Source organism: Manacus candei, unplaced genomic scaffold (genome assembly GCF_025592945.1).
Source record: "Manacus candei isolate 608988 ecotype Guabito, Panama unplaced genomic scaffold, ASM2559294v1 h1tg000017l, whole genome shotgun sequence".
In the NCBI taxonomy this organism is placed as follows: Eukaryota; Metazoa; Chordata; class Aves; order Passeriformes; family Pipridae; genus Manacus; species Manacus candei.
In genome coordinates, this window is record NW_026138065.1 from 27,418,360 (window position 1) to 27,540,763 (window position 122,404).

Below are 122,404 nucleotides of genomic sequence, written 5' to 3' on the forward strand. Positions count from 1 at the left end.
TCATTAGAAAACTTTAGACTGTACAGAATCTTTTGGGTACATTGTCCCCCAAGCATGTAAATAAGTGGCACCACTGAAATGCCAAATAACAAATAGCAGCACAAATGACACAAAGAAGACATGTCAAAAGAAGAAGAGGAGAGGCTCAATGAGGAGAGGACATGGTGAGACACTAGCACATACAGTGAGATGCATTTCAATAACCTCACCACATATCCTCTAGGCTACCAGGTCCCGCTGCCTCAATCTCTTCTTTTTTTTTTTTTTTTAAATTATTTTATTATTTTGTTAAATTTAAAAATATAATAAAAATGAAATATATACAATCAAAAATATATAATCAAAATAAAAAAATATACAACCAAAACACATTTATTCCAAACTACATCTAAATATCAAAATACTATGTACATCTGTAGCTATAAAGTCTATAGGATAAGCCCCTTGTTCTTCAGACGTGCAGAATAAAACTATTGCTGCCGCCACGTCCACCTTTGCCTCCACCTGTCCAACTCAGCACTTCGCCAGCTTCCGGGAGCGTACCCAGCCTTCACCTGACATTCCAGCCCAAAATGTTGGAGAGGTTTTTCACCACGTTCTGGGGCTGGCTGGCAGCGTGCTGCCTCAGCTTGGAGCCCATCGCTTCATGCAGGGCCTTTGCAAGCTTGGCGACCACAGTCCTGACGTTGGCGCTTCGGACGGGCGGGACCTTGTTCCCCAGGAAGGACCAGAGCACGGGCAGCGCGTAGCGCTGGACAACTTCAGGGCTCCTGGGATAAACACGTGCCACAAGCACTGCAGGGCAAGAGGGACAAGCTTCTTAACAACCAACCTTCATGCAAACAGGCACCTACCAGCATTTTTGATTCTTGGGAGCCTTTTCTGGCTAAGATCAGCAAGTACAAAGAGCCCGATGACCCAGAAATGGGCAAAGCAGCTGATCACCCACTGAACAGAACAACCAACCCCCCAGGACTAATTTCTCTAAATCAGAGGCTTTGCATCTGTGACAGACTTAGCAAAGTGAATCATATACATTTGTTAAATCATTTCACTGTCTGTTTCTGCATGACAAATGACCGAAATGTCAAATCGCTGTTTATTTCCATTAAGAAGTTGTCTAAATCCACTGTTGAAGATTTTGAAATGCACCTTAGAGAGGTAATTGAAAGATTTCTAATAAAGGGATGATTACTTTTTTGTGACCTTTGATGTAAAATGCCAAAAGTCTAATCTGGCGGTTCCCTTTGCTCAGTGGCACACAGCAAAGGGCAGTATTAGACCACACTTCAGAACTCCAGCCCATAAAAGATGGCTGCTGCTTGACAGTTTTATTAGAAACATCAGTGACTAACTGATGTCTTTGGCAGAATGGTTGAATCTGAGCTTTTCTTTCCCTCATATTCTGTGGCTTCTAATGAACAGCTGTTTCAAACTTCAGGGTGTCTTAGATAATTGCCTAGACCCCATTGCCATGGCATTTGAGCATCTCACAATTTTAATGGCATTTACCCTCACAATGTTAATGGCATTTACTCTCCCAATGTGCACTGAAATAGTGGAATAGAGAAAAAAAAATGTTACACAGGGGGTTGAAATTTAACCAAAAAACAAGCGTTCTCTCACATTCTCTCTGAAGTCTGCTCTCTGCTCATTTTCTGAACTGAACTATATTAAATATGAACAAAAATTTACTACCAATAGGCTCCTTGCATGGCAGATTTTGCTGAGAGATCAAAATCTGAAATGGTCTGAAGACCATTCTTATTTTCTGTTCAGTTGAAATGTTATGCAGTAACCATTTATTATTCTGTGGTGGAAGAATCTTCATTTTCTCTATGCGGTTAATCTAGCAGCAGTCATTCCACTTCTGGTAAGCAGGAAAAGGGTTATGGTACCCAGTTTAAAATGGGAGTTAATTTGAGTTTAAATGCAATTAAAGACATCGGTCACTATGAGACTTCAGAAGAGAAGGAGCTGTTTGTTCCAACTAAATCCCAGAGAGAACATCTGCTCTTTCTAAAGTAGTCCTAATTTATGCTCAAATACTTCATTTGAAAAAAGAGATTTAAATAACTGCAAAACTAAATTCTCCATTTCTGGAGATTTACTTTATTCAAATTATCTTTAAAGGCCCTTTTACATTTGCTATGGCTGAACATGCCCTTTTGAGATTCCTAATGAAGAAGCAAAGTGTTTTAAACCTTGCATTAAAAGATGCCGGCATAATTAGCAGTGGATTTAGCCGTAATTAAAGCAAAGCTATAAATAGTCTTCTCTAGTATATATTGAGACTATCGCTTTTCCATTCCTTGGCTGTTGCTGACGTAGCAAGCTACAAATATAAATCAATTATCAGCTGCATTTGTAGCATGTCGGACAGTGCTGATATAGAAACAGGCTGCTTGCACATCCTGAAATGCTCAGAGTCCAATGCTATTTTTGCAATACAGGCAGAGAGGCTCAGCACTCTGCTTCTACCCCCAAATCCTACCTTGCACAAAATCCTTGCCTTGTAATATGTGTGTTGAGTTTTAAGCTACCAAGCACTGCAGGGTTCAGCCTCAAAAGTTTCCAAGAGGAAAACAAGAATTCTGTGAGGACAGATCCCCAGAAACACCATGTGCCACCATTTTTCCTAAAGGATGGTTGTTTGCTTTAGAAAAGGTTGCTCTCACAGACCTCCCTGACCTTTACTGTACTGTCCTTCCAAGGGAGGAGCCATCTAGGGTATTTTTAGCCCCCTTCTTTCCTGAAGGAGGGTCCTGAGATGCCCCAGTGAGGGCTCAGCCCTGAGCCTGAGCACTGCTCTCATCTCACACAGCCTCTGTAGCAGCCAGGCAAAAAACTGCCAAATACACCTCTTATGTGTATTTTGCAGGAGGGACAAGCTCAGATTTTGATGAGCTACTGTACTGTCTATTCACAGGCAATCCCTCTGAATATTTCCTCTGGAGACTTCTTGGCTTAGAAGTGGATATTAGCTGAAGCAGGCGATACCTGAGAGACGTTCGGTGACATCCAGCAGAGCTTGGCCACTCAGTTGACTCATTCGGTTGCTAAACTCTTTCAGCACCGATACTTTATCTGAAAGAGAAACATTTATTTCTGCTCATTCTTTTGAGGACATACGAGAAAGGAGGGTGGGGAGGGAAAGAGCAGAGACAACTGAATTTTGTAAAATAAAGTAAGTTTCTGCCAGTTTCCGAGTCCTTTTCTTCTTTCCTTCTTACTTGAGAGGATTTTAAATTCAAAAAGAAAAGCTCTCATTTCACATTTGTAAATCCAAAGTGGTCTGCTGTACCAGGAGCTGTGTTAAACATTTCATATCAGGGACCTCAAAATTCAAATCACATGTAAGTAAGTGACAAGGTTTTGCATGCCAGAGCTTTGCAGAAGTGATGTCCTCCCTTCCCTAAGGAAAAGGGTGAGATGGCTCAAAAGTTCACACATCCATTCCCACTTTAAAGATTAGCTGTTTTGAAATCTTCAAGTTACCTGTTGGGATCTATGGACAAGACTCCAAGTTAATTTTACAAGAGAACTTACTGCTCATTGCCATCCACTACTGGGGGCTCCTGTTCATCTGTGAAATCAGATCTTGGTAGAGAGATTGGAAAATGAACTGACTTCCCAGTACTTGACTGTCATATGTATTTTGTTTTTCCTATGCTGTCTGTTGTTGATATGAGGGTCTTGTTTGAATTTATAAACTGTTGCCTGACTTGGTCTGCAAGCCTGCAGTCCTACCACTCCAATAAGCCAAGCAAAGCTTTTCTTGGAGACAGAATGTGCGTGGGATGCACTGCGATACCTCATGTCACTGTGTCGATGCCGTGTCACCAGGAGTGACAAAGCAGGCAACCTACTTCTTTGTGAACCACAACAGAGGTAAATCCCAAAGTGGTTTTCAGTAGCAGTGTATTATTAAGAGCTCCTCTTTTGCATGTGATAACAAAAAGGAAGTCCCTAATGATCTTCTTGCAAGCATGCAGTAAAGAACTAATCCTGCTACCCTAATTAAGCTTCTGCTTTGGTAAATACACTCTTCTCATTCACCTTTTTAAACAGACACTTCACTTTTTGTCTCACGCTCCTGCAGTATTGGCAGCCATTGTTTCACCTTTGCTGTTCCTCCCCTGAGAGTTACCTTGCAGCTGCTGCTTGGGAAGAAAAACTACCCCGAGATCTGGAGATCCTGAAGGAGTACAAACTGTTAATTAAGCATTAATATTGGTATCTACATGGATTATCAGGGGAACACTCAGGGCTTGGGCGTGTCTGCTTGGTTCTTAGGAATCCAAGTGTGTAGCCACTATTCACCTTCCATTTCAAGGTTTTCAAGTGCCCCGTGCATTTTGAAACAATAAAGCTCAAGTCAATAACACAATTTACCCAACTGCTACTTCAGCGGCCTTGAGAGACCTGAAGACAGAGGAGCTTTAATGGCCATTAGAGAAAACGAGGTGGCAGGCAGCTCAGTTCTTATGAACTCAGCTCTAACTCTCTGCTCTGCATATTAGCTAAACCTGTCGGCCGCAGGACAGGTGGCCCAGCATTTGCAATAGGAGTAAAAGAAGAATCTACTTCTCCGTGCCCTCATTTTCGCTGCAGACACCTCTCTGCTACCTCAACACCTACAGGGGAAATTTCCCTTCCCCTTTTGCAGAGGGCTGGTTGCTCCGGGAGCTATGTGGGCTGCTGGACTGACTCCATGTCTTGACATCAGGCAGTGGCCATCTGATAGGCATTTCTTTCAAGACAAAGGACGGGGCAGGACAGATGAGGAAGTCTCACCCAAAACTCAGCATCTGAGGCTCAGAGCCTCAGAGCAATAGCTGGGCTTTTAGTTGTGAAGCTCAGTGGAGTAATGGGGCAGGACCGTGTGCTTTGCTCACTTACCCTAAGATAGGAGTGTTGCACAATCCTTTAGAGTTTGGGAGGTTTCTTGTCATTTGGCACTTGTGTTTAATTTGTAAAGGTAGCCAGTTTTAAAGTACATGGGGAGATTTCTCTCACGCTTTTTTTCAGTAGAGACTTCCTTCCCCCACTAAAGCCCTAGGCGATGAATTTTGAAATATTTGTGATTCAGTTGCTTGTTTGAATTCTTGCAAACTTCCATAAAAATGTGCAGAACTGAAAAAAAATACATTCCACCTTGTTTGCTTGAACCTGTCCCTGGGTAAAGTCATTGTGATGAGAGACAGATGTGCATTGCTCCTGTTCTGATATCTACCACCATGGAAAATTTATAGTGATCTCAGTATTGGTGAGAGAGGAATGACAGAAAGCTCCATACAAAACCGTGAAGGGATTTGTTTGCCACATCCTCTGTTAGCAGGATTCTGCAGCTTTTTCCAAGACTTCTCCCGTGCACCACAAAAAAATGGATAAGGGCCAAGAGCAGTACAGGTCTCACACCCTTCTCCCCACTTCATGAACAGAAATAACCCTACACTTGGGACACAGAAAGGCAGTGAGTCAGCAAATTCAATGAGTTTGCAAAGCAGCCGATGTGTAGAAAGTTGGTAACTCCCCTTTAAGGCCTGCCTCTTCAACACTAAATTTTTCAGACATATTCACCCAGTGCTGCATTTTCACAGCTGACATAAATCTGTGTGGCGAAGGAATTTACAGCAGACCTTGGCTATGTAGTTATTTGCTGTAGTGATCTTGCCCCATGCAGAACAATGTGTGGAACAAGCCATCATTTACAGCTGGATTTATACCTGTTTGTTCTAAAGAAATGAATTCGGCAAATCATAAATTCATTTTGAAAAAAGAAGAAAAAGAAGAAAGGTGAAAAATAGACAGGACCAGCTAATGCCTATAATGTAGAGCCTTCCAGGAGGCTGCTCTGCAGAAGCTCTGATGGGCCAGTGTACTTTCATGCCAACAGCAAAGCAATTCATTTAGGAAGTCAAACTGGGCTCAAGCAAGCTCCAAAAATCCCTTTGTCCCTGAATTCTAGCAAAGTTGTAGTCCAGGATTTATTGTTCAGCTCCTTCTGTACCAAAGCACACAAGCAGCACAGAGCCAAAGGCTCCTGGGACTTTGGGGAAATGCTGATACACATTCAAGCCTATTTGGGGATCGGTGCATAAGGACTGCAGCACCACTGCTTTGGGTGGATACCAGCTGGATATTTCCACAGACAACAAGAGCTGTGTGCAGAGTCAGCGTTCATTTCAACCTGAGAGGGAGAAGCCACAGCTGAAGACAGTCAAAGTCAGAGGTCAGCCTTACCTAAGTGAGCAATGGATGCTTCCAGTGCTTTCACAGCTGCACCATAAATCCCCAAGTGCTTTGAGTTCAGATTGTTGGTGATTGCTTCCACCAGACGGATCAGCACTGGGTTTAAGGCATCTCTGAGCATGGCTATCATCAAAGCCAGCGCCTCCAGCGCCTGCTGCTTCACTTTCTTGTTGTAATCGCAAATCCTCAGGACAAAATAATCAAAAATCTGTAAAGAAAACAAAAGACATGAAAGCTGTAGTAAAGTCTCTTTGTTTCAAGAAGGGGTGTAGAAATGAGTACTCAGCAACGTAAAAGATGAAAGTAATCCTTTCTGTCAGGTCAGTGCTTGCTGTTTTCCTGTGGGCTACTCACTGGAATGGTTGAGCAACCTCATGCTGGTTGAAGGATTTTCATATGTTTTTAAGAGGTTTGGGTGGGGACAGAATAGTTCCTATGATGTTTCTCTTCACCTATAAATCATTAAATTAATCCCATTTGATTAATGAAAAACAATATCCTTGGTATAGAAGTATGAAACCATTTTTCCATACAGTTGCCTCGAGTACTGAGGGTAATTTTGATTTTGGCAAAACTGTGGCTGGCTGAGATACAACACACGTTTTGTTTTATCTGTTTCAGAGCCTGTGTCTGGAGAAGTGCAGGGCTCTGATCAACTCTTCAGGATCCAGACCATTTGTCTAACTAACAGGTAGACTTCTGAAGTTTAATGTGCTGTGCAGCTCTCCTTAGAGCAGGTGCAGTCCCTTTACAGCCACATTATCAGGCACCATTTTCTGGAAAAGGTGAAAAAGCAGCTACTGGGAGGAGAAGGAAGAGAGGTTCTGTCTTTAGCTATTTTCGTCCTCTTTCCAAAGAGAAAAAATGCGCCCCAGGAAGGATAAGAACAGCCTTTCCCAAGAAGAAAAAGGACGAGGACAGGAACAAGTAGGCAGAGCTGTGCCTGTGCAAGACAAGACAGAGTTCACAGGAGCATCCTTTTCAAAAAAAAATTTTTTTAAACCAACCCAACCTGACACTTCTCTTTACCATCCCACTCCATTTTTGTCTAGAGAGTAATTGCCATGTTTTCAGTGGCTGGATTTCCTTTACTGAACCCAACTGGGAGTAGGAGACAGCAGAAGCTACAGCAACAGTAAATTCTGTCATCATCTCAGGAACAGCACCAATAGGCACCTGTCAGAGAAATACATCTGGACTGAAATTACTTGTCCTGAAGCCTGGAGCTGAATTAAATTATTTTGGGTAAGAGGGACTAGCCTGTCTCAAACAACCAGGATGTAGCACCAAGACACACTGAATTAACTTCAGTGCTACAGGCTTGGGAAAGGAGCTAAAGCAAATTAGCAGTGGAGATACCCCACATACCTGGACAATGTTATTGGAGATGAGCCTGGGGCTGCTTTTGCAGAGATCTAGGAGGAGTGCCACTCCCTCCATTCGTATCTGAAACTCTTTGGCAGTCAGGAGATCATAAAGCTTCTGGAGCAGCTCTGTTTCTTCTACAGTTGGAAGTAACATAAGATGAACTTTTGAACGGTGTAAGAAGGGTACATCAGAAGTAGACTCCAAACTGGAAAATAAAAACAAGACCTGTTGGTGATAACATCTTTCCTCCTTAAGAGGAAAACCTATTGAAGAAGCTTCCTTATTATGTGATTTCAGCTAGATCCTGACCTGAAAAACAACTTAAATCTCATGACAATAATTATAGGAGACAATCTGCAAGTAACATCCTTGCTAGTGCTTACTCAGGAAAACCAAGGAGGAGATGCATCTCATTTATCTTCAGATGTCTACCCAAGTACACATCTAGCATTGCTTTGTGGGGAAAGATAGACACTACTTCAAAGTTTAAATGCTTCATCATATGGGAGGTGTCTGTATTATAATCAGGATATTAATTACTCTGGAGAAGTCTCTCTGCACTAGGGTATGGCAATCTGGAAAAATAACTCAGATGCATCTAAACAGATGAATAGGGGCATATCTGAAGGATCCAGAAAATCAGTAACAGAGACAAAACCAGAAGCCAGGCATCCCATCACTATACTCACATTATTGCTTCCCTAGAGACTGGATCTACAGCTTAACAAACCCACTGGGAACAATTCTCTTGGATCAACCTGTCTCTTCCATGGAATGAATGACTAACTATGCTAGTGAGGCATGTGGTCATCTTTCTACCACTGCTGAGCATAACATAAATAAATCCCCTCTGTTATCAGAGGAGAATGGGTACAAGTAGCTCTCCCACTGGCATGAGGAGACAGCAAGGACCAAATTCCTGTCTTGAATGCTGATTGTAGCACAGCAGAGGGGGAAGAAAAACAACATTCTCTTCAACAACCAAACAGCAGGAATTACATGACTATCTAGAGAAAAACTCCATGTTGAGAAATCTGTCGACCAGAACTGCTCAGAAATTGAGTTGCTACTTACTACTCAAACTTGGTACTGTTTGAGGGTGAGAAAACCAAGATTCCAGGCCAAACCACGATTCCAGGCCAAACCACATGCATGGGAAGTGCTATTTTTGGGAATGGCATCTTGGTTCTAGACTGGGACTTCTCATCAAACCACTCATCTAAAAAAGACTCCACTCAGATAAAAAACTCCCATGATTCAAATTACTTGTCCCAAGTCAGGCAGCAGAGACATGACCCTCTCACAGCCTCCACAACACTGCTCTCATCACCACTGCATGGGATCTTCTGAGCTGCAACCAGAGGATTGAATTTGTCTCTTTGAATTTTTGTGGAAAACCCTTCCAAAGAGTTGTGTTCAGCGTAAGGCAGAACTAGACATTTTTTATCATAGAAGATTTGTAGGGAAAGGCAACAATCTCGGGCACAGGGCATCTCCACCAGAAAGATTTTCCTGAGGAAGAGACATGTAAAGCTTGTCATATGCTTTGTCAGATCTATCAGAAGTGCTCAGTACCCTCCACAAGAAGGCATTCTAGCCTGGGGCATCAAGCCATTGTTCCTCCTCTTCCTGGGGTTCTCAACTGGTGGAGGCTCACCTTCATGGTCTTCTATCCCCTACAGAGACATATAAAAAACTGTGAGTCTTTATAAGATAAAATAAGAAATTACTTGTTTAAAACACAAGTTGTAACCAGGATCACTGCTACCAGGAAAGGCTTAGGAAAATATTTCCTAACTTACAGAAGGAGACAGGCTAGAGATTCAGTGATGCCAACTATTTGTTTTCAGTAACCCAAGGTAGGTTATAGGCGCTACCATAATGAGCAGCAGTATAAAATCCTGAATTCATTAGTCTTGAGCATAAATGGGAATAATGCAAACTGGTAGGGAACAAGAGTTCTTAAAGGGAACAGCAGAAAACTTTGGACTCTCTGAAGGCTGGCCCCTTGTGTTGGGAGTTGATTTGGTTCACACTCACTCTCCCTATTCCTGCACAAAGGGACATTCCTTTCCAGAATGTGAATGTAAGTGAAAAGGAACAAAAAAAAAAAAAACAAAAACCAAACATGATTTTCCACTGGATGCTGCTGAATTCACCAAGCTTCTTCCAGCTCCACAGGGCATGACAGCAGGGCAGTATTCCCAGAAGACAGACAATAATTGTAGTAATTATGATTGCCTTGTGCATCTTTTGTGTGTTTGGAAATTTTCTTGGCACTACTACTTCCTTCATCTTTTGCAAAGACTCTATTATCTTCAGAAGCACTATTCTCCCTTAATTGCTTTACTGGGGGCAAGGGAGGGACAAGGGGGGTGTTATGCTGAAATGTAAACATATTTTCTCCTATTTCCCTTTCCTGTTTGTGGCTGATTTTCAAAATATTCAAAGCCCCACTGTATTTCTAATAATATTTGTTCCTTTGTTGTCTGTAGATAAACAGGCTGAGGATCAACAGTTCATTCCCAGGAGCAAAATGATTCAGCAGAAGAGGAATGAGATAAACAAAGATTATCATCTGATCTCATATTAGCAATCTCAATACTTGCATGAAGGAGACATTTCTCCTGCCAGCACTTACTTTATTCTTAATTCTTGCCAGAATATCTTTCAAGTCACGTGTGGAAACAGATTGTTCCAAAAGCCTATTAAATTTTTGATGACTCATCAACATATGCAGCATCTTCCATCCATAATACCTAACACAGGAGAGAGGGAAATTCATAGAGACTATTACTGTCTTTTCTCTCTTGTGAATAAACAAAGGAAAAGTATTAACAGAATAAGTTGGTACTTTAAACTCATCTGGTGCAATACTTCTATGAGAAGGCATTACCTATTCAGCAGAGATATTTACCTCCTCATGTCAATTCATGGTGCTGTCAGATGAACACAAGAGGCAAGAGGAGAACATGGGGCAACAGAAAAATACAATTTCACTCTGAAATTGTGGATATGCTTTTGTAGGATTGAAGGATCCCAGGGGACAAGCAAAGCACATCTGCTTTGTTGTCAGAGCTTATTAGCAGTGTCTTGCTGCCATTGCACAATAATTTACCTTTCTTTAACTGGCAGACAAGCCAGGACAAATCACCTCATGCTTATATTGATTATTCTATACTTTATATATGCATATGGGCAGTTAGTTGCTCGTGTGTTCTTGGCATCTATTAATGGGATTTTAATCATCGAAATAAGGGGCTTTTGGTGGTTTGGTTTGATTTTGCTACTAGGAAACTATAGCTGTCTTCAAGAAGAAATCTGGAGGTTGTTCAGCCACAGACAAAACCATTATACAAATCTGCAAAACATTTAAAAGACCAAATACATTGGCTAAAGACACCTGGAATTTTTCAAGGACAGTCTTAACTTTATGAAAAATAAATGCTTGGGATCCTTCGGTGATGAACAGTGGCCAACATTTCAGCTTTGAATTACACACAAGACCAAACAAAATTCTTTGACTGATTAATCTGAGCTGTTTTGATCTCAATAAAGAATCGTTCAAGTCACAGGAATTTGGCAGTGGTCCTTGCTGGGCAACCTCATGTTACCCAGTACAGTCATTTCCCCAGACAACCCAGGGAAGTGGTCACAGCAACAAGCCTGTCTGAGTTCAAGAAGCATTTGGACAATGCTCTCAGGCACGTGGTGTGATTCTTGGGGTGTCCTGTGCAGGGCTAGGAGTTGGACACAATGATCCTGATGGGTCCCTTCCAACTCAGCATATTCTATGATTCTATGAACTTATCCACACAGCAAAGTAACTTAATATTTACTTTACCTTCCACTCTTTTGTGGTTTTACCCTTTACAGCCAGACATCAGTTTCCATATTTTAGGAGATGAAATGAAGATCATTACCGTGTGTCCTTGTGACAGTCCTGAGCAAGCTTCACCGCCAGGCGCACCAGCTTCTCGGCCCTGACGGGTGTGGCTGCCAGTTTCTTGGCTCCAATCTTCTCCATCACTGTCAGCAGGTGTTTGGCTGCACACTTCCGCACCAGGACATGGCGATGCCTGGAAATGAGAGCAAACACCGGGGCAGAGGGAAAAGGAGAGCCAGAAACACATGCCTTGGTCATAGCAGGCTCCCTGTCATCCCTGGGAGAAGGAGGCCTGTGTTCTCACTGCAATTTTAGTCACCTGTAGATTCTGTCCTCAGACAAACACAAAGTTGGCATTGTACCAAAGGACAGCCTGCCTGGAAGAGGGAAGAATTCAGTCTCCCTGGACCCAATTTCTTTACCAACATTAACTCGGAGAAAGAGGGAAATGAAAGACAATTCATGCTGACCCATCAGAGGGGACCCACTACACAGACAGAGCTGCAGTAGGACTGAGGCTTATTCCACCATTTACCTCCAAATCTGCAAACTCTTGGAGTGGGGGGAAAAAACACTGTAGGGCGTGAAGCTGCAGAATATCCAGCAATGCAGCCAATTCGTTCTGTGAGGCTTGGCAAGAGATAAGTTTGAAAGTTTTACCCTTTTCCAAAGCTGAGGAAAGGGTGGCAGTCATTTTAGCCAGGTTGTCCTGTTCTAGATGGTGCCTATTGGAAACTAGCAGGCACAGTGCCAATACTTTAAGGCAGCATTGGTTCAGCTATCCCATGGGAGTCAGCCTGTGAAGGCGCCTTTAAAGTGATTCACCATCTCAAGTCTAACATGAAGCATCCATTTGAATAGAAAGTAGAGCTCTAAGGACAGGACAATCATACAAGGCTCCTCTTGGCAGGAGCTACGCCTGCCGTGCAGGCTGTGCCACACCCAGAACGTCCTCCCCTGTGTACTCCATGTCCCAGCAATTACCCTCCTTATTTCTCGAGTTAATGGCATAATGATGATGCATGGTTTTTCCCAGCACCTCTGTGGTTAGTTGTGAAATATCAAAGGGCGCTCACTGCTGGAATTGAAATTGTCCCTCTTCCCACAAAACCACAAGGCTCTATCCCTAGCCTTTGCAGGGACTTTCACTTCTCCACCATTCACCACGTCTAAAAAATGCTGACAGAATGTGAGAACAAATAGGCTGTTGAGAAGTAGGAGACAAGAGGAAGGAAATGAGGTTGATCAGAGGATCTAGTCATCAAGTACACAGAAGATACAGAATAAAGGACCCTTCCCTCCCATCATTTCCCTTCTTTCTCTCATCCCTTACCCCACCCACACAATATAAGGTGAAAGATATAATTTGGAAAAGATCAACATACTGGACTCCGCTGTCCATGAGAGCAGTCATTGCTCGTGAAGGAGTCACATTCTCCACCATGACACCCAGGGTCTGACTGGCTGCTTTCTGAATGAACTCTGGGGAGTTCCAAACCATCTGGAGCAAGACCTGAGCAACCTCATCCACCTCAGAGTCCATGTCCTTCTTCAAGGTCACAAAGAGCTCTCCAAGAGCAACGATTGCAGAGTGAGACACCTTCGAGCGGAGGCTGGTCACCTGGGGAAGTCATGAGGGGAAACAATAATCACACTGTAAAGAAAATCAGTTCCCCTAGACAAAAGTCACAGAGAACTACAAGACTTCTCACTGTGTCCAGGGGAAGATAAAAGCACAGTAAGAGCAGAAAACCACAAGCACAGAAAGGCACTTACTCTGGTGCCAACTTCTTCTCTGGCCTCAGGCCCATTTACTGCAAGCCTATAAAATATTGTTACACCTAAACAAAGTGTGCTATTAAACTCATGGTGTACACTGCTTTGATTTTAGGCCCTTTTATTATAAAAACAAACAAATGAAAGCAAGGGCTGATTTCAAACCATAAAAGCACAATTCATAAAGACACGATAAAAAAAAAGTAGGACTTTTCTCCTGTTCAAAAAAGCAACACCAGCATCTTAAGCACTCAACAGGAAACAGAAGGCACAGGCTCAAGTCTGCAGAATAATTTGCTGCAGGGACTTGAGTGCATCTACGGCTCTTTCTACTCAGGAGAAGCCTAGCTGTTGGCCTCAGGGCACTCATGGTTCCTGGAGATCTCATGCAATTACAGCTGCCATCAGTGGGGTTTCACAGCTTTCAGTGCTGCTCCATTAGAACCTGGAGTAATCCCTGCTTCCAAAAGGCTCTCCCACAAGGTTAAGGAAGCAGCATCTGAGAGTCACGTGCTTCATTTTGAAAGACACTTTGAAGGACAGACCAGTGATTCTTTCTCCCACACTTAGCTGTGCCTCCTAATAAAAATTAACAACAAAGTGCTAGAAGTGCTTGTGAGAGAAAAATCTGGAACTGGAGTGAAATGAAAGCTGAAAGATGTCTCTGCATATGAGTGTGTAGAACAGAGAGGATGAAATTTCCTCCGAAATATAAAAGTGATATAAAAATCAGATGAGCTAAGCTAAAAGGGCTTCTACTCCTAACACTGATGATCTCAGAGTGGGAGAATCCCAGTCCTACATATCTAAACAGACAGGTTTGAAGAGTCCAACAACACAAGGGGCATTCAAGCCTCCAACATCATTAAATATTGGAGAGAAGGACTGAATTTCACTGATATGAGCGAAGTCCTACTATCTTCTGCAAGCAAAGGAAAATTTTATCTATTTGGAAATTGTGTAGCAGCTGGTTCAGGCCACAGAAGTGCCAAGTTGGAAATAGAGCCGCAGATGGTATTAGGGAACTTAGGTTGAGACCTCTCTGCTAACTGAGAGATGATGTAGTGAAGACATGTACAACTGCCCTGCAAATCCCACAGCTGGGCCACTGTGCAAATGAAAAGGGCAAAATACATAAAAGCACACAGAAAGGAAGAAGAAGCCATCAGCAGGATACACTGGAAAATAAAGACCTGCAGTCAATCCCTCAGGATGCTGCGGAGGAAGAGAACGTGGGAGAAAGATGAGAGGGAAAAGCTTCAGTGTTTAATTGCAGCTTGGGCAGAGATTTGGGGTGTGGCAAATAACCTAATTAGTGTCTCAGTTTCTGCATTTGTATATTGCATTATAATGGCACCTAGCTCAAAGAGGAGAGCGTCAGATACCCTACATACCACTAAATATAGATATATGTACAGACAGATCAATTGTGACAGCAACTAGAAAAATAAGGTCTAAAAATAGTAATGAAGGGAGACACGGAGCACACATGTAGATGAACAAGCACATATCCACTCTACATACCATGTATGTGGGACAAAATTCAGCACAGTGTTCTTACCTCTTTGGTGACTGCCAAGGAAACCTCACGAAGTCTACAAAGAAGGACTTTTGAATGGGAGATAGCCAGGCATTTGATGCTGAGGAGTCCCTTCTCCTTCAGCTCCCTGAAAAGCAATAACCAAAAAGATTGATTTTTCTCTCCACCCAAGAAATGGGCTGCATCCTCTGAAATGACCAGGGTTATGGCTCAAACAAAGGGAGGTGCTTTTCATACAGCTCTTAATTAAATCATGGAACTCGTTGCCACAGGATGCTGTGGTTGTCAAAAGCATTCACAAATCCAAAAGGCAAATAGATGGATTTCAGATTGGATGGATTAATTTGTGGTGATTTAACAAGACAGCCTTTCTGAAATCTCTGGCACATGAAGTCCCTACGTCACTGCTTCCTAGAAGCTGTGAGACCATGCCATGCTTCTGTTCCTTGCACCTTCCCTGTACCTGTCCCTGAGACACAATCCTGTCAGTGTGTTACTGGGGTATTTTCCTTCTTTGCCATCCCCAGCAAAGTTCAAGAGTGAGAGTTTACACTGCCTCTCCATAGCTGAATTTCCACTCTGCAATCTAGTCCTGTTTGTCCCCCAATCCACCCCACCCCACACACTCCCCATAAAGCAGCAGTATGTCCTAAAAGATTTCACACCCGGGCAAGAACAGCAGAAATGCTGGATTTTCCAGAAAATCCCTACTTAAAATAGCACCCACAACAGCAACATATTATTTAAAAGGTGCAAAAACTTGCCTCTATCAGCACTTGCTTTGTGCAGGACCTAAGCTACAGGAAGGTACATGACCCAGCCATCGGGGTCGCAGCACAGGACTCGAGACTCATCCCATGGGGGTCCCTGAGTGTAACCCAGATCCCCCACACCTGCAGCAGCTCTCTGCATCTCACAGGGCACCAAACAGAAATGGGAGAGGGACAAAACAAAACAGTTGCACTAGGAGATGCATCACGGAAGATTTTTCACAGTAATCCTGGTGTGAATGGAGTCCTAGTGAGCAGACGCTAAGCCAGAAATCTAAAAGACAACCAGTATCACATGAAACTTTTAAGTCATCACTGCTGGGCCTCTACAGGTCTACTCCTGTCTGCGTGTAACGGCAGGACACACTGTGACTATTGACAAGACATCTCAGGCCCACATTAAGCAGTGAGAAGTAAAAAATTGAATTCTAAAAGTGCAAGATTCCTAAAGATGTTTTTTTCTTTTTCCTTGTCTTCCTTGTCTTTCCTTGAGCCCTTCAGGAGAAATGATAGGCTGAGCAATCCTGCACCACAACTCAGTCCACTCCTCAGAAATAGGAACTCCCTGTAGGTGTGTCTGGGACATGCAGGAGATCATAGGGAGACCCTGTCTTCTGCCACTGCTGCCAGCAGCAGGACCAGAGACAAATCCTTAGTCTCACCTGGGCCAGTGACCTGAGGCACCCAAATCTCTAAACTCAAGACTTCTTCCATCCTGCTTCTGGCTTCAGCCAGCAGATCATCTTGTTCTGCAGCTTTCCCTCTTCCCTACAGATTGCACTTGCAGCTACATGGAGCAGAGAGCAAAACTAGGAAATAGCCTGGACCTGCTGCAGACCAAGGCCAATAAAAGGCTACTCTCAAGTCTCTATACTCTGACTGCTCTGGAGTGGTTTCACTAGTCAGTCCCCTTTGGACCTCTGGGCTGCCTGGGCTCTGAGGCACTAGAAAAATACACTTCTAACCTGCCTTTACTCTGAGAGGGAGAAAAAGGGAACAGGGGACTTTCTTACCAGTTGTCGCTGCTGAGCCATGCGAGTGCACTGAGCAACAGCTGCTGAGGGTCAGAAGAGGGTCTGCCTTTCTGGGCATTCCCACATCCTGGCTCCTCTCTGCGCTCCAGACCAATGGCCATCTGTGAGTTCACTATGAGGAGGTCAGACATGAGCATTACATACCCCAGCAAGACATCCCTCCACAGAGCAGGCAGCAACCCAGTCTCCCAGCCAAGATTACATATGGATGAAAACTGGCACTGCTTCAGAGAATTCACTGCTGTCTGGCTCACTGCTTTCCCCAGCATCCAATGCTCTCCCAGCCACCCCCAGCTGGGCACCATCTCCTTGTGTAAACCTGAAAATTGCACACATGGTGCCAGCTCCCAGGTCCATATAGGTGCCACAGCCAGCTGCAGGCTCATAGTGCCACAGGGCTCACACTCACTGGGAGATAGTGCTGCCCAGCAGGACACGTTACCCCAGGAGTAAGCTCCTCAGGTGGGCATGTGCCTCTCTTGTCTCATCTCTGTAATGTCCCATCTCTGTAACTTTCTGAGGAAAGACCTCCAGCTGCCTCCTGTGAGCACCAAGCCTGAGCAACTGAGTCCTGCTGGGCTCGGGTGAATCCCCAAGGAGCAACCACCATGGAATAGTGATACCTGATCCTCTAAATCTGACAGTGTCTCTGTTTCCATTTACTTCAAATATTATAGACAGCAGGCAGCTGAGGGCACGTACAGTTTAGCATACTATTGGGAAAGTAGTAGTTTATGGATTTTGTTATTTTCCAAGCATTATGAATATTTACTATTTCAGAGGTACCCACTGGCTGTATTTCAGAGATGCTGAGGTGAAATTTATTTGTCATCAAATGTACTTGTTTGCAAACTCTACAACGTCTAAGCTTTCTCTTGTGGAAAAATGCAATTTCTAGTCTAGATAGTTGTGATAAAAAAGCCTTCCAAATGCGAACTGAGAATAAAAATATGTAAATATAGATGCAAATTGTTGGCAAACACACTCTCTTGATGATAAATTTACAAGGTAGAAGAAAATTCAGATGATAAACGCATTTCTTATGAAACCCATTTGCCATCAAAAGCACTGTCGATCAAAAATTTCATGTCTTGCACTCAAAAGCTCATTTTCTAAAGTGTAGATGAAAACATCTGAGCTGTCTAAAAGTATTGAGTATAAATATTGCACAGAATCTAGATGAACTGCTATAGACTCTGTAGGGGTTTTATGCTACCTTGCATGTTCTACAAAGTATGGAGGAACTGTAAAATCAAAAATATTCGGATGCGAGCTAATCCGGATGTCACTGATGTATCACTGTCACTGACATCAATGATGTCACTGCACAGGTATGCAGATATACATATCTATATTCAATATGAATGGAGGGCCATATCAGGCTAGTTATGGTCAATCCTGAAAACTGAAGTGGCGTCACTAGAAAAGAGCATTCAAAGTATCATTCCTATCCCCCTTTTACTTATCCACCCTGCTCAGGATCATAACATGAGGCAGGCTACCCACAAAGGAGAGACAAGAACTACTGTGGGCTATCTGCTGTATATTTATTGTAGGCAGCAAGCAGCCTGGGAGCACCAGGCAGCCTGTCCTGTATGTCATCTGCTACACACAGCCACTGTTTTTGGGTGGGGCGACAGGGGAAGAGCACTGCTTGTTCCCAGTTTCCTTTGCAGGCAGTGGGATGAAAGTGGATGGAAGCCATTTTGCACTTCTGGGTGCAACAGCACGATTGTATCAAGTCCCTGATTTCCATGCAGAGACAATCCTTGCTGTGATAGCAGAAAAGCTGGCTGGAGAGCCAGCACAGGCAGAGGACCAAGATGGTGTGTGGACAATTGATCACGGTGATACTCGGAGGGGCACAGTGAGCACAGCCTGCCAGACTGCACTGGAGCCCAGCTCTGCACTTACAACTGCCTCCTGGCACCAATGTTGTATTTTGGACTATCAATATGGGCAAAGGCCAGAACTTAAGCCTTTACCATTGCTTTATTCAGCTCAACTTTCCAATGGATCTCTAAGCACCAACTGCTCCAGCACCACCAAGCTGGAGTAAATCCAAAGTAGATTTGCTGCTAATTCTCAAGACAGTCTATGGACCCAAGATCCCAGCTGTGGCTGAGGAGAGAGGCAGTTTGTGCTCCTTGTGCAAGGAAAAAGCTTGTGCGTGGGGCAGCAGTGGAGCAGGCTTACCTGAGAAGTTGTGTGGGAAGCTGCTATCCATGTTGATGTTGGGTGTCTGGGGCATTAGGGGCACGTTGACCTGCTTCTTCAGTATTCGTGTCTTCAAGGCAGCAGCAGGCTTTCTGTGCACATTGAAAAGGGTCCCGTTGACAGGTGGTAGGCTAAAGCCTGCAGATACCAAACAGGACCTTGTAAGTGAAGAGTGCTGGACAGCATGGCTATGGGCTTGGAAAGGGCTAGAAAACTTTCTGGAGCTGGGTTACATCTCTTTGTTGTCCCAAACAACTTCAAGCATAACTATTGCATGCTAACACTGGACAGTGATCACATAATCACAGAATCATAGAATAGTTTGGGTTGGAAGGGACCTTTAAAGGCCACGTCGTCCAACTCCCCTGAGCAGGGACATCTTCAACTAGATCAGGTTTTTCAGAATATCTTCAATGATGGAGCAACAACAGCTTCTCTGGGCAAACTGTTCCAGAATTTCATCACCTTCACTGTAAAAAATTCCTTCCTAACATCTAGTCTGAATCCACCCTCTTTTAGTTTAAAACCGAATGCAGCGGCGCTTTCCCCAAGAAACAAGGAAAACTCAGCATGGTTTTCCCTTTGTTTTTCTGTTTCAGAGGCTGGATTGGGAAGTTACAAAAAAAAAAAAAAAAGAGCAGATAACCTTGCACGATGCCCTTGGGCTGAGTGCTGACTCTTCAAGTTCCCTGCTGCCGCGCTCAGGGCAGCACACGCGGCAGTGCAATCAGAGCCCGTCAGCTGTGATTAAGTCAGTAATGCTGCTTGCTCGTGGGGGTAAAACATAAGCACTGGCTCAGGGCTTGAGCACAGCTCTACGGTGAGAGCTCCTCGGCAGGGAGCGGTGCGAGCAGGATCTCTTGTGTTTTAATTAGAAGCAGTTTAATTTTGTTTCTTCCAGGTTGCACCTTGGTTGAAAAGCATTCTTTTGGACTCATCCACTCACCTTCTCTGGAGGCTGCTCACAACTAGAGAGTCTGAAGCCCCTGTGTAGTTTGCGTGACAGAGTTTTCTACTCTGAAAGACTTTATAGGTGAAGGTGGGAAGCTGATATTCTGTGGCAAGTCAGTGAGGGCCATAGGCAAGACACTTCATGCCTCTGTATTTTTCTTTGGAAAATGGAAATAAATCATATTCAAACTTCCACTCAGAAGCAAGTGTAACAGCCTTCCAATCTGATTTCATAGAGTTTTGCAACACTATGCAAAGAGAAAGCAGGTGATCAAAAAGGCTCACAACTATAGCAACCACTTACTTTCTTCAGCTGCATTCCTGGGGTCAACTCTCTGTGTAGGGAGCTGCAAGGACTTTTCCTTTTCTCTCTCTTTCTCCAAAAGCTCCATCTCTCTCATTTTTCTCTGTTGTATTTTCTTTTCAGCTGACTTGCATAATACAACACGGACCTAGTTGCGATGGAAATACATCTCAGACCATAAACAGAGATACACAAACCATACCCAACAGGAACACAGTGGTAGAGTGTCATAGTCTCTAAAGCAGCTCCATATACCTCCCAATAGTTTCAGAAGAATTTCTCCTGTCCTCACTTAGACAATTACACACAGTGAGGTGGAACACTTTATTGCCATAACCTTCCACTGGTCCAAGGTACTATTTGTGAATCTGTGTCGGGGTGCCCTGCTTGAACTGAGAAAGTCATAGGAGTGCTCCAAGGCATAGGAAAAGCTCACACTACTGGTGAACAGGCCGTGGCAGGAGAATAAAAACCATCTGCAATAACCGGCAATAAGAGTTGTTTCTTAACAATCATGGCCAGTAATTGCAGTTGTTTCTCACTTCTTTGGTTCTGAAGGACTCAGCTGCTCTCCAAGAACACAAGTCCACAAAAGGAGTCATGTGAAAATAAGTTGCAGAAACATTGGTCTTACTGAATTAAAAAAACTGACAATGAGAGGGCTATGAGATACAGCAAGAAGGTAACCAGGAAAAATCAAACTCTCCTGTTTTATTTTGCTTCTAATGTTGCTTACACTCAACATTAGAATCTTTCCTTCTCTGCTTCCAAGTGTGCATTTTGCACATGTTCACTGATGTAACTTGTCCTGCCATTCAAAACTTCTCTGAATTGGCCTTCACACATAGAGAGAATGCTTCTTGCACAGCCTTAGCACCATCTCCTAACCAGTGACACCTGCACCAGTAAAAATACTCAAGCAATTGCTCTGTAGCTGTCAAATGTGTTCCCAAGAGAATCCCCATCCCCCAGGAGAGGAAGATTATGATTTTCAGTGACATTTTGTGCTAAGCACTGAACACTCACTGAAAAGGAAGCCTGCTCATCCCTGTCCTTAGCCCTTACCCTTCCACTGCTGTCCTTCAAGTCGTCATCATTCACAAAGCGAGGACTCATGAAATGATCCATCTCCTTGGTCTGTCTCAGTGGGAGGCCTGTTAATAGAAGCAAAAGTCCATGTAAATGTCCAGCAGACTTCAAGCCACCAAAAACGTGACACTGGGGAACAAGGCAACCCAGGTTCCAGATTGCAGAGCTCTCATAATACACAGAGATTATGTATGAGAACAGCAAGGCACATATACCTATAACCTCTCCAAACAGATGGGGTACTGCCATATTGCACTGGCAGCTGAAATGACACTACTCTGTTGGCCATCAGACTCAAACCTACTGCATGATAAAGCCTCAGCCCTTGGCCTCTGGTGAGCAGCTGTGTTTGATAGAGAAGGGTGAAGAGATGCAGATTGTTCTTGCCAAATTGATTTTATCTGTTCCTATCCAGGCTGATTTTAGTAAACATCCTCTTTTTCCCAGTTACTAAAAGAACTCCTACGTTTTAATAGATGTATATATTTGTTGGAATATTTTAGAGGGCATTTAAAGAAAAGCTTAGGTCCACTAGAGTGTTACCCAAACCTGAATTGTGTTCTTGAAGCTAGATAATTCATTTTCCCCAAGAATTTTCACTCTAAATTATATGAGATCAGGCCACTTTCTACCAGCCTAAAGGCTGATTTTCTTAATGGAAATAGCACAGTGCAGCTCATTCCAAAATACTCTCCAACAGAGCTGTTCAACTCAGAAAATTAATCATTCCTTACAGAGCTTCACAGATGATAAAATCATGTGGTAGCCAAGCAGGAAAAAAAAGATTAACTTTCTGCAATCAAAATTTTTTGCACCCTGCAGAATGACCAGGTCAATAATGAAAGAGAGACAGATATGGGCTTTGAGGAAGGAGGGCTGTTCTGGATGGGAGGCAAGGGCTTGGAGGGTAAGAGCATCTGGGAAGTTGACAGGGAAACCACTGACTCCTTGGGATCACTGCAGTCAGTCAGGCCTGCAAAGTGGAGATACAAAGCATAATAGAGGCTGCTCTGCAAACCTAAAGCATCTGAAGCTACAGACTTCATTGGACAGATTTCTTGGAAACTTCTAAATAACTGCACAGGGAAACATGCTCATGCTGGCAGCCACCCCAAGCAGGCCAGTGGACAACTCTGACCCACTTCCACAGAGCTACCAGAGGAACATCCTGGACTCTGGGCTCCTGTTGGACAACAGGGAGCCCACAGACCTGTGCTTAACAAGGGTAAGTCACCTGCACATACACCCTCCTGCTCCTCTCCCTGCCCCACAGCTGTACACCCCTGGAGCTACATGGGGGATGACAGCAGGACAGGTTATTGCAGGGGGGCACGTGCAGGGGAGAACTGTTCGCTGGGAATGTGCACAGGCTCTCTAGGATGGGAAAAGACCCTTCCTCCCACCACAGAGAGGGACAGTTCCCGCCTTACCTCTTTGGGAGGCTACCAGATGCTCAGTCTTCCCCTTGTCCTGGCCAGGAGTGGTTCTGGGGGCAGTGCTGCTCACCTCCCTCTCTCGGGGGTCCTGGGTCAAGGCCCCGTGAGCGAGGTGGGAGCGGTGACCTCCATTGCCAGTGCCGAGGTTCCACACACCAGCCTTGCAGCCAAATGGGGGAATGAGGGTACTTGGGTGTGGAGGTTTCTCAGGTCCTTCCCCACACCATGAATCTGTTGTCCTCTTCATCTGTTTTTTTGACATGGACTGAGAAGAAGCTGCAGACCAGGTAAAAGGGAGGAAGTGAGTTAGTTGGCCTCACTCCTTTACAACGAACACACCTAATGGGTAAGGCATTTAAGGGTTTTTTTAATCATTCATTTCAGAAGATCAGTTTTTATTTCTCACGAAACTGGCATCAGTTTAATTCCTTTTAACAGAACTGAACTAGCAAGCCAGGAGAAAGATTCTACTAATTTGCTTATGTGTTGCTATTTGCCCATCCACGATTACAGGATCTCTTTCCTTCCAAACAGTAGGCAACGCACAATGGTCTCTAGAATTTGACACTGTCTAGGAAGTAGATGCTTTCCAAAGCTAGTGTTTAAGTCCTTTGTTTCTGTAATTCCCATTGAATTTTGGGCTGGGTTTTGTTGGGGCTTTTTATTTCTCTTCACAACAAAAGAAGTACTAGGACACAAACCATATCACCAGGTATTCTAATGAAAGGAAGCTTTGCACTCTGCACTAGATGTCCCCAGTATTCAATGGGCCTATATCTGTAGGGTGCAAATTGGCCACCCAAACATTGTACTTTTGTTCTGCTTCATTGTTAGAGGGACTTATTCCCTGCTTCCTTTACTGGAAAGACTCACAAACCCATGATAAACATGATCTGCCTCAAAGAATTTGTGATCTTGGCTTTTCCTGAAAATTCAAAATTTCTTAATAGAAATAGCACAGGGCAGCTCCTTCTGAAATACTCTCCAACAGAGCTGTTAAAACTCAGAGAACTAATCATTCTTTACATGGCTTCACAGATGATAAAATCATGTGGCAGCCAAACCATAAAAGAGGAATAACTTCCTTAAATCAGGATTTTTTTTCCCTGTGGAATGGTCAGGTCAATAATAAAAGAGAGACAGATAAGGTTTAACGATATAGCTCATTTCTAGTCCAGAATGTATCCTGCAAAAATGTCACCTTACTTACTCAGCAACACTTCTCCCTAGTTGCATTCAGTATTCTAGCTGCATATCAGCAATAAAGGAATCATTCTGAAGGGACATGCCCATTATTGGCAGAACTAACACTGAGCCGAGGGACCAGTGGATCTTATCCCTTTTTCTGCATCAGCAAAATTATTTGTTCAATTCTCCTCTCTCCTATCACTATAAACCATCAGGAGGCAAAAGGACAGCAACGGTGTCGTTGAGGTTTTCAACTTGAAAGTATTGGCTGACACAGATGCACCAGACACTGCATTCTGTCTTGTAGAATTCTTATTCCTAGTGATAAGGCAATGCAGGGAGGGGAGGGCAAGCCATAAGGCATCTCCTAGCCCAGCCTCACTTTGCAATGCTGCCACAGGCAGATAGGGCAGGGAAAAAGATTTGTAATCATGAACCTGGTATATGTGGTTTGAGGTAAATGAGTTGCACAAAGGAAACCTCAGCATTTAATTTAGGTTTGTGCTTTAAGAGGATGAAAAACTCAGATCCTGCATAGGCCGGATCCTTTTTTAAGTCTCTTTCTCTGTAAATGGAAAATTTACAAGGTCTTTCTATCACAGGAGATTTCACTATTTCTCCCAGTGCAAAAACAGGCAATGTTGATGAATCTACTTCAGTTCTCAAAGGATTCGGCTCAGGATCTGCCCCAAGGGAAAGTTTTCTCCTTCAAGTGTATGAGGAAGGAGTGGGAACATTTCTCATTTCATGCTAAATGCCTTTTTCTCTAATAATTGTGACATTAGAAACTGTGCAGGGAGATAAAAGGTATGCACACAATGTAGAGGAATGTTTTCTTTTTCTGATGTGCATTTCCAGGGCCCCAAGATACCCCTCCAGCTCCTGCCATTCTACACTTCAGTCTGGAATAATTTTCACTGCATCACCAGAGCACATTTCCCAGTGACTGGGTTCTGGGGGAGTCGTCTGAGCCCATCAAGGAGCTGAAAAAAGTTACAGGATAGTTTTCAAGCAAACTTTCAGATTCCCATGGTCATTTTAGGACAGACATGCCCTGTACCTACCTAGATATTTAGAGTTCTTCTCTTCATTTCTGCTGATTGATCTTAGCCTTGAGAAAATTGAGGATAAAAGAACATATGAGGAGATAAAATGAGAAGGTGGGGGAATGGGCGTAACATTAAAGGACACAGACTTTCTCAGCATGGTCATTCTGATGAAGGAGAAAATGCAACACATAAAACCAACAATACACAAAGCTGATTAATTGTCATTAACCTTTCAGTTGCTGGAGTCAGACAGAGCTCATCAAGCCCCAGTTGAAACACTGGAGCCATTCTTCAGTCTGTGTCATAACTATCCAATTCTGCTGTCTCTCCTTTTGGAGTTAAGTGGCTCTTACTGGTATGTACAGCCTCTCTGAACCAGTAAAAGATGTTAAGGCAGTCATAAGTCTGTATTGAGGGCAGCTACTTTTGTACTGCTGCAGAAGCTTAACTTTGCCTGGTCATGCCTTAAACTGATGACAGCATCTTGCTACACACTGTAATACCAGTGCTGTCTCCCGAGGATAATATTACACCTCCTTGCTCTTTCAAGAAGAAAAAGGGTTTTTCCAACTCAGTTGGCAGGTAAGTATATTCAGATTGCACTTTAAAAGCCATACTGAAGCTTTTAAATTGGACTGATATTTCCGTGACTCGTTATTTATTGTTATAACTAGGATAAGGTTGACAGCTAGATTTCCTCATGCATACCCAAGAAAATATCTTTCCATCAGTTACAGTCCTATAACTGTTCTCTAACACCTTGCCCTCTTTGATCTTAAAACCTTATGTAAATATTAAACATCTACAGGATTATACATCCATAAACCAAAATTTATCTGGCTCTCATCTCACAGTGGAGGCCCAGACACAGAGAAGTTATGACTGACATTTACAGAAGCAGCATCTGAATTTGCAGACAGCTCTACAATAGCCAGTATTTGCCCTAAAATATTCTTGCAGAAACTGACAGTCAAAGATCACACACAAAACCAAGTGCTGCATTCAGATCCATGCAATACAGTTCCCAAACGACACTGCAAAGATTATAGAGGGAATCGGTAGCTGAGTCTAACAGAGGACCTGTTTTAAGGTCCTCTTAAGTCCTGCCTCCTCTTTCCCACCATCACCTCTGCTCTTAGAGTGTATGGTGTTGGTTTTGACATAGTGCTGAATCATTATAGACAGGCAAAATGGTGAATACACAAAGGTTTGCGTAAATACATTGGAGAGCTGACTGTGGAAAAAAACCTCACGAGATGAAAAGTGCAAGGTGAACAACATATTGGAGCAGCAGACACCTTGGCTTACCTCATGTCCTGGGCCTCTTGGTGCTGAGAGCTTGGGAGAGACACTGCAGCACTGCCAAGAGGTGGACTTACTGACTTAGGTATAGGAGGGATCAAAGACGGTCCCAATGGCCCTTTCTTCATATCCCCACCACTGCAATGCACAGGCAGCAGGGAAGCCTGGAAACAGTAGAACACAGTGCTCAGCTCAAGCACCCAGCCCTTCCCCTTTGATGTCACAAGAAGTTTAGCCATGCTTTCAGCTAGGACTTGGCAGGAAAAGAAAAGTCAAACTGATGGAGCAGTTTGGCCCAGGATGGGCAATGGAAAGGGAAGTGGTGAGGGAGAGACTCTGTCTCAAATTTGCCAGCTCTCTTCCCTCACTCGCTTCTCTGGCATTACCATCTGCATTACCATCTGGCATCCACATGCTTGGCATAAAGATATTCTGAGGTGCCACTGCCTCTCTTGGCCTTTTGGATGGTATGGGAATGGATTTAGGTCACTATCCTCTCACTGTCCCTAAAGCACCTACCAGCTATTGCTGATCTCCTGCCAAGTCCCCATAAAATCATTCTGCACAATGTCAAAAACTGCTTTTCTCAAGCCTGTAATGTTTTCTGCTTCTGCCCTTCCCCTACAGCCCCCCACCAGCCTTTCATCCCAGATGCTAACGTGCTCTCTGCATGCTCAGTGCTCTCCAGATCCCACACAATTCATCTTCACAGGTTCGCTGTCATTTATTAAGTTCAGCAGAGCTCCTTGCCCTGCTGCTCTGTGTAAGGTCTCTGCCTGCTCTAGTTGCTTCAGGCCCCCCACACCATGGCTAGGAAGGAGGGTGGAGGGAGCAGGGGCAGATGCACACCCTTCCTTAGTATCCCATCATTTTTGGCAGAGCTAAAGAGCCAAACTGGGACCTGGTCAAACTTCAGTGAAATGATCAGCTAATGTCAGGGATACATTTGGCCCTTTATCAGCAAGGTTGAAATCAAGTACACAAGGCTTTTTATTGGTTATTCTCTTTAAAAAAGCTGCTGTTCACCTGCTTTCTCCTGCACACCACACCAAATCCAAAATAACTGAAGCTCCTGTCCCTCTTGCAAAGGGATCCCCAGTCATGTGGATGGGGTTTGGACTGCACTCCCCATGGCCACCTGCCATCACTTACCTCTGGACAGACCCATGGCAGAGGACAAAGCTGCACAGAAGCTGATGAAGTCTAGAAATATTATTAGAGACAACTGTGCAGAAAGCCATGGCTGTACAACTCAAAAGCTGAGGCAACCTAGAATTGAGTTTGCAGGACTGCCTGCTCCAGCAAATATTTTTTCCATCAAAACCAGACAGAGCTGATATAAAACACCACTAAGACACTGGAGTGTCTGGAACTGTAACCACAACATATTGGTATCGATAGCAATATCTATTGATACAAGTCAATGCAGGGGACGAACTCTGCAGCACACACACTGCAAAGACAGCCTGAAGTGTGATGTCCCTCTGAGCTCTTCTGTGGCTCAGCTGCTTCCATTGACTTACACCACAGGGAAAGAAGACCTCAGAACTCTGCCTACATGGCATAAACTGAAAATTGACCACACAGGATTTGGCTTGTTTTCCTTACCTGGCATTCTCTTTCCTCTGTTATCACCTCCTTGTTACTACTCTCACTGTCATCACAGCCTGGGCCATTTTCCCCATGCTCCTGCTCTCTGTTGCACATCTTGCTGGGCTCCAAGGAAGGAGGGCTGTTCTGGATGGGAGGCAAGGGCTTGGAGGGTAAGAGCATCTGGGAAGTTGACAGGGAAACCACTGACTCCTTGGGATCACTGCAGTCAGTCAGGCCTGCAAAGTGGAGACATAAAGCATAACAGAGGCTGCTCTGCAAACCTAAAGCATCTGAAGTTACAGACTTCATTGGACAGATTTCTTGGAAACTTCTAAATAACTGCACAGGGAAACATGTTCACGCTGGCAGCCACCCCAAGCAGGCCAGTGGACAACTCTGACCCACTTCCACAGAGGAACAACCTGGCAGGACAGGTTACTGCAGGGGGGCACGTGCAGGGGAGAACTGTTCACTGGGAATGTGCACGGGCTCTCTAGGATGGCAAAAGACCCTTCCTCCCACCACAGAGAGGGACAGTTCCCGCCTTACCTCTTTGTGAGGCTACCAGATGCTCAGTCTTCCCCTTGTCCTGGCCAGGAGTGGTTCTGGGGGCAGTGCTGCTCACCTCCCTCTCTCGGGGGTCCTGGGTCAAGGCCCCGTGAGCGAGGTGGGAGCGGTGACCTCCATTGCCAGTGCCGAGGTTCCACACACCAGCCTTGCAGCCAAACAGGGGAGCGAGGGCACTTGGGTATGGAGGTTTCCCAGGTCTTGCCACACACCATAAACCCCTTCGCTTCTTCATCGGGGTTTTTAACATGGACTGAGAAGAGGCTGCAGAGCAGGTAAAAGGGAGGAAGTGAGCTGACCTCACACCTTTACAATCAACCCATCTAATGGGTGAGACATTCAAGGGTTTTTTTGATCACTTAGGAGATCAGCTTGTTTCTAGTTTTTCATGCAACTAGCATCAGTTTAATTCCTCTGAACAGACCTGAGCTAGCAAGCCAGGAGAGGAGATGGAAGGCTCCACTGGTAAGAGGGGGAAAAAGATTCCCATTTGAGACTTGGCCTCTGTGAAGGCTACCAGTAAATACCTACAGGGTGCTACTGCTATTTCTGGAAACCAGAAAGACATCTCAGCAAGCAGGCAGACCTTGCTGGTGTTTTTACAGCACCATACCATCTTCAAGGTGTGGTATGATGAGCAAGCAGAAGAAGAACAGGAAATTTACCTATAGCGAGACCGGACAATGATAGCAAAGACAGAAACAGACCTTACATATCATTACCATGTCCCATTTGTGGCCAGCTGAGCCACAGTCCCTGTCCTGGCTGGCGGTACTAGTGATTTGGCTACTGTTGAAAAGGAGAAAGCATAATGAACTAATGATAGAAAGATGTGATGCCATGTGTATGCCTGGAGGATCATCCTGTGGCTGTCAGCCACCTACTCTGACACAGAGCCAGCACTGACATCCACGGACCATTTCTCCCTGAAATCTGGTGGGTTTGGGGTTTTTGGGCTTTTTTTTTTTTTCACTTGGCTGAGGCCACCACTGCATGCTCAGCTCCTTTCTATCCTCACCTTCAGTGGTCCGTCCGTTGCCACCAAACCGTATGTTCGGACCGAGGCTTCCGCCCTGCAGAGCTCTGTGCCTGCGTCTGGGTTTGGGAACGCTCCCAGCGGAGGCAGCAACGGGGGCTTGGCACCTAGCTTTAAAATAAGGACAGGACGGGTGACTCCAGCTCCCGGCAGCGGACAGGGAGGGGCCAAGCCAGGCACGTCTCCTCCCGCCATGGTCCGTGCCCCCCTCACCTGCACACCCTCTGCGCGGGGCTGCCCCTGTGACGCCCCCGCGTTCCGTCCCGCGGGCCGCGCAACGTTCTGTCATTTGCATACCCGCGGAATCCCCAGCGCGTCCCGCCCCCATCCCACCCCCATTCTATCCCCTTCGATCCCCATCCCACCCCCTACCCCGTCCCCAACGCGACCCCCTTCCCAAGGGCAGGCAGCCCTGCGCCTCGCCAGGCAGGGCTCGGGAGTTTGACACTGTCCAGGAAGCAGACGCTTCCCAAAGCTAGTTTTCCAGCCCTTTGCTTCTGTAATTCTCACTCACGTCTGGGTTGGGTTTTGTCAGGTTTGTGGGGGGGTTTGGGTTTTTGTTTGGTTGGTTGGTTTTGGTTTTGTTGGTTTTGTTTTGGTTTTTTTTTTTATTATTTCTCTTAACTGCAAAGGAAGTGCTGGGAAACGAGCAGGTGTTATAGTTAAAAGAGGCTTTGCACTCTGCATTTGATGTCCCCAGTATTCAGTGGGCCTATATGATTAATGTATCTGTAGGGTGCAAACTGGCCATCCAAATGTTCTCCTTCATTGTGACACGGATTTATTCCCTGTTTTCTTTACTGCAGAGGCACCCAAACACAACATAAACATGATCCGCATCAAAAAATTTCTGATCTTGGCTGTTCCTGAAAATTCCCTTGTCCTGGCCAATCTCTTCCCTATTCCCCAGCCTCCAAGACTGGGCTCTCACTTGCATGGCCTCAAGAATAGCTGCTGCTGCACTTGCCAGCATCTCCCAGGTCTCGCGATCAACACTTTGAATGCAGCTTTTGTGCATGCTCTGTCTCCCTGAGCCCAGCAGTATTCCTGGGCATCGGCACCATCGCTGCAGGCAAATGTCCTCCAGGCAGAGGCTGCAGGAAAGAGATTGCAAGAAGTCCTGGCTGAAGAAGTCTCCATTCTGCTGCAGCCCTCTATCTGCGGCGAAATCACCTTGTGCTGCCATGGCGGGGGCAGAGGGGGTGACGGGCTCTTTGCAGATGAGAGTCTACTCGAGGTGCTGCTGGTCACTGGGCCTGACACAGCTGCCGGTGCGTTTCCCTGCAGCATCAGGAGCCTACATGGAAAAACAACACTGCTAGTGCAAGTGACAGCCACCAATCCCTGGCATGGCCCTGCCTACAGGGGGTCCTGATACCAAACTGCTCGAGTCAGGTGGTGTTAGAGCAACATAAAGAGATGTTCAAGCTATGCGTTTTCCACATTCTGTCAAAATAATGGCCATAAAGTCCAAATGCTGGAGGAAGGCTGCTGTCAGCAGCATGGGGGAAGAATATCTCTACCCCAGCAGCTGCTTTCCCCATGGCTGTTTGGGCATGGCAGCAGAGGCCAGCCTCTCACCGTGCCCACTTGCTGTTGGACGTGGCACAGTGCCTCAGAGTTGTTCCCACTGAACTCAGGGCTGCCACTGCAGCAGGAGCACCACTCCATACATTTGATAACAATGAGCTGTAATATCATACAGGACTTGCCCCAAAAGCTACCAAAAAAAAAAAAAAAAAAAAGGGTTAGAATAGTTTGTTCCTTTTCAATACAGACATATCTGGATTTAAGCAGGAGCACTGGGCTAATGATACTGGAGACTGGTGTGTAACCCCTACCTCTAGCACTTCCCACTAGTTTGCAAGATTTTTTACTGTTGAAAGGCATAGATAAGATTTTACAACACAGCTATGAGTAATTCTGAGCCACAACTCAAGCCACAAGACAAATACTTCCAAATCTGCCACCCACTGGGGAAGGAAGGAGAAAAGCAGTTGAAACAAGTGCTGTTGTAGATAAATTGCCTGCATTTATCATGTTGTTGAGGTACCTGTAGCACTTGCAGCACCTCAGAAAGCCTGAAACTACAGCACAACTCATAACTATGGATGCCAGCACCCAGAAACTTTCTACCGTGCTCACATCAGCAAGCACATATCCCAAAGGACTACTGGAGCTGTAGACAGTGCTATAGCATGCAAGGTGTATGAGGGCAAAGAAAGTTTGTGCTTAGCCCTTCAGGTTAGTGCTACAGCAAAATGTGACAATGTTCAGCTTCTCTTTGCTGGTTTGGTTGCTTTCTCTTCAAAACTGCTTCTGACAGAGACTTCAGTTGCCATACTGGGCTTCCTTAAACATATTAGCCCATTTCTTATGGCCTAAGTAAGAGGTAAGAGGGGATTTTACAGAGTATATTTTAGGACAGGAGGTCAGGATGGCAAGGCAGCAGTAAAATCCCTGTAGATGTGAGTTCTGAAGGATGCCAAACAGAACCACTTTTGAAAATCCACTCATAGGTGCCTCTAAGCTCTGCAAACACAATGACTACCACATGGCAGCTGATTGAGGCTGAAAGAATCAATCACAGACACAGTTCAGTGTAATTATTACAAAAGGAAAAACGCCTCTGCACTCAATGGAAAAGGGAAAGGCAGATCTCTTTAAACGTGTTCCGTAAGTTTAAAACAAATAACAGAGAATGCCTGTACAAGGCCTTAGGTACCCTACTAATAATCCTGACAATTAAACTTACAATCAGATAAAATGGTATCCTTAAACAAATTTCAATGGAAATTGTTCATATTACAGCAAGGCCTTGTAATGTTCTACCCCCCACTCAAGTGATTTAATTCAGCTCAAAAGCTGTCAAAGTGTTCATCTGGAGCAAAGGTAGTGTTTGCAGAAAGGCTGAAGTCAGCTGAGAGAGTTAACCCACTTCTGGCTTTCATCTTTTTTATTAGCTTAGATAAATCACAGAATATCAAGTTGGAAGAGGACCTCAAGGATCCTCTAGTCTAAACTTTCTTGTCAAAAGCACCTAAATTCACAGACATAGCTTAAGGTCAAGGACTGAAAGTGCTTAGAGGGCTTATAGAGTCTGATTCCCATTACTTTCAAGGGAAGGCAGGCACTAAATACCTTAAAAACACAAACATAGGTCTATTTAAGTCTGTATACTTGAAAACAAGGACTCTTCCTACGCTCCAGTACCCTCTTGCCCAACCTGGTGTCATCTGCAAACTGACTGAGGGTGCCCTTGGTCCCCTCATCCAGACCGTTAATAAAGATGTTAAATATGACTGACCCAAACTAGCCCTGGGGAACACCATTTGTGACCAGCTGCCAGCTGGATTTAACTCCATTCATTACCACCACTCTCTGGGCCTGTCCTTCCAGACAGGTTTTTACCCAGGGGAGAGTGTGCACATCCAAGCCATGAGCAGCCAGATTCTCTGGGAGAGTGCTGTGGGAAATGGTGTCAAAGGCTTTACTAAAGTTTGGGTAGACAACATCCTCAGCCTTTCTCTCATCCACTGAGAGGGTCTCCTTATGATAGAAGGAGATCAGGTTGGTCAAGCAGGACCTGCCTACTCATGTGGGCTGAGTCTGATGCCCTACTTGTCCTGCACACGCTGTGTGATGGCACTCAAGGTGATCTGCTCCATGACCTTCCCTGGCACTGAGGTCAGGCTGACAGACCTGTAGTTCCTCAAATCCTCCTTCTGACCCTTCTTGTAGATGGGAGTCACAGCTGCTAACTTCCAGTCACCTGGAACCTCCCCAGTTAACCAGGACTGATGATAAATGATTGAAAGCGGCTTGATGACCTCTTCTGCCAGCTCCCTCAGTACCCTTGGATGGATCCCATCTGGCCTCATTGACTTGTATGTGTCTAAGTGGTATAGAAGGTCACTGACCATTTCCCCTTGAATTATTCCCCTTTCTTCTGCTCCTCATCCCTGTTTTCCAGCTCAGGGGCCCAGGTATCTGGAGGACAACTGGTCTTACTTTTAAAGACTGAGGCAAAGAAGGCATTAAGTATCCCAGTCTTTTCCTCATCTTTTGTCCTATATTTCCTTCCACATCCAATAAAGGATGGAGATTCTCCTTTGCCCTCCTTTTGTTGCTGGTATATTTACACAAATATTTTTATTGGTTTTTACAAGTTTCTACAAAGAAATTCTTTACTGTGTAGGTGGTGAGGCACTGGAACAGGTTGCCCAGAGAAGTTGCAGATGCCCCATCCCTGGAAGGGTTCAAGGCCAGGTTGTATGGGGCCCTGAGCAACCTGGTCTAGTGGGAGGTGTCCCTGCCAACAGCCAGGGGGTTGGAACTGGATAATCTTTAAGGTCCCTTCCAACCCAAGCTGTTCTATGATTCTGTGATTTCACTCCAGTAGCCAGATAAAACTTGGGCTTTGTCCCTTCTAATTTTACCCCTAGATAACCTCACAAAATCCTCATAGTTGTGAATTGCCTGTGCCTTTTTCCAAAGATGATGAACTCTCACTTTTCCCTGTGTTCCAGTCAAAGCTCTCTGTGGGACTAGTACATAAAGCAGGGATTCAGGTATGTTTTCCTAGGGTTCATTGCATAGGAATAATATCTAAGAAGCACATCAGTGGCAATTTTGTCTGGTTAAAATCACCCCCTAAATGAATCTGACCATGCCCCATTGCTTAAGGTATTAAAAATGCCCAAGAGAAAGTGTGTCCTGTAGCCAGGATAGAAGCTGCCTCTGCCATGGACTTACCCATAACACAAAGCCAGGCTTCTCCACAGCTCAGTCTTGTTCCTCGGCAAGGCTGTTCTACCAAACTAGCATGCTGTGAAGTGTAACCAGAAAGGGCATTACTTATGGCACTACCTTTGTGTTCCCCAAAGGCTTAATTGCCAAAATTCAGGACATAGATCCCTATTTAAGGCCAGGTACGCGATATGGAAAATCCCGAATGTAAAGCCACCCCTTTCTCCCTTGCACTGAAACCACTGCAACTGGAATGATACCAGCAAAGCAACGTGCCTGCAGCCTGGGGGAGCTCTGGGTGTGCAGGATTCATCTTCTGCCACTGCTGTTGGAGCATGAAAAACAAGCTGGTGCCATTCTCAGTACCGTGGAGACCAGTGGCAGTCATTCACTGCTGAGTGAAAAAAGGTGTTACAAAATGACTTTCTGAAGAGGGAAAACGAACACAGCTGCATTTTAACAGCTCCAGGCCCTGGTGATGTTTCACCAGACAGTAACTACATTCCTTGTCATCCTTCTGCTGAGTTAATCAAAAGGAAATGCATCCTCTGGAATTTTCAGCTTCTCGGGATCATTAGCACCCAGTAAATGAAAACAGAGACAATTTAATGCTACCATTACTTTCTTTCCCAACCAACAAGCTGTCTTCCCAGTGCAGTAAAAGTACAGTATCATTATGTGAAACGTGCTGATGCCAACAACCCTACAGAGCCCCTCAGTATTGGAGCTACTGTGGAGGTTGAACCCAGTATCTCACCAAAGGCTTGTTGGGAGAGTAAAATTAAATTGGAGTGATGACAGTTGTTTGGGGCTTTTTTGACCACCTTACGGGGTCATAATGCACCTGTGGCATAAAGGTTTTATACAGAGTAAAAAGCCATCTCCCTATGGAACTGGGCAGTTTTCCCAGGCCGGCGGGAGAATCACAATGCAGATCCTTGTGCTACTAATTGCATCTCTCCCCACTTTCCCAAGTTCTTGGTGTCAAAGTCGCTTAGGTTAGACACACAGCTTACAAGAAGTGCTCCTGTATTTTTCTGCACAAAGAATACAAGTGAGATTACACATCCAAAACCAATTTTCTCTTACAGCTGAATTTACTGTTTTGAGGAGTTTCTGAAGCAGCAAAACTTGCTTCCTCAAATATTTACCGTGCATGGCAAGGAGTACAGATAAACGATGTAATGTTAAAAGCATCGCCCACACAATGCTCTTATTACAAGTTCTGCCTCAGCTTTTATATGGAAAATCTGAAAGGTTCAATGCCCCTATCAAAAGCTCCTGCAATGGCTGTTCTTCAGCAGAGCAGGGTTGCTCAGCTGTGAAACAAGAGTTACCACAAGCAGCAGCGTACCCAGGGCAGCAAATGAAAAGTTAGGAATAAGCTGATCTGAATGCCAAACCTCACTATCTCCTTCAAAAAGCACTTGAACAACTCCTCATTCCAGATCTAATGAGTTGTAGTGCTGGACACCACAGTTATTTGATTACTGAACACAGCTTTGCTCCCCCTGAGTGCTGTGATGGTTTCTGTTGGAGCTGTGGGCCAGAGACAATGAGGAGAGAAGAAGCCAAGTACACTGACACACCTTTGCCTCGAGCATAACCCAGCCTTGACCAAAAGCACTGAAAGGTTTCCCGTTTGGCCCATGTCTTGCAATATTAGGTCAGCTCTTTGTTGACTCATGTTGGTTTGTTGTAAAAGAATTTTCCTTAGGAATGTCAGGCTTGTCTTCCTCAGTACCTTCCTCTCAGCAGCCTTGGGGAGAGTGCTCTCCCACCCCATACTGCTGTGTGAAGCCATCCTAGAGGGCTACTAAAATATGATCCCTGGCCAGTAGTTTTCTCCTGCCAGAGCCCTGCATATTGTTCCATACATCTTTCATAAAGGCCCAAGCCAACTCCAAGCATTCTAAGTACAGCAGGTTTTCACAAACAGCTGCAGAAATCCAAGATAATTCCAAGTGAGCATCCTAATGGTTTCGTCCTATTCCTGACAGGAAAATTCTCAATGATCTGAAGCAATTTCATTCAGATGCAACATAGGATATGACTTTTGTATTGAAATTTTTCATGATGAGTAACAAGCATGGGGAGCATGAGGCTGATATGCAAAAGCAGGAGCATATCCTATAAAATGACCAGTTTAATTGTTCATTTTATTCCTCTTTTATCTCTTCCACTCAAGTCCCAGTACTGTTCTTAGAGCTGTAGGAACCTTGAAATACAACAGTTCCCACTGCTCAGAATTTATTGCCCAGTCTTCACAGTATTTAAGCACCTCTATCTTTTTCAGGGCCTAGGTCCACCATTCAGGCATCACTGAAATATTTAAAGCCTCCATTCACCTAACCTACAAGGTATCACATAACTCCACAGGCATTTAAGTCCCTAGAGTGCCTAAGTGTTCACAGGCTGATGCCTGCAGAGGCTGTCTTGCACCTGACTGGATGCTGAGAGCCCCACACCATGGTGCCCAGAGGACCCAATGCAGGACAAACACCTATTTTCCAATACCTGCCAGCTGGCAGCATCTGCCCTGGGTGAGCCAGAAGCCACCAAGAGGTAAAGGAGTAATAGGCTGTCCCTGCAGCAAACTGAAATGCTTACAGGAAGGAAGACAAAAAAGAGCCTCCAGATGTGAACGTGCCACGCATTGGAGCAGGCTGACAAAACCTTCTGATGGTTTGGCTCACTGACCTGACAGAAAACAACACATATTTCCCAAATGCCATCAATTCCATTGTCCAAAAGTGAACAAAGCCAAAGAAAGGAATGAAAAGTGGAAGTCTGCAGAAGCAGGGCTAACTCTGATGCCAATTCATTGCCTGGCCTGCAGAGAAATATAAATCTTAGGGTCAGAAAAATGTTTAGGACCTCTACAGGCCACAGATTTTGAGTAAGTGAGCTTTAGTTTCTTACAGGGCACTATCTCCCACTGAAAATGCAAATGATGATTGGAAGCTTTGCAAAGCTTTCAAAGGCCCTGGGGTGACAGATAATCCAGAAATATGAGCAGCTACCACTGTCATTACAGCAGCAGTCTCTGCAGCAGAGCCCCAGCTTGCTAAATTGTTTGGGGTGGGGGAGTATGGATATTGCCAGGAAGAAAGAGGAAGAAAAATAAGTAAAGCAAAAGCACTCTCTCCAGAGAGAGACAGAAACAGAGGGGGAAAGGAACCTGCAAACAACTCTGTTAATGAGCAGAGTCCCTGCATCTCAATCCTTCAGAGAGTTTGGTTTGTCCTCCCTCTGCTGTTGTGGTAGGCTGGCATCTCCACACCACAAAAAAAATACAAGGTGTGTTAGAGTGCAGATCTTCCCTCCTTACCCTACTACATCTTTCCCAGATCAAATTTTCAGCGATTCATACTGTTAGTAATAAACCATTTGAAAACAGAGGCTAACCTGCAGGCAAGTTTCTTCATCAGAATGAGAGCACTTTGAGACTAGGCATTTATGTATCAAGAAACCTGTAAGCTCACTAAAGTTAGCTTCTTCTCCCCTTTCTTGGAGTAAAATAATTCCACTTGTCCCCTACATCCTTTGGAGTGAGGCGCCAATGTTAAGTTTAGTGAAACACAGTAGTTTAAACCACTGGCAAGAGCAGACTTCACTATCCTGCAGGGATTAGCCCAGGAGCCAAATAACACTGATCTAAATCCCAGCAGAGGCCAATACAGAAACTTGATTTGGGTTAGGACTTCATTGGTGCTACCTGGAAAATAACTGTGTGAGCCTGAGAAGGACAAAGGTGGAATTTTTATTTTTGCTTTTTGGTTCCATTCAGAGCAAGGGACTTTGAGCAGGAGGTGAGCTGGAACTTACCCGTTTGCCCTCACACAGCAGCAAAGGGAGCCTTGGGAGCCCAAGGGCTGTACCTGAGCTGAGGTAGGAGCCCTTGTTCTGCCTCCCATGGTGTGGCAGAAGCCAGGCTGTTGCTCTTCTTATGAAAAGAAGCTTCCCTGCCAATAAGCAACCCTGTGTGCTCTGCAGTTCCTGCCTGTCCTCCTCTCCCCTCCTTCCATCCACCACCCTAAGCACCGATCTTCTTCCACGCCTCTGAGGGCTGTGTCTCTTTTAATGACACCTAAACTCCCAGGCACACAGCTGGAGTCACGCAGCAGAAGCTTCCCTCCTATGGCTTTAAAGACTTTTTGAAAAGAGAAAGATAAAAGGAAGAATCATCAAATCTTTCTCCCAGGTTTTATTGCTTTCTGGGAGAGATGTTCGCATCAAGAAACCTCCACGAGAGCACAGCAAAAGCAATCCCAATGCCTGGCTCTTGCCAGCCCCTGCCAGAGCACCACCTTGCTGAGAAAGCAACAGCACACAAGACAGGGCTGTCCACCAACCTCCTTCATGCATGTCCTTCACTTTGGAAATCCAGCTCCACGTTGCTAAGCTTGTAATCCCTCCAGGAGCTATAAAGCAGGTTGCCTCCCACGAGGGAGCAAGGAATTCTTCTGCTCCAGACTCTGTGCTTCCCAAACTGGAAGCAGGGATAGACATTTGTCAAGCCAGACCCCTTCTTCAGCAGGACAGCAGGCTCCCCCTTCCAGGTGTTTGAGCTCTGCAGGTGAACAGTGTCAAGTACCAGGAATAAACAAGGCTGCATAGCAACAACTTCTCTGAAGAAATCTTGAGATGCAAGGAATATCTTGTGCTGCAGCCACAAGCACCCGAGGGACCTCAACAGAACCCAGACCTTCAGTCAGGGGCACACACCAAACGGTGACACACTCCCAGTCCCCCTCACTGCCTGCTTGTGGTCCCTGTGCAAGGATCATCCTAAAGCTTCCCACAGTGTGCAAGCAAACAGCAAAGTGTGCATCTGCTGGAAACTGAGAAAAGGGAGGGGGAGGCTTCCACCCTCTTCACTGCAATATTTGATAACATCTCTGAAAGGTAAATTGTTCCAGTGTGAGCTTGGATCCCCCCTCGGTTAGATCAGTGTAAATTCATACCAGCCCTACAGAAAGCACCACATTCAGGCAAGATTAGGAAAAGAGGAGAACTAATTCCTCCAACATGGCATGGCCACAGTCTCTGTGATCTCCACTAAATGCTGCCAAACTGTAATTTTCTACCACCCCCATTACAAATATTTTATGCCTCTCCCCTGTGCTGTGGATAATTGTGCAATATGCAGTGCAGAGCAGCAATATTGTGCATCGTTTTGTTGTTGTTATGCTCAATCAAAAGCTACTTTCAAATGTAAAAATAATAATAATTTCATCATTTCCATGTCTAGTTGGAAATTTTCCGTAACAAGGTCACTACTGGCTGTTTTTATAAGCATTCATGTACATTAAAAAAGAAATTCTCTGCAGAGGTGCAAGGGCTCACATGAGGTTCTCTGTTAATCTCTCAGCCCAATATAATTGTCTTTACAATTATATGGATGGAGGTGTCCACATGACTACTATGAGACAAGGAATTCAGACACTAAGTCTTGAGCAACTACATCCAACCTGCAAGTCAACAGGCACGTGGAAAGGGACTCTTTAGCTGCAAAAATGTGCAGTAATTCAGTTCCTACAGGGGGCAAAAAACCAACAGAAAACCCCTCTGCAGGAGTTAGCAGTCCTTCTCTAACTAGTAAAGGCAGCACACACATCCTTTTGTGGTTTGGGAAGGTGACTGTCACCTCACTTGGTAAAAAGCAGCCACCCCATTGCTACCATCACTGTAGGAGTAAAAGATTCAGCCTTACAATGAGTCACCTTAAACTACACAATTCTCTCAGCTTCTCCAAGGCTGAGTGATCAGATATGTGAGAAAATAACCCTATATGTCGCAGAATGGCAGAAAATGAGCTGACTGCAGCAAATGGATCTCCAAATGTGACATCTCCTGCATCAAACGGGAGGATTCTCCTGAAAAGCTTCTCCTTTTTGCTACCAGGAAGAGGTAGAAGACTGCCCTCGGACTTCAGCACTGCTTTAGACCTTAGGAGACACAAAGAAAATTAAGTTTCAGCTGTGTTGCAGGCAAGAGTCAACCTGCTCCAGCTCCTGTCAGCAAAGCAGAAATGCTGCTTGTTCACCTTTCTCCACGTTGTCTTCTAAGGCAATAAACCCTTTAAAGTGGGGAATTTTTCTCTACACGTATATGCATCTAACACAGCTGCCAGAGACATCAGCTGGAGATGTTGCTATAGAATAGTAATGTCAGTAGCTATTCATAGGACTTTTCCCAGTACAGTGTTTGGTCCTTCTCTTTAATTAAGGGGCCTGCAACAAGCTGCCAGCTCACCTTTAGTGAAAAAGTTAAGTTCCTGGGTGTCTCAAAATGAGCACTTTTACAGAGAAATAGCAGCACTGAAAAGTGTGACTTTCATCAAATCACCAAAAGTGACAAAAGTAGAGCAAAATTGGAGAGCTGGTCAGACTGAGACCACCCAGGAGCATCTAATGTCCAGCCTCTCTCCCTGAGCACCTGCTTACTCTTCTTTCTTTTGACTCAGTAAAAGAGAAGATCAAGGAACAGAGTGAACGAAAGGGAAGAACCTATATGCTTAGCCTTAAAAATGGTGACCAAAAGTTTTATTTCATACTTTCTGAGAGGAGTAAAAAAACTGCAGCTATCCTCAGGGAAGAGAGTACCTTCCCTCCTGAGTCTGACTTGGGTCACACCTACTTCACCTCCAACAGCATCACCCATGGGGCTGTGCTCTTATGCCACCTGCACATCCTGTTAGAACACATTATGTTCCATGGGGAAGGAGCAGTGGCCACGTGCTCACATGCATCCTGGAAATCAACCTGGTGATGGCTATCTTGTCCTTCCTTGGGACAGCCATGGGATAAACCTTGCTACGGGGTAACACTCTCTCTCATCCATCCATAGCACCTCAGACACTTTCACCAGTCCCATTCCCCCCTGGTAAAGAACAGTCCAATCATTCCTCACAAGTTAACAAAACAAATTGCCTTGAAATCCCCTTTCTATAAACATGAAGTGTGGCCCCACTTTTAACAAACACATCCAGGGCTTATTTGGCTAAACCTCTGCACTCTGCTTTGAAGCCTCTGGGCATCACAGGCAGGAGCACAGGGCTTAGCAGGGCTTTTTTCCCTTTCCACAGCAGTGATGGAAATCTTGTCACCTTACATGCTTGTATCCAGAAACCTGCTCAGCTATTCCTCTTTCTTTCACTTGCTGAGCAGCACAGCCCTTCGCAGCAGCCTCCTGGCACACAGACAGCTTGCTTTCTGTTCACAGAAACCACTGCTGGATTGTGAGCCCTTGGGCTTTCCCATGGCAACCTTGTTTGTGCGTTGGGCAAGGGACATCAATAATGCATGGCATCCGAGGCCATGAGGGAAACAGCTCAAGCACACAGTGCAAATGTTAATTAGAGCCCAGCAGACAGGTCTGAAGCCAGCAAGCTTAAACAGACCTTCTGGTTACATGACCAACAGCAGCAGGTTATTAATTTAGTGCTGGAGATGCCAATGAAGCTTTGTAGACTAGTAGGAAAGACACAACTATCAGTAACAAGTACAAGCTGTTCTCCAAAGCCTCCTCAGCGGATAAAAATAATTGTGAGCTGAAATACCAATACAGAGAAAAAGTGGATATGAAAGTTTTTAATATTTAAAATGTTCATTTTTATCAATTCTGAATTCCGAGGCACAGGAAAAGAGAGGAAAAGGCTGGACAGAAAACAAAAGAATACAGATACTGCTATATATGCCTCTGTTTTGCCCAGCCTTGAGGAGCATCCTTGGCTTTTCCTTATTCTTTAGGCACTGTCCCCTAATCAGCAGGGTCCTGAGGACTTGAAGACAGGTACCACCCTCTACAAACGTTCCTCCACCAAGTGTTGGGATGAAAAATAAATCAAATTATCCAAAGAGTGACAAGAGAGTTGTGCAGGGTATGCACCCCAATGCCACGAAAGGCAAGCAGAGAGGATCTGTTAAGATAGAAGAACACAGCAAAGTAGAAAAACCTGTGCTTCAGCATCTACATTCTCAGGGAGCACTGTTGTGGAATACTATCACACCACTGTGTGTTGAGGCCAATACTTGAAACAAAAATCTCAGGAAAACAGTGTTTCAGTTTGCTTAAAGGAAATGTGTTTTGTAAACATGAAAGAAAATGGGAAAGGAAACGACCACTTTACACTTTAAAGCGTAAACACAAAGACTCAGACACACTAAGGTCAGGGGAAATTATGGCATCAATACACTGGACTCAGAATTGTATTGCATCTTCCCTCTAAAGAGCCTACAGCAGTTTTCATTGCCACAAGTGGCACTTAACATTTCTTCATGAGGTGATATACACAGTGTTAAGATACACTGGGAAATTGAGCACTCCAAAACTCTCTTAGGACCTCGATAAAGAAACTGCAAAGAGACCAGCAGTTCTCTTTTCTGGTGACAACTGTCTGTGGCAGGGTAACAGCTGGGATTGGGTCAGCTGAAATGCTGAGGCCTTTCAAAAAGAAGTCAAAAACCAGAGGTACTATATTAAGAGTTGCCAGATAAACATTATCACAGTTTTACATGTGGGGATCAGGGTCTTTCAGATCAATAGATACAGTATCTTGCCTACAGCTTGCCAAATTTTTCTGATGGAGAACACAGTGATTACACAAAATTGATGTGGTCTGTAAAAATATGCTTTTTTCAACTACTTCTGTAAGTTTCAGGATGGCACATTTGATACTTTTTCTCAAATTCTTCCATGGTATTATAGAATTATCTCCATTTTGAGTAACTCTAATTCTATGCAGTGAAAACCTGTCTGTGTACCACCTACCTCAGACACATTTCCAGATCAGACTTTGATGAGACAAAAGCCTACTTCCAGTGCTTCTTCAGCATAGCAGGGGACTAGAAATTGCTGTATGTCTGGGAAATCATAGACAGTCATAGAGAATATTTTAACTCCTGTAAGGGTTGTAAAAAACTCATGCTACAAAGGGATGTAGGCAAATATGCTCTGAGCTGTAAGCATGCCCTGGAGGAGAAGGATGAGATGTGCCAGATACAAGCACCTCACAGCACCAGTCCCCAGTGAGGACCCAAAAAGTGGAACAGAGACCTCCATGAGGCAGCAGAAGATCAGCCCAGTTTAGCATTGTCCAGAGCCCCTCTAACGCCCTCTGGTGATCCAGGGCGCCGGACTGCCACAAACACTCACTGTGCTTTGCCTCCTAGTTCATTCAGGATCATGTGGTTCTAAACTAGGGCCCCTTGGTTCCCCACGTTGCTAATCTAGTTAAGTGCATATTGGCTAATTGCAGGTTTTAGCTCACTGCCAAGCACATCATCTCGCTGTCTTTTTGCTCTGGCTACCTGAAGAGCCAGGAGCCACACAAACCCACACCTCATCTGGGGGTGCAGAGAAACCTGCTGTCCACTACAAGTCTGCTTTCATTTGCTTTACCAAAATAGAATGTTTTTCTATAACAGGGAGAGTGAAATGAAGAACAAAATCAAAACCAAACAAATAGCTTATCACCCGAGGACACTCTTCACAAAGTCCCAGAGCAGATGGACACAGGAGAAACAAGAAAAAAAAAAGACTTTGGTTCTTATACAGACATCTCAAAAACAGGGCCACTGAGGTAATTCACTAACCTAGTGTATGCAAATACACCTCATATTCCTGGGGTTAGATAGGAACAAAAAGGCCAAAGTCTTCTGCACAGATTTATCACAATTTAGCACAAATAATTTTGAAAACTGAGCCCAGCTGCTATGTTTTTACTGAATGCCCTGTCTCATGAATGTCAGCAGGTTCCTGTTCAGCTGGAGGCAGACCTGGGCTGCTGCACCTCTAAGTGGGCAGGCAAACTCTGGGAGCTTCACCAATGCTGCACCAAGGACCACTATCACAGAGCAACACCCAGCTCTAACTGCAGCCCTGCCATGCCCACTCTGCTGCTCAAAGTGCAGGTTCAGTGAAAGGCTACAGGCCCTGATGCTTTGCTTTTAAGTGCTTCAGCGAGCTGCTGTACAGAGTGAGGCAGCTGCACAACATCAAAGCTGCACAGAAAATAAAACGCTTTCCCACGACACCACATTAAAGCCAAGGCAAGGACCTAGAACTGAGTCCCAGTGATGCAGAGTTCATTCCTCAGACTTTAAAATCACTCTGCTCTTACAGAAAGATTAGTTGCATTTTTCCCAAGAGCCCCTCTTTTCTTCTCAATACCATTCATCTGCCAAGCAGCAAATCTGTCAGCACAGTTCGGGGCACAGTGCTGAGGCTTCAGGACTACATTTCTAATTTGAAGGACTCAAAGATTACAAGCAGAGAGAACACACAACCTCAAAACCTGTAAAAGAACAGGTACCTTCATGGTAACAGAGATCACCATGGAGATGAAAGATGAAGGTGCAAGATAGGCATGTTTAGAAGCTCATGTTTTCCCACATCTTCTAACAGGTGAATGCTGGACCTGCTAAGCCCCCTCAGTACTCCCTTAGCACAGCACATGTCAGATGGCAGCTGGCCCTGAATGTGTTGGGGTTAAAGAGACACAGAGAAGCAGAGCTCTTTCTTTAAGTCTCATAAAACAGCTCGAAAAGTTTTCCTTCAACACATTTCTGAAAGAGAAAAAGGTGTGATCATTTGGAGGGAAAAATAAAAGTGCTGGCAAATGAGAAGATTTGTTCAGGCTGTTGAACATCCATGTAATGAAGGTGATGGAAACTTGAACTGGTGATAGAGGCAAGAGAAATTAGCCCTGCAGCTTGTTTTACCTGCCATCAACTTTGAAGAGGTCCTGAAAAACACCTTCAGCTTCCATCAATTCCTGATAAGTGCTTGGCAAAGCACATACTGCAAGATGGAGGATATCCAGAGCCATACACAGGTAACAGCCTGTCTGAAACAGAGTGATGTAACAGCTTCTTCCTCCATCTCCTGTACTGGAGGGTGTCATGACAAAATAAACACTGAGACAAGACTCAGTGAGGAAGGATCCCATTTCCTTGTTAATGACTTTCAATTCAAATCCTCTACAACTGCAGAAATTAGCTGCCTGAGCACTATGGAAAGGAAAAATGGGCACAGGTTGGTGGATTTTTCTTTAAAAGAGCCCCCCAAAAATAAATTCATAGACCACAATAAATTCATAGAGAAGACTGCAGTGGTATATGGATATATTTCCCTTTTCACCTTCACTATTTTAAACAAAACTCTGTGCCTATGGTGGAGAAAAAGTTTGACTACCTGAATTTAAGGTGTATTAAAGGGGTGGGAGGTTTGCTGTTGTGGTTTTGTTTGTTTGTTTGTTTGTTTGTATCATTTATATTGAAGCTCTTGAAATAAGATTTTATAGGATGTAATTCTGCCTTCTTTTCCCTTCACTGAACCTGCTGAGGATGGCAGGGGGAAATATTAGGAATTAGAGGACCAAATCTGACCCCACTGAAATCAAACAACCAGCATGCCCAGCCTTGTGGACATTTTGAGAAACAGCTCCTCTTCTGAATCACATTATCCCTGTCAGTCTTGGGTAGAAAATGATTTCCAGTCACTAGTCCACAGCAGACGATAATAACAAATGAAAAATAGCCAAGCTATGGTTTACACTAGATGCCAGAAATGAGGTATGGTGGAATTCTGTGGACAGAGTGGGAGAACTGAGGAGGAATGGCTTCACACCTGCCTGCTCTGAGGCAGCAGCAGCACCATGGGTACAGCTCATTAAGCAGACAGCTCTTTTTCACCGAGCTGGTACTTGTGTGTTGAACTTTTTGTACGATGAGTTTGCTCCTAAAAAGAGGCAAATGACTAGTGCATTGAAATGCCATAAATCCCTCGCTGGCAGAGCGCGAAGCAATTAAAGCCTCCATGCCTCCTGACTGCACCCAGAGGCAGGCAGGTAATGGAAACATCAGTACATTTAGAAGAGATCCCATGAGTGCCAAAAAAAGGAGAATTTGCAGGCAGGGACTAAAACATCATGTGGAACTACAGGTGGCTGTCAAGCAGTTTGTGGACCCCAAGCCACCCACTCCTCAGGGTCTGCAAAGTAGATCCCACATGGCCTCACCAAGAACAGGGTTGAGAGGCTCAGTAGGGTGCTGTATTTTGCAGTTTGTACTCTCTCATATCCTCTCTGCACTCCAGCTGCAACAGTACATTCTTCCCCACATCTTGCTGACTGTCTTGCCCAGCTACACTGCAGGCTTGCTCAGGCTGGAGATCCTTTCTGTAGTGTTTTTCTCACAAACAGGGGAAGTTCAGCAGCACACGCTGCCTCCACCACACATTTTTCTGCAAGAAATTCTCAGTATTCAGCCACAGATAAGAAAACATTTTGGTGAAATAGCCAAGTAGGGTCATCCCTTCTTTGCACAGGGGGAAACTGAGGCACAGAACTTAGAAACATAAGTTTTTCAGCCTTGACATTCACTGGTTTCCCATCACTCAGTCCTTAGATACTTTGGATACCACTGTGATAGCTTCAGCTGCTAAGGAAACAAATCTGTTTTCAGACACCTTACTCATGCTGTGTCATTCAATTCCTCATCTGAGTGAGGGCGATTATGTTGGCGGCTTCACCATTATCTTAAAGCAAAGCCAGGACTTCACCATCTTTCCTGAACATAAAATTCCATCACCTTGTTCACAACATTTTCTGAGACTTTAGAGAGGCATTTTACAAAACATGTTGCCTTTCAAGAAATGAGAGGACTAAGAGATGAGTTTCCCACAGAGAATAGCTTTGTGCTCTGCTGTGAGGCATCAAGAGCTGCTACGTATAAATGGGGGCATTTCTTCACGCTGAATTTGAAGATTTTTGAGTAGTTACTGAAAGACAGTAGAGGCTTGCATTGTTTGTATATAGCAGTAGTGACATCAGCATCTAAACAAAGAGGTGCCCTTGAAATCTGAGTCTAATGGCAAGCTTAATACTGTGACAGGCTCCACTGGAGGCTCAGGCAGGTTCATTTTTCCTCTCTACAACTGCCAAAGATCTCTGGGTCTGTGGCGCAAACATTGACCGTGAAATTGTAATAAACCCTAGGAGTGATTGATTCTGGATTCTCAAGTTTTTTGGGTTTGGGTTTGTTTTGTTGTTTGGGGGTTTTTTTAACCATAGGAAACCATGAGAAGAGATGACAGTTTAGGTCTTAACTCATTCCTATCAGTGCTAACAGCGAACCTGTAATTAATTTTAAATGTCAAGGAAAAAAACTTCAGCACACAAACTAAAAGATGGAATGAAGCTTGTTTATGTAGGCTGTTGTCTATGCATTTCTTAAAAGATGCAATAAAAACCTCCACTGGAAATATATTCTTCAATAAAAATACAGTTTTTCTCAAAACACACAGATTGGTTGTGATCTTTTATTTTCCACAGAACAGGGAAAAAAGATCAGAACAATTTTCATCTAAACAGTAGTTGAGATGTTAGGAAACATTTGACAAAGCCATGCAAACACCTGAAAGAAACCAGAAAACTCACAAGCCCCCATATTTACTTGCTTGCCTTATTAAGTTTCCACTAAAATATATATATTTTTGGGGTAGTACTTTTGTTGTAAACTTAAAGTTTTAAAAGTTTCCTAGAAAAGCTACAGCTTCCAAGAGGAAGTTGTCAGCCAACTTTTTTCTTAAAGCAATGGAATGGCTCACTGTGATCTCAACTGGTCCCAAGAGCTCTGAAAGGGACATAGTGCACACAAGAATTGCACACACTCCTGCAATCCAGATTGAAACAGCACTCAAAGCCTTGCCTGAGGCAGACCAAAATGTGGCACCCTCCTCATGCTGGCCAAAAACCCAGCTGCTGTCATTTCAGCATCTGAGTGGCCTTCACAGTGTGAAGAGACATGCAGCAGACTGTTTCTTTGAGGATCAGTGCCACTGGCTACAGGCTACTTTTTCAGAAGTGTCAGAATTTTGTGTACCAGCCCTTAAACATAAAACATATCTGCTACAGAGCCATCAGTGCATCACCACAGGAGACAGGGAAGGAGTTAGCATACACTGAATCCAGTTTTCATGTGCATTTTGCTAGGAATAACAAAGCCTATTATAATCCTGCATTTACATCTTTAAATTTTTTTTTGAAGCTGTGACTCAAATGCTAACAGCTAAAATCTACTCCCATGCATCTAGCCAAGGAGTCTAAGTTTGTTTTGGTGAAGGGCATTAACCACAAAGCAAATAACGCATTTGCTGCATGAATTACAAGAGGGAGACCTACCTTCATGATTGTTTTCTGTTTATATGCCTCCATTAGTATCCAGGGAAGTTTAACCTGAGCTGGGGTACATGGCATGGTCAAGTCCTCAGGTTTCAGCACTTCTCTGGCCATCCATCAGCCTGCAGCTTCTCAGCAATTCAGTCCCGAGGCATTAAGCTGTCACAGCTCACTATGAAATTAGACTTGATGACACCTAAGTAGATTCATTAGTGCATTAGGCAAATGCTATCTGATTGGTTCCTTTTTTTAGAGGTTTGGCAAGCAGCGTGCAAACAAACCTGGAGAATGATGCTCCCAGGGGAGGGCAGGCAGCTTGCCAGTCTTCTTTCTTAAACAGAGGTAAGAAAGTGTCAGCCCCACAAAGCTGCACTAGAAGAATTTACAACCTACTGCTTGCCTCAAGACAGTAAAACACAGAAGGTGGCATCAGTTGCTTCTGTCTTCTGGAGGGGTGATGCAGTTCCCATACGAGTCACAGCACACACAGCATTTCAACTGTAAAGGCAATGTGGCACTAATCATGACCAAAACAAATCCCAAAGGACTACCTGTCCCTGGTATGGGGACTAAAAGAGAAACCAGCTCTAGGTTAATCTTCAGGACCATCCAGGGGATATTCTCACCATCCTTAACCACATGGCTGCTGGCTATGCAAGTGCACTGACTTACCTTGTTCACTGCTTCTCCAGTCCAATAACACAGCCCAAAAAACGAAGCCACCAAACCAACCAGCGCAGAGGGAGGCAGATGCTGGTGTCAGGTACACACCTTCACTGTTAATTCTGCCACGGGTGGTGAGACTCAAAGTTTATCTGTCCTTCCCAGAGACTCTCACTTCATTCCTGATAAATATAGCTACTGGCCCTGTAATTCGGTACAGTTACAGTTTTGCAGGACACTTGAATACATTTTGATTGGCACATACTTGACTTGTGCAGGCAGCTTGCCTTGTAGTACTTTCACCTCGGACTACGATCTCATTAGACTTCACAAATTAAGCAGAACCAGGCTGGAAAGATACTTGGAGGAGAATTCTGAAGTGTAATGGGACACAGGACATGCAATTCCAAAAAAACCTACAGTTCTAGGAGAGATGTGAAAGCTTGGTAAGACATCTTGTGTGTGGCTGCAAAACGTGCCTTCTTTGGTCAGGGATAAACCAGTAAAATCCACACAAGTATGGTCTGTGCATTAAGTACACTCACAGTTAAGTCTAGGAATATTATCCATGTAGCTGTTTGTGTTCATTTTGTTTAAAAAAGCATTTTGCTTCTCTCCACACCTATTTAATTCTACCGCTGAATATTTAAAGAGACAAGATGCTTTCCAAAAATTTCAACTTAGCTGGTGGTTCAGGTAATGGTTGGTAAAGCTCTGGAGTTTTAAAGCAAAACAGTATCTATTGACATGAGTCCTTTGTTTAGAAAATAAGCCTTGGTTGAAATGTTTGTGAATAAATTAGCTGACAAATATAGTTCATTTGTCTATCTACAAACCAGTACTGACTTTTGTGCAGAAACTGATTATTAGCAAATATTTTCCAAATAGATCACAGAAGCAACATTCAGATGAGTAATTATTCTTGGAACAATTTGCCACACTGCTGCCTCTGCACTCGTGGTACATGAGCAAGTGGGTGCCCAGGCCATATGGCATTGTTTCTGCTTCCTAAGTAACTGAAGCCGGTAAAAAAAGCAGAAACAAAATGAACCCTAAATTACAGCTGCTTTTCAGTTTGAATTTTGAGCTAGCAATTAGACTTACTGAAATTCTTGAATTTTTGCAGTTTCTGAACATTTCACTGAGCAAACAGGTAGCTAAGCACATAACCTCCTGCAATGGCAACCACAACACAGCTTTTCCCAGAAGATACCACGTGATCCTGCATTTTATTCACAAAATACAAACCAACCTTTCTTAGATCCATTCAGTCTGCTCTATTAGTTTCTTATCACAGGACTCTTAGTGAGCCTGCAGGTCTGGACAAAGCAGTCCTTTACTGCAAAAAGGAAGTATACCTGCATCAAAATAAAGTTTTCCTGGGTGTGTCCTGCTACAGATGTTCAGAGGCTCTGCAGCTGCTTGGATTATACTGGAGAAGGCTTTTCTGTTTCCTGTGCTCCCAGTGTCCAGGACATGAGACCACACAGTTCCACAGCCGCAAGTTCCTGCGAGTTTCCCCTGGCACCCAGTCCACCTCCTGTTACCTCCACAGGGAAACCCTTCCACACACAAACCCCAAATGCCTGTATACCTCAGCAGTAGAGCTGAAGGATACATTGATGCCTGCCCATTTATTAGCAGCCAAGTCCTTGTTTCACTCAGCTGAAGCATTGCACTTGCCTCTCCTGAAGAACAACTGAGGAAGAAGAGGAACCAGGCAGCAGGGGTTTGCCTGCTTGTCATCAAACCTTTCCAACATATCTAACATACGAGCAGTCTCTTGGCCAACAACTGCAAAACCTCCAGAATCTTGCATGGCACTTTAACAGTTAAATATATTTCAGTGCAAAACCCCCATCTCTCCTCTTTCCAAGCAGGAGTCAATGTCTTACCCTGTTTCACATCTGGCATCACTTCATTATTTTTTCTTCAAGCTGTGTAATTAAGAGCTTATATAAAGTTGATTTAAAGAGAGTCTGTACTCTGGATGACTCCACTTGAGAGCGAGGTAACAGTGCCTTGACAGGTCAGGGCTGGGTTCATTTGCTCTTCCTCGAATAGTTGAGTTTCAAGGAGGGGTTCCTAGGAACTGGACAGAGGTGTGACAGGAAATCATTGACAGGAAACCTCTTGGGGATCTTCAGTGCTTGTCTAAGTCATCAATTTCCCAACAGCTCACATCAAGCACTCTGAAGCAGAGATCAGGGCTGGGTTTATGCCCTCCATTGGGATGAAACATCATTATCTGCCCCTGGCAGGGCTCTCGTGCTTGGGCCCAGGACTGCCCAAGGACTGAGAACAGGAGAGGTGGCCTGAGCCCCATCCCACCTGTCAATTCCCACATTCCTGATTCAGCACATCTCGTCTCTCACATCTGTGACACAAGCCAGTTAAATTATCTGCAGCTTCATCCCTCTTGCAAACCCCTGCCTGCCTTTCAGCTATCTGAGTGCACAGCCCCTCGCAGGCACAGTAGCTGGTTATAAATACCTGCTCAGGCTCCATGTACAGTGCTGGCAGCCGAGGTCACAGCTCCACAATGAGGTCCACACTCCACAGGCAGAGCTGGGTGGCACAGGGGGCCCTCTGCAAGGAGAGGCCGGGACTTCCAGTGACAGTCAGGGCAGGTCAGGGCCGGTCCTCCACAGCCCCTGTGGTAACAGGGACATGATCTCTCTGTCCTCATCTCAGCCCGTGAGCTTTTTTCCATCTTATTTTCTCCCCTGCTGTCCCATTGAGGAGGAGGTGCAAGAGATCAGCTGGGTGAGCAGCCTGGAGATGGCCAAGGTAAACCCACCATGAGTGACATTGATCCACTGGCACTGTAGTGATGAGACGAAAAACTCAGCATCTCCACGTAAGCTTTCCAAAAGAAACATGGGGGGGACCAGACTCCACACAGCCCACTCTGATGCTGCAAGATAGCTCAGATACAAAGGCAAGAAAGAGACACCAGTGTAAAATACTATCATAACTCCTAGAGGCCCCCTTTGGCAGGGTCTGGAAAACAAGGGAAGATAGCTGCAGCTGTATTAAGAGTTCTCATTGCTTGCAGCTGTATTCATATTTCTAGAGGGAAAATACGGGGCTGCACTTGAGTTCTTCCCTTGAGGCACACATCAGAGTTCAAACTTGCGTGGCAGCTCATTTTTGTTTCCCCACCATCTTTAATGAACAAGGATTTCTTACACGTGCACACACCTCCTTCCTGCTCTGTCAGCCTTTCCACTCTTCACATACTGAGTTGGAATTGTTCCCTGTGAAATCATACTTTAAAACCTTTTAGAGAAGAGAAATGCAGAATGCCAGAGTTTGAACAACTGGAGCAGAGGAGACCCTCCAAAATGTCCCCTCTCATCAGCATACAAAACAGCATTAAAGGCTTTTTTTCTTTTTTCAAACGGCGCTGTTTATTTGGCCCTGGCAAGTGATGGGTGATAACCAAAGGAAGGTCTGACAAATAGAGGGATGCTGAGAGGAATAAGAGCTTGGCTTTCTTGGGAAGTGCTTTTCGAAGACAAGGAAACTAAAAGTGCACCAAAAAAAAAAAAAAAAAAAAATCGATGAAAGCCGAGATTCCTCACACACTAGCAAAGCTTCAGCACCAGAGAAACACACTGTGCAAATTAATTGGGAAACACAGACCATGCTTATTTAACTCCCATTTCTACAGATATCTTCTCACAAGGACTGGATGGCAACCTTTATGGCCCCTCAGTGCACTTAAATTCTGCGTGTTTCCAGAAGTGCTCTCTCTGTCTTACTTAAAAAGTGGTCGTGATGGTCTGTAATTTTTTTTTCTACCATTCCAACATTTTAAGAACATTGCAACAGCCTCTCCCACAGAGAGGACAGACTGATGCAGTGCGAGACAAAGGGCCAAAGGTCACGTTCAAAGGAGCACACTCTGAGGCTTGTCTGCCTGGTGGACCACAAAGGCCTTGGGTCAGGACCAGGCAGCGCAAACAGCACAAGAGTACTACAGTGGTTTTGTGTTCACTGCATTTCCTCCACCATTTTCCAAAGCAATCAACAGCTTGGAGCTGCAACCTGAAAGACAAGAAGAAAAACCTGCCTTGATGGTCATTTTGTTTATTCCAACCCAAAAAAAATATATTCCCCCTTTGGAGGGTATTTTACATGTTTTATTGCCTGGCCAAACAACAGAAGCAATCCAGCATTTGGTCACCTTTTCAAAATAGTTTGAGGATTACAGCACTGTTATCAATATATCCATTTTTAAATGCTGAACTATGACTAGTCCCAGGAACATCACTGCTTGCCAGAGCAGTTACTAAGATCATGAAGAACTGAGAGCACCTCACATCTGATGAGTGGCTCTGGAGCAGGATTTCACTTGCACTGCTGCCCACTGTACTATCTCTCAGCAGCTCCCACTGCCAGGACTGAGAGGGAAACAAAATTTTCAGGTTGAAGTTTTAATTTAAGATGGATGAATTCAATGGACTTGAATTCAAAAAAGAAAACGACAGAAAACCACATCAAAAACCAAAAATGACATAATTAGCGGTTGTTTTGTGAGTACGTAAAGGAGATAAAATGAAAATATGAAAGGCAGTTTAAAAACATGCAATTCTAAAGAAAAAGTCAGCAATTCTGTTAGAATACTAAAATAAAATGCTTCAACCTCTCCCCAATAAAAACAGACAAAAAACTTGAATGTTTCTTCAATTTTTCCATCCCCTTATCATTCACTTCACCCTCTCCCTTTTCTGTGCTTCGAACTATTAATCTGCACAAAATGCTGAGCAGATGGTTGCAGTTTCTAGCAGTGGTCATCACAGCACTAATACATGTTAAAAAAACATATAGAATGAGCAAAGATTAGCAAACCAAGTTAGAATTTATGAAACTGGGAAAGGGGATGTGCCAGCCCTTGAAAGCAGCGAAATTGTTATCAGATCCCTTTATGAAGCAGCAGCAAGCACAGGTTTCAATGCCTAACAAAGGGAATCTTCAGTGGAATTACCTTAGAAAGTAATTTATTTACAGATAGAGGAAAAACTTTTCCTATAAGCATATTTCACTGGAATTAGGGGATTGTAGAAAACTAATTGTTACTTTGAAAGTCCTGTTATTTAAAGTCATTTAATTTGAAGTATCCACCAGAGTTCATATTTTCCAGAACAGCCTTCCCTTCATCCTATTAGTTTCCTTCACTAAATGTACCCCTTTTCCAAATCTTTAATTATATCTATGAACTCTATTTCATATATATATAAATATATATATATATATATATATATATATGCTTGAGGAGCTTTGAGGAGCCTGAGCACACGATAAGCTTCAGAGAACCACGGGTTTGGAGAGGATCCAAGCTCCTTCCAACCTGCAAGCGCTGGAAGCCAGTGAGACAAAACAGCCACTACAACTACCCATGTTCCTGCAATTCCCATGTTGACACCCTGAGATTTTTTGCATTACAGAAACCACAGCACAGCTCCAGCAAAAGCAGATTTTACCAAACATCACTGTCAGCCCCTGTTCCCAAAAAGCCTGGTTCGCTGAGGGCAGAAAATGTTTCTTTGATCTGACTGCAGGAACTTCCAACTTGAGGCAGCTGAAAAGGTCATTGGTTCCTATACCAGACAGTCTGTGTGAGATCATTTCAATCTGATTTATCTCTTCACCACCTTTTTGGGAAGGGTCACAAATTGGGTCTCACCCAATTCCGAGTGGGAAGATTTTTAATACTTCCATTGATGTGGACACAGAAAGATTCTTGTTGATGCCAGTTTCCCACAGCAACCGTTGCCATGGTTATAAATCATTTATTGCCCCCCACCCAGCCTGTTGGCCAACAGCTGAATATAAAGGATGAGTTTACTCTGTGCTAGAGACCATGACAAACACACAAACCCGCTCGGTCTCAAGTTCACCATCAGGCACTGAAACACTGTTGGCTCTTTCATTGCAGGGGCTTTGGGAACTCTCTAAAATAACCAACAGACAAGTGCTCGCTAATGATGAAAACAAACAGTCCTCCAGCTCACAGATGCATTGATCCAGAGGGTCTTAAGCTTGTGTGTGCAGTAATCACTACCCGAGGAACCTAGAGACAATGCCCTCCCTTCCAGGCTCCCGTGGAGCTTAAGGGAAACACGTTCTTCTCAAAGACATAATGCATCAATTCCTTAAGTTATTCCTAAATAACTTAAAAGCACTCATTACTGAGCCAAGGTATTTGAAATAACCTAGTTAACCCCATCTCCATGATTAGAAGAGCTCTGGATAGGCTCCAGGTCTGACCATGACTTCACTTCCTCTCCTAGATAATGTGAGATTCACTCACACAATTCTTAATTGTCTCTTGTACCTCCTTGCTGAGCAATTTTGTATCTTACAGCCAAAACAGAAGCAGAGATGAAGGCACCTGGACAAAATTTTCATCATGCAGAGGCATAGGCTTACTTCCAAGCAGGATTTACTTTATGATTTCCTTGATTTTTCAAGGGCTGGGTAGAAGGTGGATTTGAAGTAAAGCTCAAAAAAAAGATGCTATATTTCAGGCAGCAGTTGAGTCAAATGCAATCATGCTGGCAACAACCAAACATGTTTTGGCAAGTTATTTCCTCTGCTTGAGTGCAGTGGCTTCCTACACGTTATTTCTGCAACCCCAACAGCAAGTGGATTTCCCTCTCTCCAGCTCAAATAAATGTTTAAACGAACTGAAAAACACCACAGCTCTCACAACATCACAGCTGAGGCATCGTGACACTGTAACTTAATACTACACACTACCTGCTTTACAAAAATCACCTCCAAACCACAGCTCCAGCAGCCCTCCTGGTGAGTCCAGGTGGTCTGCACGCCCAGTTAGAGAGTTTAGGGACATACATGCCAGAAGGGAGATGGGAAGTCTGATCGCAAACCCAGTTCCTAACTGGAGGGCTATGGACACCATGCAACCAGCTGAAGTGGCACTCACCCACTTTTAGCAGACTGGAGATGTAGGAGTAAATTTTCCTTCCAGGGTCAATCATACTGCTCTTTAAAGCAAAACTGAAGTTTTAAGCCACCTGCCATAAATTAAATCACAAAATATCTGTCTTTCCTACAAAGGAGAGTGGAGAGTCTCCACAGCTGTGAGCTTGGACACACCTGCAAGGAAAGAGAGGGTCTGCTATAAGCCTCTCCTTCAGTCCCCTCCTTCCAAGGAGCAGGGAAATAACATCCCAAAGTTTCTAGGAGACTCAGTTTCTAGGAGACTTAATCTTGGTTTAGGGAGCGGTTAAAGGGGCAAAGGGCAAGACTGCACAGAGTCGGTTTTCCTTGTCACCCCACAGTTCTGATCAAGCAAGGAAGGGCCAATACAGTACCAAGCCACTGTTTCATCACAAGACAACCTGAACTAGAACTTGGCTATTGAGCTATACACCATCTCCATCATTTTTATGTGCATTTCTTAGATGTCTACATGCTCGTGTTGCCAGTAACCAGGAATTCTCCAGGAACCAGTTGTGCCTTCTGTATCTTCCCTTCTTTTCTCCCTTTCCACATTATTCTTCTCCTCTCCAACAGCACATTTTGCTTTTGTTTGTTTCTACTTAACCAAGGTCATTGAGATACTATACTTATTTTGGGACAGAGAAACCATTAGCACAAGTAATTTTAAGGATGAATCAAAACTGTGGGTTTTTTAAAAACAAATTAAATCACTTCCCATAGCAGGGAGGGAGGCCAAAAGCAAAACATCCATACTCCTTAAGGCCTTACACAGCCAGCCTTTAACAGACACAGGTGCACGTCCCACTCCCTACAAAACTTCCATGAATCAGATGTGGCACTGAAATATTTAGCAAAGGAGGCAACAGACATTTATTGTCCCAAGTCCTGATGTAGTACTAAGTACTGTAGTACTTCCTTCAGAAGCAGGACCATACCCAGAGGCAAGAACTCAGCAACAATGCAACTGCACCACCCTCAAAGGCACAAGTCACAGGTTGCTCTTGCCACCCAGTAACGTAATGAATTTTGTGGAGCTGGTCTGGCACCCGCTGGCCATCTGTGGTATTGCTCCTTTTTAGAGACAGTTTATATACTTCTACAATCTGGAAAAAGGCCACCAAAAGAAAAACAGCAAACAAAAATCCCATAGGCCCTGCAGTGGTGCCTGGACAGACATTAAATACACATTTGTAAATGGGACACGATACTAGTTGGGCAAATAAAACCAAGAGCACACCTTAGACTTTCTACCCCATTGATTTGCTGGCTACTTAACTGGGGAGGTCTGCCCGGGGCACACCTTGGCTCTTCACAGGAATTCTCATCCAAACTCCACTGCTCCAAATGAGCAGCTGGTCTGTCTTCCTCACTCTCTTCATTGCTCCAAAACTACCAGGATTAGTGCTGGAAGGGAGAATCTACGCCATTTCCAGCCTTTTTCTCCAGACAATGCTGCATCTTTGGAAGATGAAGACACACAGCTCAAACTGTTTTGAGACCTTGGCTTTGTAGATAAATAGTCATAAAGATTAGAAAGTGCACAGAACTGTTAATTATCAGCTCTAAGGTGAGGGCATTTTTGACCAAGGAGCCCAATTGCTCACAGCTGCCAAACCCACAGTTTCACACACAACAGCTGCTTCAAGGTGACGCAGGCAGAGAGCTGAGGACAGAGTGACCTGGCTGTCATAACAGCGAGCAGGAGACCAGAACTCACCTCTGGTGACCCCTGTCACCAGCTCTCTGTCTGTAACTGAAACAGATTCACAGGATTTTCATGCCCACGAGAACAAAGAATGAACAAAATCTTGAGATGCCTCTGCTATTCCTGCTGACAGGTTCTCCCACAGCTCTACTGCTGGAACAGGTTTGCTCTGCACAGAAATGATGGACAGAGGCAATGCCAACCTTGCAGGTACAATGGGAAGTGGTGGAAAGTTTCCAATGCATCCAAACAGTGCAAACAAGATACTCCGCCTGCTCTTTCAGCCCCAACCCAGGGCTTCTGCTTCGACTTCTGGAAAGGCTGGGATGTAGACACATGTAGGACTTGCATGACCAAAACACAGCTGGCTCCTTGTGTTACTGCACACTTCAAAAGCTCAGCAGACCAGCACTCACCTGAGATAGAACACATCTTCATTCAAACCCCTCTTTTGCCCGATCCGAAGCCCGCCCGCACATAGTAACAGCAGGACTGATTAAAAACTGACACAAGTTCAGCCTAATCTGGTGGCTTTGAGTGCAGACAAGTGCACAAATCTCAGAACTGAAAAAGATAAAGCCCAGATTTATAAAGTATTAAGACACTAATTTACTGCCAGTTAAAACCCTCCAAAGACCAAAAGCTTCCCCCTGCTGCCCTTCTACCTCCACCTCTCCAAAACCAAGAACATCTCTTCCAGCTTTGTCCATGACATAACCCCATGCACTTCCAGAAAACAATGCAACCCCAATGCAATCCGAGCAGTGGACAAACCAACAGACAGGACAAAAAGGAGACGAGAAATCAGTAACAACAGGTCCTCTGCAGAACATTGTAACCTTTCAGACTGGCTTCCTCCTCCATTAGAAATCTGCTTTCTACAAGCAGCATTTCATCTTGAACCACCATCCATAGCTACCTAACCTCTCTCTCAACAAACACCACAGGACAGGTATTTGGTAAAAGAGATGTATATTTATTCACTTTACAAAGAGGGTGGTATTTAGTTGCAACAGCTCCATTTATAGACAAATATATTATTGTACATTATAGTGGTGAATGGCTCAAACTTTTACCTTGTTTTGCTCTTAAAAATATGTTTGCACCACTTCAGCTTCCATTAGCTGAGCAAATAGCTGTCCTTGTTCTGCCACTGAGAGATTAAAAATCCATAATAAAGGTATAGCCGTGTGCTATGTATTCACAAGAATTCCCCTTCTCATTTCCCTGTGTCACTCCTCTCCCCACCCACCTCAACACGGTCTGTCCTCTGGGTTAGCACTGAACTTATATACAGCCTCCATTAAAACAAAATTAGGAGCCAGTGATAGTTCTAAGGTCCTTTTAAAGCACAAGAAAAGTCATTGATTTGTACATACAAAAATCTTGAGTTCAAATTTGTTAAAAAAAAAAAAAAAAAAAGAAAAATACATTTTTAAGTCAGGTTGGCATTTAGATATTGCCAAGGCATGGCTAAGCCAATGAGGGGAGGGAGGGGAAGAAAAGAATTTCAGTATAGAATTTAAATATTACAAAAATATCTTTTTTTTTCTTTTTTTTTGTTTCCTTTAAAAAAAAAAACAAACAAAACAGCAGGATGCCCACTTGCTATTTGCTAACTGAAGCATGGAAAGAAGATATAGACCAGTTGTCTTTGATCCTGAATATCTGAAACAAATTCAATGTAAAGCTGAACCAAGTTTACCACACAAACAGTGGTGGCAGATTTATTTCATTTGAGATACAAATGCATGTCCACATGACAGGCATACTTTGACCATGAGGTGGAAGAAATGTTTCTATAAGTAAGCGCAGGGAAATAGGGCGAGAGAAGGCTGGCACGGTTAAACATTCTGGATTCAGAAATGCACAGTGCCCCACATGTGCCTCTGCACACAGGCCGTGCATGAGACTGCACTCCTGATATGCAAGTACAGCATCTTTCAGCAACATGATCCAGAATTAAAGAGGTTGGTGGCCCACATGTTCAAACTGTTAAAATTATTCTTTCGTGCTGTTATTCTTCTTCGCTTTCATTTTCTGGTTCCAAATCAGAATCACCATTGATTTCCTTTTCAACAGTCATGTCTTGTTCATCAGATTGCTCCTCTTTTTCTTCATCTTCATCCCAGTTTTCCTGGGGAAAAAAATAAAACAGAAACGTTTGAAGCCTCATCGGTCACACCATTTCTGTTACAAGCAAATGGGAGAAGATGTGGTCCAGCTCCACTTACATCCGAGTCTTTATCTGCAATCATCTCATCATCTGAGCCTTCCTCCTCCGAGGATTCTGCAAAGAGAAAACAATATCTCAGTTTGGAGGACAGGCTTTTAAATTGTGCAAATAAGGCCCAACCCCACATGCTGCCAAGGTCTTCAAACTGTTCTATTTCAATTTCAAAACTAATTCTACCTCAAGATGAGGTAATCAACAACAATTAGGAACAAGTCACTTCTGTTATGCATATACAGTGTGAAGACAGTAGGAAAAAAGCCAAACTGGAAGTGTACTTGCACACACATGGACATCCACTACATTGATGTCTTGCTGACTCAAACGTAGAAGTGCCTTGACTGTATCTACCTTAGAAGAAGGGCAGGTAACAGCAGAAATTTGAGGTTACCAGGTAAGTTAAAGCAGCATACTGAACTTCCAAGTCACTGATATCTTCATTTGTGAAGCAGGGATGGAAGGGAATTAAAAGAGATAAAAGGAGGGGAAGGAAGGAACAACTAGCTGCAAGATGTCCCCATCATTAGACACAGATTCTACTGCCATGGACATCCCACAAAACCTCTCTATTTGCAGCCTGTACTCTGGTAGATAAGCAGAGGAGCATGATGAACAGCCGCCAAGTGCTGGCTGTCACGTGAATTCAGGAGCTGAGTCACACTTAGCATACAACACTTACCATCCTCATAGACCAGCTTTGCAGTCTGATTAACCTCAGGTACATCCTGAACTGCTTCTGATGCTGCAACCTGAACGGAATTTGAAGATTAGCCTTAGAGGAAATCATATACTTCAACCTTAAAAGGCAACAAAACTCATAACAATTTAAATGAAGTCTACATCAAGTGACACACATTAATTCATTTACAGTAGTAGTTTAACAGACAAACAAGTACAAATGACAAAGTCAAATTTGAGAGGCATCTCCTCTGAAGTGCCTCCCATTTATACCCCTTTAAAACTCTATGGGTCAGTAGTCACATTTGGCAGGACAAAACGTGTAACACTTCCAGAGAGCACAGGCTGACAGGACAGTCCATTAAGTGTAGTGACTGAGCATCACCACTGTCACTGTACAGTTCCCAATGACAGGTCCCATCAGATGCAATCACAACAGGAGGTGAAGTCTGCAAACAATACTCCTGCACATCCCATGTTATTTAGTTGAAGCTCACCTGGCTGGCAAGAATGAAGAGTCTTCCATGCAGACGGGAAAGCTTTTGCAAAGTTTTTACTCTGCTCTCCATTAACTGGTATAACATTCCCAGCTGAGGAATAAGGTCTGGCAACTTCAGAGAAGAGAGAGATGAAAAAAATATGAAGCTGTTAACCAACACATCCCAAACATCTTTTTATTTTAAACTACCTCCGTGTGTTTGGGGCAAGCAACCCTTGCTCACATCATTCTAAACAGAAGGGAGAGTTAGTGTTCACGGAAATCACCTGTAGCCTGATCAGTCAACACTTGGCCATGTTTAGAAATATCATCTACTTTGAGAAAGTGGCAATTCTTACACTACTCCTTTGCACAGTCATTGCCATACGCAGGCGTTGAAGCACTACTCAGAAAGCTGTGTAAATGGGAACCAAACATACACCAGTGAACAAATGCAGCCTCAGCAACGTGTGCAAGTTCTGAAGCTCATCAATCCTATAATAAATGGGACAAAGAAGTGACAGTGCCAAAAATGCCTTTTTCTTAACCCAGCAAGAGTGCTGTATCAACCACCTGTAAGGCAAGGCTGGACTTCAATGCAGGAGCTATGACATTACTTACTGCCCTGCCACCTTTGGCACACTTTTACCCCGTAGATCTAGCCATGCCCAAGATAGTCTCAGGATGAGCATTACAAGAGCAAAGAAAATTTAGTTATGTAAGATTTAGTGGCACAGACTACATTACTCTTTGATGGTAATTTTGTTCCCTCTCACAGGTGTGACATAACTTATCTTGGCCTGACTTTGGGATGGCTATAATTATGTCATGAATGACTGAGACAAACAATTTATCTGCAATGTGTTCGGAAAAAGTGGCAGAAGTATATCCCTCTCTGTACATTGATTTGGGCACTGCCACACATGGAGAGCAGGAGACAGATTCTTGAAGAAAGAGTATACATTTATTTAAGCATTTAAATCTAGTTTTATTTAAGTGCATTTCCATTAATGTAAAATACTTACTGTGGAAAGGTAGGATGCATGTAGGGTAAAAACAGACTTCAGCCATCGAACCATTAGTGAGGCACTGGAAAAAGTAAATTAATTGTATCAAAGAGATACTGGCTGAGAGACACTCATTTCACATTCTAGATGCTAAACAGCTCTATATAAAGTGTTCCTTTTTCATTAGATAAAAAGATAAATGCAGATGGAAATGTAACAGTTTGGCTATCCAGATGAGATATATCAGTGCTAGGAAAAGAACAGACACTTCACTGAGGGACTAAACCAGACGTTTTCAGGGGTCTGTGCTTCTGACATCTTTTATGGGAGGTCTCAGTGAATAAAAGATCAAAGCATGCTACCTTTTGTCCACCTCCAATGAGGAAATTTATATTTAGAAAAATAAAACCAAAACCAAACCAACCTAACCTCCACAATTCAGAACAGCTAGTCTCAGGAGAGCTGTCCTTATGGCAACATAAGATGGGGGAGAAGCTGGTTTTGTTATTAAACAAAATAGCAAGAGAAGTCTAAATACATTTGATAACTACACTTAACAAGCTGATAATTAAATTGAAAATCTGACAGCTATTTTATCTTACATATTGATCAGGTTCACACTGTCAGCATTTGAGGATTTCAGTCACATTCTCGGGATTACACACTTATTTCAGGTATCCTTTTCCCTTTTTAATTTCACTTCACCCATCCTGAGAAAGCCTTAATAAAAGTTCCTCTTTACACCCACAATCAGGTGAGAGTTTTTACCTCCACATGCTGCAGTTTAATTACAGTTACTGTGGAAGTCAATCACATAGGTGGTGGGAGGAACCCTAACACACACACACACACACACACACACAAAAAGTTTCAGGTGAATTACACTGTAGTTGAGTTGTCTCACCTGTATGGGTTGCCCTGCAATCTCTTCGTAAGCTAAAAGGACAAAAAATGGTCAGCAATAAGTAACAAACAAACACAATGAGTTTAAAACCCCAACATTACAACCATGTGACAGCCCCAATACTGGGGCAGAAAGTTCACCAGACATCTGAAGTTTGCTAGAATTAACCACAGCCAGGCTCCAGAAAATTACACTGCTGGCTCTACCATCCTGTAGATGGGGCTGATAACTCGCAGAAGCTGAGTTTCATGACTACAAAAAAGCTGTAACTCTTAAGAGGAAAAATATTCAGCAAAAACAAATGCTGGAATAAGTAGAGGGAAATCCCTTTTTTATATGTTTTTGAGTATCTGCTTAGTAAAGCAGTTGTTATAAGGTGGACAATTTGGGGAAACAAGTGAAGTTAGTATCAGGTAAAAGCCATTTCCCATAACAAATCTCAAGCTCTGCTCTGAGGGAAGGCAGTTACATGAAGGTCTGTCCACCGCTGAGATTATACAGTCAAACACTTGCACTGAGATTCCCTGACAAAGCTCCCAGGGAAGAAACACTGCATTTCATTAACGTAAGCCTAAGGAAGTGCTGCAAGACTACACATTCAGCACCAGGACATCTGCATAATTCAGTTAAGATCAGTACCATAAGTAAAAATTAAATCTTATTTGTGGCCAGCACATTAAAATACATAAGAAATCTAACCATTAACTTATGTTATAGATGTCATTCACGTAACAAGAGCAACTAATCAACATTCAGTTTAAAAACTAATGTCTAGTTAAGGCTAATCATTAAAATATTTCTGTCCAAACACAGATTTTATTTAATATCACTGAATAAGCAGTTCAGAAGCCAAATCCCTTTTAAAATTGCTACTAAATGATGTTGCAAAGCTTAAGTACCGCAGCAGGGCTTCTGATTATCTTCAAAACAGGAAAGGAATTACCCCTCATTTTCCAAGTGTCTTGTAAACTCACTGTTCTAAGTAGGCATTCTATTCTTCTTCCTCTCACGTGAGTATCCAGCATATTTATGCTCATATAGCTTGCTCTGGCTAGCACTGCTATTTTCACGCTTCGAATTATCATCCATGTTAGTAGTTGAAAATAAGATGTAATGGCAATTGTTTGCCATGTACTAAACATCCTTTCGCTTAATCTCTTCCATTTCTTTTTCCCACATAATCATTTAAGATATTATTACATGATCTAATGCTCTTCCTATCTTTGACAGTGGCACTTGGTCCTTTGGTTAAGCTTCATCCAAAAAAGATAAAGAGTATATCAGAGATAAATTAAGAAACATTTCTGACTCGTTAAAAGTACCAAACCAATTTCTTTAGTAAAAACAGAGACATATCTTGGATTTTCCCCAGCTAGAATGCAAACCACATGTGGCTTGCAGGACAGTACAAGAAGATCAGTCTCTCCTACCTCATGCAGCAGTGGAATGACAGCATATATAGGCATTCTGGCTACTGTGTTCTTTACTATATTTTCCTTTCTTGTATTAAGCACTTTCTGTTAAAGTGAAAAAATACGATCAGAGAATCATTCAGATCCAACATGCATACGAGCAATCAGCAAAATCAAAAATTCCTGGCTTTAAGTCTCTTTTTCTACTCCACTACCTTTGTATGGTAAGATAGGACAATGAGCAAAAGATAGGCTGAGCAAAGGAGTTCCATTTTCCAAGTCAGCTACAATTAACAAAGTAAGACACTCGATTAACCCATTTAAAACAATCTGCCAGTGCCTCTAGCCCACCTGTCCCATGTTAGAAATGATGCATCACAGGCACATTAAAATTTCTCTTGATATTTTCTGTATGACTTCTGTAAATAAATGCCTTTCATCAGCATCAGTGACAAGAAAGTTCTATGTGGTGTCAAAATCTTAACATTTTGGTGCCCCAGTACTTTTATGTCCTCTCAGTCCAAGTGCAACAGCAAGCTTTTCAAGTGAAACTGTTGTCTTCAATGCATTTTTCAAACAGTATCTACTTGAAAACTCATGAGACTAAACAACAGGTTACGCTCCAGCTCAAGCTAAAGGGAAGATCTGAACTGTGACATAACAAATTTATCATAAAAGAAGTGCCTCCTAGTTCATGGACTGACTCAGAAGGCAAGGCAGATAAACAACAAAAAAATAATACTGCCACTATAATTCATAATACCACTGCCTTGAGCAGCAAATCAGCAAAAACCAGCTGGGAGAAACAACAGGATCTTGACCGTTCAGCCTCCCCCAGCTTTCAGGACGGCTCCCCACGAGCCCCAGTGAATACACTGAACAGCAAACACTGAGCTCGCAACACTTACATTTAAGATTTCTGCATCGTTGCTTTCCAAGCCCTGAACCAGCAGCACGGCTAAGCTGTCTGTTTGTGGAAGGCCACCTGGAGTTTTTACTTTGCTCACATCAATATCCAGTGCCCCAAGGCGCTCCTCAATGCTCTCCTGCACACGAAAGGAAAATAAGGGCAGTGCTGCTTCAGTGTAGCTTCTCAGAAACATCAGCTGAAAACAAAGTACCTAGCTTACAGCATTCCCTCTAATTCTGATGGGAAATAATGTAAATTTTGCATAGTCTTTTAAATGTATTGATAGAGAATAGCATGAGAAAAGAAGTTTTGACTTAAAGACATTAATATACCTTGACACAGACACAAGTGTGTGACAGAGTTCTGCAACAACCTGGCAAAACTATGGGCAAGGCACACAGGGCTTGAGTGAAGGAAATGTCTCTTCCATACAAAAAGATGGTATCATTAGCCTTTCTTCCATGCCAAACAAAGAAAATTTGAGTTCACCAAAAGAAGGCATAGTGATGATTTACGATTCTAGTTTCTCCCTTATTGCTGTGTTTAAAAGAAGAAGGCTTTTACCTCTGTCTCCCCTGGTTTCCTCTTGTTTTTCTTTTTCTCCTTTCCCGAGGCTGGAGTTTTGACAGCTGTACTATGTCCCGGAATGCCAGGCACTAGAACTTTGGTGTCCGAGTTCACAACAGGCGTCTTTACCTAGGACCGAGATACCACATTTGCATGAATTGGTAACACCTTGGGTTTTCTTCCAACTTAAAATACTCATTTTATTCCGAGACTCACACATACATGCTAAAACCAGCCTGACGCAACCCATCTTCTTGATATACTAGGAAAATGTGACGTTTTTAAGAGCAATGAATAACCTCAAGTAACAGTCAGCTAATTTTCATAAGTAACTAAAGCAGCAGTCTCTTTGGAATCACCTGTGAATCATTTTTCTTACAAGCTTTTGCCATAACATTCATAGAATTACGCCTTTGTATCCAACAACAAATATCTGGACATTTGCTAGCAATAGATACCACGTGTACCAATAGTCAGCCCCATAAACCGCATGCAGATTAATTCAGCAGCCACTGGAAGGCAGTAACTGACCACAAAAAGCAGCACAATGTAACAGTAAAAGGTAGTTACTACTCATGTCAATCCCACCTATCTTCCTCTAGGGACTGCTCAGACACAGAACTCAGTTGTCTGAATTAGACCATGATGATGGTGACAAACAGAGCAACTTCAGGTTATACCAAGCAAGCTAAGGTATCATCTTCAATGAACACAAAGGAGATGGAATTTTAAAGGCAATATATTCAATAATCAAATGCTTCCCTGACCCACAGAGGATGTAAGGGAGCATGCAACTCCCAGAATATCAAGAATGCTACCAGCTACTTTGAGAACACTTTTTAACCACAGCACTTCTGTCCAGGCCTTTGTTTGAAGTACCTACCCAAACTTCTGTACTTGTGGAAGCCCTGCTGGGTGCCCACTGAAGCGATACAAATATAATCTACTACAGTGAGCAAAGCACCTTCCATACGCCGTGTGTAAAAGTCAAAAAAATCCATCTTCTGGCTCAAGAATTTTAACACAGAACAGCAATGGTGTTAAAATACTTTGCTCACCACACTCATCACTGACCTTCTCCCCACACGACATGCTCAGACAGCCAAGAGAAATGCGTCTTCACTGGAATTCAGCAAAAAGCGAAACCAAGATGGGTATCATCACTGCATGCCAGGGAGTTCCTACACCTCTCACTGCCATTCAGCTCTGCTACCCACCAGCTCCAGGGCTGAGGAAACAGCACAAAACCCCGCCTGGCTGATGGAGCACCAGATCCAGTAGGTAACTTTAGGGTCAGAAAAACAGCGCTGTCTGCTCACTTCACTGATACTCCAAGCATTTCACATCTTCAAGGCCTTGAATATGCACAATGATTAAGAATTCCACAGCCTGTCTCTAAACACCCAGGGGATCCTGCATGAGAGAAAACAGTGGCAAGTGGCCTCAGTGGACACTGCTGCCATCCATGTAAGTGCCAAGCTCACATTCCCAGGTCCCTGTGAGTAGGAACACATAAAAGCCACATCAAGAAAGAGCCAAAAGGATGTGCCTTTTAAGGTTCCATTACATTTTATTTAAACTCTAAAACAAAGCCATCCCACCTTCACCCCAAACCATTAGGGTCAAAGAGGCTGTACAAACCAACAGACTCCAAGGGAAGGACTGATCTCAAGCAGAAAAACCCCACCAATCAGTCCTGTCTCTCAAGCAGACCTGCTGAGAACAGGAGGGTCACCGTGTGCCCTCCCACGTGCCAGGATACACAGGAGCCACAGAGTTCTCTTTACACACTCCTGCCCGAGTGCTACAGACATCTGTAGCTATCACTGCAGCTCTGAACAGGTCCATCCAGAAATCCAATCTTGTTTTAAGTGAGCAGTGAATTCTACCATTTCCAAAGTAAAACAAGAGAAGCAACAAAATCATATTTTATGCAAAACTCACCTTCGTTAGAGCAGCATCTGTTTTAAGTGACAACACTTTCTGGATGTCCCTTACTAAACATATGTGGGGCTCACTGGTGTTCAAAGACTAGAAGGACAGGAACAAAACCAGTTAATATATTTGACATTCACACTTGTGATTTATTATGCTACTTAAAGATGAGAACAAATTCCAGAGGTATAAATTAGAATGAACTTTTTTTTCAGTCTACAACAGCAGCTCCTTTGCATATCTGCCTTTTGTTACCAGATCTCTATGCTCTCCAGAGAAGTTCAAACAGGTAAAGTGAAACACTATTCAAACCAGTTTCCATGGCCTAACTCAGTAACAGCTGAAAAGGCAAGAAACAGCCAGCAGTGACATCAAGCTGTACTCCAATTATAAGAATGGAAGAATACAAATGACCTTTTGAAACAGCTCTGGGGCAACAGTCACAGTTCCCAAAAAAGGGCGAGCAACATGTTTTGTATTGTTATATAATTTCAAAAAAGAAAAAATAAAACAAATAAAACCACAAGTTTCTCCAACTGAGAGCAGTATGCAGTCGATATCAGAGAATCCAAACCCCCTCTGGTAAGTTTAACATACCACTTTCTCTATGACGGGCTGTGAGGTGTTTCCATACACCAGCAGCAGAGACTGTTTGTCCGTGCAAAACGCAGCTGCTAAAATAGGGACTGGTTTCGGTGTGGAGTCCCCGTCGTTTCCAGGTGTTGCTATCTGGATAGTACAGTTTGACGTTAAGGGTTTTTTGCAATAACTGGGGGGGAAAAAAAAAGAAATTAAAAAATTTCAAGAGGTTTAGCTTGCACACTTCAGTATCCTGCACATCTAAGCACCTTTCATTAGCAGGTACTCAGCAAACTCAGCCACTTTAAAGCTTTTACAGGTGGCTAAGAAGAGGCACAGACACACAAAATCTGGTCTAAAGCCACACTTAATACTGAAGTGCAGCACAGTCACCAACAAATGAGTTCTCGAAAAATGTGTCCAGCAACCCAAGACAAAGAACCAGCTGGTTTGCAGCAGGTTTGCAGCAGGTTTGCAGCAGATACAAGAATTTAAAAGCAGCAGAATAAGAAAACTGAACTTTCTCTTACGGTGATCTTCACAAAGATACCCTCAAGAGGAATACCAACTTACCCATTTAAGATATGTTCAAATAAATGCAACTGCCCATCCCTGCACACAACTGCTAACTTCACAGGCTGAAAGAAAGCACAGTAACAGAGTTTAATTAGATCAAAGGACAAACCTCCTGGAAGTACAGGACATCCAGGGACAGTTGCACAGCTACAATTTGACTTTTTTTCAGTACCTAAGCACGTTAAACTAAATCTGTAAGGAAGATCAAAACCACAACTCATGAACACTTAGCAGAACTATTAAGAGATAAAAATACAACTCATAACTGTACTTTACCGTATCACTACTAATACATGCCAATTTGAACAGTTTGCACACCAGCAGACGTGTCTAGAGGCACAGGCCTACAAAGGCACTGACGCTGTAAATATGCTTAGAGGAAAGATTTGAGTCCTCTGAGCAATTCAGTGACAGGGGTACATTATGGAATACTCTCCAATACATGTAGTAAGAGGGAACAACTGGAAACATTAGAAAAAGAAAGCATGAAATACTCTTTTGAGAAACAGAATCTAAAGACAGCAGGAGAAAAAACGTTTTAAATAATTAATGAAACAGTTTGTTAACATGTTTTACATGCACATATTTTTCATAAGGCAATTACTTAGAAAGATCTGTCCTTGTTAAAACTGAGACTTGGGCAATGCACATTGCTACTTTAACTCATTAAAGGCTAGTTAATTCCAAATGCAGTTACACTGCCAAAATCACCTGAAATCATAAACAAACAGGACATACTCAAAACAGATTTTTAGAAATAATCTATTTTGTGGTTTTTTTCGTGCCAAGTTCTAACAACCACTTCGATTAATAACTTGTTCTAAATAGGAAACAACTGACATTTCCACCATCATAAACAAAATTTCTGAGAAAAACCACTGAATTTGCATTTAGTGGCTTTGATAAGGAGTATTTGAAACTATCAGCTTTATAAATGCACCTGTAATAAATATTCTTATACACGTGAATTGGCGTTTAGACCTCATCTCTGCCTAACAGAACCTAAAATACAAACAAAGCTTCTTTCTTTAGAATCTTAAATGGAAACTGATATGATAACTCAAAATTGTTGAACACATGGTTACAGACTACTGCTCCTACCTCTTCTTTGACTTCTGATACAGTCAGGTCAACAAAAATTGGTTCATCTGTTACTGCAAAAGACATCACAGCATTCTTTTCTTTTCTATCTGACCTGATCTGCCTGGAAGACATGAACAGCACACGTTATGTAGCACAGCACAAACAGGACTCTGCACTTGACAAGCATCATAAATCCTATAAATCACTAGCAACTGTGGTAGTATCTACCACATCCAAAAGTATCCTGCTGACATTTCAATTTTCAGCTTAGAAAATATTTTAACCTCCAAGTGCAAAGTAACTCCCAAGTGAAATAGAGCAAAAAAAACTTCACATAAACCTTACAATAAGTGCAAAGAACAAGGAATTTTATTACACAGTATGTTCTGGCACACAGTGGTGATACAAATGGCAACTGGAAGCATGCTCAGACACAGCCAAGGAAAATCACGTCTTCACCCAACAATCAGTGAGTCGAAACCACCATTTAAGAGATCATCACTGCATTTTTCCAGAGTGCCCCTTCTGCTTCACCTTCTGTTTAATCAGAGTTCAGAACACACTTGGTAAGTCTATGCTCAATACTGATCACAATTAAAAGTCACAAACTATGAAAAGCTTACATACCATACACTCAATAATCGGTCGTGTATGGCTCCAGACAAGAAATAAAGTCCTGTAATCCCATCAAAAGGTATACTTTCATTCATAGGTTTCACTGTGGTAAACATTAATGATGACACTGATGTAGCATGGCCTGTGAAATGCTAAGAGAAAAAACAGGATTTTTCAATGATTGTCATAAGCAGTCTTACTGCAAAAACCAAAACATTAGTTAACAAAGAACACTAGGAAAGATTCAGGTGTCAACAAGGACAACTCAGTGGTGTCTTCAACTTCCTTGCATTTCTGTATGTCCGGCCAGATATTTATCGGCATTTTAAAAGTTAAATGGGGAATCAAAGGCAAATCCACTGGGACTAAATCCATGCAAACAAAATCACATCCACCTGTACTACTGTTTCTGTCACAATGCACTCCCCTCTGCCCCCCCAGTTTTACACTTCAACTTTTACAATGAAACTAGATTCTTAGTTTCTGTCTCAACTTTAAGAATGGACACACAGACGTGCTGACACACTAAGTCTGTGCAACACACCACCTCCAGATCCCCCCCAAAAAATGGTTCTTCAATCTACTTCTGCAACTAGTGGTTTTGGTCATCATAGGATGCAGACATACACAGTAGTTGCCATGAGCCAGCAAGACCACAGTAACAGCACATGTGCACACACTCACCTGACAGCAAATACCAGGAAATTCAGAGGCCAGCTGTGTCCTATCTGCTGGCAGGCAAGAGAACATGGCTGCATTCAGGGATCACCTAAAGCCTGGCTATTTGCTCATGTCTGAGCCCTGCCCAGGGAACAAGGATTTCACTCCTATGCCTCCAGCTGTTTTAACAGCAAAACTGATAATGCCACCACTTACATGAAGTTTAGCAAGGAAACCTGAAGGCTTCATGGAGGGACTCATGTTACAAGTCAGGGAGCTCACAGACAAACCTAAGCCAGCAGTAACTGATACAGTGGCAAACTAAGTTCTCCTGCCAGAAAGGTATCAGGCAGGGAGCCAGTGAAAAAGGACAGCATCCATCTTTCTCCCACAGGCTTGAGAAAGGATGCTAGTAGCATGCCCAGGAACAGGAATTTAATGTCCTCATTCAACTATCAGGAAGTTGAAACCACAGTTTAGGGTATCATCAGAGCAAAAGCTTCCAGAAATCCTGAAACTGCCAATTGTCTCCTCACACACAGTGAAACTTGCAGATGTCCGATCAGGGAACACTTGGTAAGTAATGTCACCAATCAAGAAGGGTATTTTTTTGCATCTGTTTTAACAGAGGTACAGAGGTACTTACTCTGTAGACTTCTTTGGTCTCCAAGTCCCACAGTTTTATAGTTCTACCAGCTGACAGCAGCATTTTTCCATCTGGACTGATGCATAGACAGGTGACACTGCTATTGTCGCCTTTCCACTTACTAGAATTTGGATGGAGGGGTTTTTGTACAAAGGGAGAAAGATGGAGAAACAGAAAAAACAACATTCATTAGGATAATCTCAAAATGCACAACCACTATGATGGAAAATTTAAGGCAAAATTTAAAAAATAGTAATTTTAGCAGTCAAAGACGAGGTCAAGGCTATGCTGCTTCTGCATTTTGCAGAACTGGTTTACAAAAAACTGCAACAACTCAATAATATAAAGCCATTTAATACTGAACTGTTCCTCTCTCAAAGTTCTCTACTACTGAAAATAGGGCAAAAAGAGCCATACCATTTTCAAGACTCCTTTGTGCACCATAATCCCAAAAACTTACACCAATCCATTCAGAAAGGCCTTCTGAACACTAAAATTCAGAGTTTCAGAGCCCATTCAGTTCCTGCCTGGCTCTCCTCCCAAGGCTGTCAATGTCACTGACAAAAACAAACTTCACCTTAATGGTCTGTTGTTCAAAGCACTATTTAAAAATAATTAAAAATAAAGGTAAAAAGGGAAAAAATAAAGACAGTGTCATGAAAAGCTTGAATCTGCTTTGAAGGAATACGAATACTACACGTTGCTCACAGGACAAAACTGCAAGGAAAGCATGAACACAAACCCTTTACAGTTTGGACGTAGCCTGCAACACACCACATTCTGATTGTAAACAGCTGTTCTGGGAACACCTCCAAATAACTTTCACATGCCCAAGCAATGCCTCTCCTGTCTTCCAAAACAGAGATCATTTGCTGTATCACTTTTGATAGAAGCTGAAACTTTTACAGCCCACAAACCTGACAAACAGCATTACACCTTACAGAGAGTATGACATGATTTTGTATTCTTTTCCAAAGAAGAGGTCAAGACTAAGAATTTCAAACCATTTAATAATCTAAACAAGAAGGTATTTTTAAATGTACTAAAAAGATGAGACTAGAGTAGACTGCGGAGAATATAAGACAGAGCAAAAATCTGTTGGTTTTCAGTTGGGATACTCTTCATATAATTTTAACAGGAAAGAGTTTTAAACAGGATCTCATAAAACAAGAAGCTGCATAAGATGTCCAGAATGCCTCTGGCAGTAGTCAGAGTACTTAAAACATGAAAAAGCTACAGAGAAACAAGAAGTCATCCAGAATGTTTCACACTACCTCTCTACAACACCTTATTTTGCCTCTTTCTCTTCCCCAACAGCTTGTCCCTCTGCCAAAGGTTTCATGTGTGCTGCACAGACCTCCTGAAGTGGCCCTACGGAGTACTCCTACAGTAATTAGAAAAGTCAAGACTAAAGGCATACGGTTTCTATTCCCTGTCTAGCAGTCCACACCTCTACAGAAACATGTCTAGAAGCCTGCAAATGAAAAAAAAAAAAGAGGTTGAATACTGCTTCTCTATGCCAGGAGCAACCATCCTGATTTCTCTGTGGGTTACGCAAATACTAATTTCCAGGTCCTGACAAGTGTTAAAAGAACGCAAGCGCTCACGTGGACATTGGGCATAAGCAACTATTACAGATATTTGTTCCTTCTAGTAGGTAAAATTTTAAGAGAATTGTTTTCTTCTACTCTTTCCAATTTCAGCCACCTTAGGTATGACATAATATTATCAGAGAAAATCTTCATATAAAAGCCACGATGTTATACGGCTCGTGTACTTCTAATCTATACACTCCAGGATTTATTTTCTGTTGCCATCTTTAAAATGAAAGAACACAATGCCTCTAGTTACATTTCACAACCACAGCCTCCCCCTCCGTGGTCCCTGGTATGGGACAGGAGCAGAGTGAAACACCCAAGAAGCATGACAGCAGAAATTCTCCCGCTTCCCAAGAAAGCAGCATGTCTGGGACCCATCTCGAGTACTTGTACATGAACACACACACTGTGGAATACAAACAGAGTGAATTAGATGTCCATGGGCAACTTCACAGCTTTGATCTCACTGGGCTCACAGAACAACAGTTGGATGCCTTGCAAGACAAGGATCTTTAGGAAGGCACTTCAGGAACAACGTGCCAGGAAGGCAAAAAGAAGAGGGGGGTTTCTCCACATAAAAAGGTAGCATGAATGCACAGAGCTTTCCTCTGAAACAGGCAAAGGGCCACTGCAGAACTTGCAGGTATGAGAAGAGATCAACAAGGGAGCAGCAGTGCACATCTGTTACAGACTGTCCAATAAACAAGAAATTGATAAATCTCTGTAATCCCAGGCCCTGGCTCTTTTAATGGGCTTTAACCACCCCACTAACTGCTGGAAGGGCAGCACAGGAGTGCACATGCAGTCCAAAACTGCTGGCAAGCGCTGAAGACCTTTTCTTGATGCAAGTGCTTCACAACTGTACTATGAAAGGTGACTTTTACTGGATCAGCCACTCAAAAGGGAAAAAAAAAGCACTACAACCTCCAGCTATAGCAACCACAAGACAACGGAATTCAGGATCCTAAAAAAACAAGAGCAATATAAACAGCAGAATTACAATGCTGGACTTCAAAAGAGCAGACTGCAACTTATGCAGAGAACTGATTGGCAGGATCACACTAGTTGGCTGCCCTCAAGCAAAAAAGGGGCCCAAGAAAGCTGGTTGTTCTTCCAGGATAACGTCCTCAAAGCAAAAGAAGGGTACCCTCCAATGAGCAGGAAATCACCAGTTACTGCAGAAGGCTGGCTTGGCCAAGTTGGCAACTCCTGACTCAACTCAAAAGAACAAAAAAAGAAGTATGCAAAAGGTGAAAGTCAAGATAGATTACACAGAAGAATACAGAAATATCGTCCAGGCATGCAGCAACAGAAAATGCCAAAGCTTAGCTGGTGTTCAAGCCTGCAGGGAATATGAAGGCCAACAAAAGGACACCTACACACAGCACATCAGCAGCAGTAAGATGATGATTGAGGGAAGTGCAGAGCTGATGCTGAATGGTGTAGGGACACATTCAGTACACAGAAAAGGCCAAAGCACTAAAGGGCAATGTCTTGCAGGCCTCCCATGTTCTTGAGCTTTTGCCAGAGCCAGAACTAGCACCCACTATAGTGAAGGGACATCAAATTAGGGATCACAGCATTAAATTCTACACATGTGACTCCTTAAGATTGAATGGGATGCATCCAGAACTCCTAAGACCCTGCTACCATTTTGAGTAGTCACACAGGCTCAGGAAAAATTTCTGATGACTTGGGAAAAAAAAAAGAGAGGAGACAAAATATATCCACAGAAGGAGAATCCAGGAAACAACAGGGAAGGTTATAGAACAAATACACCTGGAAGCCATTTCCAGGCACTGAAAGGTCAGAAGAGTCACTAGGCACATCCAGCATTGATTTATAAATGGCAAATTGTGTCTAACCAACCTGATTGTCTTCTTAGTGAGACAGCTGTCTTGGCTGATGGGAAGAGAGCCATGAATGCCACTTAACTTGACTTCAGCAATGCTTTTTACAATGTCTCACATAGTATCCTTGCAGCCAAATTGGAGATACAAAGCCGGAATGGACGGGCTCTAAGGAGGGTAAGATCTGGCTGCATCACTGAGTTCAAACAGTTGTGATCATCGGTATGAAGACCAGCTGGTGGCCAATTACTGGTGTCACTAAGGACATCCCAATTCTGCTTAATATCCTCCATAGTTGCCCAGGTCTTCATTAATGATCTCAAAACAGGACAGAATGCACACATAACAAGCTCACATTCAGTACCAAATCAGGGAGAGCAGTTGATATCCTGGAGGGCAGGCCTGCTACTCAGGGGCATCTCAGCAGGCCTGGGAAGAAACAGGCTGTCAGAATCTCAAAGCTCAAAGGAAAATGTAAAGTCCTGCAGGTGGGATGGAAAAACCCCAGTACAAATGGCTGGGGACAAATGGCTAGAAAGCAGCTCTGCAGGAAAGAGGCCTGTGGTCCTCATGGGCAAGCTGAACATGAGCAAGCAGGGAGTCCTTGTGGCAATGAGACCAACTACATACTGATTTGCATTAGCCACAGTGTCATCAGCAGGTCAAGGAAAGTGATTCCTCTGCTCTGTGTAATTCTTTTGAAACTGCATCTAAGCACTGCATCCAGTCTGGGGCAGTACAAAAAGTCACTGATGTAGTGGAGTAAATTCAATGTACGGCCACAAAAGCAGCTTAGGGACTAGAGTACATAATGGAAGAGGGAAAGATGAGGGAACTAGGTGTGTTTAACCCTAAAAAGAAAAGGCTAGAAGGAGATTTTGCAGCTGTCTTCTGGTACTTTACGTCAGTGTCTCAACATAATGCAATCTAAGGATGCATGCCATTTTTAGGGAAATCTAAGAGGCTACTGACGATGGGCTGCCTGCAGCACTCACGCCAACCTTAACAGAACCAAGAGAGCTGCAGTGATAAAACAGTGGGAAATGTTAAGAAATCGAACTAAAATCAAGAGAAGGATCAATGGGCCATCACATACCAGGCTTTTATTGAAGAAAGATAACCAAGATCATTAATAGAAATTTTGGGTTCTTCTTTAAAGTTTAAAAACAGGTTGACTTTATTACAAAAGAAAGTAATTGCCCACAACAGATATCTTGTTACTCTGTACTAAGCTCTATTTTGCTCAACAGTACTTTCAACAGTAGCAGCCTGCTCAGACAGCCAAGTGGAACTGTCCCCACTGCACATCAGTAGTGAGCGAAACCAAGTGGGTTATCATCATAGCAAGGCTCTTTGAGCAAAGCCAGGTGTATGTAACAGGTTTAAATGGGATAAATGAGGTCTTACAGTATCTGCTGCACTCTATTTTTGAGGATTTTATCTAGAACTTAGATTTTTCATCATTTAGAGCAACTTTTAGTCTTTCAGTCCCACTAAAAGTTAGTGTGGAGGGAACCAAATCCCTCTCCATTTCATCTAGTCCTTCCAATACACAGAGGATGACAATTACTCTTTCAGCCCTCAATAAAACCACTTCCAATCTCAGAAAAATAATGGCCAACAGTCGATTCTGCACCGTGGGCATGAAGCCTGGATAGCAGAGTGCACCACTTCCAAAGGGGCCTCATTAAAACCTGCAAGGGAGGAAATACACAAAAGTAAGTGCAAACAAATTTGACTGAAAACCAGCATCACTCACCATTTTACTTTGCAGGTCTGTGTGTTCCATTCCACAATGTGTTTGTCCTCTGAACAGCTATACAAGCAGCAGTTGTCTTGATGCCATCTTACACAGTTTACTCTACTGTCATGACCACCATCCTACAAAAGGTAAGAGTGTCAACTCACTGAAGTATTTTGACTACTGAGTCTTCCCCACTCCAACAATGTGAATAAAGTGCTCTTTCAAGAATTAAATTCAAATCATTAGCAACTTGAAGAATGTGTGTGGTTTAAAAGACCAATATACATATAAATTTATACAAATTCAAGATATTTCATATTTTGATACATACACATAAGTATTTTGGCTTGGTTTATTCATCCTAGAGAGGACGAAACTGAGGGTAGACCTCATTGTGGTCTACAGCTTCCTCACAATGGGAAGTGGAGGGGCAGGCACTGATCTCTTCTCTGTGGTGACCAGTGACAGGACCCGAGGGAATGGCAGGAAGCGGGGCTGGGGGGCAGTTCGCTTGCATATCAGGAAAATAATCTCCAGAGGGTAGTTGGGCCCTGGAACAGGATCCCCAGGGAAGTGGTCACAGCACCAACCCTGCCAGAGTCCAAGAAGCATTTGGACAATGCTTTCAGACACATGGTGTGATTCTTGGGGTGGCCCTGTGCACGGCCATGTAGAAGCCTAGAAGATCAGGGGCTAATGTGTGTCTCAGACACCGAGAGCCATCAGAGAGCCATGGAGCCCACCAAGGATTGTTGGTAAGAGCACAGTGTGAGAAAGAACAGGATGTGGATGGAGAAGGGGGCCATGTGAAGGCAGGGCAGCACTTTTCTGGGACAAACGTCCTTGTTCTGGCTCCTGGTAGTAAGCACAACACAGCACAGCCCAAGTGTGGGAATGAGGTCAAGAAGCAGGCACTGACTGATGACCAAACGCCCACCTAGTAGGGGGGATCAAGACCATCAAAGACCCCCAAAACCCTCCAATCCATTTCCAGAAAGGTCTAGAAGAACAAACTGTACATGGTAACTGAACTGCACATAAAGTGAGAAACTTGGCTCCAAGGTAGGGAGAACTTGTGTATAAAAAAGGACCCCCGGAAAGCCCAAGTGGCACCCCCAGGACACTGGACACCCCATCAACTGGACTGATGCTGGAGCCAGGACTGGTGATCCATCTTTTGCTCTTTCTCCTGCTCTTTAATCTCTTTCTTCTCTTTCACCCTACCCCTTATTCAAAATCCACTGCCATGCTTTTATACTAGAAGAGACTAATTTATACTGATTTCCATGCCAAGTGTGTAATTTACTACTAAGGTTTTGTGGACCTTCTGACTTCTGTCATTCCTTTTCAACCACAAGCATCTCTGCACCTGCATGCTCCCTTCCCTTTCAGGGTGAGATGCCACAGGAGACGAGTTGGGCCTCAGGATATTCTATGATTCTATGATTTTTCTAGGACTTCAGAATTCACAAAAAAATTGCCCTGCCTACTATTTTCATATACACAGTCAAACAAGGCTAACATCATCAAATTTACTCAAAGGAAAGGCTAGCACAGGCATCTTTCTGACAGTCATCCGAGTGCCTGCTTCCCTAAGGGCCCTCAGAAATGAGGAGCCTCCCCTTTTAGATCAGCATTCAAGAGCAAGCTACCATCAGATCACAAGACCCTATAGGGGGTATTACTCACTCCTCTTAATAACCAAAATCTTTGCAGCTCCACATATATACCCTTCAATCGTTTATGAAGATATTTCATGGAGTTTATAAAATCTCACTATTTGGACTAGTAACAATCTGCTCAGACTACTCCCAGAAGTGTCACTGCAAATCAGCCTTGAGCAAAACAAACTACATTGCAGAAAAATATTCTGTTCAATAAGGACAGCTAAAAGTAATGTCCCTTATTCTAATAACATTAGTAATCTTTTAATTTGACCTACCTATAAAAACAAAGTACTCATGAAATAACATCTGCTCCTACAGAAGAGCAGTCAGCGTTTTCAAACCAACTGAAACTAAATTTTAACCTGAAAACATCTTTATTTTGCTCATAGTTTTCAAGTATAGTTTTTCCATAAAACAGAGTTGATACTCATTAGCTACTGTGCTTTCTCTAAATTCATGTACATTTATCACTGTACATATAACTAACAGTTTAGAAGCAAAAGTATGCCCAAGTATCTCAAAACACTGCACAACCATTCATGTGGATTTATTTTGCTTGTTATGTAACCCAAGACTAAAGCCAAGATACTTGGAAGTAACAGGGACATTATCAATTGGAAAGGTAAAATGCAAGTCATCTGTATCATTCATAAAAGATAATGTGCTTAGAGAGCTCTAAAGCTTCCACAAAGGAGGTAAGCTTATAGAAAAGTTCATCAGTGTGACACCTTCCCAGGCATTGGATGAGTAATGACCTTCTCTCCAACAATACCATGCAGCAACTGAGGGTATGACACTTAACAGAGGATTTAACTCACCAGGTTAGGCATTTCAATAATACCATTATTTTTAATGCAAAATAACAAATCCATGGACAATGTTAAGATATTGCATTAACTTCAAAACCAGGATTTTTCAGTCTAAACTGGCCGAAACCATCAGTATTTAGTAGCATGTGATGAAGACTGTATTACTTACTAGCTTGCTCTGTAATTCTCCTTTTACTGTGCTGTACAACAAAATGCTACCAACTGCTGTACCGATAGCCAGGATATCTAACTGCTTCTCCACTTCTCCAACTTCAGACTTCCGTTTTTTCCTCTGAGGGCCATCCTGGAAAAAACAAGAAAAAAAGAGAAACCGTAAAATTAATTAGTCTGACTGGCTAATCACAGTGGTAAAGCAGAGGGGGAAAAAAACTGCCCTAAGTTTGAGACCCAGTCAGACACAAAATGAAGACACTGAAGTGCACAGAAGCCTAGAGATTCATATTGTACCTCCGTGTACAAGGTAACAAAGTTGCTTTGAGTCACTTGGAAACATCTGGTGGAGGCCATTTTGCTACCCTACCAACCTTATCCATGAGGGGAGGAAATACATTCAAGTTTTTCACAAAGTTCCTGTCCCAGAGGCAGAAGATTAACACAATCAGAACACTTCACCCACAAAATGTAAATGATTATGATCTTTTTTGTTTGTTTGTTTCTCAAAAGCTATTCAGAAGAGTCTTGCAAACATTAACTGTTCACAATGCTTCCTATAAAAAAAGTACTACCCTACTCCACAGAGGGAAATGACAGTACTTGAAAATAAGTGCTCTGCCCAGGTCCTGTTGTCAGTACCAGAGGTCCTCCTACGACCAGGTAATTCTTAAATCTTCACTCCCTCACTCCACAAATGCTATCAGCCACTTCAAGGAGGGATTTTACTTCATCTCTCTTAACCAAAAACACATGACTGCAGCACATCACTGGGAAGGGGAAGAGGAATAAAACTAGCTCCTGCAAAACTAAATTAAGAGGGCAGAAGAAGCCACTCCATTTAAGCTCACTGGGTTAATCCCACATAACTAATCACACACACATACAAATGAAAAAAAGAAAATAAAAACACTGTTCAAGGACTTCAGAAGAAAAAAACATCTCTAATGCTATTGATAAGTTTTTTAATTGGACGTAAGTCTTTAATTGGAAGTAAGTCTTCCTACATTTGTTACATTGCAGCAAAGCATTCTCTCCAATTTAAAAATTATATGTAAACTAATGCTTCCTCTACACAACAGGTCTACTTGCACTGACAAGCAGCCAGAAGAAGCCAAAGGAGACTGATATAATGTGAACAACCAGCTCTATGAAAGTTCCATGTGGTGTAGCTCATCTGCCTTACAACAGACATCCCACAGTGAACACACATAATCTCTACTCAGAACCAGACATATAATGACAATCGGGATTTGGGAGTTTTCATCACAACCAAGGTGTACAAGTTTAACAGTGCAGGATAAAAACTTTGGTTCTTTGAAGCATGACTTGCTTTTTCTCTGTATTTAACACAGGCACCTGCAAGGAAAAGCATCTTGGTTTAGGCCAAGAAATACCAAAATACAGATAACTTTTATATCAAAAGCAGGCTCTTGAGAAAAATTACACTGCAGTTTTTGCAAGTATTAGTTTAGGCTTCATCTTTCCTTGGAAAGAAAAGTGTTTTTAAAATATTACAAATACAGATGCTGAGAAACCATCACAGTTGCAAAGCACAACCAAGTAAATCAAGCAGGTTTTAAGAGAAAAGACTAAACTACTGGATTTTTGGGCAGCAATGACAACTAAGCGATTTTGAAATTGCTGTCTGACCTGCAAAGGCAAGGGCCAAAGAGAGTGGAGATGAAAGTACAATTTATGTGTTTTCTGGTACTTTTTAATCTCTTTATGTAGTTTTACTACTTACCCCACACACTGCTAGGGCAAAGCAAAATCACAATTAAGAAGAGATTTATTCTCTTCCCTTGCATAAATCTTTTAACTAAAACTTGTCCACTCTCTAGTTTGTTATGGCCAATTTCCCTTGGAACAACCCAGAGGTACACCAGAATTCCCACTAAAGTGCACAGTTATTTCCAGTGCTGAGAAAAAAGCAAGAGGCAGTGAAGGTTCCTCCTGAAGTCAAGGTTTTTTTTCACATGCATTTCTTTACTGACCATCCTTTATCAGCAGTATGAGTGGAATATTTTGTCAGAAATTTTTGCATGAAGAAATGCCAGTGGAAAATTCAGACACCTGTTAATGTCTGAGATGATTTGAGAAAACACTCTAAGAACTATTAAAAAAAAAATCAATCAAACTTCTCTACCCAGCATTACATTAGTCCATAGACAGTCTGCCAACTGCAGTAAACATACATCCATGTGGGATTCACTTATGGATCAGGGTCTTAAAAAGAAGAGCACCCTGTTCTCATGGACAGGATAGGGGAGCTGAACTATACTAAGTATCCTTGTCATTTGATTTCTCTTTCCATTTCCATTTCTTTTTCTTTTCCATTATTTATGGAAGCTCAAGGTTATTTAGAAATCCTTCAACTTTGCCTAAAAAAGCAGTGTTTTAATTAGCAGAGATGGTTAAATGAAGTTATTTAAAAAGGAAATGTGCATGCATTTTCCCCTAATGCTCTTATTTCACTAGGTAAGCCACTGACTTTTCTTTTTAAACAGAAATCCAATCTCTGCTGCTGTCATGTGAAATAAAGCACTTAAATCACCGAAATGGAGATAAATCTAAAGGTCTTGACAGTTGATGATGATGGAGCAGTTGCAGCTTGTTAGGAAGAAAGTGGAAGGTATTTTGAATGCTGGAGGTGCACTCTTGCACAAGGCACCACATGGAGCAGCAGGAGATGAACACTGCACGTGGGAAGCACTGACACTGTGAAAGCACATGGGCAGGGAGCATCCCAACAAGCCACTCCTGCATCAGCAATTCCAGGGCCTGCAGTTCAAAACTTGATTTCCCCTGTAACACATGGCCTTCCTTAACATGGCAGCAGTCCAAAACATACTTACTTTAGGTGTCATTAGGCCAAACACCATTTATAGATATCTACTGGCACAGTTTTACCCCTGAGCACTAAATACTAGTACTACTTAGACAGATGTCAATTCTCCAGCAAAAATAAGACTAAGTAATGTCAGAAAACACACATTTAATAAAATGTATTTGGCAGAACCATCAAAGCTTTAGTTCTTCAGCTCAGTCTAAGGATAAACCAATGATTTACAAAGGTTTATGGCACCATTATTCCAACAAACAGCTCCAGCTCCACTTGAAAACATACCAACTTTCAAGCAGGGGACAGCACTCAAAATACTGGATTAGAAAGCACTGAGAGGTGGCCAAATGGTGTCTGACGAGGTCCATTTTCATACAGCCCTAAGCCAGGTTAAAACCAAGGACCTGTGGGTTTCAGGGGTAGATCTCTAGAAAAAGGGGTTGTTTTGAACAAAAGGTTTTAAAAGCCACTCAGAAACCTCCTGTGCTTGACTTACAGCACCACAGCACTGCAGTGTCAGCTTGAGTTTTACTCCACACAGCACAGATTAACCCCATTTTTACAAGCCAGTTTCAGTTAATTTAAGAGCAAAGAATCACCTCTACAGCTCTGCAACTAATGCACATATTCTTTTTTGCTTCAAAGTTACGTGACAGATGAACAGGCTCAGGCCAATCTACCCCTTTCTGCCACATTCTTTGCATGTCCTGGGAGCTCTCAAAGTTCAGGAACTAAGATGCTCAGCTGAGGAAAGTGAGACAACGTTGCTTTCCCTTGGGTTGGTAATCTATGTGTTACATGTTTTGAAATGCCCTTAACAGTATTTCGAATACACTGAATTGCTGATGTACCAAAACACACTTTGAAAAGCCCTCCCTACTTCTTAGTGGACTTCACATACTTTTTTCAAGTGATACATCTGTTTTCCTCAGGAAATGGTATATTCTAGCTAAAGAAAATAGGATTACTTCAACATAAAGAGGATAAAAAGGTACCTCAGTATATACTCCAGATATTTTCAGGTTCAGTGTTCACCTGAAGTGAAGTTAACTAAACATTCATCAAGGTGGAGAACATCCAAGCTCTCTGATGTGTGCTGTGAACAAAACTACTGAATACCTTCTTGCAGGATTCCTGGGCTCAGAAAGATGCATCACAGGTACCGTAGCACCTTGCACGGGAGTACTTCCAAGGGTAAGGAAGTGTGGGGAGATAGTGCCTTTACTGGAATGTGAACTAAGCGAGCGCACAGAGCCGACCTGCTCTGGGGCACCACCTTTTCGACTAAGGCAAGGCACGCCGTGAAGTTAACATACCTCGCTCCTTTCAAGGAAAGCTTCTTCCGTGCAGGTTACACGACAGGCAGATGGTTTTACACAGTCAGTGCTTCCGCCGATGATTTTTTTTTTTGTTTTGTTTTGTTTTAAAAGAAAGGAAAAAAACCAACAAAACACCCAGAGCCGCTTCCCCCCACCAACACGTGAAATTTACCTTGTGCAGCGCCATCCGGGCCGGAGGATGGTGGGGGGGGGGGGGGAGGGAGAGGATTTACCCCCCAAACCCGGGGAGCGCCACACGTGGCCATACCGCCGTGGGGGCGAGGGGGAGGCCGGGCAGTGTCCCTGCCCGAGCCCCGCGGGGCCCGCGGGACCCTCACCCCGGCCCGCCGCTCCCCCGCTCCCCGGCCCGCCCGGCCACATGGCGCCGGGAGGGCGGGGTGAAGCCGAGCGGGCCGCGGCCACGCGTCAGGGGCTGCGCTCGGGGTCTCCACCATCCCCATTCCTCCCCCCTCCAACACCATCCCACACACCCCCCAACACACACGCACCCCTCAGCGCTCCCCATCCCCTCTCCCCCTCACCTTGCTGGGGATCTGCCTCCCCTCCGGCGGGGCCCAGGCCAGGCATGTGCAGGCGGCGCTGAGGTGCGCGGAGGGCACGTACTCGTGCTGCAGGCGGCTGCCGGCCGCGTCCCACACGCGGAGGCGCCCGTCGGGCCCGCAGGCGGCGAACAGGCGGCGGCCGCGGGGCGAGAAGGCGCACGGAGGGGACGCCATGGCGGGCGCGCGATCTTCCCGCCCCCCCCTCTCCTCTCCCCTCCCTTCCAACCTCGAGCCGCCGAGCCCGCCCCCCCGCGTGCTCGCCCCGCGCGCCTGCGCCGCGCGCGCCGATGACGCCGGACGGCGTCATCGGCGCGCGCGGCGCAGGCGCGCGGGGCGAGGGCGCCGGCGGCGCCCGACGCTCCCTCCGCTGCTCCCTCCGCTTCTCCCCTCCCGCCTTTTCCCCGCTCCATGAGGGCCCTGCGCGCGCTGCGCCGGGCGGTCCCCGCCGCCTCCCGCTCCTCGTCCTCCTCCTCATCGTCATCATCATCCTCTTCGTCTTCTCCCGCCGTAGGGAGGCCTCGGAGGAGGGCATGGGAAGCCTCGCTGTCGCCGCTGGAGCGGGTGAGGCGGCTGCTGCCGCCCGAGGAGGCGGCGGCGGTGTCGCGGTGCGCGGCGGCGGCGGCGGCAGAGCCGGCGCCGTCCCGGGGTCCTGAGGAGGAGGGGGAGATGGACGAGATGGCGGCCACCACCGCAGCCCCTCGGGGTGGGGTTTTTGAGGCAGCGGGAGCGCTCCCCGCGCCGTTCCGCGCCGGGGAGCTGGCGCTGGCGGAGCTGCGGAAGAAGGACAGGACGCTGAAGGTGATGTGCCGGCTGGCGAGCGGGGCGGTGCTGGCCGGCCCCGGCGGGGTCCTGCCCCACGACGACATCATCGGGCAGATGCCCGGGCAGGTGCTGCCAACTTCGGCCGGGAAGCGGCTGCTGCTGAGGCGGCCGTCGCTGGAGGAGTACGTGCTGCTCATGCCGCGGGGACCCACCATCGCCTACCCCAAGGTGGGTGGGGACCAAGTCCTGACCGGGACTGGTCACTGGCAGAATGTCGCCTTTCGGTTTCTCGAGGCTGGTGACCGTGCCGTGTTTTTCTCGCCCCCCGCAGGATGTGAGCGCGATGTTGATGATGATGGATGTCCACCCGGGAGACACCGTGTTAGAAACCGGCAGCGGGTCTGGCGCTATGAGCTTGTTTCTGTCACGGGCAGGTGAGGACCTGGTTTTAGAAAACACAGGATTTATTTATTTTCTTATCACACCTTGCCTTCCTTTTGATCAGATGCTCATGGTTCTCATAGTACTAGTCTATCTGAAAGGAGATTGTGGTGAGGTGGGTATCAGTCTCTTCTCCCAGGCAACCAGCAGTAGGACAAGAGCGCACAGTCTTAAGCTGTGCCAGGGGAGGTTTAGCTTAGACAGTACGAAGAAGTTCTTTACAGAGAGAATGATCAGGCATTCGAGTGGGTGGCCCAGGGAGGTGGTAGAGTCACCGTCCCGGGAGGTGTTTAAGAAGAGATCGGATGTGGCACTCAGTGCCATGGTCTATTAGACAGCGTGGTGTTAGGTCAAAGGTTGGACTCAATGATCTCAGAGGTCTTTTCCAACTTGATTGATTCTGTGATTTCGTTCTTAAAAGCTTTGCTGCGGTTCACGTGTTCAGACATAGTTTGTTGAAGGAAAGTTACACCAGAGCTGGGGCAGGGACTGCAAACCATTTTGACTACTTAGAGGGCTGTGGTGCAAACGGTTACAGAAGGCCCTGCAGAAAGCTGAGTTTCAGCCGTAATTATTTTTGACTTTGGATTAATCATCTTAGTTTTTCCAATATCTTGCTTTTCTCAGTTTCTTTTTTCCTCATCTTAATGGACCAGGTGAGTAATCCAGTTGCTGGTTACCAGTGAAAATGCCTCTGTGGGTGCACACTAGTTTGTTCACGTTACAGCCAGCCTGGTTCGATCTAGCTCTCAGTGCTCTAAAGGTAGAGAGCCCTCGCACTCAGCCATGTGAGTGAGGGTGAAACCTCAGCCTTAAGCTTCAGCTCATCTATAGGCACCCTCTTAGTGGATCACATTTCAGGATAATCTGGTTTATGGGCTCCTGATAGAACAAATTCCTTAAAGAAAGGAAACAAAAACCCCACTGTTTGCAATATTAAAGGACGTGGGAGGGTAAAGACAAGAACCTCATCATGGATCATCTTGAACTGACAGAGCAGAAAAGCACAAGTTGCATATTCTGAAGGCTTATGTTCAATGTTTGAGGGCACTCAGAGTAACTGAATACTGAATAACTGAGCTGTAAAACTAGCATTTCTTTTTTTACTATATCCCACTGTTCATTAAAAAGCTGCATTATAGACTATGCTGTCTCTGTGAAATGTTTACGGGTTGTTCTGTCTTTGTGGGCTTACTCTGTATCCTTCAGCACTTCAAAATAGTGATACCCAACAAGAAAAACAGCTGCCACACAGGTAAATGCTGGAATTTAAATCTAGTGGTCCATGGAAGTATTTAATTTCCAAAATTCTCATTGATTTAACAGATTTTGTTAATCTCCTCCCTTCGTGTTACTCATTGTTTTCTTTTCCATTCTTTCTTTAATCATTCCCAGAAACTACTGACATGCAGTAGTAGACAAAATTAAGATTGTGGTATTTGCCATGACTTTAAGATCCTTGAAAACTGGACAATACGATGTATTTAAGCTTGACATACTTTAGCTTCACAATAACGAAGAGTTTTACCTATTTATTTTAACTAGATCTTATTTTTCCCATTAAAAAGTCAATTACAAAATGTAGGAATTATTTTGAATGAGTAAGACTGTCCTCCAATGTGAACAATTTTATTCTTCTGATATTTCTAAACTGATAATCTCAAGTAACAAAGACTTGGTGCTGCAATTCTGCAACTGCTTAAGGTGATCCAAGGCAACCTGCTGAAACCCTCCCTTCTTACATGTTGGCTCCAGCCTTTGGTGAGCTGGATCAAGGAGTGACTGTTGGGAAATACATTGCTTCTTTTATTCTGTTATCTGAATGGATTCACAGTGGGATCACACAGGTGAGGGAAGGAGCCTGGCAACTTCAAACTGAAATGGCTTAGAAGGACACAGAACGTGACCCTCTGAGTTGGTGGTTGCTGAAAGCTGCCTGTGCCCATTCCAAAGTAGCAAGGAGAGAGAAAAGCCAACAGTGTGATAGCTTTGAGGAATGGGAGTAATACAAGGATAGAATAGCAGTGCACAGACTGCTGTCTGCCTGGACAGCCTGGTAATGTATCCTTTATGAGGAGCATTGTGTATTGGACTTAACATGGTAAATTTCAGGATAGTAAATTTAGACTTAATAAAATAATTTATTGCTGTTGCAAACAATAACAGGAAAATTACACGAGCCTATGTAAATCAAAGAGTACACTTGAAAACTTGTCTGTGGGGCTGAGATCAGTGAGCAGGTCTGGCAGTTTTCTTAGCCTTTCCCCAACCCTGAGGAAAAACAGATGAAGAACAAACTATGCACAGAACGAGGATTGTCAAAAAACTTTAAAACTATCGGTTTCAAATCTTAATAACAACAGAAGCAGTCACTGTCTGTCAGCTTTATAGCATGTGTGAGCTGTGACCACTGTTGCAGCGTTCTCAGCTGGTGCCTCTTGTAGCTCTGGCAGGAGAATCACAGGCTGATAGGGCCACAGATGCTCAAGTCGTCCTTTGCTGCAGGAGTGACTTCAGGAGGACATGCTGGGAACAGTCTGTACTACTGTAACTGCTTTATTTCATCTGTGGATTGATGGATTTGTGTCTGTAAAAGAACTAACATGGCACTTTTTCTGCATATGTTTGTTTTAAATGTAAAGAATAAAATAGATGGTAATTGATTGCCTCCTATGGGATTATTTCCCAAAGTGAGGTTGAGATGTAAACGTGTCCTCATGTTGTAGGCTGCACTTTCTTTTAAGTGTAGTGTCTTTTGTTTGTTTTCAGTTGGGCCCAAAGGACGTGTTATAAGTTATGAAATCAGAGATGATCATCATAATTTAGCTAAGAAGAATTACAGGCACTGGCGAACTGCATGGGAAATAGGACACGTGGACGAGTGGCCGGATAACGTGGATTTCATTCTTAGAGACATTTCCACAGCTGCTGCAGATATGAAATCTGTAACACTTGACGCAGTGAGTCCAAAAAGTCCATTTGACATGTATCTTTTCTACAGAAATTAAAACCTCTAGTGCTCACACTTAGAACAGGATTCCCATATCTAGTTTAACATGAGAAAAAACAGTCGCGTCTTCATCAGTGAAAGAAACACTGGGGGGTTTTGTTGGATTTACAAGTATTTTCAAGGTTTCAGTTATGGTTTCCCAAATGAAAGAGTGATAAAGCTGTACTCTAGAAGTATAACAATTAATTACTGCTGTCTTGTAAGCAAAGACCAACTTACTTCCTTGTATTTGTCAGAAACTGATATTTTTATAACTGAGATACATATTTCAGGCATTAAATCTCAGAAGAATACATAACCTTATTAAAAATATAAATATATAATCACTTTGCTATCAGCTTTATAGAATGGACAATGTAACTCAAGCATAAGTTAAAGAATGCTGTTGGTTGCTCTCCTGTCCTGCTTCTTGTATCCAGATTTTCTAAAGGGAGAACACAGCTTTATGTTAACTACTCTTCCCTGTAAAGCAGAAAAACTGCTTACAACTGCTTACTTACGAGATGCTTTAAACAACTGACAATTTTTTTAAATGGTTTAAGTAGTATATATATAACATAAAAATACCATTTTAAAAAACTTTACAATCAACAGGAAATATCATATACTGCATATCCGATTGTCTCATAGTTTGCATAACTTTCTAGTAGAAGATGGATAAATTGCCAGAGACAAGTTCTAAATCTTGAAACAACAAGCAAGTCAGATGTTGATACCATAGTGTGCTCTTTTCATTATAAAGATGCACCTGAACACTTTTTTTTTTTTTTTTTTTTTTTTACATTTGAGAAATAGGTATTCATATGTGTTAGTAAATATAGTCTTCTAAAAGTTTTTATTCATGTCAGCATTATGGAATTTAGTTAGAAGGAGGTTTAACTTCCTACAGGCCTGCTTGGTTGGTGAAACACTACTTGTTTTAGTAGAAATTCACTTGGAAGTAGCAAGGACTTGGTTTTGTAGAAGTGTGGACCTCAGCTTTTGAGAGGCACGATTACATACTGCTGTTGTATGCATCTATTTTCCATAAACATTTTTTCCAAGTGTTGCTGTGTTACATTGGTAGATATACCTGTTTTCCCAGTAAATGTTAATGTATCTTTCTCTTGCAGATAGTTCTGGATATGCTTAACCCTCAGTCTGCTCTGCCTGTTGTACACCCAAGCCTGAAACAGGGTGGTGTGTGCGCTGTGTATTTAGCAAAGTAAGTATTTACTTCTGGCACTTACAGCTGGCATTGTTACAAAACCAAACTTCTTTTAAAATTCACATCCAGCATTAATGAAATGTTTAGCAAAGTTTGGGGTTTTTTCTCACATGTAACTTCTTTAGGGAGTTGCACTCGGTTTAAATTACACTTGCCCAAATCCTTTGGCCTCTCCTTTGGGAATGTTCTCATTCTGATCAGTGGAAGTCTGCACTTTATGACATCCTCAAAGTAACTGTACTGTTCTCAAATTCAGTAGTCAGGTTGCTATTCCTTTACCCTAAAATTGAAGGACTCTTATAACCTCAAAGGTAAAGAATGTGACAAAGTCACATTAGAATTGAGATTGTGTGATTTGAGTTTTTGAAATACTACTTTATCCTTTGCATTTCTTCAAAAGCATCACACAGGTTATTGACCTTTTAGACAGAATACGGACCTGCAAGCTTCCTTTTCTGTGTGAAAGGATTGTTGAGGTAACTCACAGAAACTGGTTAGTACTCCCTGCTAAAATCAAGGATTGCAAATCAAGCCAAATGGTGGAAACTCAAGAAAATATTGAAGAACCACCTCAAAAGGAATATGAAGAAATCCACATTGAGGATCAAGCAGTTCTTAAAGAAAGCGAATACAATGGTAAGAACATTACTGCTGATGAGACACTCTCTTACTGCTCTTTGGTAATCCAGTGTAGGAAGAGGCAGTATTTTTTCTTAGATCAGCTGAGAATAGCAAGGTTTTGGACAGCCTAGACCTTGTCAAATTTGCAAAAGACTATAATAGTAATTGTTTAATTTTAAATATCTTATTAATAATCTAGACTAAATAGAAAATAAATTGCAAAAAAGAATGACTGCTCTTTTACTACCGTTTTCAAATTTTTGTTTTTCAATAAAATTCAGTTCTTTTTTATTTGTCCTAAGGCTGCTTTAGAGGACCCTGATGGACTTAAGAATTCCACAGAAGAAACAGTGCCAGTGTGCTCTGCTTTAAAAATCACGCTGTCCAAAAAGGATGCCTCACACATACACATATATATGTACACATATACAACAGATATATATATATACAGTATAGATTTGCAAAATCCATACTAGAGCAAAGAGTCATAGGTGTCAACAAAGCACCATAACAGAAGCAAAAAAAAAAAAAAAAATTTGTCAGGTAAAACAATCTGTGCACATTGGCAACTCTAGTCTGCATGTATGTCTTAAACTTGTGGGAAAGAAGTAACAAACTAAATGTACTTCTCACAGGATCACTTTCTGATGATGCTGAAACATGTCGCTCAGTGCCTTACATTGCTAGGCCATCTTACTGGCAGGAAGGTCATTCAGGTGAGACACTTGGAAACTGTTTTTTATCTTAAATGTGTAGTGATATTTTATTTCCAGAAAGTACTACTTTTTTTTTTTTTGCACTAGCATTTGGCGTGTTACTATGTCATGAAATCATAAAACTTAAAATAATAAAATAATCATTGCATACTGAAATACTGAAGTAGTAACTTCTTTTGTTTTTTGATTAGCATTCCTTACCAAGCTGAGAAAGTTTCGGCCACTGCTTTCTTGATGCTGCTGCTGCGTTAGCTGCTAATTTGAATATTGTATCAGAATAAAATAAAACATTGCAAAGTAGCTGCTACATTTTGCAAGTTGTGTAACTTTTAAGTAATGACTGCTTTGATTTCTACTTCGTGTGAAGTTTGAAACCCCACTTACTATTTAAAGGGAAAAGTTTTAAGGGAATCATCAGGTCTGGTGGATCTGTGATGCAGCACAGATTGTTCTGCAAATCACAGCATCTGTTTCTGTCTCATCGGGTGTATTTCATTCTTCATTGCTTATAAACCAGTCCATGGATTTATCTTGGTTCAAGGTGCTACATGGTTGCCTTTTGCTGGACAGTCTCTGACAGTCTACCAGAAATAAGGAGAAAAAAAATTTAATAAGAAAATAAGGGATCAAAGTCTGTTCTTTTAAATGAATACTTGGTTGGCTACCAACTGGTGACTGCCGGTTTCTTTAAGAACAGTGTTCTTAAAGCACCACTTAAAGAGCTACTGAAATTCACTGGATTTGCTTGCTTGGTAAAGCTGTGCTCATCTCGAGAGAAAGACAGTTGTTGACACATACAGCTTTGGTTCACTTCTGCCACTCATGCTGAAAGTTGCCTGGTTAATTGTGAACTTCGCTTTATATAAAACATTCTCAAACAATCAAAGTAAACACAATTTTTTCTGACCAGATATGAAAAGCAAGATTTCTCAAGTAAAAATAGACTTAATTTTAAGTCTTTAAGGGTCTCACATGAGCATCTGGTGCTGTTTAACACATTAAATTATGAAGTGATGTGTTGTAGACACGTGACTTGTTCTGTATCTCAGGAAAGATTCGAATACCAAATTTTTCAAAGCTGAGGGGTCCCTTGAGAATCACTAAGTTTTACTGAAGCTGTCAAAAGCAGTAACACAATCTTACTATAATAGTGAAAAGTGGATATTAATGAGAACATATCCAAATAAAAAATACAGAGCTATAAATAACTAACCCTGCATTAAATAACTACACTAGGAACTCGCCAGTGGTTAAGTGCATGGAAGTATCTTTGCAGAGCTGAAGCCTTATACAGCTGCCCCAGGAAATTTACATCCCAAGTGTGTTCCACTTTCAATAATTATTTAACAATCAGTGTGCCCCATAACTTCTGTATGTAATGGTTCTTCTCGTGCAAAGGCTGAGGATGCTATTTTGAGTAGATTAATGTGCAGAGATTCAAACACATCACCAATTTTCACAAACTTTTGTACTGTTTCTTACTCGTACCTCAGTCTGAAAATGAAGTCTAAACTGTCAACTGTCAAATTGAGATGCAAGGAAAATGTGAGTTGTGATTTAGCCTGTGTCCAAATTGATGACCACAACTGAGCAGCCAGCCCTTTCTAAGAACAGTGGTCTCAGCAAGAGCACTTTAACTCACGTAACACCCTCTCTTTTAACTCACGTGACACACCTCAGTATTTTTATTGTTTCTTCCAGCGACTCCTAAGTGTTTAAAATGGAATTTTCAATTTCGTTTATAATGCTAGAATGGTAATAAGTGCCTAAATAGACTGAAGTGCAACCCAAAATCTACTGTAGCAGATGAAGATAATTTGAAGAGGCTCAGTGTAAAGCAGTTGGTACTTCTAGGAAGTCAAGATACAAGATGTGAAAATGAAAATGGATCTGTGGCAGTAAAAACAAAGTTCTGCCAAGGTAATAGGGAAGGACACAAAAGTCCCTGCGCTCCTCTGAAAGGCAAATACAGCCTCAGTTGCCTAAACTAAATGGAAATTATTTGCAATATTAAACCATACCTTGGGCATAAGCAGGAGAGTCAACAAGCATTTTTTCAGTTGGAAGGGCATCCTTTGAATTCTGGGAGGAATGTAATTCCATCATCTCCAAAGTGTCGGTAGATGAGGAGGAAGATGATAATCCCAGTCGCACAAACCTTCCTTTCTTGCCGCACAGCAGGCAGTCTGTAGGGGTAGCGCTGGGCCCTCGGGGCAGCTGGACTTCATCACAGTGACTCCTCATGGCTCCACTGTGGTGCATGGAACGTTCTCGCTGCCATATGTAATGTGTTGGAGCAATAGCCATCACCTATTGGGACAGCCAGTGGGTCAGAAAACATAAAAGTGATGGGGAAACGTACGCTGAAAACAAGGGATCCAATTAGCGTATGGCGGGGAATTAATACAACATAGCTGAAGTGGGTATCATGTATTATCTGTCTGCTGCTATCCCACTAGAAAGTTTGCTACCTTAGGCAGGAATAAGTAATCCAGATGTGGAAACATAACAACTTACAGCCTTGTATATTCAGGTGAATCATCACAAACACCAGCTCATTCTTTGCATGTTGGACAGAAGATGGTGTCTTTGCCTAACTACTAAACATCAACTAGATGGATATTCCTGTTCACAACATCACTGAACTAATGATATGAGAAGATGCTGGGAAAAGCATTCTGCACTCACCTTATTCCTTGTACTTTTCCTATAAGCATCTAATCCCATCCCCAGAGAGGGAACCCTTTTCTTTTCTGCCAGCTCTAAGTAAGCGTTATATACTTAGAACATGACAAGGCCTTTTCCAGATACACATTCTGCCTCAAAAGTGAGGAATGTATTTTTTCCTTCCTAATATATTTGGAAATTGCAGGTTGTAACACTGCATTAATAGAAGAGAATGTTAAAAGTGTTAAAACTTTCCAAGTTTTTCATAAATGTAGTGAAAAACTCTTACCTTGAAAAGTCAGTTGAAATGGCATAATTAGTTTTGAAGGCATTAAAATTTCACCTGAGCTGCTGGGATTTTTATTTGAAGGTTTTACTTGTGTACAAACTTACAGATTGAAAGCAAACACGCACACAAAGTTATTTCTAAAGTGGCTGAAGCGAAAGAAATGAAGGTAGATTTTAAATAAAAAATATTGGCATAAAGCAGATTCTAGCCAATAGAAACTTTTAACAGTAGTGCAATATAAAATATTCTAGTTTACTTTAAAAACGTAATTTGAAACTATATTTTAAACGCAGAAGGAAAAAAAAAGTCATGGATGATAAATGGACCATTACATTTTAGCTGCATCTATTCTTTCCCATGGATTGTCAATGCACTTCAGGGAGGCAATTGTGCCCAGCTAGATCAGTGACTGGTGTTAACTGGTGTAATTTCAGCACCTAAAATATTAAACCCACTTCCCTACCTCTTCACAGCAGCGTCTGCTCACAATAGCCCTGTAGTCAATTCTACTCCATAGTTGATCTCTCAACCTTAAGAAATCAGGGAAGAGCTTTCTCCAGGCTTTTCCCAAAGCCCATGGGAAAATGTCATACTTTGCTTCTTCGTGGTCTTCTTCAACTGTGTTTGCCAGATACCTTCAAACATATATATGTTTGTGTTTGTAAATATTATTCAGTCTTAAATCAGTATATCAGAATGATTTCTAACATTAAAAGACATATTGAAGTGTTTCTTTTTTCTAGTATTGTGAGGAAAAAATGCTAACAAAATAAAGCCTTCTCTCTGGAATACAATATTTTCTTAATCAGTTCCTTGTGCATCCTTTGGGTAAATAAAAACAAGCTCTTATAAAAATTGCTTTACCCTAGATTTTCCTAAATTAGTAGATAGGCAAGAACTGACATCTTTCTCCAAACCGACAAGAAACCCTTGTACTAAAATGAAGGGTTTCTGACTGAAATTTATTTCTCTAAATAAAGCTTTAAACTATTATATGAAATCTTAAACTTTACGTTTTCTACTCTATGGATTCTAGCTATTCTTGGACAATTATGTTGCTCACATTAAATTAGCAGCAAACAAATAAATACAGGTCTACCTTCAGATATAAATGAAAACCTTAAATGATTTTTTTAATGTCTGTATTTCTCCCTTCCTTCACTGTCTCTGCTCCTTGGTTCTGGATCATCTTCTCAGACAACAGGAAAACATTTACTTCCTCTGGACCCACCTGATACTAAACTGTAAATCACACCTGAAAAAATTACGACTTTTAGTCTCCTCCCCAGTTTTCTCACTTGCTCCTGACCCCAATATTCCCTCTAGTCCCAGTCTCACCAGACCCTTTGTCCCTTTCTAAGCCTTTTGCTGTTCTGGCCTGGCTTTTCTCCCTTCAGTGGAGTCAGAGGGCTCCCTCCTCCATGCTCTGTGGATGTTACCCAGAAGGAACAGCCATCTTTGTCCCCTCACTAGTGTGCAAACAGAGCATCTGAGAAGCGCTGTTATGGAAAAAGGTGATCTCAACACCATAAATGCAGAATCCTGTAGGTAGGTAGATAGATAGATAGATAGATATGCCTGTAGGTATAGCCAAATATGGAGGGATTACGTAGGCTTGGGAAAGACAGAGTACAGATTGCTCCTCTGTTTCAAAGTATAAACATTTTACAACTGTTCAAAAGAATTCTCAGAAATTCTCTAGCAACATTTTTACAGTCGACTTAAATCATGGTGACAGAAACTTTAATGAAAAGTTACTCCTGAGATGCATATCACGGTGAAATGGTCCAGCACAAATGACTTAAAGGCTGGCAAAGATATGGAATATGTCTTATAACGGGAACTGTGAGCCATGTATATGTTGCCATGTATTGTCTTGCATATATTTCTTGTAATGCTTTAAAAAGTTCACAGATTCAGGTTTGTTTTTCTTAATTTTTTTAACTATGTATCACTACAGCAATGCAAAATCCCCTCTCTGCTGCTCAAGCTTGTTCCATCAGAGGGAGAATGTTGAATTTGCACTGTTTATGTACAGTATGTAGATTATCACAGAACCATAGAATGGTTTGGGTTGGAAGGGACCTTAAAGACCATCTAGTTCCCCCTGCCACCCCCTAAATCGGGTTGCTTATGTTTCTATTCTTCATATAGGACCCAAACAACTGCACATCAAAGGAGTCTCATCACTTATCATAATGATCAGTGTCATAAAGAAATAAAATAATGCAAAGTTTATCCTAATAAAACCAGATAATTTAAAAGTACTTACAGAGCAACGAAGAAGTTAATTCTGGTATGCTCACTTGTTGTGAAGTTAGCCCTCTTGAAATAAACAAAAGTCATTGCCAAGAGATACTGTTTTAAAATGTAAAATGAAGTATCAATGTGTTATTTCAGTACCTTATTTCCTAAATTGACTAGCACATTTATCTTGCACCAAGACATTTCATCATTTTCATCAAGGACGAAAGCATGAATTGAGTTTCTTGAAACTTCCATATGAATCCATTAGAAAAAAATTATGTTCTGTATTTGCATTAAAGTATCGAGTGATTAAGGGCACATTTCTTTCTCAATGTATTTTCTGTTAACTAAGAAGGAAACACACTTACCTTGTCTGCAATTTTACAGCAGCAGTCCATCCAAAGGAAGTCTTGGATTAGATCATCATCTGCAACAAGCGAAAGTTGTAGCATTTCAAACACCAAAATTGTTTATGTTAGAGAGTATTTGTAAATAAATAACAGATGGTCGTTTCATTAAACCAAATAAGAGGAAAGAAACCAGACCCACCAGTGGAAACAGAGAAACTGAAGGGAGTAGGAGATCAGGTGTGAAAAAACTTAAGGGACAAAAGAAGACAAACCACCATAAAGGCAAGGTGGAAAATTTAGTGACCAAATTTCATCCATTCTCAGTAACAGCAAGTGAAGGTGACAAATCACAAGTATTTCTTCTATTTGGGTCACTTCTTCCTGCATTCAGTGGTTCCAGGTAGTACCACACTGTTATTTTGGATGAACTACAGACTGTTGAGATCTCTGCACCTTGATTACCTGGCAGCCTCTACAGGGCAATACTTGTTTATTTGTGGTCAGAGCACCACTGTCGGTGAACATGGACCGTAAGTACCGCGACCTCTCTGAGTCACTTCTGCATTTAAGGGTCGAATAAAAACCAAGTGTAACCTTCCACTATTATTTGATGTCTTCACTAAATTAAATAAATACTAAATGTTATATGAAAGAGACACAGATAAAGAAGAGGTGCTTGGATTGTCTATGGTGGTATTCAAAACAACCTTGGTTTCATTTGCAATTTAAAAAAGATACTTTTCATCAGTTTGGTAGCCCTTCTTGTATTTTTAACTTAAGCATTAAATATTTATACACCAAAATATAACAACAAAATAGGTTTAGATAAAGAATTGCCATTAGTTTTCATATAAAAAGCACTCTCAAAATTACTGAGCTTAGAAAACATTCTGTTCAGTCAATACATTTGTATCTGTCATTATTAACCTACCAAATAATTTAAAGAAAGCTGTCATTTCCTGACGCTGAATAACTAGACATGGTCCCTTTGGACATTTATATTTCTGACTAGGGACCCCTTTTTCACAATTTTCTTGATGGTCTTTAAAAGCTGGTCTCTTTAGTCTATAAAGTTTTTTTTGCTGATGTGATCTGGATGCACTCGATTTTACATGAACAGTGACAGTGGGAGGTGTCTGACACACCAGATTGTGTTTCATTTCGGTAAGTAAAGGTTCCTGTTAAAAAAGAAGAAGAAATTAACTACAAAAACAGTCAGTTTGAGCATTGGTACTCTACATTTCTTTAGTTCACACGAAGCGTTTCAGTAGAGCTTATACGTCAGGTGATGGAAAATCAATTTTATCAGTACTAATTATCTAAGCCTTGTGCCCTAAGCCAACTATGTTGAGTCCTTCGATTTAGGTCTAATTTGATAAAGCTTTTTTTTTTTTCAGTAGGTGCCTTCAATTTTTTTTCCAATCAAAATTTAGAAAAATAGGAAAAGAGCCTTTCCATAAAAAGTTGCTGTTTGTCAGATCCTCATAGCTCCACACCCTTACTTAGATCTACCAAAAAATCTGTGCTTCTCTGCTCCAATTTGTGATTGTGTCTTTTTAAAAGAATATTAATAGAATGAACGCAGCAGAACCATGAAGAAGCCATGTAACATTAAAATCAAGTCTTGAGCTCCTAACTTTGTTAACATTTGGTTACAGCCATCGGGAATTAAACTTTTCCCTCAAGTCGGGCATACCCTGAAGGCACAACCAAGGAAACATACCTGAGGTGCTTGTAACTGCAAAATTCAAGAGGATACCAAATGCAGAGTGAGGAAAGGTGTTTTTAGGCGGTATTAAATGTATTTACTCCTTCAGAAGGTCTCTCCACATGGGGCTGTTTGAGGCCAGCTCACAGCAGCCTACCTGACTCCCCAGGGCTTAGCTGGCTGCCACATAAAAGGAAAAAGCCCTCAGTTGTGGCTGTAATTTTCTTTCCCCGCGGGAAAGCCCGAGGCGGCCTATTCCCTTCCCTTCCCTCTCCTCTCCCGCTCCGTTCCCGCCTCCCTCAGCCGCCTCCCCCTCACGCCGCAGTCGCCGCCGCGCGCCCGGAGTGGCGCCTCTCGCAGTCAATCGGCGCGCGCCAGGAGGCCGCCTCAGCCAATCGAACGGCGGGGCGCTCTCACCTCCCGCCCCTTCGCTTGCCGCCCGCGCCGCGGTAGCCAATGGGAGCGGGGGCGGCGGGGCGGCGGCGCTGCGTGAGGGAGTCCTCGCCGTCAGGGGCCGTGGGGAAGCCTGACTGTAGTCTCTCAGCTGCCCCAACAGCTTTGTGAAATCTTCCTTCTTCCCTTCCTTCTAGTGCCTGGAGGAGCCTGCGAGAAAGACGGAGAGGGACTTTTTACAGGGGCGTGTAGTGACAGGACAAGGGGGAAGGGATTCAAACTGAAAGAGATTTGATTAGATACTGGGAGGAAATTCTCTGCTGTGAGGGTGGTGAGGCCCTGGAACAGGTTGCCCAGAGAAGCTGGTGATGACACGTCCATCCCTGGAAGTGTCCAAGGCCATTTGGGTGGGGTTTTGAGCAACCTGGTCTAGTGGGAGGTGTCCCTGCCCACGGCAGGGGTTTGGATCTAGGTGGTCTTTAAGGTCCCTTCCAACCCAAACCATTCTTTGATTCTATGGTTAAAACATCTCCCCAGGATGATAAACATCTCCCTAGGAGATGCACAACACGAGGGAGAAGACATATCTAACTAAATATCAAACATACAGGTGCAGGACACCCTGCTTCCACCAAAGCAATCCATGTAGTAGCGTGCAATTAGTCCAAGGCATTCTATTAAAATGTCATAATAAGAATGAAAAATTCCCTTTACTAGCAAGATTCAGTGTGAAATCTTAATGTTGCCTTTTGTTATAAGAGCTAAAGGTTTATCCAGGAAGAAATACATCCATTTTCATTGTTTCCTCCTGTACAAGCCAATTAAAGTGTAACTGGCCTCATCTGTTATGATAATGAGAAGAGAGGACTCTCTACTCCTTCCTTGTATTAATTAATAAATTGCTAGATTATTTAGGTGCTCTGAGTTAGTGAGCATATTCAGGGAAAGGACATACCAAGTTTCTGATCAGGTAGGGAGATAAAAGACATATCAAGTGGTAAATGTAGTAACTAACAACATCTCTGTATGAAACGCTAAAATCAGGAAACTTGGCAGCGGAGTGGAGATAATACCAAATACATCAGTCAGGCAAAAGTGTGTTTCTTTGAGGTTGTCTCTTCATATAAACATATTCACATTGACTTACCCTTCATTAAATTGTTCTTTATTTTTGCATAATACTTTTCATCTAAGGAATTCAAAGTACTCATCAATTAATTGCTGTTAATTTGATAACTGTGAAAAACAGAGGAAGGGCAGGGTACAGAAACTTCCATATAACCATCTAAACCATTCAGACCAGGAAACAAACTTCTTTTTGTTTTTCCCCTACTGGAAAACATAATTGCAATGATAATTGTGATGTGCATGCTTCCTTATTCTTTATACCTTTATATCAGTAAAAAGTGGTTCACAGTGTAAGTCTTTATCCACACAGAGCTTTACAGGGTTTGTATGGTTTTTCCTGCAGGTCTGCCCTCTCTAAAATAATTTTTGAGCTGGTGGTTCTGCAACAAAATATTAAAAGTTTTTTTTTCTTTTCATTCAAAAATTTGTCATGATCAAGTTATCGAACAGATATTGTCACTCTCTTCCCCCAGTGTGCTGTCCCCTTCCTGCCAGGACTGAGGGCCCTGCTCTGATTCAGATGAGCTGCATCACCTTGGCTCAGACTCTGAGGAAACTGAAGTTACAAGAAAGAGCTGTGAGAACGTCTGGAACTCCACCTTTCTTTCCTTGCAGGACTCCGAAGCCTGATGTAGGATTGTTGAGATGGGGATGATTCAAGGATTCAACTTGGAAACACTATGGAAAAACATCAATGTGGAAAGGTTGATGCCCGAACACCGTGACGATAAGGAAACAGAACTCTACTTAAGTCCTCTGTATGATATAATAGACTTAGCTGATTCTCAACTTTGCATATTATTAACTACTGTTTTTAGAGGGTTGTTGAACAATTCATCCAAGAATATCGGGAAAAATGAAACTTTTAGACTTCCAAGTCGCTCGCTGGACATCAGGGAGCGCTGTTTCACCACCAGCAGTTTAAACTGAGACAATGCAGTGTTTGTCCAGCACAGTACACTGGGATTCATGTTGTACATCATTCTTAATACTTCCTGTAGATGGACATTAAATCAGTTTAGCCACTCTTTATATGTAATTACAGTTTGAAATCGTATTTTAATATAAAAATATAAATAATTTTAATTTTATATTAATATATTTATATGGTTTAAATTATGTTTTATATATATATAATAAAACCTGTGTTTAAAATCCCTAGGAGTCTTACAAAATCTTATTTCTGAATAAAAAAATGTCCATATATACTCTGGAACTTGATTCTACGAGATATATAGTTATATAGACATCCAGTAGCTGGTCCAAAGAGGCAGCTGCAGAGCAGTTAGCTTCCTTTACATGAAAAAAACCTTAAAATCTTTCAGTGATTGAGATGTTTACAGATAGATTAAGAAGCATCACTGAAGAAGAAGAGGATTGGTGTTTTGATAAATTATATTTAGTATACCTACTTTTTTTCCATATTTTAATATTTTTGAGTTGCCTTTGGGCTCTGATATCCTTTCAGTGAATGTTTATTTTGTTTAAGAAAGATAAAGTACCACAGGAAAAACACGTGATATTTCTTTTCAAGCAAAGTCATGAAGAACCACCATTGGTTCTTTTAAATGCAGATCATTGTTCACAATAAAATATGTATTTTCCAATTATAGACTTTTCCCAGGTCTTGCAGAGAAACAGAAAAAAAAATAGAAATGAAAAATAGAAAAAAAAATAGAAATGAAAAATAGAAAAAAAAAATATCTCTTCCCTCTAGAGAGGACTGCTGACCTTGCTGGGGGAGCCTGGCCTCTCAGTCAAATATGTTCTAAATTAAATGCACACAGGCTGAAAACTCCCTTCCTAAAGACCATAACGAAACTGAAACTTGCATCTAAAAAGCAAACTTTGGACATGTCATTAATTCTTTCAGAATAAAGGGTGGAGCAAGTCACACAAGTTTCAGTAAATTAAAGAGGAACAGGTAAACCAGCTGAACCCACATCTAACACCAGAAACCTATTTTTTTCTTACGTGGGAAGAGAGAGTAAGGATTTAGATGAGTTGTGTGAAACAAATTATTATGGCATCATGGTGTCAGGGCTAGGGCTAAGCATAACAGATTGAATATGCCTTACCAGTTTGCTACTGGAGATAGTGAGCAAGGACACTGGAAAGGTGCCTTACAGCTAAATCCTTGCTTTTGATAAATGTTACAGCAAATCAGAGCTCAAATCAGTCCAGCAGTTTAATTACCTAGGTAGCCTCATCTACTGGGGTGGTAGGATTGACAGAGAGATAGACAACAGGTTAGCAAAGGCATACAGTGCCTTCAGAAAGCTTCATAAAAGAGTTTGGCAAAATAAACATGAAGAACAGTACAAAGATCAGTGTTTACAGAGCCATAGTGCTGTCTACTCTCTTATATGGTTCTGAATCGTGGGTCATCTACCGCCACCACCTGCGTCTCCTAGAACGCTTCCATCAACGCTGCCTCCGTACAATCCTAAATATCCACTGGTCAGATTGTGTGACCAATACATCTGTTCTAGAACAAGCAGCAATCACAAGTATTGAGGCCATGTTGCTGAGAACACAGCTGCGTTGGACAGGACACGTCTCAAGGATGAAGGACCACCGCCTCCATAAGATTTTGCTTTATGGTGAACTTGCCACCGGCTGCCACAAGAGAGGAGCCCCCAAGAGAAGATACAAGGACTCCCTGAAACAACATCTCAGCCTTGGCCATATTGATCATCATAACTGATCTACTCTGGCTTTCAATCAGGAGGCCTGGAGACACACCATCTATAACGCTGCTGATGCTTTTGAGAACGCATGCAGGATCACCCTTGAGAAGAAAAGACAATGCAGAAAGAATTTTGTCTTGCTGAATTTACCACCTAAAGAGTCCTTCTGCTGTACCTTTTGCAACCGGACGTGCCTATCCCGTATTGGCCTTTTCAGCCACCAACGCTCTTGTGACAAACGTGGGTAGAGCCCTTCCCAAATCTTTGTTCACAAAGCCCAGCCATGATGACAGTATGATTAGAACTAGAAATGGTTCAGTGTCACTTAAGTGTATGTCACTTATGGATGAATGGGCAGGAAAATTGTTTCCAGCTTTGTTTACTTGAAAAGAACTTCTAAGCATATAGCAGCAGCATTTTCTAATACTTAAGTCCCAGGACAGCTGTAGGTGTCCTCAGGTACTGAGAAATTCAGGAACTAGAAGAAAAAAATTATTTTCAAATTGAAGAGTGAATAACAACTGCACTGACTAGACTAATACAGCAAGTGGTAAAAGAAGGTGAAGGCTGCCAGCAAACACAGTGCATGTTTAAACATGCTGCTGCTCCTGCATACTTCAAAACAGTCAAGTACTCTGCAGCAGCAAATCCACGTAAAGTGCCAGGGACATAAGTCTGAACTTGCTGTTCATTCCTACTGTAAATAGATTGATATATCTTCTATGAACTTAACTAATTCAAAGCAGACAGGGGAAGCCCTTAAGATTTATTTTTAAGAATTGGCACTTGTGTGCTGGTTGTAAATGAAATGAAGCAGTCTTATCAGAAGAGTTCAAATTGCTTTGTCAAAATAAATAGATGGGATAGACTACATTACGTCTTCACTATCATATCACAAAAAGGCAAGTGATGAATGATGGATCTCTCAACACGGGTAACTCAAAACTCTCAGTGCATATTTTATGTCAGAGGGAAAGGAGATCTGCACAGTTCTTCTCTACGTGTTTTTTGAATCATCTGATGTTATCCACCAAACTGTAGCTTTGCTAAGCCACTGGAGGTTGTATTTTGGATTTGCGAGCATTTAATAACCACGGTTACTTGTTACCTGGTTGTGCCCATGCCGTTTCTTCGTGCTGAGTTGTGCAAAGACCCCTATAAACAGGACTCCTCTATACCTCCATGACGCTGGAGCCATTTGTTCCAGCTGCCAAGAGCATCAGGCTTCCTGAGGCACAGGAGCAAGGAGCAGGTGTGTGTCAGCCATGCCCGGGGCACTGCCGGCGGATTGCGCACGCACAGAGTGACCGGGTTGCCTACATTAACACTGAAAAATGGGAACTCTTCAGCTTCCCTTTTTCTCCGCTTTCCTCTCAGAAACAACTAGCAAACCCTGGACTTTGAAAACATTTCTGAAGCAAATGTGGCTGAACAAAGAAAACGTCAAGAATTTTACTTAAGAAGTCGTTTTTATAAAATGGCATTAGCTAAAGTGTTCCGTTCCGCCTGGCAAATAACACAAATGCTTTGTCTCACTGATGTAATGTATATGCATTCATTAATACACTAAACTACAAAATATCTAAGCAATCTATTATCCAGGAAATATATCTTATGTTATTATCTAGGGACATCAAAAGTAGAAAAACATTGGTGCTTTCAAAATAACATCCTAATTCTTTTCCTGAAGGCAAGTTCAGCATTTCTTCAATAAGAGCTGTTTGAGTGGCTGAAGAATAGGTGGGAGCCTTCAAACTCTTACCTAGCTGGCTTATTATTCTATAACTGGACAAAATGTGTTAATTTAATCAAATTTTTCTCATTTCGTTTTCCAGTTCCAAAGTTTACTGATCACATAATTCAGATCACAAAATTCAGATCACAAAGTCTTTCAAACATGGTATCTATTTATTCTCTGTTTTTATACTGTTGAAAACAATTGAATCTTTGTCCATGACAACATCCCCTATAATAGGGAAAACAGTAGTAGTGATTAAGAAACGATAATAGTAACAATAGTAGTAATTAAGACAGGACAGTTTTTTTGTTGTCAAGAGCCATACTTTCATGGCATGGCATTCAGAAGACTCATGCCATGAAAGGATTAATCAAGAGTAGTGTAGCTATAATTTCTGAAGGAAGAGAAAATTGTTTTATTTGGCTCCAATGCCCTCATACTGCTAAGAAAGGAGCTGCATGAAGTTTCATAGTGGGAAGACAGAACTTCAAGGGCAGCCCTCTTGGAGACTAAAAACAGACAAATTAAAATGTGAGCTGGAAAAAGTCCAAGATTTTCATTTTTTTTAACTCACATCCAATGGTCCAGGCTCCACACAGTTAAATTAGAGTTGCCACAGTTTGTTAAACATTGAATGCCCCTCCCAAGAAGCAATGGGGTCTATAATTACACCACAACAGGTCAAAAAGCCTTCTTGTTTCTCCGAGTTCAGTATGAACAAGCTGTAAAAATTCTCTTACTCAGAGGTTGAAGCAATAAAATGACTAGTACAAGGGTTGTAAATTAAAGTGCAAAGAGAAACAGATGAACTTTGGTAACAGCTATTGCTAACTGAATAAAAAAAAAGGGAAACTTGTGAACTGTGAAAGTAGTCACAATACAAAAGCAATTTATTTCAGCGAGGGGAAAAACCCCGACACCAATGGTAAACCCAGCTTTCTTAACCCCACTCTCTGCTGTCCGTTGTGTTATGCTAAATGGCGTTTGTGGGATGAGATTTTTCTGCCCAGCTCATGGGTGTATTTATTCACCTTTGCTTGGGGTATGACTACGCACACAAATTAGAGTGAGGCAAGAGTGGGTGGGGATTTACAGCGTGTTAGCTGCTCCCTGGAAACTGCCTCTGTGCATGCTGTGACCCTGTTTTCATTGAGGAACACACGGCTTCTGCTCACTGCTGGGCACAGCTGTGTCCATAGGTTGTTAATGTGGGTTACCTGACAAACTATAAATCCACACCCTCACTAGCCTTGCAGCAACCTGTACCTATATAAGACAAGTCCAGCACAAGCAAATTCAATGGCAGACACCTTCAGGTTGTGAGAGAAGTACTCAGTGTGCCTTCTGATAACACCACATTGAGACAGGACAACTATCTGTCTGTATAACCATCTGCTTCAGTTCTGCCCACAGCACAGAGATGTTGTCATGTGATAAAACATGTTAAAAACCACTTAGGACTCTTCAAACAATTTTTAACAAGTGTTTTGACAAAGTTCCATCTGTATCTTCTTTCACAGAAAATGGCTAGAAGGGAAAAAGAAAAAGTATTAGATGCCAGAATTGAAACTATTTTAGTGTAAATGGAGCTTATTTTAACTACAACTTGTGATCTGTTGTTTTCCTGTGAGCCCCTTCCAAACCTCACTAAACCAGGGAGTGTTCTAAGGGATCGGGCACAGTATGAAATCAAAAGGCTTGCCTTGCTGCTACACAGGAGTTGGAATGAAGAGTTACTAAGTTTTTTACATCCAGTGCTGCTCATTTTAAGCAGCTTTGAATGCTGACAATAGATGTTCTAAAAAATGCTGTCAGTAATAGAGCCACGGAGATGCATTTTCAGGTAAGTAGAGACGAGGATGACAAACCTGTTACTGACCCCACCCTCTGCAGTTAAGACTAAGCCCTGGCAGAGCGGTGAGGATGCCACAACGTATCAGACAGGTTGGTTTCTATAATCCTCAAAGACGCAAATAGAACATATGTTAATGGCATGAGCATTTCTCTCCTGTGGCTACACCCTGTCTAGTTTTATGAACCTCTGAACCAACAGCCCTTTACCTCTTAGTAGCTACTCTTACTTTTAGTCAAAGGTCTCCAGCCCAACAGAGACCCAGGTTGTGGGCTTCTGAAGCCGAGGACAGTTTTATGAGGGTTGCCACTGCCTCTGAACTAATTTCCATCTCCAGTGTGCGTTAAAATTTTGTCAAAATACACAGACATATTTTTAAACTTTTTTTATTATTAAAAAAAGTCACAATATAGAAAGAGGCAAAAAAACCCCAAACAAACAAACGTGTAAACTAGCTTTTTTTTTAGTGTTTGGAAGTTGTTAGACACTCAGTCTAGCAGAAAGACATGACTGCTCATTTGTTTTCTTACTGGCTCTATACCTGACCAGCTCCATATGGCTAAAACATCGAAGTTCTCCAAGACTCTCAATGTTCTCATTATTCAAATCAGCATAACAAGACTTACCTGTTATATGGTGGTTTTCAAACCTGCAGGAAAAATAAAAAGCGCAGAAGCACCAGTTTTATTGCAGTTCCTTGAGCAGCAGCATATGTCAATATGTGACGACATGGAATATTCAGAAACATGTTCTGGACAAGATACTGTATATAATTTCTCAACACTGTTCTCTTCCTACAGTCCTTTCACAGCTTCATTCTGTGTAGATGGTCCAGTCTGCCAAAAAATTTGAATGCAAACATCCTAGAGCTACCCTAATAAAGTTCCGGAACAAGTCTATAACATAGGTGACGTACATAGCAACATCTACTGTTCAAAATAGCTGTTGGCACTTTTGAGCATAAATGTTTCTGATTGTTTCTATCATTGTCAGCCTTAACCAGTTAAAAGCCATAATGAATTTTGAAAATCCATTGATTTTGTTAGAAAAACCTTAGCAACATTATGTTTTGCTATCTGCTATAATACATGACCTATTTTCTAGGGACCAGACTTTGGTTATCTTCACAAGGGTATACACCCAAAACCAATCAGGTTTGCAGCCTCTGAAGAATCTCAGTTAAAGCTCGATTGCCAAATACCCCAGTGGCACTGATCATGTTCTCTCCACTCATCTCTCTGATCTGCTGACCACAGTGCATGTCACAGCCCCACCTTGCATCGTTTCCTGATACTTCAGGAGTGACTCATACATCCTTGCGACTTTCCCTGAAAGCAGATTCCCCCACTTTCCTGTACCTGGGGAGTTTCACAAAGCCCACTTACCAAATTTGTAGTGAAGACCTGGAAATGACCCGGTAAAAACCTAGCTCAGATCTCAGTATCACACTAATTCTTATTGGCTTCAGAAAGAGCTGGATTTATCTCCTCAGATCTGATTCGCAGTTCACAGAAGTCAACAGAAAATCTCCTCGCGCTGGTGTCAACCTCTCCTGAGTACTTTAGTGAATAGAACTTTATTCTCCAAACAGACCTGAAGCAGTTGTAAATTACAGACCAAAAGTTGAAAAATGAAGATCACATCAGTTTTCCAAATATAGTTTCACATGGTGTATGTAGGTCTTGGTGACCAAAACTTTTTTTCTTTTTGCTATATGGCAGAGTCAGTAATGTGCTCGAAGCATTTAAATTATAATTTGTCTGAGCTGTAATTATGATTTAATAAGAGCAAACCACAACTAGCCTACACTGCACTGCCTAATCAGCATTCAGCTATTTGATAAGAGGAGGTATCTCCAACAGTTGATAAAATTATCCTGTTTATAACCAATATGCGAGGCCTTACCTTTAAAGCTGTGGGCTGAGGAAAGTTAATATAGAATAGCCATTGAATAAGGTCATGTATTCCAGCACAAAGAGTTAAAATTGCCACAAAAGTTACAAAGAATACACTGCCTCCCAACCCCCTGGAAACCAAAGTACTTGTGTAATAAAGCTACTGCAATACTCAGGTCCTTGTATCTGTTTAGCCACATGCCTGCTCTACTGGCTTTGATTCTAAGAAGAAACTTCCCTCAACTGTGAAAGAGGGTAAGATCAACACTATTGTCAATAGTCCCTCATTTCCATTGTCTTGCTGGGGAACAACATCACGTAGAGTAACTCCCCTTCAAAACCACTGAGCAACATTTAAACAATCATTTTTTCAGATTTGGAAACCTAGTGAAATCATGCATTGTGAGCTCTTTATTAGGTCCTGCAAACTGGAGCCAAATGAAGCACCATACTACAAAAAGCAACATGATACATCTATCTTTGTACCATTTAAGTATTTGAAATAAAAAAAAAAATAAGAAAAAAGGGCAAAAGGCTATAATAAAATTTATTGTTCCTTATTATTAGGGCTTGTGTCGCTCAGCTTGGCAATTTGATAACAAGATAACTCTTCTCATCTTGAACAAACTGGTACATTTACATAGAAAATGAGCTTACAGTAAGGCAGGCATTTCTGAGCCTATTGATGCTGCTCATCTTTCCAAAAAACACCATCATTTGACAGCAGCAATGCAAGATGTGTCTGAGTCTTCAATCTTCCCAAGTTTTCATATTGCTAGGATCAAGCTTTTATTTTGAGTCTTTGACAAGTGTATCAGAAGAATATAAGAAGCCACAAAAAACCTCAAAGAGAACCAAGATAAATGCTGCAAAACACCAATCTGGGCGGTATCAGGAGCAAACCCAAAGAACAGCCCTTTAACTTGGACCCATCTGAGACAGCACCTACCAGATTGCAGCAGGGCGCTGGATACAAAATACAAAACCAGATACAACACAAACAAGCTGCGCACAGAGACAAACCCACAAAGATAGCTCACCTGCATTTCATTTCAGAACGTGTAAAGCTTCCAAAGTTTCATTAACTGTGGTCTGCCTGTACAAACGCAGCAATGTGTTTTTATTGTACAGTGAACTGGTAAGAGGAAATTTCGAGTCTTTGAAAACGCTGTTGATTTCTCATACATGCAGGAACAGACTTAAAGGGACGTCATTCTGGTTTTTTCCTGTACTAAAATAACTTGTTTTTCTCAGGTACTAATATATCTTTCAGAAAGATCTATGCATATTTTTTAACTGAATTAATAAACTCAAGCTTCACAATATATTTCCAGTGTGGCATATCTTTTGTCTTCCATTTTGGCATTGCTTTTACTCTTAGGAAAGCCATTTTAAAGCCTGCAGCAGGCTTTCGCGTGTTTCCTTCTCAGCAACTTCGCAGGGCTCTGGCACTACTTCCCATTCTGTAGGTTCCCACAAAGCAGTGCTGCTCAGAGACAAAGCACCCAGAACTACGTTTTCCTGAACAAGGAAATGCGGATACTGCAGCACCAGGAGCGACTCTTCAGAACAGCCCCTAAGGTAGAGAGCTCTACTGGGTATAAGAAACAAACAAACAAAAGAAAATAAAAACGAAACACATAACCAGCACAAAGGTCCTTACGAAATAGTTCACTCTATACAGACAAGAGTTCTGGTTTTTAAGACAACTGAGGAATTATCAGGAGCTATGTCCGCCACAGAGCAGCTCACAGGGCATCCCCGGACGCGAACAAAGCTCTCTATGGAGTACGAGCATTCACTGCTGGCTCTCGGCTCGACGAGGGGGGAGCGGAGACAAGCCCCCGCCGCCCTCCCGAGGGAAGATCCCGGCGGCCACGCGGCCAGGGCAGGGACCTCGGGGCGGCCGCCCCAGGGCGCTGAAGGTCAGCGGCCAGCGCGGGAAACCCCGCGCCGGGAGCGGCACCGGCTCTGCTCCCCCTGCCCGTGTGTCACCGCGCAAACACGCCCGGGAGCTCCCTCGATGACTAACAGTTTCTCCTCGACGGCGGGGGCAGCTGTCCCCCGGATCGCCGCCGCAGCCCCGTCCCGCCGCCCCTCACAGCGCGGGCGGGGCGGTTTCGCAGCCCTTTTACCGGGCACGGCCGCGCCTCGGGACGCCCCTCGCTCCGCTACTCCCCCTCCCCATCTCCATCCCGCCAAAGAGGCTCTGCTTGGGCCGGGCCGGGAGCGGTTCCCGCCCTGCCCCATCCAGTTTCGCCCAGGTGCGGGGGGAGGAGGGGGCGGCGGTGGTTTAATGCGCGCTCGGCTGTCCCGGGGGAGGAGCCGCCGCCGCCCCCCCCGCGTCCCAGGTGTAACCGGAGCCGGGAGGGCGCGGCGCAGCCACCTCCACCTGCGGAACCTGTCGAGCGGCTCACTCCGCTCCGCCGCCGCTGCCGTGCACGTACCGCTCTCTGTCCGCCCGCGTCCCCGAGGACTTTCCCCCGGCCTCCCCGCGGCCCGCCGCCCGCCCCAGCCATGAAGCCGCTCTGCGGGGCTGCGCTCCTCCTGCTGCTGCTGTTCTGCACCGCCGTCTGTGCCCAGCAGAGCTGTGAGTACCCGCATCCCTCCGTCCGCCCTGCGCCCCGCTCCTGACGGGACTCCCCCATCCCGGGACCCCCTCCCGCCCCCCGCTGTCCCCGGAGCCGCCCCGGCGGCGCCACCACCAAGTTGCACCCCATTCCCTTCCCCCGGAGGTGCGGGGAGGGATCAGAACCTCCCGACCCGCGGCCCTTTGTCCCCGACCCGAGGGGAGCCCGGGCGTTCCCAGGGAAGCTCTCGCCCCGCTCTCGGGGAGGGAGGCGGGTGGCCAGGTGGGAAGCGGTGGGGTGCGAGCACGCCACGCCCAGGCGGCGAGGGGCGGCTTTGTCCGTCCTTCCCGGCTCCCGGCGGCAGGGCGCGGGCGGCGGTGCCCGGCTCCCTGCCCGGCTCCCTGCCCGGCTCCCTGCCCGGCTCCCTGCCCGCCGGACCCGCTCACGGCCGCGCTTCTCTTCCAGCGTGCATCTGCGAGATGAACAAGCGTGTCACCAACTGCAGGATAGACAATACGAAGTGTTTGTGCGACGCCGTCGGCTCCAGCATCACCGTGTACTGCGACACCCGTGAGTAAAAAGGGCACGGTGGGGAGGCAGAGCGCCGGGATATAGGTGAAAATGACCCTTGAATCCTCAGCAAATAATGGTAGTAAAGAAGGAATGCTTCTCCCTGGCCTTCCAGGTGAAGTGGCGACGGAAGATAAGCGTTTAGGATTCCTCCCGTGCGACTTCTGTAGAAGTGTGTACAGAGCTTACACTGATGCAGGCTCTCCTCTCCTCCTCTATATTCGTTCTCTAATGGCAAGGATTCCTCAAAGATGAATATTTAGCTTCCTTGCAAGCACATATTATCACTTTTGCTACGAATCTAGAGAGGAAAGAGCCTTGTCTCAAGACCTTACTCTAGGTTTGAGCTCAGCCAAGGTGTAAGTGAGCCTCTAGCTGTAAAAAATGGAAGCTGTAAGTCCTAAGGCTGGACTTCTTAGGCCTTTGTCTTGAGAGGCCGACATACCCGGTTGTATTGACTTCACGCACCACCTACACCTTAGACACCTGCTCTTCCATGTAATGGCTTCAAATCTGGTTGCTGCTGATGTAATCTTGTGTTTCTACGGACTAAGAGCTCTGTTTTGGACATGCGTGGTCTGATGCTGCATAACGTGACTTTCTGGTTATTTTTAGTGACTCCAAAATGCCTGTTGATGAAAGCAGAAGCGACGGGCTCAAAATCAGGGCGTCGTGAGAAACCAAAAGATGCGTTTCAAGATACCGATGGCCTTTATGATCCTGAGTGTGAAAACAGTGGTGCTTTCAAGGCGAAGCAGTGCAATGGAACCACCTGTTGGTGTGTGAATACAGCTGGTGTTAGAAGAACTGACAAACACGATTCAGACTTGAAATGCAATCAGTTAGTCAGAACGATGTAAGTCTTTCAACAGGGTGTGCTGTGACATGAAAACATTCCTGTATGAGGCTCTGCCTTGTGTGAATGATGTGCTGAGAATGAATGAAGATGGGGCAATAAGCACTTGGTTACTGCTGGGGTTTTTTTCTTCAGAAACAAGGAGACCTTAAAGGAGTTTGGAAGGGACTTAGCTTGCTTTGTTTTTATCTCACTGTTCTGTTTTTTAACCTGGGGTTAGATTTTTTTTTTTTGGTATGAGTTTTATAGGCACATGCTTTAAGAATATTCATTATACTTCAGATGGATCATCATTGAAATGAAACATGCTGAGAGAAATGCTCCTTTGAACGCCGAATCTTTAAAGAAGTAAGTGATGATTGTAAGATGTCATGTCCTGTCTGCATGCTCCACTAGATATCTAGTGTAATTCTAAATAATTGTTTAAAAGCACTGTAAAACTTATGAACTGATTTGTAAGACATCTAGACATGAGCTACGAATCCTTCATAGAAATGCTTTAATTTTTTATTGGAAATAAATTAAGTGCTGAGATTCGTTTCCATTTAAAATTGATTTCTACCTTTTTTTTTTTCCTAAAATCAATATACTAAAGGAGATGGGAGGTGATAGGTGATACTGGCTAGAAAGTAAACTGACAAAGATGGCAGAGGGACTACATAGAAGCAGCGGGAGAAAAAGAACAGTTTAGTTATTTTGCCTGTAACAAAATCCTACTTCTCTCTGTAAGAGGTCATAGAGCAAGAAAGATGTGCTTGTAGCTATTAGATATTCCATTTTATGGAACAAAAGCTGCTGCTCTCCAGCTCCTCTTCTGTATAACACTGCAGTAGTGTGTTTATTTTTCAATAAGTGCATCTTCGTTGTTAGGAGATAACTGAACTGTAGTATACTTTATAAAGAGAGTGTACTGGTTTTGGCTGGGATGGAGTTAACTTTCTCGGTAGCAGTTTGTATGGTGCTGTGTTTTAGACCAGTGACCAAAACAGTGCTAATAAGTCACTAATATTTTAGATGTTGCCGAATAGGGCTTACGTAATGTCAAGACCTTCTCAAACTCTCCCTCTGCTGCCCCAGGGAGTAGGTTGGAGGTGGGCAAGAGGCTGGGAAGGGGACAGGGCTGACCTGAACTGACTGAAGAAATAACCCATATTGTATAATGTCATGCTCAGCAATAAATCTGGGGGAAAGTTTTTCCCAAGTAGCCATTGCTCAGAGATTGGCTGGACATTGATCTGCTAGTGCTGAGTGATTATTGCTTTTGCACCAATTGTTTTTTGGTTTTTTTTCCCCCACCCAATGCTTTCACTTATTAAACTGTCTTTATTTTGACCCATGAGGGGTTTTTTTCCTTATTTTTGCCCTTCTGATTCTTTTCCCAATCATGCCAGGGGGAAGTGAGTGAGAGGCTAGGTAAACATTTAGCTCCTGGCTGAGGCTCACCCCCGACAGAGAGACTGCAGGAAAAAACAATTACACTGGTCTTTTCTGCTTCTGAAATATGTGTAAAATAGTAGTTTCTAACACATGGCTTTAATATCCTTACAGGTTCTTCACGGATACAATTACCAATCGTTATTTGCTGAATGGACGCTATATAACTAATGTTGTGGTAAGAGGCACATAATTTTTAGTAAAGTATCATTATTTTATTTTGCTGTGAGTAACTTTGAAAACTCTTGTTTGACTAATGCAGTAGAGCATGAGTCTTATTAGAAGCTCTCAAAGTAGTGACACTTATTAAGCAGTTAGCAAATAGCTGTATCTGAACTGAATGCTGAGAAATTACACTGTTCTCCTTAGTCTGTAGATGAATTCTTTGCTTCCATTAAAAAGTGGAATTTGAATCGTACTGTAAACAGCTGGCTTGAGATGAAGTATCATAAACTTGATTCAGGATGTGGGTTCGCGAGGTGGATCATAATATTTTGCCAGGCTTTAAACTCCTTCTTAATACCACACTGTATTTTTTGCAGTATGAAAACCCCTACATTACTATTGATCTGAAGCAGAATTCCTCAGACAAATATTCTGGAGGTGTGGATATAGCTGATGTGGCCTACTACTTTGAAAAAGATGTAAGTGTGTCCTGGGTAAAGTCTGCCAGAGGCTGGCTGTGTGTATTGCACTGCATTTGGGAATCAAAGCAAGATGAATTATTGCAGGGCCTGGATAAATGCCTACTACGATGTGAACTAGTAAGTCTCTCCTTTCCTATCGGTTTTTAGGTGAAAGGTGACTCCATCTTTCATAGTAACACACTAAATCTCACCATTGATAACGAACCGCTGAAGCTTGAGAGGACAGTGGTCTACTACGTTGATGAAATAGCACCAGAGTTTTCCATGAAGTCTCTGACTCCTGGCCTGATTGCTGTCATTGTTGTAGTAGTGATAGCGATAGTTGCTGCAATTGTTGTTCTGGTAAGTTCTAACAAAGCTGCCAACGGTGCAATTTGGGAAGTAATAATGTACCAGGGTAATTGGATGCTGACAGAAACAGTCTCCCTCTCTAAATTGGCTGGCTTCTGCAGACTTGAGAGGTGGGAAATTGATGATGGGCATACTGTCACTTTAAAGTTAAAACTGAAGGTTGTCACCTGAAAAACAAGTATGGGGAACAATTCACTGAGATTAAGAAAGTACCTCCTGCTTTAAAGTAGTTGAGACTGACACACAACCTCTTTTGTACCTCACTTTGGAAGGAGTTTTGTGTTTTGTGTTTTCAAGTTTTGTGTTTTAAAGTCAAAACCAGATTAAGTTACAAGTAAATCAAGAATAAAAAAAATTGTGTTCTCTTACAGGTCCTCACAAGGAGAAGGAAAGGGAAGTACGTGAAAGCTGAGGTAAATAATTTCTATTTGTGGTCTACATACGGGGAGGAGGTTGACCAGAAACCAGAAACTCCTAAGTTTGGTGTAGGTTGAAAGCTTGCTTTGGGTGCTTCATCTGTGTTCAAGGAGACTGAAAGTATTCACATTCTGTAGCTAGTTTTCACATCTTGTGTAGTTTTGCACTACTTCCAGTGGGAACTGGTGATCTGCTGTTTCGCAGGTCTGGGGGGTGGGGTGCGCTTCTGAGGACAAGTACTACTTTTTACATATCTATAGCAAGGGGCTGTACAATCCACAGGAAATACTGATAGTCTTGTTTGGTAATGAAGACCTTTACTGAGGTATTTGCATGCAGCTTGCAGTGCCTATTGAAAGAGCTACTTTCCAATGGAATAGAAAACGATGCTTCCTGCCAAGTGTGGAGTCTTTTGTAAAGTAATTCAAACAATGTTGTAGCTAAATAGAAACGTCTGCTTCGTGCACACACCCTAAATAGTGCTTTGTTCTTAACCAAAAAAAAAAAAAAAAAGCTGGTGGTTTTAGTATGGTTGATAGTGTTGCATCAAATGCATTTGCTAATAAAAATCCAAGCTGCAAAATCCCACTGACTTCCTAACATTGAGAAGTAGCACAACTGTTGATTTCCCTCTACCTCCTCCCCTCAGGTGAAGGAAATGAATGAAATGCATAGAGGACTGAATGCTTAACGAAAACAACTGAAGACAAGTAAGATTCAAACAAGAAGACAACAAACATCATTGAAGGCATGGATCTTAACTCTTAAAAGTTTCCTCCTGAAAGGGAGGCAATTGTGCTCACTTAATGATTGGTAAAACAGCCAAGATTGGTAACCATGCTTTTACTATTTGTTGAGGGTTAAATCTTAAACACCCCGTCTTACTCAAGTCAAACTTAACTATTGCTCCTTGATTTTACTTTTTTTGATGATGATAAAATGAGTTGTCATCTGCTGTTACTAGGGTTTTGGAGCATACATGCTTAAATGGTTATTTTGCCCTTGTGGGAGTTTTGTTGAAAATGATTGTGTAGCCACGTTGTAATGAGACTGTCTCCTGTATAACTAAACATGATGTTTTTATGGCAGTTTGTACATATTTGAAGTTGCTGTAACTTTTTTATGACTTGAATTAATAAAACTTGGAAACAGGCTTCTACTTCTTCCATGTTGAAATGATGATCTGCTAAGTTATCATGCTTACAAATTTGTAGTTTAATATTTCCTTAAAGGAAGCAACCTCAGCATAGGTGAAAATATCCTAGAACTCCAGTTAGCAGTTTGTATTAGCCATCTAATATCTAAATAGCATGATAGTTTTTCTTGAAACTGTGAAAAGCTTGCAACAGGAGTGAAATGAAATACGGAGGATTGTTGTATAAAAAATCAAGATGCTGAGAATGTAGTAATTTCAGGAATGCATAGACTACTCTTTCAAATGCTATGTTAGTATTTAAAATAAGCCTCTAATCTAGAACATCTCTGGTGCAGGGTTGGGGGTGGGCAGGTTTGGCATCTGATGGTGGAGCTGGGGAAGAGCAATTTACACTACTACTGTGATTTGCTAAGCTGTCCATTGCAAAGCTGTTGCACAGCAAGAAGCTGTTTCTGCTTTTGTTACTGTTCACTGTCCTGGAGGCAGACCAGACTTACACAGGCTGCCTGCCTCCCAGAGCCTTGGACAAGAGAGCTTGCTTTGGCTGTCAGTAATCTGTGTCACATATGTTGGCTAGAAATCCATCCAGGATATCTGATTTATAAAGGAAATGCTGTAACTCCTGTTGCCAAAGAAATAATGAGATGCAAGATAAGGAACTGAATGACAAACCTTGTTACTAATGTGGTGTTTGTTTTGACCCCCACTGCCTAAAACAGGAAAAGTAGGATAAACCAGTGAGAGGATATTTTATGTACTGTTCATAAAATTAAATGTGAAGCATACCCTATCTGTGTGCCTGGTAGATACCACAGGGAAGTCGCTGAACTGTGTTGATGTACCTCTGTCATAGCTCACCAGGATGCCTTCTGCCTTTCAACAAGGTGGTACCTGACGCGCTTGTGTTGCTGTGTTGGATATTGTACCAAAGTCCTGCAGGAGAGGGTTTACTGGAGTGTTTTGCAGCCTGTTCCAGCAGCTTTGTCAGTGGTAACTTCTGTAGGGCAGGCTCTCCCCCTGCTGATACATGCCACTCCCTTTGTGCCCAGGTATTTGGGCGGTTGGCTGAGGTATGAGTTTTGTACAATTCTTTAACCTCTTAAATAAATAAAGCCAAGTTTTCAGTAAGTTTCTCTTGTGCTGAGTCCATGTGTTTTATTGTCTTCCCCAATGCTTCTGTGTCAATATTCTCTAACTCTCTTAAATGTCTGCAATATGGTATCTTTGCCATTTCTTTCTTCTCCCTAAGATCCTAATGCCATTGTTTTCTCTCCTGCTCTCCCTACCCTCCCCATCCCAATTTCAGCCACGGTTTTGGCCTGTGGGGTGGAAAGAGTTGTGTGCTGTGGCTGGGCTGGAGCTGCACATGTGCTGACTTGACTGGGCTGGCTGGTATGTACCTGCTGTGTGGCCTGGACCTTGTCCCAGGCCGTTTGTTTGAACATAATTTTCTCCCTAATTTTTCCCACACTAGAGGAAGGCATATAGACACTTTCCAATTTTTTTTTTACCTAATGGAGTTTTTGTGTTAGATATGAAGCTTAATGTTTCACTGTTGTCTTTTGGTCAAATTTGTCTGAAACTAGCCAAGGGGTTAGAAAACCACAAAGTTTACAGAAATGAAGTATAAGTGGAATTAACTACATCCACAACTGAAGGGAATGTACTCTGTTTCTGAACTCAGTTACTATGGTACAAACACGATGCTGCTCAGCTCTCAAAATGATTAGTAATAGGGTTTTTCCTTAGTTTCCTGTTATAAATAGTTTTATTGACCTCTATATTGGCTTTTACAGTGTTCTGTTTTGTTTACTAAACACTGCACTTGTCCAATAATCTGGATGTATAAAAGTGTGTACTTATAGGGAAATGGAAAATTATGAGGGGGGGAAAAGACCTGAGAAATTATATTATTTACCAATTATATTATTGGTATCCTCCAGGTTATTGTGTTTTATAGCGTTTTTTATAGCTAGAGGACATTAATATGCTGGAATAAAAAAAAAGGCTGCTATCAGATAGTGTCAACTCTCTACATATGCTTAAATACTTCTCATATATAGAGAACTTTTTAACTGCTGGCAAAAAAATAATTGCTATTGAAAAATAATACAATATTAAATAGCAAAATACTAAGTGTTCTCTATTTTGATATCTGGAAAACCTTCAGTAAAGTTAAAAAGTGAGTTTCCTGTAAAACAAAGCAATAGAACTTAAAGGACTAGTAGTCACTGCATCAATTTTTAACCAGGTAAATATTTTGATGCTTCCATTTGTCTTATTCATTAACTACCTTACGTGAAGGAGCATATATTTTTAAATGTGAAGTTCTGCACAAAACTGAGATACCATGTTTCCCCTCTTTTAACGTGATGTCAATTGTGAAAAAGCATATGGAGGGCAGATTGAAGATTTATTAAGCAATTTGAGACTGGATGAGATTTTTTGTTACAGAGAAAAGATGGACACAAACTGTGTCAGAAACCCTAGTAATAATATTTATCTTAGTGCCTATGTACAGCATGGGAAAATAGTGTTTGTATAGGCAAGTGCAAATCTATTACTTCCTTGTGAAATATTCCATTAGCAAACATATATTATTATTACTGCTGAGTAAAATTAAATACATGTTTATGCAAAGACAATGAAAGACTTTTTAGAAGAGGGTATGCAAATGATGTATTTGAGAGAGAATGACCAATAAAGCCTATTTATTACAACTTTCTTCCAAGACCTAAATAATCCTGAAGCGCAGTTTCCACAACTACAAAATGAAAGGTCAGCATTGCCTGTGTAGGGTCTGTTGACAGTTCTGTCCTCCTTATCTTCCTGAACAGTCAGAGTAAGTTTGGTAAGAGAAATAACATTGTTTGTGAACCATGTTTATTTATATCCTCACCTGCTGGACTTTGATCAGCATATTATACAGTGACTTTGGATTACAGACTGTTTGAAATAGCCTGAAAGACATTCTAGGCAACTGAAAATGCTACCAGCCCCGCTGCTCCCATTTTACACCTGGTAGTTAGTGAATTCTAGCAGCTCCCAGGGGAGGCTGCGGGCTGGTATTACTAAGGTTCATCTCTGGGTGTACAGGCAGTCAGGTACTGCAGGGGTGCCTTGTATGCTGGGGATAGTTGGGCCCAAAACTAAAGAGTTTTATGGACTTTGCTAAAACCTTTGTCCTCCTTGCCTTAGCAGTGACATGCAAGGGCTGGCATATGCAAGGGAGAGGGTAGTGGATGACAAGGAGGTGATGTGTCATGTTAGAGGAAACACTGACCAGCTTATAACAGTGTGTAAACTTCACACGCATTCAGGTGCCTGCCAAGTAGAGCATGGCTGTGCCAAATCTGAGTTAAAAAAGTACACAGAAGAAAGTTAAAAGGTTCTTTACAGGGCAACAGGCACATTTTCTGTTTTCAAACTTACATTATCTAAATATTCTTATCTTGTTAATGTTATCTTAAGTCTCTGCTGCACTGTATGTGTGCACATATAGCTACACATCAGTTTAATAACCAAATTTTCTGGTGACATCCCCACCAACTTGAAAGCATGAGAGCTGCCAATGATCACACTTGTATACTGGTTAACCCCCAGTGAAAAAGAATCATTTGTTTCTTATTTTTTTTTCCCTGTAGAGTTGTTAAAGCACATCCAATTTTCCTAACTGAAAAGCCATTGCAACCTTTCTCTGTATGCCACTTAAGCATAAAAAGGCAACAAAATTAATTAAAGTCTAGATTAGCATCCACTTTCCATCTGCCATGTGTGTAACAATTAAAGCCATCTTCTCATTCCTGTCGCTCCTGGTAGGCAAGAGAGAAAGCAGGAAGGGTTCTGTTACCTACAGCATGGTGAAGCAACCGAGCCTGGCAACAGGGAACAGATCCCCACTCAGAGTTAGACCTGTGGGGATCAGCTGGTGCACTGCTGGAGCTGCCCTGGAAGAACAACTGGGACAAAGAAAATGGCAGAAGCTCAAAGGAAAGGTAATCAGTCCTGTGATGTTTTATGCAAGGCATGTCACAATATAAATGTTTTTCAGGGCTTGTGGTCACCAGGCTAAGAACATTAGCGGCCAATTGGGGTGGAGGCTTTAGGCAGATGGGAGCCTGCCTTAAGCAAACTGCTGAATGAGGAGGTGTAACCAGCCCAGGGGAGAGAGAGGGAAACGCTGCAACATGCAGCAATTACAGCTCAGCAGACATTACCTCTTCTGAAGGTGGTAATGAGCTCCCTGGAGTCCACCTCCTCTCCAGCTGTTTGTACAGGACACTCTTCTCCTTCTCGTCCCATCTCCCGCCTTACCTGTATGTAGCCATCCCTGTGTAAGTGTACAAAGATAAGCAGTCTTTGTACAGCTATTAAAAATGTGTATTTTGAGCTGACCTGGTATTACTGCCTCTTGACAAGGTTGCCTGACACTGTAGGTGCCTTAAGAGGGTTATGTCTTTGCTAAATGACAATTTTTTAGGCTGGTTTTTCCTACATGAGTACTGCTGCAAGCAAACTCTTGTGGTGAAGGGAAATATCAGACCAGATTAGCCACTTCTAAATGAGCTGTCATTTTTACAAGTGCTATGGAGAGAAGAGGAAGATTTTTGGGCAACTACAAATCTGTCAAAGCTCTAGTAAACTGCTTTCCTCCTTGCTTACTAAGTCAAATAAAGGCAGGTGGACTTTCTCTTTGCCACAAGAACTGCCTGTGGTCCTTCAGCAAAGGCATTTACAGAAGGGCTTTGAAGGCTTTTTCTGGAAAAACTGTGCTACCTCAAGGGTACAGGACTGGAGTTTGAGCAGGGAAGGCTGAAGTGGGGATAGGAAGCCAAGGCAAGCCCTGGTCAGGAATGGGCCAGAGGTGGGAACACCAAAGTGTTCCCTGGAGTGGAAGAGGCAGCACATGGCAATACCTTCAGACTAAGTTATTAGTGGAAAATGGCCCAGTGGAAAAAGGATAGTGTGAAAACCCGAAGTAGTTCTTCTGTGGGCATTTGAGGGTCTTTTGGAAAGCATCTATGAACACCAATATTAAAGAGGAGCACGTTGATTCCCTGAGTAGAAAAAGAAGTCCCCAAAGCATTCCAAAGCTGGAAACAGGGCTGGGCTGGGAGGAAGAAAGGAAGGATGGCAGATGATTTTCAAGAAGCTGATGAAAATAGGGTGGAAATGAGAGAGAAAGCAGTGGTATGCAAACAAAGGGACACTGTAGCAGCAAAGTACACAAACCAGAAGAAAAGATTTATGTAAGAAATGCTGAGGCATGTAAAATATAAGATGTGTTTTGTCTGTGGGTGATAGCGTGCAGGCAGCTGGATCTGGATACAAGAATAATGGTTTAGAACTGACTGGAAAGGTTAAAAGTACTGCAAGGCAAGAGGAGTTTTCAAAAAGACTTGATTTAGCTGATGAAACATGGGATTTCTCATTATTCTTTCACAATAATCACCACATGAAAGTTTCTCACCTACACTGTTTCTATTCTTTTGTGCCTTTACAGCACAAGGAAAAAGAGGCAAACAAACAAAGAAGAAAAATGCTTAGGTCAGTGCAAGGAAAAATCAAAAACCTGAAGCATTTTGGGCACAAGGACCACATGTAGTAAGGGCTGGGGGTCTCGCTGAGTGCTGCCAGGCAGTCAGTGCCCTTTCTGTCCCTGAGTAACCCCGTGTGTAAATGGGGGTCAAGTCTTGGGGTTTTTTTGCCATTTGTAATATTCCTGGTGCTGCCCGGGAGGAGTGACCCCTCCCTGTAGGACGGGCAAGAGAAGCTTTGTGCTTGCCGGAGGGGGCACGTGGAGTCTCTGGGCACCATTCCCGCTGTAAGCAGAGCAGGGCCTGTCAGCCACAGTCCCTGCCTGCTGGCGGTCTGACTGAGCGGGGTGACCGCCCTGCTCTGGGGCTGTGTTACAGCATTTGCCTTCTGGCAGCCTGTGAAGCAGCTCAGCATACTGAGCCCTGAGGACCTCCATGCTCCAAGTCCACGGGACACTCTCGTCCTCAGTGGCACCTCGGCAGGGCTGCCAGGGGCTTATTGGTTGTCCAGCATTAGGCGGGACACCAGGAGGAATTTCTTCACAGAAAGGGTGAGCAGACACTGGAGCGGGCTGCCCGGGGAGGTGGTGGAGCCACCGTCCCTGGAGGTGTTTAAGGAGAGACCGGACGTGGCACTCAGTGCCACGGTCTAGTTGACGTGGTGG

General features: G+C 43.0%; 5 protein-coding genes, 1 long non-coding RNA gene and 3 other non-coding genes across 12 annotated transcripts; 2 read left to right on the top strand and 7 right to left on the bottom strand.

Annotated features, from left to right (window-relative positions):
* Window positions 1-350: 350 nt before the first annotated feature.
* Window positions 351-48,650, bottom strand: TOGARAM2 (TOG array regulator of axonemal microtubules 2). Its single transcript, XM_051783579.1, has 23 exons — window positions 48,577-48,650; window positions 48,299-48,491; window positions 34,117-34,189; window positions 30,293-30,658; window positions 29,344-29,472; window positions 28,308-28,589; window positions 27,774-27,994; window positions 26,172-26,329; window positions 24,879-24,925; window positions 22,621-22,902; window positions 21,167-21,255; window positions 20,102-20,249; window positions 18,826-18,984; window positions 16,609-16,741; window positions 14,847-14,952; window positions 12,895-13,130; window positions 11,547-11,702; window positions 10,265-10,382; window positions 9,199-9,299; window positions 7,624-7,828; window positions 6,247-6,463; window positions 3,001-3,087; window positions 351-795 (listed from the first exon to the last, which is right to left on the bottom strand). The coding sequence occupies exons 6-23, from the start codon at window positions 28,573-28,575 to the stop codon at window positions 551-553; spliced, it is 2,976 nt and encodes a 991-aa protein (XP_051639539.1). The 5' UTR covers window positions 28,576-28,589; window positions 29,344-29,472; window positions 30,293-30,658; window positions 34,117-34,189; window positions 48,299-48,491; window positions 48,577-48,650; the 3' UTR covers window positions 351-550.
* A 9,943-nt stretch (window positions 48,651-58,593) lies between these two features.
* WDR43 (WD repeat domain 43) lies at window positions 58,594-84,708 on the bottom strand. Its single transcript, XM_051783587.1, has 18 exons — window positions 84,467-84,708; window positions 79,759-79,893; window positions 77,129-77,250; window positions 71,922-72,042; window positions 70,628-70,767; window positions 70,019-70,121; window positions 68,915-68,979; window positions 68,360-68,531; window positions 67,772-67,858; window positions 65,825-65,956; window positions 65,259-65,396; window positions 64,369-64,455; window positions 62,939-62,970; window positions 62,053-62,116; window positions 61,047-61,160; window positions 60,551-60,620; window positions 59,873-59,928; window positions 58,594-59,775 (listed from the first exon to the last, which is right to left on the bottom strand). The coding sequence occupies exons 1-18, from the start codon at window positions 84,659-84,661 to the stop codon at window positions 59,656-59,658; spliced, it is 1,953 nt and encodes a 650-aa protein (XP_051639547.1). The 5' UTR covers window positions 84,662-84,708; the 3' UTR covers window positions 58,594-59,655.
* LOC127469521 (small nucleolar RNA SNORD53/SNORD92) lies at window positions 66,918-66,996 on the bottom strand. Its single transcript, XR_007903999.1, has one exon. It is a non-coding gene; the product is annotated as a small nucleolar RNA SNORD53/SNORD92 (small nucleolar RNA).
* Window positions 70,424-70,507, bottom strand: LOC127469523 (small nucleolar RNA SNORD53/SNORD92). Its single transcript, XR_007904001.1, has one exon. It is a non-coding gene; the product is annotated as a small nucleolar RNA SNORD53/SNORD92 (small nucleolar RNA).
* LOC127469522 (small nucleolar RNA SNORD53/SNORD92) lies at window positions 76,639-76,716 on the bottom strand. Its single transcript, XR_007904000.1, has one exon. It is a non-coding gene; the product is annotated as a small nucleolar RNA SNORD53/SNORD92 (small nucleolar RNA).
* A 106-nt stretch (window positions 84,709-84,814) lies between the features above and the next one.
* Window positions 84,815-91,624, top strand: TRMT61B (tRNA methyltransferase 61B). 2 transcript variants are annotated; one of them, XM_051783588.1, is made up of 7 exons: window positions 84,815-85,477; window positions 85,581-85,683; window positions 88,460-88,650; window positions 89,813-89,904; window positions 90,308-90,543; window positions 91,164-91,244; window positions 91,436-91,624. In XM_051783588.1, exons 1-7 carry the CDS (start codon window positions 84,896-84,898, stop codon window positions 91,477-91,479), a joined length of 1,329 nt encoding a protein of 442 aa, XP_051639548.1. In that variant the 5' UTR covers window positions 84,815-84,895; the 3' UTR covers window positions 91,480-91,624. The 2 variants fall into 2 exon arrangements, with proteins under 2 accessions (XP_051639548.1, XP_051639549.1); XM_051783589.1 differs by lacking the exon at window positions 91,436-91,624 and having other exon boundaries at window positions 90,831-91,299.
* An 86-nt stretch (window positions 91,625-91,710) lies between these two features.
* Window positions 91,711-98,792, bottom strand: SPDYA (speedy/RINGO cell cycle regulator family member A). 3 transcript variants are annotated; one of them, XM_051783601.1, is made up of 8 exons: window positions 98,663-98,764; window positions 98,521-98,535; window positions 97,729-97,975; window positions 96,816-96,874; window positions 96,473-96,558; window positions 94,664-94,835; window positions 93,266-93,554; window positions 91,711-91,825 (listed from the first exon to the last, which is right to left on the bottom strand). In XM_051783601.1, exons 3-8 carry the CDS (start codon window positions 97,955-97,957, stop codon window positions 91,737-91,739), a joined length of 924 nt encoding a protein of 307 aa, XP_051639561.1. In that variant the 5' UTR covers window positions 97,958-97,975; window positions 98,521-98,535; window positions 98,663-98,764; the 3' UTR covers window positions 91,711-91,736. The 3 variants fall into 3 exon arrangements, with proteins under 3 accessions (XP_051639561.1, XP_051639560.1, XP_051639562.1); XM_051783600.1 differs by having other exon boundaries at window positions 98,521-98,792; XM_051783602.1 differs by lacking the exon at window positions 98,521-98,535 and having other exon boundaries at window positions 98,663-98,776.
* A 5,845-nt stretch (window positions 98,793-104,637) lies between these two features.
* LOC127469403 (uncharacterized) lies at window positions 104,638-110,343 on the bottom strand. Its single transcript, XR_007903966.1, has 3 exons — window positions 107,692-110,343; window positions 106,933-107,142; window positions 104,638-105,981 (listed from the first exon to the last, which is right to left on the bottom strand). It is a non-coding gene; the product is annotated as an uncharacterized LOC127469403 (long non-coding RNA).
* A 197-nt stretch (window positions 110,344-110,540) lies between these two features.
* On the top strand, window positions 110,541-117,330 carry EPCAM (epithelial cell adhesion molecule). The gene is made up of 9 exons (XM_051783599.1): window positions 110,541-110,791; window positions 111,237-111,341; window positions 111,957-112,197; window positions 112,480-112,545; window positions 113,746-113,809; window positions 114,174-114,275; window positions 114,426-114,620; window positions 115,001-115,042; window positions 115,696-117,330. The coding sequence occupies exons 1-9, from the start codon at window positions 110,719-110,721 to the stop codon at window positions 115,735-115,737; spliced, it is 930 nt and encodes a 309-aa protein (XP_051639559.1). The 5' UTR covers window positions 110,541-110,718; the 3' UTR covers window positions 115,738-117,330.
* The last annotated feature ends 5,074 nt before the right edge of the window (window positions 117,331-122,404 follow it).

What these genes read in the sequence shown, in the direction of transcription:
- SPDYA (XM_051783600.1), bottom strand. Translation starts at nt 97,957, where the DNA reads ATGAAACACAATCTGGTGTGTCAGACACCTCCCACTGTCACTGTTCAT. An exon ending in AGCTTTCTTTAAATTATTTG is followed by an intron (nt 96,875 to 97,728) that starts GTAGGTTAATAA and finishes CGCTTGTTGCAG; the next exon opens with ATGATGATCTAATCCAAGAC. An exon ending in GCAGACGCTGCTGTGAAGAG is followed by an intron (nt 93,555 to 94,663) that starts GTAGGGAAGTGG and finishes CTGTCCCAATAG; the next exon opens with GTGATGGCTATTGCTCCAAC.
- TRMT61B (XM_051783588.1), top strand. Translation starts at nt 84,896, where the DNA reads ATGAGGGCCCTGCGCGCGCTGCGCCGGGCGGTCCCCGCCGCCTCCCGC. An exon ending in CCACCATCGCCTACCCCAAG is followed by an intron (nt 85,478 to 85,580) that starts GTGGGTGGGGAC and finishes CGCCCCCCGCAG; the next exon opens with GATGTGAGCGCGATGTTGAT. An exon ending in CTTGTTTCTGTCACGGGCAG is followed by an intron (nt 85,684 to 88,459) that starts GTGAGGACCTGG and finishes GTTTGTTTTCAG; the next exon opens with TTGGGCCCAAAGGACGTGTT.
- WDR43 (XM_051783587.1), bottom strand. Translation starts at nt 84,661, where the DNA reads ATGGCGTCCCCTCCGTGCGCCTTCTCGCCCCGCGGCCGCCGCCTGTTC. An exon ending in AGACCAAAGAAGTCTACAGA is followed by an intron (nt 70,768 to 71,921) that starts GTAAGTACCTCT and finishes TTTTTCTCTTAG; the next exon opens with CATTTCACAGGCCATGCTAC. An exon ending in TTGCAGGGCAACCCATACAG is followed by an intron (nt 62,117 to 62,938) that starts GTGAGACAACTC and finishes TACTTTTTCCAG; the next exon opens with TGCCTCACTAATGGTTCGAT.
- EPCAM (XM_051783599.1), top strand. Translation starts at nt 110,719, where the DNA reads ATGAAGCCGCTCTGCGGGGCTGCGCTCCTCCTGCTGCTGCTGTTCTGC. An exon ending in CGTCTGTGCCCAGCAGAGCT is followed by an intron (nt 110,792 to 111,236) that starts GTGAGTACCCGC and finishes CTTCTCTTCCAG; the next exon opens with CGTGCATCTGCGAGATGAAC. An exon ending in CCTACTACTTTGAAAAAGAT is followed by an intron (nt 114,276 to 114,425) that starts GTAAGTGTGTCC and finishes ATCGGTTTTTAG; the next exon opens with GTGAAAGGTGACTCCATCTT.
- TOGARAM2 (XM_051783579.1), bottom strand. Translation starts at nt 28,575, where the DNA reads ATGTTAAAAACCCCGATGAAGAAGCGAAGGGGTTTATGGTGTGTGGCA. An exon ending in TGAAGGACAGCAGTGGAAGG is followed by an intron (nt 20,250 to 21,166) that starts GTAAGGGCTAAG and finishes CATCGCAACTAG; the next exon opens with GTCCGTGTTGTATTATGCAA. An exon ending in AGCATCCATTGCTCACTTAG is followed by an intron (nt 3,088 to 6,246) that starts GTAAGGCTGACC and finishes TTTCTCTTTCAG; the next exon opens with ATAAAGTATCGGTGCTGAAA.